This window comes from Uloborus diversus, chromosome 10 (genome assembly GCF_026930045.1).
Source record: "Uloborus diversus isolate 005 chromosome 10, Udiv.v.3.1, whole genome shotgun sequence".
In the NCBI taxonomy this organism is placed as follows: Eukaryota; Metazoa; Arthropoda; class Arachnida; order Araneae; family Uloboridae; genus Uloborus; species Uloborus diversus.
The window spans coordinates 31,791,511-31,918,909 of NC_072740.1; the positions used below are offsets into that span (position 1 = coordinate 31,791,511).

At 34.2% G+C, this 127,399-nt stretch overlaps 1 protein-coding gene across 1 annotated transcript; it reads left to right on the forward strand.

Annotated features, from left to right (window-relative positions):
- The first annotated feature begins 27,352 nt into the window (after positions 1–27,352).
- LOC129231385 (F-actin-capping protein subunit alpha-like) lies at positions 27,353–93,056 on the forward strand. The gene is made up of 9 exons (XM_054865682.1): positions 27,353–27,472; positions 56,362–56,425; positions 60,698–60,749; positions 75,776–75,839; positions 81,545–81,831; positions 81,927–82,011; positions 87,117–87,188; positions 89,167–89,229; positions 92,364–93,056. The coding sequence occupies exons 1-9, from the start codon at positions 27,431–27,433 to the stop codon at positions 92,502–92,504; spliced, it is 870 nt and encodes a 289-aa protein (XP_054721657.1). The 5' UTR covers positions 27,353–27,430; the 3' UTR covers positions 92,505–93,056.
- The last annotated feature ends 34,343 nt before the right edge of the window (positions 93,057–127,399 follow it).

Genomic DNA, 127,399 nt, shown 5'->3' on the forward strand with positions numbered 1-127,399 from the left:
CTTTCCTTTTACATCTAATTCCTAAATCCATATCCCTCACCTAACATCTCTAAAGATAGCCTAAAATTGAATTTTTAAAACTTCACTTTAATAAAATAACCTGGGGAGTTTGTTCAAAAATTTCGGATGGCCCCCTCCCAAAATGATTGGCTAGATCCGCCACTGTACTACAATACACGTTATGTTATTTTAACGTTCGTCAGAACGGCCAAACAGAATAAATGTTCATTCCAATATAACGTCAAAAATTAAGCTTCGACTTTTTTGTAGTTCTCAAGACTAGCTAGGGTAAAAGCCCCAATAGTCGGTCATTTAAGAGATCGATTGTTGTTTTTTGTTAACTTATAAATTTCAGCAATCAATACAACAACAAAAACTGTACAAATTTAGGCTATACTTTTCTGATAATTATTTAATAATTTGTTTTAGAAATAGAAACATTTTTATTTTGAAAACCAAGCTATTTTTAATACGGGAAAATGCTACAGTAGTCGGCCATAGAAATCTAGTGTTCGGTCATGTATGAACCCAGTAGTCGGCCGTTTTATTTTCATTATTTAGATGGGGTTAAGATTGAATAGATTTAAACAAAGTTTAATGAAAACTTACAGCCCAGCACTGTACTTACAAATTGATATGATTGACACGTGACTGGTCCATCTTTATTAGAACGAAATTTCAACATACGGAGCGTAAAATTAAAATTGTAGTTTTGGAAATAATTTCAACTCAGAACAATGCAAGTAAAAATTTGTTAAAAAAGCTCTAAAAACATTCGCAATCAAAGTCACATTTAAAACAGAATTTTTCATGAAAAATGAAGGTACTATGTTGTGAACAAACAGGAATTAGGTGAATTTTGTAGGCAGGTCCGCATTTTTAAAGTGTTTCGTGGGGAGGGGGCAAAGGGTATGAATTCGATTCATTTTACAGGAAAAAAGCACTAAAATACAAGCAATGAAACATGATCATATTAGGTTTTGAAAATCCAGGGGGGGGGGTCAATCGCACCACCCTCCCATGCCCAAATGACGGGTCTTTATGTAGATAAATTGAAATTGATAAATGGGGGATGTCATGAATATAATCTTACAACTTTCAACAAGAACATTAGCAGGGGTGCCCACCGCAGACTGCGCCATTAAAATATTTAGTGCACTGTCAAAAATGAAACGCTCAATTTTGACGATTCGGCAATCCTCGAGCACTATTTCGTTATTTTCGACGATCCTTTCGTCACCGAATCACGTGATATTTGACGAAACCAGAAATCTCAAATTTTTGACGAAATTATTTCGTCCCAATTTCGTCATATTGCAGTGCATTCTGGGAATTTTTGTTTCAGTCTTGTACTTGCTCGTTAAATTATCTTACGGAAATTATCCTACAGGATTCATAAATAAGGTTAGTATTTAATGAAATTTGTATGTGCAATGTGCCTTCTTTTATGTATTGTTACATTTTTGTTTAGTGTTGTGTTTATTGTTGTATTTAAAACACATTAAAATTGAAAACGAACGGTTCGATTAGGTTTAGAATTCTGTGTGTTGTTAACTTTGAGTCACCTCCACGTTAGGCTTAGCTAGCGTTATTTTTTTTTATTTGAAAAAGAGAATATTGGTTTGTTGACATTTATTTCCAAAAACGTACTTCCTTTATTTCGTTAAAAAAATTACAAACATGACTAAAGAATTTGTACGAATTTAAACTTACCAAAAAAAAAAAAAAAAAACACTCCACCGTAGCTTAACTAACACAGATGATATACAGCGCTTTTATAAATGGCATAGAACTTTGAAGCTTTTAATTTCAACGTGGAATATATTACATGGTTATGTGTTTTCATTCTTCTCCATGAATTTTACAAAAATAATTCTGTTAAACGAAGTGTATTTTTTAGTTTAATAGTTCAAATTTGTTTCATTCCGCATTTTTATTTTCTTAAAAAAATACTATGTACCAATCCCCCAGTAAGTATTGATATTTTTTCTTCTTCCACTCTACATTTAATGTTTTTTTTTTTCAATATAATAATTTATACAGTAGTTCCCAAAAGTGTTCGCAAACTTATCATTTTCAATGAAATATTGCTAAACCCATTAGTAAAAATTAATATTTTGGAATGGGTAAACAATATTACAAAACTTCATGAAATATTTAAGTAGCAAAATAAAATTGATTTTGAAGAAATTAATAATCAAAAAGTATCAAGAACTTTATAACACAAAAGTGTTCGTAGAAAATATTTTAAAATAATTGTTTAGCAATCTTTGAATAAAATCGATGAAACTCGAGGAAAAAAAAAGCGCTTGATGCAATAAAAAATAAATGCAAACCGTTTATATCAGCTTTTGGATCCGAAATGATACCGTCTTTTATTTTGTTAAGCTCGTAGACAAGACTTTTAAATGCTTATCCCATGTTGTTTATATAATCTCTTTCCCTGCAGCAGATGTTTCTAGCAATAAGTGCTTATGTTCATTATTTGTGGAGCCTTTCTTTTTTACTTGCATAAAACATGAAGTAAAGTAAATATCAATTTAATACAAATCATTTTAAGATAGAAAAAATATTAATTTCCATAAAGAACTCTATCTTTGTGCTTGATATTTCAGCAGAATATTTTCAATATTTTTTAAAAAATTTCCGCAAATTAAAATAAATTATTGAAAGTAGAGTTTTAATGTTTAACCTCGATTTAAAAGTAAAAGATAGTATAGCAGCATGTTTGAAAATTGTTATAACAATAATAAGCATTTTTTGTTTATTTTCCCACTTCATACACTAAATTTATAGGTTTTTCTATGTCAATTTGTGTTACATGATTTGTCATAATTATGAATTTTTCCATTATACATAGTTTCTACAGCTAAAATAAATGCAGCATTAATTTTATTGCCATATTTGCCGCCTGAAGGTATTGTCAACAAAAAGTGAGAAATCCCGGTCTACATTAAATCAGACTAAGAAGCATTTTATAGATGAACTTAAAATAAATCCAAAATTTTTGTTGGAGCTGTGATTTTGCTGGATACAAAGTAAAATGTCTGAAAATTTAACCGAACTTCAATTGAAAAATTGAAAGGATAATGAAAATAGATGAAAAATTTAAAGGATAATGAAAATATATGAAAAATTAAAAGGATAATGAAAATGTATGATAAGAAGTAACAAGCTTTGCTTGTTTGCACCACACTGGTCCCTATTTTCAATATAAATCTTTGGAAAAAAAATCCATTGATATCAGTCAATTAGTTCTCAAGACACAAACAAACAAGGAAATGCACTTTGTTATTGGGTTTCCCCTATCTTTGGCAGCTCTTCTCCCTTGGCGGTTTTTTTTTTATTTACTGCGTGAAAATTGCATATTTTAAAAATCAAATATGCTTAGTTAAAAGGTGATACTCCCTTCGTCTCCGTCCCAAACTAGTAAGTAGAGCTACGTTTGAATATTTTTGTACTAGTGATTGATTCTGATGAGTTTATGATTTTGTTCGAATATTTTTTAAAGATTTCAAGGTACTATACTATCAATTAAAAACTTTACTTGGCAAGCATTCCCTCTTAAAATCATTACCAGCTGAGTTAAAAAAACCCGAAGTACACACGCCCTTAAGCTACGCCCCATTTTGTAAGTACTCTACCCCCAGTATAGCAGAAAAATCAGTTTTTTTTTCTACTAAATCCCTATCCATCAGCTAGAAGGTAGCTTTATGTAATTATTAGTTAACTTATGAAATGGAGCTTGGCTTCGAGTGTTGGAGCCCTGGGTTTTTGACTCGAATTTGATAATGGTTTAAGGAGGTAAAGCTCGGTAAGTAAATGTTGTTTATTGATAACATAGCACAATAAAATCTCTGAAAAAAGTGCAAATAAAATCATAATCACCAGTTTCAGTACTACTTAATTCATAAGTACTTTATTGGAACTAATTTGAGTAGGGGGAGAGAGCACTTCAGAAAACATTCGTGAAGAAAACGGAACACGAAAATCGAAAACAAAAAAGAAAAACGGTGTATTTTGGCTATCGGTTAAAATAAAAAAAAAATTAAAAAAAAAATTACAGATCAACAATTTTCGCACTTTTGATTTTTTTATAGCTCAAAAAATGAAAATTCACGACTTGATGTGCAAAAGAATTAACTCGTTTAATGGCTAAATAATGCTGATTCTCGATAAATTGAAGAAACTCTAATTCTAGAATATTATTCAGAAATTAATTTCAGAAACTAACTGAGAGTCTATCTGCCTAAATAAAAATTTTGTTCATCCGCTGTAAAAATAACTCATTCTTGCAATCTGCTTGAAAAAAAGCTGTCAGCATTGAAATCATCATATATTTTGAAAAATATGAAAATTAAATCAGATGCTTTTCAAAGTCACAAGCGAATCGTAGCTTTTTAACTTAAGGAAAAAAAAAAACCTCAGATTTTGAAAGATATCGTGAAAACATGTTTTATTTCAGAAATAAACTGATGAATTTAATCGTAAAACTTTCCCCGAAATAGAAAAAAGATCCATGTGCATGAGGGCATACACCCATGGACTTAAACCTTTACTTATTATGTTATATATTCTCTTTTTAAAACTTTTTTTAGGATGGATCCAACATCACGGAGATAATTGGAACAAGGACAGACGAAGACTTTTTCATAATTATAACAATATTCTAAATGTTCGTATATTATACATTGATTTCATGTTACACATGTTTGGAAATAAAAATAAAAACTTAGGGGTGAAAAGCAAAGGTATATTTTTATAATTATTTAACAAACATTACACTAAATTAATTTTACCGAAAGATTTATTTCACATCTGCATTTTTTTAAGATTTATATTTTCAAATACCTTTTGCAATTTTGGCACAGAATTGTTTTCAAAGTATGAAGTATGAAATGCATGCAATAATAAAATTCCTGCATTAAAAAACAGGAATTTTATTATTGCATGCATTTCATGTGGCCAAATAAACATTCTACATACAAGCAAAATTAATAAAACAAATAATTAATTAGAAAAAGAAAAAGTTAAGCTTTTTCTTAAGATTATCTAATTTTATTTTCTGTATCTAATTTTAGAACAAATATGTACTAACTTAAAGTTGTCCAATTTATTGTACTTTTTCTTTGAAATTTGTGGTATAAGTTGGATAAAAATCTCTTTTTTTTTTTTTTTTTTTTTCTGGAATTTTTCATGCGATGCAATGAAGAAACTTCTCAGCAATTTTCTCCCGAGCATATATCGATCTAACTGTGCATAAAGGTGGCACATGATTTATTTTTCCAGAACCCAATGTCTGCTGAGGAAGTAGCACTTTTATATTCCCAGTAGGGGCAGGACGATGTAGGAATTTCAACATCGTGATGCATCGCCGTCCTTACATCGCGATGTAGCGATGTAGTTCAAACAGTTTGAAATATTCTTTCCGCTTTAGGGGCACCCCCCCCCCTCTCCAATTAAGGGAGTTTTCCTTTCAAAAATCCAGGCTTTTGTCAGATCTTTTTCTAATTTGGCACATAGGTTCTTTAATCACATGGGCTAGTACCCCATATGAATACTACCCCATTGGAAACTATCCTATGTGGATTTCCAGCATCAAAGGATATCTGGGCCGAATCTGGAAAAGATCCGACGAAAACTGGATTTTAATAAGGAAAACTCCTATGGGGTTTGCCACACATAGCGGGGCGAAAATTACACTATGAGAATGCCGAAACATCAAAAGACAAATGTACCAAATTTGGAGCAGATCAGACAAAAACTGGGTTCTTTTAAGACCCCCCCCCCCCCACACACACGTGGATTCCCACTCCATAGCGGGACGAAGACGGGAATTTCCGAGCGTCAAAAGATTTCTGTGACAATTTTGGAAAAGGCATGATAAAACTGGTTTTTTGTAAGAAAACCTCTCATTTGGTGGTTGTCCCCCATAGCGGGGCGAAAACCACCCTATGAGAATTCCTGAGCATCAATGAACGAACCTCTATGCCAAATTTTGGAAAGATCCGACAAAAAATAAATTTTTTTCAAGGAAAACCCCATCGGGGTTGCCCCCCCCCCCCTCACCCATACATTGACGAAAGCTAACCTCCGTGAATTCCTGAGCATCAAAGAACCTCTATGGCAAATTTAGAAAAGATCGGAAAAAAACTTTTTTTATATAAGGAGAACCCCCGACGCGGTGTTGCTCCCCCCCCCCCCCATCATGGAGCTTTGAAAACTACCATGTGTGAATTCCCGAGCATCAGAGAACCTCTGTTCCAAATTTGGAAAAGATATGATAAAAACTGTTTTTCTATAAGAACCCCCCCCCCCGTATGGGGGTTGCCCCCCATAGCGGAAAGAAAACCACCCTATCAGAATTCCTGAGCATCAAATAACGAAACTCTGCCAAATTCGGAAAGATCCAACAAAAACTGGATTTTTTGTAGGAAAACTACCATAGGGGTTGCCCTCCCCCCCCCCCCCCATAGAAGACCCAAAACTACCCTGCGTGAATCCCCGTGCATCAAAGAGCCTATGTGTCAAATTTTGGAAAAATCCAACAAAAATTGGATTTTTTCAAAGACCCCCCCCCCCCCCATCGCGCCCCCTCCCCTTATAAAGTGATGAAAACTACCCTGCGTGATTCTTGAGCATCTGAGAACCTCTGTGGCAAATTTAAAAAAGATCGGACAAAAACTTTTTTTTAAATATTGAGAACCCCCAATGTGGGGTTGTCTGTCCCCCCCCCCCCCCCCCACATAGAGGGACATAAACGACCTTGTGTGAATTCCCGAGCCTCCAATAACGAATCTCTGTGCCAAATTTGGAAAATATCCGACAAAAATTAGATTTTTTGAAGGAAAACCCCCATTATAAGGGGGGGGGGGTTGATTAGATATCATGGGAAGTTTAATCTGCAATGATTTGTTTTACCTTTTTTAAGAAGTTGTTTGTTTGCATTTTTACGTAAATAAAAATTCGCTTGACATATTTTATGTGCCTCTTTTTTTTTAACAATTACTTGTCTTTTTTTTTTTTTTTTTTGATGGGGGGGAGGGGGCTGCAGGCCCGTTGTTTCAATTTTTTCCCAAATATGACAAAGAGTCTGTACTCAATAAAAATTTTACAGAAAACGAACTAAAACAACGGCAAGTCATGTATAAAAACATGAATGTTCAAAAATCAAGACGGGAGGGGGGGTCAATTGACCCCCTGACCTCGTAAATGACGGGCCTGTGAAAGTGACTATACGTAATAAAGTGGGAAACTACGGTGGTAAGATTCTGAAGTTAGGATTTGATCACACGCACACGAATCTTATAAAATACAGTCGAACCTCGTTATAACGAACTTAAAGGGACCATTAAAATCGATTATTATAAAAAGTTGGTTCGCTTTATCCAAAAAACAATAAACAATAAGACAAAGATTGCAAAAAAGTTCATTTCAGCAGTTATTTGTTTTAAGCGTGTTCGAATTAACGAGGTTCGACTGTATTCTCAAAAAAAAAAAAAAAAATTAATGTGCTCAAAGAAAAAAAAAAGGAAATAAATTTTCTTAAAAATTTACGAAATTAATGTCCTCATATATGACGAAATTAATTTGACGAAACTAATGCTCTCAAAACTACGAAAATGATTGCTAATTTGACAAAACTAGAATGAAGAAATATTTCGTTAAATTTTCTTAAAAATTTACGAAATTAACGTCCTCATATATGACGAAATTAATTTGACGAAACTAATGCCCTCAAAACTACGAAAATGATTGTTAATTTGACAAAACTAGAATGAAGAAATATTTCGTTACATTTGACGAAATTCGCATCCTTAAACCACTAACAAAAGCAGTTTCTTCAATTTGACGAAATGTTCGCTCGGAGCATATCCCTGGAAGTGGTTTCGTCAAAAACGAAGAAAATTTCGTCAAATTTGAAAGTCCATTTCTGAGAGTGTGGGGGTTGTTTTGAGGGGTATTTTTCTCATTTATGGAGTTTGGCTTCTGCATTTGGGGGGTGTCTCCGAGATATTGAGGGGGTACGCCCTTGCCCTTAGAGGGTGGGCACCCCTGCCGTTAATAAACAATGAATAAAATAAAATTAATTGTAGCCACGTAATGTAACTTTGAAATCATGTAATTTTGAAACAAACTCAGCATAATTTTAAACATGAAATGAATTTCGATTTCTAACTGAAGAAAACCCATTGAACTAAATGTTTGTTTGTAGAAGCAGTAATAAGAAAGTGGTACCAACATTTGAAATAATTTGCCTAAATTAGAATGCAGGCTTTTTGCACCTTTGATGAAGCAAATAGTTTAGCATAAGGAGCAATAGAAAGAATAACTACAGGTTTAAATCTCATTGAAATAATTTGAGTTAACATAACTATTGAAGTATTACATCCCAATCCCTTACAATTGGAAAGTTTATTAATTGCCGAATAAATACCACTAGAAACCAAATCATTTGTTTTATCAATTTCATCAACGTGAGATGATTTCATAAGAAAAACGATGAATTACCATTCGGTAGTGACAAGTTGAATATTAGAGTTATTATTCTAAACGCAAACGACGGACTGAATTCACAAAACCTGTTTTCAGGAATTCTAAATCAAAATCATTATTAGAAGCAAAAAAAAGACGAAATGACTCTTTTAATCAAAAAAAGTTAAGACGCAAAATTTAAACATTTTCTTTAGAAGAAATAATGGTAGAAAGGGAATTTTTACTCAACACAGCTAAATTGTTACTGTATTTCAATACACAATTTTAATTACTATTTGATGAACATTATAAATTCCATATTAAGAACATGGCCGACTCCTGGGTATATCAACCAAACAGCATAGGACCAGTGGCCGAGGCCCGGGCTCGGGCCAACAGGTGGGTTCTTCCCCCACCCCCGTGCACGCCCCTGCTACCATGGCCAACGACTGGAAATGCAAAAAAAAAATCTGAACCCAGTAATCAGCCACCCCTTTAAAACACACTCCATTAAAACAAGAATAAAAACAAATTTACAGTAGAATGAAAAAAATAAGGGTACTTATCATTTAAAGAAGATGTTTCAACTTAACTAAAAAATAAGCAGAATTGCAAACTAGGATGGCGGCAGAGGCATGCACGGGTGGGGGGCACACCTGTTAGCCTGGGCCGAATTTGAAGGGGGCCCAAGATTTTTAAAATGAGGTGTGAAATATGTATAGGGACGTAGGAGTAAACAATATGGAGGGAGGACAAATGTCATTTGTGACGGGCCCTAAAATTTCTGTGCACGTCCCTGGATGACGGGTGCATCATTTAAAATAAAATGACTCATTACTACTTCAGAAAAAGTACCCACAACTTAACTGTTATTGGATGATAGTTGGGAATAGGCGGATAGGTAAATAAATGTGGGAATGTGTCATAACCGATTATGCCGATTTTTAGTTATACATAGGGGAAGCAAGGGAGGTTCGACCCATAGGGAGACTATACTTTTCAAGTAGACTCAAGGACTTATTGAATTGACTTGTTTTCAAGGACACTAGAACAGTTAAACTGATTAAAGACCTTCATTTGCACTTTCCAGTCTCTAACATTTTAATACTAGATTGTATATTTTTATCGAATTGTTCTGAACTTGTAAGAAACTTCTTACTTTTAAGTTAAGAAAAAAAAATGCTTTAGATTACGATAATTTTTTTTTTTTTTTTTTTTCGAATTCAAATATTGTCAAAATTACAAAAGAATAGAGGTAATGCATTTTTTTCTCAGTTAAAAAATACAAAATTTAACTTTTTATACTGAGAGGCTCCACCTCCCCTACCCCCCCCCCCCTAGTATCAGCATATACAGCTTCAAATTTCATTTTAAAAAATTCCACGGGAGAATCCTTGAACCCCTTTCTTCTTCACATACAACCTAAAAATGACTTATTGAAATAGATTTCGTGAGGGAAAGAGGAAAAGATAGAAGCAGAGAGACCTCATTCCTCTATCTTTCCCAAACCTAAACCTAAAGTCACGTCTTTAGGACCTCAATTTTGTGTTCCGGAGAAAAGACTGAAGAAAAGATTTCCGGAGAAAAAATTCCGGAATAAAGACCTGATTTCACTTTTGTGACGTTAGGACATCTCCCTAACGTTGATAAAGAAGGCTTACAGTTGAGTTTTTTTTTTTTTTTTTTTTCGAACTTTTGGATCAGCAGACTTCCAGAGATAGTCCGTAAACTTTTCCCCATTTCCCAAACGAAACGCCATCAAGGACAGCCTTTTGAAGACTTAGTTGTTAAAATGTTTTCATAGAGAGCTTCAAAAACTTCCATTTAATAAACGTAACCAAACATCGACTAAAATTCCGTCTTTCAGACTTCACTTACGAAACCTTTCCAGAGAAGGCCTCCGAAACCTCTTCATTTCCTTAACGTCACCAGTTATAGCATCCGTCACGTCCGATAAATCGGAACGGGCGGACGGATTGGTCGCCATGTGAATCGGCCTTAACGTGATCAGTGTCGGAAAACTTCCGGAGGAGAGCCGTCTAGTAATACAAATTCACCACAAATTACGTAAAATTTCTTCTTAAAAACTCCTCTTTTGACATTTTTTTCAAAGTAAATCACCAAAGAATTCCTCTCCTAACGTCCCCGAAGATAGCCTATAATTGTGTTTTCCCAAGCTCCACAACGAAAAACTTCCAGAGAGAGTCCCTGAACCTTTCCCATCACCTTAACGTTATCGCAGATAGCACAAGGTTGAGATTTTTAAACTTATATTTGTGCACATTTCTGGAAGGAGCAATTGATCAACTAATATCGCAAAAGAAAGCTTGAAATTGACTTTAGTTAGGAAAAATACTCGGGAAGGAATCTCAACCTCATCTCACCCAAACGTTATCACTAAAACGTTCCGAAAATTGAGTTTTTTACATCAATTTTGCAATTTTCTACGAGAAGGTCCTGACCTCCTTCACGCATTCGCTTCTTTTTAACTGTTCTAGCAATAGCTGGGGTATGATGTTTATACCCTAGCTTTTATCTTCAATTTTTCGATAGGGAGCCATACCATGTTTGCACACCTCTTTCTGTTCTCCATGTACCTTGAGCATGGTTTCAGCTACTCCAGACTCATGAGCATAAAGCTAGAGCGCAGCTGCATTCTCTGGATGCTGTAACTGACCTTTTCGGTGTTTGCTTGCACTTCCGCCTTAGCTCTGGCAATGGGGCGGTAATTTGTAGCTTTATATCCAATTAAAGTGCATATAAAATTTTCAGACCTTTAAAATGTTTGCTAAAGTATTTATATTTTTCATTATACTAATAAGTTTATTTCAAGTAAAAAACCGTATTTGAAGTCCTAAGTTTTTCGGGAGAGGGATCCCTTGTAGAAAAAATTTCGTATTGTTTAAACAAGGGTGCCTCCCCCCCCCCCCTCTCCCTCCACGCCCGAGATTATGAGTACCTGCAAAAACGACGAAAAAGATCCTCTAAAAACAGTGACTTTCCACTTGGACCTAGGTTAGCCCCACCCCCCTTTGTTCAAGTTCTAGATCCGGCACTGTATATATATTATTCATAACATCAATTGACTACGGCAGTATAGGTAATCAACTAAATGGATAGATAATTATGAATTCTGGAAAAGCAAAAAAACGAGATGGGGGGTATCCTCTTAAACTTATTTTCCATACTGAAGTGCGAGGCTCCATCGAGAGCATGACCCCAAGGCCGCCGAAAGCCAGGGAGGCCCCCTTGTCAGTTTGATCTCTGCACCCTCCTCACCTGACAAAACTATTAAAATGTATGCTGCTCCTTTTCCGAGACGGGCTATTCCGAATACCGGGCCTTTAGTTTCCTACTAGGATGACATGACCTTTCTTTATCCCTGCATAACCCAAGAAAGTTGTTGCCATGTTGCACAGAGAGGTATTATTATTTTCATAATTTTGAGCTTGTTCGATTATTTTTATGTTCTATGGCTTCAGTCATGTGTACGACTCAAAAGCAACTACAAAATATAATAAAAGACAATACACGAAGGCTGTTTGATGCGAAGTTCAAGCAAATAAATATGAAACTAGCTGAAATTATATATTTCTCTTATAAGAAAATATCGAAATTGAAAAATATCACCCCGTTTTATTTTTGGGTCTGACTTTGAAAGTCCAAGCATCAAATTGTCTTCCTATAGTCTAATTTATAATATCCTGTATAGTTGCTTTCAATTTATGCACCTGACTGAAACTTGTGAACCCAAAAATAACCCAAAAAATGAAAATTTATGAAATTAATAGTCTGCTCTATTTATAGGTTTATTATTTTTCTGTGCAAATTCGCGAAACCTTTTGCTGCGGATTGTCAAAATAGACAGTATTATAGGAAAACTTGGAAGTAGTACGAATGAGAACAGAATATTTAAAAACATTCACTTACAAAACAGAAAAAAGAGGGGGATGTGTCTTTGACGCTTGAAGAAAGGCATTAAAAGAAATAATAAAAATATATGCATATGAATTGATGAATAATGGAGTACAAACCTTGCTCGAGCCCTTCCATAGTAAATGTTTCTTCTAATATCACTTTTAACGCGAAAAATAAGATAATGACGGTTTGCTGAAAAACTTTAATGTCCCAAACAAGGAGAACCGAATCATGAAAGTGTTAAGTTCCGACTGCTGGTAAATTTTTATGGTTAGTTTCAATGAAAAAAAAAAAAACGCTTTAACGTACTGTCGTGTTTATTTACCTGGTTTGATACTTAGGACCGACAATAACCAGTAAAGTTGACAATTTCAAGTTTTGGCCAGCTTTTTATCTCAAACATCCGTTTCTGAGTTGGCCGACAGACTCTTATACTGACCAATAACTTCTCCTAGAAAAGCATACCGGCTTTCCTCAGCCCAATTTTAACAAATGGAATCGTTTAAAGTAAACCTTCGCTCATCGGAAATTCTTTACCAGAGCCAAACTATACTTCTTCCATCAAATTAATCATATTATCACTAACTCAGCAGTTGTTTTTCGACCAAATTCTATGAGTGGAATGTACACTGGTGTGCAAAAATTAAGGGCGAGACGGTTTTTTCAATATAACTTTGTACAAAAGCTTTCCAAATCAACACATTTAATACCGTAAGATCCCCAATACGTAAGGACATGTGTAATGTACGCAACACTTACTAAAAGAGAAATCAGAGGCATAAAAAGAAGCTTTATTGAAAAAGTAGCATGGAGCGCAATGCGACTGAAAGCCGAAACATCCCTGTGATGGGTGTCCAGCAAGAACCATCCGGTATTTAGTAGGGGATATGATCTCCTCCGACTGCTAGGCAGGTTTCACAGCGTCTGCCCATGCTGAGAATGAGAGTGTCAATGAGTTGTTGAGGCATTGCTGCCCATTCGTCTTTCAGCGCCAATCGAAGCTCCCGAATCGTTACTGGTGGTAAGGTACGAGCTGCCAAGCGTCTGCCTAGAAAATCCCATACATGTTCGATGGGATTGAGATCCGGAGATCGTGCCGGCCAATCCATACGTTCAATATCCTCACTCTCTAAGAGCTGTTCGGCAGCTACTGTGCGATGACATGGTGCATTGTCGTCCATGAAAAGGAACTGCGGACCCATAGCGCCTCTAAAAAGACGCACATATGGAAGAAGAATCTCGTTACAATAACGGGTCCCGTTGACTGAACCTGTGTCGAAGATGTGAAGGTCTATACGACTACCAAGCATGATGCCTCCCCAAACGAGAACACCGCGACCTCCATACCTGTCCCTTTCAATGATGTTCGAGGGATGATTGCGGCTTCCCCGCTCTCTCCAGATGAGTATGCGATGAGAATCGCTACTCAGACTGAATCTGCTCTCATCTGTAAAGAGTACTCGTCCCCATTCATTGTCTCTCCAATTCCGGTGTTCCCAGCACCACAGAGAACGCCTTCTCCGATGGGCAAGCGTTAGAGGTACACACCGTATAAAGCGTCGTGCAAACAGACCACCACCGTGCAGTCTTCTGGCCACGGTAAAACGCGATATCGGTCGTCCAGTCACCTGTTTCGTGTGTTTAGCGATTTCTCCCGCTGTCTGCCGCCTGTTTCTTCTGGCCTGTAAGACAATATACCGGTCATCTGCGGGTGTGGTTCCTCGTGGACGACCACTACTGAACCCCCGGATAGCTGTTCCTGTAGTTTGAAATTGTCTCCAAAGTCGTGAAACGATGCTGTGAGCAATTCCGAACTCTGCAGCCACACTTGTCACACTGCGGCCTTCCTCCAACTTCCCAATGATTCGACCTCGGGTAAAAGCATCCAGATGTCGTCTAACAGATTGATTATTCGCCATTTCTCGCTGAGGCAGCAACTCGGTGTGATTTTAACTGCTATACGGCGTGCAATCTCTTTGCCAGAAATACTGATCTTGCACCGACAACATGCCTTATACTACTCAGACACTCCCCCATTACGTCTGCCTGCATATCTGCGCATGTGCTACCGTACATCATCTTACTTAATCTCCTGATTGGTCTTTCTGTCCGCTCTGCCTCTTCGTTCAGCTGATATGCTAATTTTTCGACTTCATCCTTAATTTTTGCACACCAGTGTATATTTGAACGGTTCAGCGGATACGTTATTCATTACAGGATGGTTAATCAACTTCAGTGCTAAAAAGCACTACAGCATCAGTTTTAGTTTCAAACAAGACTTCACAGAAAATCCACAAGAACAAGGCTATTTCAGTGCATCTCAGCCTTAGAAAGAAAATGCAAAGCACGTTTTTAATCAATATAAAAAAAAAGTATTTCACAAAATTAATTAACTAAACATTCAAAGTTTTCGTACATAATTAAATCACGAACAGTAAACTCCCTATTATTAGCAGAATAGTGTGGCAGGGTAACCGCGGATAAGCAAATTCGCTGATAATCCGCAAACTAGGTAAAAAACGATGCTAGTGTATGCAATAGCTTAAAAATATTAACAGCATTCATTAAAACTATATCTATAGCGATAACAGTGAATGTTAAAAGTGCCTGTAAAAGCTAAAAAAATATCGCTCATTATTGTAAACGGATTACACAAATACGCGAGCAAATAGTGCAAAGAGATTACCTGCAACAGATGGAACTAGTTTGCATCAAAAACTACAGGGGAGGGGGTGGAGATTTTTTTCAAGACTGGTCCAGTCATTCGTTTACGCGCGTAAGTAGGGTAAATCTAAAATTCAGCAAGTGGTGGAGATCTAAAACTCAGTATGTAGTGTAGAACAAAAAGTCAGGTTTCAGCTAGTCAGATTTCGGGGATCTTGGAAGGTTCGATATCATTGGAAGGCAGATGAAAGGAAGAAATAAAGGAATGTCTAAAAGTTGATTCTACACTAGTTAAGTCAAAATGTGTGCATTTATCTACATTTAGTTTATCATCGTCCTTTTTTTTTTTTTTTTTGAAAGTGTGAAAGGCCGCGGATAAGGCGGCCGCGGATAGTCGGGAGCTTACTGTATCAGCATTCTATAACAATCTCCTTACGCAATAAGTCCGTTTTCATTTTAAAAAAATTGCAAAAATTTGAAGTAAATTCAAATCACTTCAAGAAACTTTTCTAGGGTTAGGGGGAAAAGCGGATCATAGCAGGAAGAATTTTCCCCTACTCCTAACCAGGAGGAAAGCGGAATTGTTTCAAAATAGTATCACTGAACTTCGAGCTGCTATGTAAACGGATGTTATTGGAAATCCTAACTCCAGAGTTTATGCCGGGTCATTGCATTTTCGTTATGCACGGGCGAAATAATGCCTCTTCTTTCAACACTTTATTTTAAATAACTCTTAGTTTTCCATTAACTTTGATTTTTAGCATTTTTCGTACTCTTGCGGCAATTTGGAATGGACAATTTTCTATTGTTGACTCAGTTTTACATCATTTTAAAGATCAAAAAATCTTTGTAACACGAAATTTGGAAATAAATTCTATGATTTGAGAACAAGAATGAATGTTTAACGGACAGGCGTGGGTACTGGAGTCTGTTTGCCGGAGGCGGACTGGGGGGAAGGGGAGTTAATCTCTTTGCGATTTAATCTGTCTCTTTTTCTAAACGGAAATGAGATTAAACCTCAAATTATTTATTCATATAATCCTTAATCTTAAAACTGCGAGCAAATGCCTAACAGCTCATTATGGAATCCAGAGACTAGTTTTATCCTTATTTTGCGCTCATCAGTCTGATATAGTGTGGCATCTTCAGTCCTGTGCCCTTTTTGATGCCGTGCGTCCATTGTGCGACGGGGATGCCCGACCGTACTCGGTGGAACTGACGGACAGCTATTCTTCTTCTACGCCTTTGTGCCTTTGTTGGAATACCGCTTCTACATAAAGGACTAGACTGTCTGGCACCACTTCGGACAGTTTTAAAACCAGGTGTGACGAGTTTGCCTGACAGCCCTGGACGGTGTCCGACTTTGTCGTTGCCGAAAAACCGCAGACGGGGAGGTGTGCTCCATGTTAATGAGGCGCCGGTCGACCAACGAATCCGGGCCCTGGTTTCTTCTACAAAAACAACGTAGCAGTGTTCGTCACCAAGTTTCCACCAATGGGATATTTTAAGGGGGCTTAGTGGACAAGCCCCGTTTCTTCGGAAAAGACCTCGATCCACACTTTGGAAAAGCAGATTGCTCTAGGACTTGAGAGAAACAGGTGCCCTTAGGCATTTCTCCGGTTTCGTTGGAAACCGTGATTTTTTTTTTGTGACCACCACTGAGGCAACTGTGTTTGCCTGAATTTGTAACCCCATCAATGTAACGATTTTTATTTTTTTTTCTGTAAATAAATTTTTTTTTTCGTTAATTTTAAAAAGGGGTTTAGTCCTTCCTTGTTCGTGGTGTGATTTGATTTAATGAAAAGATTGGAATTGTTAATCTTTACATCTGTGACTCACGACGTCACAATAGGTATAACAGAACTGAAATCAGAAGGAACTTCATAAAGAAACTGATTATATCTTTTGACACTAGTAACTAAAAAGATTTTAGCACACCAGCGAGCGATCCACAAACATGGTATGGTTCCATCTCAAAAATTATTTTTAAATTAAAAAAAAAAAAAACACATAGAAACTAAAAAAACAAAAAATAACTGGTTACACTTACATACTATTTCCTACCCAAACCATAGATGTAATTTATTTTACTACTCCACTAAAAAAAATTAACTAAACACCAAATTATAAAATTAACACTGATTTTAATTATTATACAGTAAAATATTTTAACACCTAACTATATACGATTTCTTAATTTTTATTCTTTTTTTGAATTCGGTGCCTCCTACAAACTACTACCTAACCTAAATGAATACCCATCGAATCCTAAATTAAACACTAATTGAACTAAACACGAAATTAGACCGACTTCAAAAGATGAATAAAAATTAAGAAACTGAGACCTATATATAACTAACTGCTTGGTATTTGCTTGTAACCTTTTTTTTTTTTACTTAACTCTATTTTAAGTAAATATTTTAAGTTTTAATCGATAAAATTCACAACAGACGATGTTATGTAGTGAGTAAGTAGTGCAATTTCTTGCCTTGGAAGGATACAATTAAATGTCTTCTAAATAAACTTCGATCTACTTTACACTAAAAAGGCACGTGTAGCGTTCTCTGTTTCTTCTCCATTTTATATACACTCTCTGCACGTGGGTCATACATTCTTGTATAGGATTGGCAACATAGTTTTGTTTACGTGGCGACTACGGAGAGAATTGTATAATTGATTGAACAGAAGTGTAGTGCTCCTTTTCTTAAGTCGTTGTGTCATATAATATTATACATTTGTAGAGTTAAAAGTATATTTTACGACCAAAGCATAAACGAATATATTTACTTCACGTGGATGATCGGTTTTTACAAAGTAAACTGTGTGCTCGCTGGACGGTGGTTTCTTCAAGATTTTGTGAGTACACTGATACGATTTATTAACTCTTGTTAAAATGTTGTTTTCAAATTCGAATGCGTTAAAATTCATTCCGTATTTATTTTATTTATTTATTTATTTATTTATTTTTTGCTCTTTCTGCTTAACTAGTTATTTGTGAGAAATCAGAAAAACGAAAACGGAGAAATCGAATTGTCATTAGAGTATAAATAAAACCTTTTTTTTTTCTTTCTTTCTTTACGGGCACCTGCAAGCCGAAATAAAAGATGTCTCAGAAGTCAGAAAGTATCCGTAATGTCTGTAATTTCTGACAGCACAAATATAGAATAAAATTCCAATCATAAACATTTGTTTTGTTAATTTTAAATACCCAATCAATATAACTAAACTGATTTGATCAGAGCATAAAGTGAGCAAATACCTGTTGCACCCTTATACACTTTTTATAAATTAAAAATAATCAGGATAAATTTTGTCATTTTGCTTTCATAAAATGGGACCAGCAAAAATAAAATGATTCTGGGGCCCTCACGGGGTTGTCGCCACTGGCTGAGCATATTTGCGGTCTAAGACATTGATGAGCTTAGCTGAATCCAGAGAAATTACTCATGAATATTCAATGCAATATAAATCTCACAATAACATTGCACACACTTCTACGTTTAGCAGCTGTCAGAAAATACAGTTTCAGGACCGTCAAAATGAGCGAAATAAAGTTCAGAAGCTTCTTTTGAGTACAACAAAGAACTAGATTTATTTAATAAAACAAGAATATAATTATAACCATGAATCTTTCCTGGTGTTAAAAGGGCCTAGTCTTCTAAACTGTCCAAGATCAAAATTAGATCTACTATCTACTTCTACATTGGAAAGGTCATCAAAAGGGTTGTCGTAATAATGGCGATGTTTTTTACGCCAAGTGAAACGAAAAACAAAAGAGTATCTTAGTCAAAGAGTATCTGTGGCTTAGTCATTCATTTTCCCGCACATGGCGCTGTTTATATGAAGATAATATAAATTCATTGACTTTACGAAAGCAGTTTTTACAGTGTTTGAAAAATGTCTTACGAAGATTTATTTTTGGTAGGTTTTTAGTCTCTTCATTATTGTTGGAACCATGTGCTATGATTATGTGCTATATTTCATGTGCTATGATGTTTAATAGGGAGTTAATGGAAACATATGAAGAAAACTTTCATCGTGAACGTAACATGCGCGAAAGAAAGCAGCTAAATTTATTTATATACAGTCGACTCCCGCTACAACGCGATTCGACTTACGCGAAACGGCTATAACGCGAATTTTTCACGAGTTACAAATTTTAGAGCTAACGCGAATTTTTTGCCTATAATACGAATTTGTTAGAAGGAAGTATCGGCTTCGTTATTAGCCACTAAGTATTGATTTCGTAAATACAATTACATCCTTTTAGGCATCACTTACAGCGAAAGTTTCCACATCAAACTAGTCTACGCATCGCGTTGTTAGTCACTCAGCCAGCATCATTCATTTATTTAATTTTTTCATTTGAAATATTAAAGTTGATGAAATATAATGGTACCTTAGTGGCACCTTTATCTAATCTTTGTGAAAATGAGAAGAAAAAGAAAGTTTCTGATTAAAAATAAATGGGGGGAGGGGGCTAACATTCTCGAGATGCTTGAACATCTACAAAACATCGACGGTAGCGTGACAATATATATGAGTGAATCTTCCATGCGTACTAATAAATATGTCACTGTATACTATACAGTACCATTATAGTGCAACATTTTAATTGTTGCTACATACTGTCGTGTTGTTTTATTTTATGTCTTTCCCTTCCGTTGAACATTTATTTTGTGCATCTTTGTATTTCATCTTGAAATAAAACATTTTATTTTTTTAAATACAGTAAAAGTTCAGTTTTTTATGTAAGAAACTGTAGTGTATAGTTGAGGACAGCTTTAAAGCAGTTTGAGAACGTTCATAAGTGTCTAAAAGAATTTGGTATGCTTCTAAAAAAATTGTATACACATATTTTTCCACAACGCGAAATTTCGACTTACGCGAGGAGTCTTGGAAAGCATTCCTCGCGCAAGTCGGGACTCGACTGTATGTATATATATATATTTACACACAACTAAATTTATCCATGCATAAATTTTGCAATTTTAAAATGTTTAACAATTTCAAATTTGGATTTATGAGCACACATTGTTTATTTTTACTGCCCATCCCTAATTGAAATCTAAATAAATAAAACAGAGAATATATGTGTATGTGTGTATATATTTACATGTGTATGTTCCCCCCCCCAATCCCCCGCCCCATAAACCGACGTTTTTTTTTCTCCCCCCCCCCCTCTTCTTTTAGCGCTTAGTGGTGGTTTTTGAGATTTTCTAAGCTTAGTTTTTTTTTTTTTTTTTTTAAATGCATAAAAGAATATACATGTCCTGTGAAATACTTTTACAACGAATACCAATGCAACGAAGTATCCGTTTCAACGAAATAAATGTTTAGGTTTAATTTCCTTTACATTACTTGAATTTCAATAAAACGAACAAAATTTGCGGTCCCTTGAAGTTCGTTGTAACGGGATTTCACTGTATTATCAAAAAAATTGTGTATTTGTTTTAATTTTTAAGATTTCTGCTAGCCAGACAAAATCTGTTCTCGGCCAAGATGTGGTCTACGGGCCGTAGGTGGCGTAAAGCATTTTTAACTAGCGGTAAACGACTAGTGGCGTAAAGCATTTTCAAAGAAAAACATTGTAAAAGACTAATGATAAAACGACGGATTAGGTACTTTGACTGACTTTGCATAGTTCACATTAATTTCATCATTCCCTTTACAACGAACTTCAAGAGACTGCAAGTCTGTTCACTGCAACGTTAATTTAATTGTAACATACTTCGAGAAGTGTAATGGAAATTAAATCGAAACTGAAAATTTATTTTGTTTTAACCGATCTTTCGTTGTATTGGTATTCGTTGTAACAGCAGTATACTGTATTTAATGCATTTTCTGAACTCTTTTCTAATCTGACAGTTTTATAAAAAAGAAACATTTGCTGTATTTGCCTTGCGTTTCTATAGCTATCAATTGCTCATATTATCAATAATATTAAATGTAAAGTCCCTGTAATTAACATTGCAGCAATATTCTAGTAATAATAATTAAAACTTATGAATTATTAATACTCATTTAGCAATAAGATACACTTATCTTTTTTTTTAGAACTGTATTTAACAAACCTGACTGAACTTATTTCTCTGAGAAAAATTACTTCATAGTGAATAGATGAGAACTATTAAACAGATTTTTAAGTATTTTCTCAATTATAACTGTTATTGTTATAATTTGATGCTATTTGATAAAACATTTGCATTTACTAAAAATTAATTAGTAATAAAATAATTGATCATTATCTGAAAGCTATTCAATATTGTCCTGCCTTCACAAACCTATAGGCCCATCCCTCCCAAGAGCAATGGCGCACCTCTCAAATATTACAGATTCCCACAAGAACGAGAACGTCTAACAGAACAAAAACTACCCCTAACCCCCTCCCACCTCTAATAATTTCAATGGTGCAGTCTGAATAATAGAATTTAAATAGACGTAGAATATCATAAATTTATTCAGAAGAAAGTTTTCTCTCTTTTCACGATATATGAATCTCTACAAAAAAAAAAAGTTATTTTATAAAATGACCAGAAGTCGCAATTTTGGCAGGGCTGTCCCGCTTTTTGTTTCACATTCCCACTGGCCGAATGTCCTGTTAAAATGTCCTGCTTTTTTCTCTTAAAGTACCCCGCTAAAGTTCCACTTTTCTATTAAAGTTCCACCGAGTTGGGAAGGAGGAGGGGATGTAAATCGATATGATTTTTCAAAATTTTTGTGGGCATTCATTGTTAACAGTAAAATATCTTGTTGTGACCAGTATAAAATTTTTGTATTAATTCAAGTAACTTTTTGGTTTTTGAGAGGCAACGAAAGTTTACTGACACTTTTGTAGTTATTTGCAGTAAGCAGAGGCGTGCGCACTGGGGGTTACCAGGCGTACTGTAGTACCCTTATTAGCTCAAAAAAAAAAAAAAAAAGAAAGAAAGAAAAGAAAAGAGAAGAGAAAAAGAAAGATAGAAACTATGAGATTGAAAGTCTTGAGAAACGCACTATAATATTTTACTGTAATGTGTAGGCTGCTAAAATGAGAATCAGACAGCTGTGTCTCACTGTCAGGGAAGTTTCTTCTGATTATCTACATCACACTCACAGAATTTATCATTTATTTTTCTTTTATACGCATTTCATTTAGCTATGATGTTTAAAGAGTTTATGTTTTCACGAAATAGTGCAATATAGAGAAATAATTTCTGTTTTGCGAAATCAACTGATGTTCTTAACTTGAATGGGAGCACTTTTCGCCTTCCTCCAAATGGATTTTTACCACCTTTTTACACGAATGAACCTTTTAAGACGTATTAAAAATGTCTTTCTCAAGGAACTTCCTGCTTTTCTTAATCATCTTCATAAAAGATCTATTATTATCTTATCATCTTTTTAAACTAATCTTTAAAAATAAAGATGATTCTGTGAAAATTTAAGGTGCTTTATATGATCAATTAATTCAAATATTAAAATTCTAAGAATAACAACTAAAAATTTAACTTACTAACGTCTCAAATCTAAAATGGAAAAGAAAAGAACCGGATAGAGAAACTGAATTCTGTTCAAGAATTATTCAAATGAAATATAAATTTTATTGAAGTCAAAAACGGGATGAGAGCGTGTTTCAACAACATAAAACACAAATCTCAATGAATAATGTATTGAAACTCAAATTTTTATTACGAAAAAAAAAAAAAAAAAACAGCACGAGGGGCAAAAAAAAAAAAAAAAAAGAAAGAAAAAGAATCCTTCCCTTGAGAAAATCCTGCGCCCCTGCGTGCGTCACTGGTCAGACCTGCAGGTCTAAATGTTTGAATATGAGAAACGAAAGTAAACCAAACTTTATCAAGAGAATCGGGAGGCATAGTATTTAAAATAAAATGAAGTGAACAACAAGATTAAGGGTAATATTGAAAAGCACCTCTTCATGCTAAAATAAAAGAGATATTTTTAGTGAGAGCCGAAACGCTTGTATTTCAAACCAATATATCTGCCAGGATATTGAAAATCTCGCTATGAAAAACCAAAACACTCAAATGGGTTAGGAATAGAGAAACTGGGGGGAAGATTCCACACCATTTTTTCCAATAATTAAAGCAGTTATTAAAAAAAGATAGGGACATAGAAAGAGAGAGGGAGGGAAGTCCTCGAACCTCATGTTACTTCACCAAAGATAGCGTAGTAGTGCGTTTTTGAAACGCTAATTTTGAAAGAGATCCGCAGAGGCGTAGCTAGACCCGACTTTCGGGGGGGGGGAGGTTACTTCTTTATATATATATATATATATATATATATATATATATATGTATATATATATATATATATATATATTTAGTATTAAAAAAAATAAGAGGGAGGTGAATCTTACATACTTTGGAATGGGGTGCCCCAATTCCGATACTTGTGTCAAACAAAACAAAAGCAAAGATTTCTTTTTTTCTTTTTTTTTTAATGTTCTGGAAAATTCAACTTTTTTTCTTTTCCCTCCATTTAATTTAAAGTGAAATTTTCTAGCAGCGTCTTGTCAAAACTAGTCTATCCAAATCAAGGTTAAATCACATATCTGATGAGCGTGTGCCGTTCATTTCAGTATGACTGCTTAAGTTAGAGGCTAACACACATCTACAAAAGCTGGCATCCCTGAAAGCTAATAGATACTTTCATTTCCGCCTGTAAACTGGATGTTTGACTTTCAATCTCATTGGTGGTTAGACTATAAAGACTATTTTTACCCAACTTGGATTGCACTAAAAGTATGAAATAAAATAAAAAAAAATAAAAAAAGACTTCTTGAATTATAACCAGCAAAAAATTAAATTGCTTTTCATATCGTTATATTTATATATTGCTTTTTATGTATTTACATTTATGCTAATTCTAAAGCAGTTAATAAAATTTGAATAAAAAAAGTTAGGGAAGAAATATAGGCGGTAGAAAGTTATTCGCTCAAATGCATACAGTCTGTTCTCCATTCAAGTCTTTATTTTTAATTTTATTAGCTGCTTTAGAATTTACATAAATATCTATTTAAGAGAGCAACAGCAATTTTCGAGTATTATAAACAGAAGTCGTTTTTATTTTCTACTTTTTAATGCGAACCAAGCTAACAGAAATAATCTCTGTTACTTATAAATAATCTCTATTATTTCTGTTACTGGGCTTCTTTAGTAGCCTAAGCGGGGATAGTACAATAGACCTGTGGTCTCGGTGCTCGCGCTGGTTTCAAGCGTCCCCCTTTTCACTTCATACTTCATACTTCAACAGAAATAATCTAGATTCATTTCGTTTTTAACCATTTTATTCATGTAATGCTACGCAGTTTTTCTTTTGAATTAAAATAAAATTACCTTCAGAAGGGTCCTATGGGTCTAATGCTGCTTTGCAGACTGTACTTTTCAGACGAACGTTTTCTTCAGACAACGTTAACTTTCTTTTTAGAGTAATCCTTTTCGTCATTTTAATTTTTTTGTTTGGTTTTAAAAAAGCTTGTTATCGGTTTTGCTCGCTTCATTATGCAACAACTTTCACTTAGAATGTACTAATTTAAACAGACTGTACGTTTCCAAAGGAATACGTAGTAAATACTGGCGGAAAAATCAATGTGATTGCAATGGATACTCTGGTTAGCAAAGGTCGTTTTGACTATGATCTATGACACACACGAGACCAGACCAACAAAAACCTCTATCGTCTCGAATTCCGGTTATGCTATCACTTTCGGTTTCGAAGCCCAATGATCTTTAAAGAAGCAAACAAAAACATTTTCTTCAACTCAGAAACAGAGGAATTGTCTTCAAGAGCTGAGGAGGCAGTGGAAAAAAAGGAGAAATGCGTTCCACGAATAAGCTTTCCAGAAAGATTAACCAAAGGACATTCGTTTCGCGCACTTTCTTGGAAGAAGAGTAAATGGGTGATATTCACAGGTTTGACATGTAAGATGAACATTTCAAGTTCATGGTTAAAGGTCATTCAAGTTAAAAATCATTTCGCTCTGTTATCTGGATTAGTACTGTTCTTTGATTGCTCTCTTTCTTAAAATTGTGATTCCTTAGAAAACCGAAACGATAGGAGTGAAAAGATAGTATAAGTTTTTTTCAATTGATGAAAAAAGGAAAACCGTAGAATACTGGCCTAGTTAGATTTGCAACAATTGCTAACCTCAAGAGGATAAATAATGAATCAAAAAAAAAATCAGGGACCAAAAAGCAATAAAAGACTTTCTTGAAAAAGATATGCTTAAAGTTTCTTTTACTGTCAAAATGATTCCTTAAACTCGCAATAAAGCACTTAACAATGTAATAATAGAATAAATACCTAACAAAACTAATAAAGAGGAATTTTAATCAAGAGCCCATATTGTCTTTAGTATCGATTTCAAATTTTCACCATCATATTTAAAACTTCTATAAAAAGTTTCTTAAAGCCCCCGTATCTCAAAATCTTTTTATCTCGATTTTTTTTCTTTAATGTGAAATTCGATATATATAGATTCGACTGTATGCAATATTCCTACTGCGCGGCTCATAAAATTAAACATATTTAACAATTTGCAGAATCTATGAAAAAGAAAGGCTGCATATACGTGGATTTAATAAATCAATCTCATTTCTAAAGCGAAGTGTCAAATTTCACTCAATTATCAAAAAATTGTCGCAGCAGAGGGAGGCGTCTTTATGCTTGAGGGTCACACATGGAGCAGATTTTCAATGGCATTGGGGGGGGGGGGAGCGAAGTGAATTTTTTACCTTTGTTACTCAGAAAAATGTCGTTTTGATTTTTTTTCTTTTTCTTCTTTTTTTTTCTTTCTTTTCTCTCTTCTTTTTCCCTTTTTTTTTGAGACTAACGTTTCGGGGGGGGGGGTGTCCCCAACCCCCCCCCTTAGCTACGCCCCTGGAGATCCGGGTTCCCGAACCGTATGTTTTGCACAATCGTCATCAGAGATTGCCTACAATTACATACCCAGGACGTCAATTTCAAAAAACTTCAATTTAGAGCCCTTTTACCACCCAAATCCCCAAGCGCTCTCTACCCATTACTGGAGATTGTATAAAATTTTGTTTTTAGGACTTCTATTTGAAAAATTTTTGGTAGATCCCTGGGCATCCACTCCCCTTAATGTCATCAAAGTTCATCTAAAATTTCTTTTTTTATGACTTCAATTTCTTTAAAATTCCGGGTGAGAGACGCCCCTGTTAATATCATTGAAGATCATCTACTATTGCGTTTGTGGAACTTAGATTTCGAAAAATTACCGAGGGAGAGCCCCTAAACGTCTCCTGTCCTTAACATTATCAAAGATTATCAAAAAACTGCGTTTTAAAAACTAAATGAAAATTTTCTTGGAGAGCGTAATGGGAGGAAATAGACTTTTCCTCGGGGGGGGGGGGGGGCAGCTAAGGTCTCAGCCAAAAAAAAAAAAAAAATAATGTAGCCACAAAATTTACAGATGAAAAGAATAATATTGTATGCAGTCAAAGAAAGTTCAGACGTTCAGAGTTGCAAATCTCTCGTGGAATGTTTACGAAATTTATCACTTAAAAACAGTTTTAGTCAATTTCTGATGACGTTAAGAGAAGTAAATCAAGAGGGGGTCTGGATATTCTGATTCTAAAGTGTTAATTGCTGAGGTTCTAATAATTAAAAATTAATTGTATTAGTTTTTTTCGCTTAACTAAATTAATTGTTTGCGTCATGTTCCGGTAAAACAATCATTTGAAGTTTAGTTTGATTTTTGCGACACTGAAGAGAATATGAAGCTATATGCTACGGTTTCGCATAATTTTCAACGTTCCCTGAAATTCCTATAACGATATGGTAACCAGTATGGAAGAATGTTAAACAAAAAACTGGGGATGTGTCCCCAAATCCAGGAATGATTTGGGTATTGGAGAGACAGCAAAAGAAAACCCAATAGTAAACCCATAATATTAAAAAATATTTATTACGATTGTAACACCTCAAAACGTAAAAAACCAAATTTTCTCAAAATAAATACATGTTTTCGAAAATAACGTTCAACACTGGACGCTTTTCTTGACATTTATCATCCTAGAGTTGAAACATGATTGGAGGCAGTTATTGTGACAAAAGTAGTAGAAAAAACAAGCATCATGGCCGTTAATGAATTTATGCGTGGAGGAAAACTATCGGTAATCGGAAACAGTGGATTTTTTTTTTTTTAAATAAAAGTAAAAGTTTCAATACATCGTCTAATTAATCTGCGACGTGTAATAAAACAAAATAAATATTATTTGATGTTTTTCATGATTATTTAATAATCAAAAACTTAGCAAAACGGCGAGGAGGAAAAACGCTGTTTGTCCTCTAAACTCTACTCAATTGAGGCGTGAATGTATTTTTCCACACTGACAGAAAGTGTGAGATGGCTTTAGAGTTTGAGGAGCCTATTACGGATCCCGAAAAGGTGAGGTTTTTTTCAAATCTAATAGCAATACCTATCGGTATATGCAATATAACAAATGTCCCTTTAAATTGCTTTACTTTCCATCGATCCATTGTATCAAAATGAATTTGAAACTAACGACGGTTGATGTTTTCGTATGTTGCGCTTTTGAAGTTTCTCCGTGACATTTCCAATTCATTAACAATTGAAGTCCTTATTTCTGTTATATTTGACGAAAAAGAGACCTGCCGGTCTTTAATTAGCTATTCAGAATGTATATCCGATAAACGAACGTAATGTAACTAATTTTAATTGTTCACCAAGAAGGCGATTTCTCGCCAAGTGGGTTACGATGTGTGCATACTTTCAACTCGGCTAGTTTTTCTAGTTTTGAGTGTCCATTTTTTTTTCGACCGCGGAATTTTCGCATAATTTGAGTAGTTAGAGATTCATTATAAGATCAAAATGACATTTTATGCGTGGAAATTCAATTAAAAATCCGCTTTGTTGTCAATAATATACACAACAGATACCTATGGGATTTTGTATTTTGTAGTATCAGAAAAGATAATTACTCGTCAAACGGGTTTCATATCTCTTTGTTTAGTATTAGTAGCAGAGTAAGGTGTGAATCATTTTGCTTTTATATGTACAGTAATTTTAACTGCAATGTAGATAGACCTTTTTCTCCTCATATGCCTGTTATCTACCGCTGTTATGGTTGGTGATCTATTGTTATTCTCTCATCTTTTTTTTATTTTTTTTTTATTTTAAGATTTATGACAAAGGTTCAAATTTTATCACATTAGAAATGATTTATTTCATTATGAAAGTGAAAATGTTATTTGTTGTGTAGACATGATTTACAATAGAGTTTGATTTTTATAAAACTCATTTGTATTGCATTTCTTTGATATAAAAAATGAGTGGGATGGTTAATGTCATTTTATCATTAATATAAATGTGTGGAGTGGTTAGTTTCAATGTGCTAGAGTATGTTTTGGGGGAAAGGAAAATAGATTGTTTATTTGATTTTAAGCAGTGATGTTCATTATATATTTTCTTCAAATGCACGTCTATTTTAAGTTTTAATATAATGATTCACCATAAAATGCTATTATTTCCACCTCTTTCATTATTGTGCTTAAGAAACATTTTCATTTGCAAGCTATCCATTAAAAAGGGAGAATGGGATTTCTTTAAACTTCAGCTGTCACTTTGAGAGTTATAAATCAACCTCATTTTTTGTGTTTAGAATTCTATTCAAACTAACTATCTCATGAGATGCAACAAAAATAATTTGATAGTTAGTAATTAAAATAGTTTGAGAACTCTTACTATATGGTGAATTGATGATGATGAGTATGTAAAAAAGGGCTCTTACAGTTTTGTGCTTTAATAATGTTAAATTTTATTACTTATTTTTTATGAAAGTAAACTATTTGCTACAGTAATATTTTTCTAAATTGTAAGATAAGACATTATTATCAAAACCCAATGATGCAAAAATCATTATTATTGAATCTATTCCTATCAATTCCCCTCAAATTTTTTAAGATCAATGTAAAGTACTTTTGATGTATGTGGCTAATAATTTTCTATAATAAAAAATGATGTAGCCGTAAAAAGAAAGATCTGGAAAAAATTCGACCATTTAAGCAGCAAAACTAAAGAAACATTTTGTTCAGCAGTATACAAATAAATATAATTCTATCAAAATATAGGTTTAAAAAGTAATCTAGGAAAACTGCAAACAGTGTAGAAACAACTTGGCCCTAGTGCTAAAACAAAATTCTATACAATTAGCTGGATATTATGTATGAATATCAAACAAAATGATGAATTAACAAAAAAGTAATTGTGGTACAAAAATTAAAGCAATTGTTTAAATTTCAGTGAAATGCAATGAAATGAAAATTATCAATTGGATGGATAAGACTGAGTTTTATCAACCAATTTTGATAGATTTGGTTACTTGTTAAAATTCTCAATATTGACTGCTGATGTTTATCGATTAATTTGCTCCTTTATTTTTTACTCATGTTTGCAAATAATTGTTACTAAACATTGTAACATTCCTTAATATTTGTATATCAGTAAATCCTGGAAGTAAAGATGTGTAGAACTCTAAAAATGCCGGGGGGCGAGTGGATAAGTTCTGAAAGGTACAGGTTTCAGACTTGGATAAGACGGACAAAAGAAAGGAATTCAAAGCAGGTGGATTGTAATACTGGACAAGGGAAATAGCAAGAGCCATTATAAGCCAAAAAATCGTTGGAATAATCATTATTGCAGAAAGGGCATAAGTCGCTTTTACTTTCAAAATTGAGTTAGCTGTGGTTTTTCCATATTTGTATGTACTGGCATCAACTAGTGTAGCAGGGAAGTCAATCCTTGTACCGTGGAGTCCCTCTATCTGAACACTCTCTAATGTGAACACCCCAATATTCTGAACACATTTTGATGTCCCGGCAAATACATATGCATTTTCCAGTCTCCCTCTATAATAAACACCTCCATAATCTGAACATTTTTGTTCAGTCCCTTGAGTGTTCAGAAGAGAGTCCACTGTACAACAAAGCACTTTATTTAGGGGTCACGATTTTCATTTAGTGCAGAAAGGGCATAAGTCCTGGACTTACGCCCTTTCTGCACTAAACGTGAAGGAAGAAATAGTAAGAGGCAATAGAAGAACTAGATTTTTATGCGTAATGAAGTAAAAACGAATAACTCCTTTGATCTAGATAATTTCGGTAATGGTAGGTTCAGGGGGTTAGGGGGATCAAAATTACGGAATCGGAATGAAATTCGCTAATTTCTCAGGGATTTCATTAAAATCACTCTTGGAACTGTAAAAAAAACTGTATGCTTTCAGGGAGATATGCACAGGTCAAAATAAAAACAATACTGCAGGAGACTTTTCCTGGAAATAACAAAATTTGATAAGATTGCTGATGATTTTCCTATGAAAGAACATTTGTTTGTCCTTTGTGACTGGGATTTTAGGACAGCAAAATGAATGTTAAACAAAAATGACCAATTATTACCATGTGAATTCTTATCTCTTATAAAGTGAAATTCCGAAATAACATCAAGATTCACCGTCACATCTGTTGAAAACAATGAAATCTGTAACTGCTAAAACAGGGCCCTTCGTTTTTTAAGAGGACTTATCCCCCAAATTGAGATTTTGGACAAAGATTCTACTGGGCGATAAATATTTGCAACTATCAAACATTCATGATGGTTAAATATTGGATAGAAAATCAAATGAGAATGGTTTCAGGCTAGCTATTTTATTTACTTTTTTCAAGAGAATATTGCAAAGTAACGCTTGTGTGCTGAACTACCTTTGCCAATATTGAATACAAAGGGGAATTTTCATATTGTTGGAGTCATACTAATACTCGTATGTACACGGAACTTGGTACACAAAACTAGACAAGAGAAGGAAAGAAAAATAGATAAATAGAAATAATTTCCATGGAGGATGTATTTGATGAATATGATTTTACACGCTTGTAAAGCTTTTGCGTTTTATCTTAGTTTGTTAGTTTTTGTATTTGTTTTAATGTTGTTACTCCAGACTTTATTATTTCACTAAAACAAGATGAGAGAAAAAGGAAAATACACGATGTATTTTCTTAAGATAACGAATTTATGAATACGGATTGCACTAATTATTTTTGTTACTTTGTTATATCATTTTTTACTATCATAAGTCAGTTTGAAACAAATCTGTTTCATTTGATTTACATTTTCATCACTCTAAACTAGTCTTTCTGGATATTTATTGCAGAAAGGGCATAAGTCTAAGTTAGAAAAAAAAATTAGTTAATTTCAGTGACGAAATGAACCGTAATTTAAGGTGAGGTAATGATCCTACTTGTGGCTAGATTAGTCAAAAAAAAATTTCATAGAATTCAGTTCATTTCTGAATGAAATAATCACTTTTTATTGATTCCTGGAAAATTGCATTAGTTGGATTTAGCCCTTTCTGAAATAATCAATTCACCTACCTTAAGCTGTAGAGGGTCACTACAAGTTTCTCCCATGTTAAAAAGAGATAAGAGTTCCTCATTAGTACAATATATTTGTAAACATAAGTGTAAATGTAATCGCAGTATTGTAAAAAAAAACTTTGTATCTTTAACTGTAATGTCGAATGAAAATATCCATCCATGTAAAGTATTTCCGAAACGTTCTTTTTACAAATATCTCGTCCTTTCCGTGTAAATAAAGTTATGATTCAAAATTATTCTAAATGAATAGTTACAGTGATACAGACAACACACAGCGACAAGTGATTATTAAAGGCAAAGAACTCACGCTGCCAAAAGCGAACCTATCACTATTGTTCTCTATCGAACGTAACAGATAGGAAGTAATTTTCTTTTTAAGAACTGTTTATATTGCTGAAATTAGTTCTATATTAATCATCAGAAAATGGCAGAAGGAAATAGGGATGAAATTATCCAGAAATTGATCGAACAAAATAATGCCCTGATGGATATGCTGAAAATTCATAGTAAAAACAAAACTGTTCCGAATCCTCAGAACAAAAATGTCAACCTGCAGTTTGAAAAATATGACGAATCTGTTGAGTCATGGGATTCATATATTGACAGATTTATAGCTTTTTTAGATGTTCAGAACATTTCTGATGAAAAGCGAGGGAAGGTATTCCTTTCATGTTTATCGTCGAAATTGTTTACCTTATTGACAAGTCTTATCATTCCAGTCAAGCCTGCCGATAAAAATTTCAATGATTTGTGGACAATTTTAAGTAAACATTGGAATCCAAAGCCATTAATAATCCCTGCACGACACAGTGACGTAGCTAGACCCGACTTTCGGGGGGGGGGGGGTTACTTCTTTTATATATATATATATAATCGTTTGGAATTTTTTCCTTTTCTTCTTTTTTTTTCTTTCTCTTCTCTCTTCTTTTTCTCTTTTTTTTTTGAGACTAACTTTTCGGGGGGGGGGGGGGGGGGGTTTGTCCCCAAACCCCCCCCTTAGCTACGCCCCTGGCACGACATGCATTTCTAAATCGAAAGCAGCAGGAAATTGAATCCATTTCGCGCTATTTGGCAGAATTACGCTCACTTGCCGTTCCTTGTTTGTATCCAGATGATGTGCTGAATATTATGCTACGACGGGATGTGTTCGTAAGTGGATTAAGGAATAGTCGAATACTGAACAGAATTTTCGAGGAGAAAAATGATATTGATTTGGAAACTACTTTGAATATCGCTCTGGCAATGGAGAAAGCATTCAAAGGTGCTAAAGATTTGATTGGAAATGAGAAGTTTATTTCAATTAATGCACTAAAACCCAAATCTAAAGATTGCCAAAAGAAAACAAAAATAGTGAAAACACAAGACTTATCGTTGTGGGAAAAACAACCACAGTAGTGCAAACTGTAGATTTAAGAACAGTACCTGTAATTACTGTACAAAACAGGGACATTTGCAGAAAGTGTTTCAAATCTAAACAGGACATTAAAAAGGGTCCCAAGAAGAATAAATAAATTATTCTCCTGAATGAAGAATCTCAGCCTGAAACAGAACAACTTTCATTCTATGCCCCGCAGCTAAAAGGAAATAGATCTCCAATTCTTTCAGATATCGAAATTGACGGGTATCCCACAAAGATAGAGTTGGATACTGATGCAGCTATCTCCACGATAAGCATGAAAAAATTCTGTAAGATACGAAGAAACCGGTTTTGCCATGCAATGTTATTCGTAAATCCAGAGGCGTGACTTGGCCACGTAAAGTAGGGGGGCAAACTTTTTTTTCAAGGGAAATTTATTCGATTCATGTTTTGCCATCCAACTAAAATTCTAAAAAAAATTTACTTTTTCAAAAACTAAATGAATTTAAGAAATCATAACTTTTAACGCAATGTACATTACTCAGTTTAAACAGAATAGAGCTACAAAGAGTAATGCGCACATACATCCGGAGAAGTATCACTCTTTCCCAAAAAAAAAAAAAAAAATGCTGATACTCCTTTGTTGTTGTATTTATAGTTTGCATGATCACTGGCACCAAACAGTTTTGCTTACATTTTGTAATCCTAAAGTGTGGATACCGTTTTCTAAGTTGCGTTGGTTTTAATTCCCGAATAATTCCATGAACTAGTTAGAAAGTTCAAGGAATTCTGTACTTTGGAAATGATTTTTGTTTTTTTCCGAAGTTGTTTTCCAGGATCCTAGGAATGAAGAATCTGTACACCTTGCTATTAGTGACCTATGCCCTGAACCAAAGTAATATTCTATTTCAGTGACGCAACCAGAAAAAAATAGGAGGGAGGAGGGGGCACATCGAAAAAGATAAGAAAAATGTAAAACTGATAGAAAAGGGGGGTCCGGGGGTTCTCTCCCGGAAAATTGTTGAAACTTTTAGCTTCCAAAACACAATTTTAGACTTTCTTCGTTGATGTTAGGGTGACAAAAGGTACAGGGATCTCAGCGGAATTTCTAGAACTTGAAGCTTTAAAGACGCGATTGTAGGCCAAATTTTATCGACGTTTAGACCTCAAGATTCAGAAAATTTTCAAGTGGCCAATGGCCACTAGACTCAAAAAACTTGGTGGCCACCAGTTTTACCGGGTTTCGAAAACAGCGCTCTAGTACGAGAAGGGGGGGGGGGGGGGATTTCAATTTATTTTTTGAAACAAATATTATGAAAGTGGTGCTAAAAGAATGCAAACAAGAAATATAAATTATATTAATCATGGAAATATAAGAAGCATTGGGTGAAGGTTGGGAGTTCCTGAAGCAAATGGTTCATTCCATCCATTTAAAGTTTCATAAGAAAAAAAAAATATTAAACCAAAAATTAAGTAGTGTACACAGTACCATGGTCCCACAGTGAAAAAAAAAGAATTTCCCATAAAAACAACAACAAATTTCTTTAAAATCTTTTTGTAGGTCATTGCAAATGCCATGGCAGTAAAAATCAACATGCACTTTTCAGGTAACTAGTTTAATGAAAAGAATTAATTGCAAGAAAATTAGGACGAAGGGAATAGAAAAAAAAAATTAGATAAACATGATCAAACATGGCGACCACGTTCCGTACGCAGCGTCTCCATGTTAGGATGACTATGAAAGGAAAACGATGAAAGGACTGGCTATTTGGCTTATATTTTAATCTGATGCGATTGATGATTAAAAAATTACATCTAATAAATAGAATCTAGCCTCCGTTGTTTAAACGAATTTCAATGGAACGTATTCCTAATTGATCACGAGTATTAGCGTCCACATCACAGCAGAAATATGTATAAGATATAGTTTATAGAAATATAGTTTTCTTTCTTTCTATTTTTAATGATGTATAGGATTTCTAATGAAATACAGGATTTATGGGACAACATGGAACATTGATTATGGCAAAGGAATGATAAAACGGGGCGCGGGAGGAGTGGGGGCTTTGTGCGGTCAAAAACAAGTTGCCTTTTCAAGTTTTAAATTAATTAATTTGTCTTCCTATTTTGACGATTTTCAGAATAAAGGCTGTTTGAGTTAGTTGGGAGTCAAATAGGATCAGAATGACCTTCGAGGTTTTATGTAAAAAAACATACAATATGGTGCTTTTTTTGTTTTTCTTTTTTGTTTTTTTTTTTTTTTTAATTTTATTTATTTTTTATTTTAAGCGTCAAAATTTGCATAATATTTTCATGAGTAGATTTTTGAATTTGTAGCATAAAAGTAGTTATAAATAATAATTAATCCTTAAAAAACTACAATTAAGACAAAATAGTCAGTTTTTAGCACATAAGCGTCTAAATCAGTTAGAATTTAAGAAAATGTTCTGGAAATAAAATTTTGCATTTTTCCAGAAAATAATTACGAATTACCCGGAAAAAAGGGCACATTTTGCGTTGTTATCAGTAGTTTGCATTGCAATAAACATCTAATGCCATTTTCGGAAACTTATGCACTTAAAAAGTCTTGTGTACTGCCATCTTGGGAATGACCAAATATGGCGGCTACGACAAAAATTAAGAAATAATTTTTTGGCCTGAAAACAATTTAAAAATAATAAATCTTCGTGAAACTACAATTCAGTTTAAAAGTTTTTAGCACATTTGCGTCCTAAGCAATGAGGATAAGATTAGTTTTAAGAACAAAATTTTTTCATTTCTCAAGGAAATTACGTATTTAAAATAAAACTAAAAAAAAAGTTTTAGCGTGTTTTGCGTTGTTTTCATTAGTTTGCAGTTAAAGAAAACATCCAATTCTGTTTTGCTTCTGGAAACTTAGGCATTTCAGCATCGGCGTCTACTTTCATCTTATGAATGACCAAAAATGGCGACTATGTTTCATTCATAGCTGAAAAGACATTTCGATTAAAAAAACGATTTTTCCAATTGACCCTACCATCCGCAGGCTTGTGCTTTAGATGCAGGAAAATGTTCTTCTCCCGTTAAATTTGTGCATAATTCCTGTTCACCCTAGGAATTTTTTTTTCTTTGGAACTACTGAGGGGCAAAAATGGCGTCCGCGGAAGTTTTTTTTTTTTTTTTTGGTCGCTTTTTTTATTTTATTGCCAGCTTCATTTTGCCTCAAAACGTTTGCTTTTTTTTTTTTTTTTTTCCCGGGAAACATCGATAAAAAGGAAGATTAGAACTCAAGGTACGAAATTCCCTGGGGAAAAATTGGAAAAAAATTTTGGGGGGCAAAATTTGAAATTTCCCTGACACTTTTATTTATGTCATTTTCCCTGACAATTCCAGGTTTTTCTGGTACGAACCCTGTTAATAAACGTATATTCCTGCGGCCTATAATCTGCAAGTTCTAAAATGGGCCTGAAGAAAAAAAAAAGCTTCGTATAACCCGAGGCCGTATATAATACGATGTAAAAAAAAAATAAAGTTTGAATTTAATATACCATTTGAACAACTAAACTAAAAACGTAAAAAGGTAATTACTTTGAAGGCATAATCAAAGTTAATCTGGAATATAATCTAAAATATAATGATTTCTTCTTGTGAATCATGATTATAGTACGCTAATTACTTGAAAAACAAAGAGTCAAGACAAAGGAGCAAACGCTCTAATCTTGTGCAAATGGCTTCCAAATTCACTGTATTCTTGCTTATTTTACATGCCCTGAATCGCGTAAGAGGAACATTCAAGCAACGTAAAATAACCAACATACAGGCAGGCAGTGAGAAAGAACATGGAAGCTTTGTAAAATAAACAACATTCAGTCGGAGTACGGTCTCTATCGGTGAATCCTTATTGTACTGATTCATCTGTGGAGTGGTGTGGAATTCTTTTCTTAGGATCTAAAATAAAAATAACCCCCAAAAAATTTGGCGACTGTAGAAATTTTTTGGGGTCGCCAATTCTGAAAACTAAGTCGCCACGTGGCGAGTGGCGACCGTAAATCTTGACCTTTATCGACGTTAGGGTAACGGATGGAGCTCAACGACTGTCCCCGATCGATTTTTTTTATAGGTTGAAATCAATTCCTCCTCCCCCTGCTTTCAACATTGAAGTTGAAAAACGCAATTTTAGAAAAACGTTGAAGATTTTACGGGAAGGAGGTTCTGAAGCACTTCCCTGGTAAAATTTTCAAAATTATTTTGCTAAAAACTAAAGCAATGTTTTATAATCAGGGGCTATTCCACTTTAAAAAAAAATTAAGTATACTTTAAAAAACCAAACTACTAATGATATTTTGGTATGGTGGCATAGGGACCCTTGCCCGAATATTTTCTGAAATTCAAGTCTTAAAACGTGGTTGTAAGACCATTATTTTGTAATATTAGGGCCAGTAATTTTTTGAAATTAAAACTCCAAAAACGTAATTTTAAGCGATTTTTGATGTTGTTCGGTAATTGGGGGCTTTCCCCTGGAAAATTCGCGAAATTGAAACCTGAAAATGAAATGTCAAATGCTCCATAATGCTTCCAGTGTGTGGGGGGGGGGGGGGGGGGCTCTTCGTAGGAGCAACATTTTGATAACTTTCTTATTTTTAGACAAACTAGGGAAAAAAAGAGAAAAAATAGGACAGAGTAGGGGGGGGGGGGGGGGGCGGGGGCGATTGCTGATCAATAAGCTGTTACTTTTGAATATTTTTTATTCAAAGATTTATTTTTAAAAGAAATTAAGATTTTCCCGTAACATTACTATTAATTTCTAAAAATTACTTTGTTTTCGAAAGACGTCTTCTCATCAATAATCAAGAATAGTTTTAAAAAACATTCAACACAAACATTCTATGGGGCTCGGGCTTTAAACATCCTTTCTGGTTGTACCACTGTTCTATTTTGACCCGTCCATTACATGGTTGGTTGTTCATTCATGTGAGCTCCAATTAAAGGATTAAAAGTAAATTTCGCTTTAAGAAAAACTTTGGAATTTTGCAGCAACATTTCCGCTCTTTCCCGAAGACACTCATTTTTTTGGGCATGTAATCCTAGTTTACTACCTGAATTTAGTGAACTAGGATTACATGCCTATATGTATTGTGAGGGGGGGAGATGTTCATCATCACTTTGGGATTAGGCGATCAGGTACATGGGCCTCTTCTGGGCTTCAGTTGCGCCGCCTTGGTGCAGTTTAAAAGCAGATTAATTATAGGTTGAAATTACTAATTGGTGGTTGAAGACAAGGATACATCTTTTGCATATAATTCATGACAATTGCATTGATAATATGCGAATTACCTTTTATTATCATTTGAAAATAATATATAGATCATTTGACAAACTATTTTAAAAAATCCTTTGCTTAAGAACTAGGGGGGCAAAATAGTACTTTGCTCATAGCTTAAAAAAAGGTGGGGGGGCACTTGTCCCTCTATGCCCCCCTAGTTTATGCCAATGCGTAAATCTTATACTGGAAATGCCATTATTCCTTTAGGACAGGTGGAAGTTGAAGCTAAATATCAAAGCCAAATGAAGAAAGTCAAACTTTTTATACTTAAGGAAAATTTGGACACAATTTTTGGCAGAGAATGGCTATATTCTTTCCAAATTGATTGGAATTTCGTAAAATCAATTAAATCAGAATCCGTGGGTAAAATACACAACAATCCATAGGTTTTGTTGCTGGATAAATACAAGGACATATTTGATGAAGAACTTGGTGCAATAAAAAATTTCAAGGGCAAATTAGAACCCAAACCAGAAGTTCAGCCAGTTTTTATCAATGCCAGAAGTGTTCCTTTTTCTCTGAAAAGTAGGGCTGAAAATGAAATAGATAGATTAGAAAAGCAATGAAATGCTAGGTCCACTTTTGCAAGAATTGAAATTGGGTGCAGATTTGAAGGGGAAGGAGCAACGCTACAGTCTGGAGTCCGGTTGTATTTTCTATGGCCAAAGAGTTTGTATTTCAACCATTTTGCAAAGACAGATCTTGGACCAATTACATGCTGGTCACATTGGCATGGTAAAAATGAAGGCCATAGCTCGCTCATTCGTGTATTGGGAGAACATAGATCAAGATATTGAAAATATGGCCAAGAACTGTAGAGAGTGCAAGGTACCATACAAATCCCAATAAATCCAAAGTTCACTAATCGGGAGTATCCTACAAAGCCCTGGGAACGAATGCAGATTTTGCCGGTCCTTTCATAGATAGTATGTTTTTCGTTATAGTTGATACTCATTCGAAGTGGATGGAGACTTACCCAATGCTTACCTACTACATCTTATAACACGATTAAGTTTTGAGAGACTGTTTTTTACGTTATGAACTACCTATAACATTGGTTAGTGACAATGGCTCACAGTTTACTTCTGATGAATTGCGGAATCTCATGAACAGCTGTGGAATAAAGCACAAAACATGCGCTCCTTTTAAACCATCAAGCAATGAGCAAGCTGATAGGTATGTTTTCCTTGAAACAGTCCTTGTGTGCACTTCAAAATTACTCAGGATCCTTGAAGTAAAAACTAGCATAATTTCTGACATTACAGATTAGCTCCAAGTAGTACAACTGGCCCGAGTCCTTCGATGCTTTTTCTCAAAAGAGAAATACGAACAGAACAAGGATTGATTTTGTTGAGCTGGAACTCAAGAGAGAAATGGAAGAAAAAAACAAAGAAACCACGACATATATTTCAGGGATAGAGTTTTCAAAATTGGAGATGAAGTTGCAATCAGAAATTACAATGCTCCAAATTGTAAATGGGTTTTTGGAAATATAGTATCAAGAGATGGACAACTAAATTATACTATATTGGTTGATAGAGTTTTGATGAGACGCCATATAGATCAAATTCCTTCAGCTGGTAACTTTCTAACAGAGAACCAACATCTTAACCCTAATCAATTTTACCCATCAAGATGTACAAAAAGTTACAAGGACTTATCACCTCCAGCTGAAATCGCAGATCAGTCTTAGAGTGCTCCTACGCAAGATTCACATAGTGAAAATGCATCAGATGGCCCGCCCATCACACCAGCTCCTCAGCCCTCAAGTCAGCTTGAGTCCTCAAATTCTAGTGATGACTTCTTCCTAAAAATAAAAACCTAAATCTACTTTTTATTTTACATTTGAGAAAAAAAAAACTGGAAGGGGGGCGGGGGTGCAGGGCTCGAAAATTATATTGCCCAACATGCCCGGGGCATGTAAAAATTCCGATTGGGCATGAATCTTTTACCCTTACATGCCCAGCTGGGCATGTAATTATTACAATTTTTAAATTAAGTGTTTTTAATTTTAATGACTTATTATGTACTACTTACTTAAACTTTTTTTATGTTGTATATTGAAATAATTCTTGATTCATATATAAAGCTGTGAAATTAATTTTTTATGATTAATGCTAGACAACAAACTCAAATATGGGGTGGGGGGGGGGGAATGTTATCTCTTCAGATAGGGTTACCAACTTCAAACTTATCGCCACTTGGTGTCTGGAGATTCAATGTTAAACTGTTCGCCTCTGGCTATGCGATGTTTAACTGTTACTTAGGGAGAAAGTTATAATTTGTTTGATTTTTCGATGCTAAAAAGGATAATTAACTTTAAATAAACTCGTTTATTTACTGTTTTTTCTTTAAATGCCTATGTTTATGATATGTTTATCATAGGACTCCAAAATGCAATTCTAAAATAATTTTATCAAAAATATTTATTTTACAAGCCTTTTTTATACTTTTGATGCCGTCATTTTAAGGATTGCGATTTCTTTGTATCCGCTCTGGGAATCTGATTTTTCTAATTTTCGATGTTTTGTACCCTTTGTTAAGACGTAAACAAAATTATTTTTTTATTTCGCCCAATCCAAAAAAAAGTGGACATGAGGATCAAAATTCAAATTTCATTCAATATGGTTGAAATTTTGCATACGCACTGTTAAAAGTATACTATTTCATATTTTATTGAAAAAAAATTTCATTTATGTCATTAACATTCTTATTTTAATTACTAAAGTGGAACTATATCAGTACGAACTAGACTGCACCAAAACTGCTTATGTTGCATGGTCTATTACAGCTGAACAAATAATTCTAGAAATCTATAAAGTTTCACACATAATCTGACATTCATTAGCAACAGTTTTTTCCTGAAGAGAAATGTCTACTAATCTTCACTACAAAAGGTAAGCATATTTAATTATTCTTAATTATTGTGTCACACCCGCAACAAAAAAATGCATTTATATTTCCACAGAAAAATTTATTTGCCTATAAGTTTTGAAACTTTGTATTCTAAAATAGTTTACTAAAGTACTTTGAATAACGAACAGAAAAAAAATTAATTAATGTTTTAATTGGAGTTATTAAGCGTTGCGGGTGTGACGTGTTCCTGTTGCGGGTGTGACATTTAGTTAAAGTCACACCCGCAACATCTTTTTAAATTAAACACAAATGTAATTCTGGAATGCATGTAGATGACAGCACTAATGTTTTAACCTTTGGCCTAACCTTTGGCCTTTGACTTATTTGTCTAGACCCCCAGTTAATTCAAAATTAGTATCTTTAGAGCATGTGCAGTTGATTTATTTAGTTTGGTATTCTATATTATTGGTTCTCCTAAGAAACATTTTTGTATTTCTTGATTTATAATTAAGGCAACTATTCAATAAGGTAAGATTTGTTTTTTTTTTTTTAAATAAAACTTTAAAAAACCAAAACAATATTTTATCTTTTTTAATATGTATAAAAATGTATAATTTTGCTTTCAGCATTTGACTTTTCCCCCCTTTACTTTTTAAAACAAATAATGTAATATTAGGGATAGATTATTTTTTACTTCAAATTCAAAATAAATATAAAGAAATAATAAAAATAGTAATGAAACTTTTATTAAAATATTTATTAAAAAAAACTTTGTATGAAATTCTGTCAGTTAAAGTTTTAAATGAATCAAAACTTAATGCTTATAATTTCATTTGGGGTTAAAAAATTCAAAGAACTTCAAAAAAAAAAAAAAAAAAACAACATGTTCAACAATGTATTCTGGGACTTGTAGTGCTATATTATTCACTTTACACTTTTTTTTTGCAGAAGAATGAACAGCACTGAAAGATTCCGAAATCATCGTAAAAAGATGAAAGAAAACTCGGCTAAATACTCGGAATATTTTCTAAAAGAAAGGGAAAGAAACAAAGCAAGAATAGAAATTACGAAGAAACTACTTTAAAAAATTACATCTGTGGCCATGAAAAAAAAGAAAATGTAGAGGCAAAACCAGAATGAGAGGCAGAGAAAGTGTAGAGAGAGAAAGAAATCTTTGACAAAAGGGGCCACACCATCTCCAGCTGTAGAAACGAAGTCGATGGCAATTTTTTGAAGAGCTCAAACCTTTGGTAATGCAATCCATAGACAGGTACAATCTTCTGTTAATGTCATACAACCATAAAGACTACAACATTAAAATTGCATGGTCATACTTTGCAAGGACTCATAGATAAGGAGCTGTGGATGGTGTTGGTGCGGTAACAAAAAAATAAAATAAAAATGGTGTCACTTGCCGTTCTACAGCGTAGAGCAACAGTCAATTCTGCATCGGATTTTGCCATTTGAGCAGAAAAGGCTCAGAAATCAGAGTACTTTATTCTGCGGAGAGCGATATCACAAAAGATGTTGCAAAAATGCTTCACGCACGCTGCTGCCTTGTACAAAGTTATACCAAACTTACAATCGGTACACCATGTTGTACCGATCGATACGGGTACAATTCAAGTGGCAGGCACTAACTGCAGAAAGTGCACTGAAAACAGTTTCATTGCTGCCTCAGTCGGAAACGATCTCCCTTGGTAATATAAATGCTATTGGAGATTTTGTAGAATTAGTTTTGTTTTCTACCTCAAAAAAAAAAAAAAAAAAAAAAAAAAAAAAAAAAAAGGTCAAATCAAGCAAATAGATGGAGAAGACATACAAGTAGAATACTTGGAAAAAAAAACCCTTCAGAACATGTATACATCTGGCCCAATCAGTCCGACATATCATGGGAGAAACAGAACATTATGATAAGAAAACTAACACCCCCTGAAATCATCAATTCTAGATTGGAAATGAGATTTATGTAAAAAAATTTCCTTAGTTATTTGCAATTTCTCTTATTTATTACTGTGCTAATCATAAAATGTCTGATTGATAACTATTTGTGTATGTTGTTATTTTATTGGCCACACAAGTCACACCCGCAACGGGGTGTCACACCCGCAACGGCAACTTTGAATATTTTTTACAGTGAAACTAATTGAGTGAATATCTAAATTTTTGTATAGAATAATTAGTTAAGTATTACTGTCTAACATAAAAAAAAACCAGTTCGATCAGTTGATATAATTCACAGAGTTTTTAATGTTTTGATCGCAAGGTGAAAATGCATGTCCTTTTTATGTCACACCCGCAACGGGTAGAAATTAATTTCTTAAAAAATAAATAAAATATCAATCAACTTGCAAATTGGCATCAATGTACCTGCAAGTAATCTTTATTGAAAAATATAAAAATTGAAACCTATACTCTAAAATATTTTTGCTGATGACTAATTTAGTTAGTGTAAATGTCACACCCGCAACTTTGGATTGGGCGATTTTTGTAAAAATCACGAAGTTTATAACTTTCAAACGAAATTCTTTGCTCTTGAACAGTGTATTGGTTCAAAAAGTAAAATGCTGAACCAATGCCTGAATTTTTTTGTTACAATTATTTTAAATACTATACATAAAACATTTTTAGTACAATTTAAACATAATGTAGAATGGTAAATAAATATTGATACTTGAGGGGTGCCCATCTCCCAGAGAGCGATGCCGCCCCCCTTCCCCGAATACTCGAAAAACACTCAAGAATGATATTCTCAACGGAAAAGAGGGAAAACACTCAACTTTAAGTGTCAATGATGCAGTTTGAGCATGCACAACATTCTAAAATTTCAATTTACAAAAAAAAAAAAACAATTTTCACAAAATTATTTGATTTTTCACAAAAAACGGACCCTGTTAAAAATCCTGGACAGACCCCTGCTCAAGTTTTATGGGAGTTTCAGAGTTGCATAATAGCTCATTTTAAAGCAAACTACATGTGCCTTACTTTGATATGTAACAACATAAATATTTCTGGGGAAAATATTTTTTCACAATTTAAAATTTTGACATTGTCTCTCAAAAATTCAGTTTTTTTTAAAATGTATTTTTATGACTGCATCCCAAATGTTCAGAGTGGTCTCCTAAACGGATCAACTAACAGCAAATATTGTAGGATAATTTTTTCAAAAAACTGGCTTTAAAAATCCTAACTAGTGATGTGCCAAACATCCGAGGGAAAATCAAGATTTGTATCCTTATCTGTTTTTTACAGAGCTTAAACAAATCTTTTATATCCTTAAATTTCAACACATATTTGAATTCTAACTATAGATAGGTATGAAACATTCTTAAATTCTATTTAAATTAGGACTTATGCGAGTGAGCTGAAAATTGCAGGAAATGTAAAATAGGGCATGATATGCAAATGATTAGAATTGCAGACCGGTAGCACATGCGTATGCACCCTCTGATCGGCGGATCGAACCGAATATAAATAGAAGGCTGTAGCGAGACGTGTATGGTTATATGCTAGAATAAATGTCAACTGAATCTTTACTAGGCCTCTTCGACGAAAGAAAGCGAAATTTTTGCAAATTTCGGAGTTTGTACGGGACAGAATCGTTGTCATTCGTGAAGCTGGATTGTTGTATCGTGCAGTAGCCGCTCGTGTGCAGCTGGGAGTGGACCCCGAAATGTGACGTCGGCTCGCGATGACAGACACCTAGTAGTGCGTATGGCGCTGATGGATAGCACAGCTTCTTCTAGACAATTGGCAGCACAGTCGGTCAACAGCTACAGGTGTTTAATTGTGTGCTTCATTAATTCGGAGACGTCTGCTATAGCCTGGGCTGCGTGCAAGGATTCCTTTACACAGGATTCCTCTCATGCAAAACCATCATCGCCTGTGGCTGCAATGGGCCAATGTGCATAGGAGCTGGCATGCTGATTGGCAGCAGGTTGTCTTTTCTGACAAATCCCGTTTCAATTTGTGGCACTACGATGGCCGAATTCGTGTCGGGCGCTATTCTGGTGAACGGCACATTCTGGAGTGCATTATCGAACGCCACAGTAGACGAACACCCGGAGTTGTGGTCTGGGGTGCCATAGCATATCATGGACGATCACAATTGCTACAAATTGTGGACAATTTGAGCAGTACCCGATGCATAAACAAAGTTTTACAGCCCCAAGCTATTCCTGTCCTGCAAGGATTGCCAGGGGCTGTATTCTAGGATAATGCCTGTCCACATGTCGCCAGGACTGTCAAATCCTACCTTGATTCACAGCAGGTACAGCTTCTTCCTCGGCCTGCATATTCCCGGATATGTCACCGATTGAACATGTGTGGGATTTTGTTGGGCAGCGTCTCGCTCGTGATCCTCGTCCTGTTGCTTCGACAGACGAACTTTGGTTGCGCATACAAACAATATGGAATACTCTTCCTCAGGCAGATATTCAGTTTCACTCCATGCCCAGTTGTGTAGCAGCTCTTATTACGGCGCATGGTGGCCACACAAAATACTAATTTCTATCTCTTTTTTATTGTTTGTTTGGTTTGAAAATGTAATCATTTATTTGTACCATTACCATTCAACTGTATTGAATTTCATTCAACTATGATGCTTTCTTCATGGTGTTGTAATTTTCACAAACAGGAGTGCGAGTTTGACTTGTTTTTTTGTGTGTGTATGTGGAATCGTAGCCCCCAAACAGATAATCTGATTTTGTTAGTTCTTTTTTATGCTCAAAAGGTGACTTGTTCGAAAATGTTCTTAGCTTGGTCTAGTCTTTGTAAAACTGTAATGACCTAGGGGTGTCCACCTTTTCCCCTAATACAACAGATAAAAATACCCTTGAAAATAACCCTCCTAAAATTTTCAATGCCGCGGTCTGACCTCCCATAGGTGGACACCTATGAATTAACGAAGATATTAATTAAAAATCAACTTGGCGTTTTTAGCAATTTTAACAGTGAGACCTTACGTGTGCATTTAAATATTGGCAATAGTATAAAGCATGAAATTTTCTGCTTTTAATGTTTGTTTGGAATTTCCAAGGTTTTTTTTTATTTTTATTTCCAATGCAGCAGGCAGTAAAAACATAAATCCTTGCACCATACAGAGACAAAAACAAGGGGAAAAGTTAGGAATTTCCAAGTAGGAGTTATAATCTTGTTTACTTTAAAGTAAATTTTAAGTACAATGTTACACCTTTATACTCCACGTTTTAAAATTTACCTGCTTTCCGTTTCTGGCATGTTGTGACCTACAAGAAGTTCTCACGGATCTAGACACTTAGTAATCCGTATCCACAGACCTAACTTTTAATGATCCGGCACATTGCTAGTTATAACTTAAGTTTTTTGTTAAATTTTTTTTATTCCAATAATTTTTAAATAGTATACTTATAAAATTTTGATGTAGTTACAGAATATCATGTTCGACACATAGCAGTTTTTCTTTAAAAAATTTCCTATCTGTTGATCCCGTCATAGTCCCACTCTGAAAACTCTTGGCCCTATTCACTAAAATACAGTAAAAACCATGCTTTTTTTTTTTTCAAATGTTATTCTCGATTTTTTTTTTAATTTGAAAATTTTGGAATTTTTTTTATATTTTAAGTACTTAAATTACACATTCAACTAAAGTAAGTGCATGTCTTTCTCTTCTAAGTGAGTTATAATACAGCTCAGCAGCTCTCATAAAGCTTGAATTATAAAATTTTAAAGCATTGCCAGCAAGTTAAAAAGAAGTGCTTTTAAACCATTTTCAGCAATTAATTATTAATCAAGTATGAAAGTTTTTTTTAATATTATATACAGTATAACCCCTCTAATAGGGACACTAATTGGACAATTTTTTTGTCCGCAAAAGAGGGGTGTCCATAGGACAGGGGTTTAATAATGTTATTTTCTTTGGAATCAGAGAATAAAAAATTGTCCGTATATGAGGGGTGGCGGTTAGTAGGGGTTTTACTGTATATTTAAGATGTCGGAGAGTAAGGCTTCCGAAAATCGGGGAAAATCTGAGACGGTCAGGTTAAGAATTCTTTTTATTTATAGGTTGATATGATCCATTTACCTGTGGAATAATATTAATTTGTGCAAATAAAATAAACAGCAACTTTTGTAGGGCCAAAAGGTGCAAGACCTTTTACTTCACTCCTATCAATAAATATAAATGAATGCTAAGAATTAAAAATGATGTGTTTGTGGGATGATGAGGTGAATGAGTTGGTAATCCCATAATGATAAAGGAGCAAATGAGCTTGACGGAAAGCAATGTTTCATTGCTGTGAGGTTAATCACTGAACATTTGGTCAAAAAAAAAAAAGTTTGACAAACTTTGCATCTAAAGTATTCAACACATTGTATGAGGATCGTAAAATACTTTTCTTTTGGTGCATTCCAATATTTCTGCTTCTTGTTGAACACTCAATGCAGCAAATTCAGCAGCCACTATAGGCTTTGTAGGCCACTGTAGCATAATAGCTGTAAGCTCATTTGCACTATGTATACTTCCGTGGGACTCGCTCTAGCTACAGTAGAGTCCTGGGCAGTACTGTCATTTCAAAATTTTCTAGGGGAGAGAGGGGAGGGGACTAAAGATTTGTGCTCAATACATTTTATAGGGACAAAACAATAAAATGCGTACACAATGCCACATTTAATTATTTCCAAAATCCAGAGGACCTCCTTACCACCCAATTGATGGGCTTGGAGTTCATGAGGGGTGGAATACATATCATCATTCCCATAATACATCATCGGGTAATTTCACATCAAATCCAACCAATGGCCAAAACCTCATGTCTTCGGATTTTGTTGATTTTTGGCTCAAATGGAGTATTAGCGCAACAGGGAAAATATACCAAGTTTTGGATTTTTTTTAATTATTTGTTGGTGAGTTATAAATTTTTAAAGTTTTGACAAAGTCACAAATTTTGCATTACTGAGTAATCTTTATAAGGCCGTAATTAAAAATCTATTTGACTTAAAGAGCTGAAACTGGTACAGTTTTGTTCAGTATTTTATGAGGTTTTATACAATATGTGATATGACCTAGCTACTCTACCTTTTATTTTTAAATTTTTTTTACAAAAAATTTTAAAACTTCAAAAAATTTTCAAAATTGAAATTTTAAATTTTTTTGAAAATAAATTATTTTATTTTGTCTTATTTTATCAATATATATGCAAAATTTCACGATGGCATTCTTGTGGTATCAAAAGGAAAAAAAATGTATTTCCTCATTTAACCTCTTCATTCACATAAAATTCATACTAGCTTGACCAGATTGATCACCCAAGTGGGAAGGGGGGGGGGGGGGGGTAGCATGGTGAATAATGTGCCATTAAGATATTAAAGGGGATGTTTTTTTAATGGAGTCTTTTGTTTTCTGTGAATGGGGTTTCATTCCATGGGTGGGGGTAATGGGATCGGTATCCCAGAGTTGATAAGTTTATGTATTATTATTATTTTTATAATTTGTAAAGTTTATTCATTTATTTTTTTAAGTAGTTGAGATAGAATTATCAGAATTAAGACATGATTAATTGTAGTTGACCAGGAATAAAAACTCGTGAAATATTTTTTCATCCTTTAGCACAATTTGTGTACATGGAAATGACTTTGCAGTATCTACAAATGAATCACTGATATATATCAAGTACTGTAAAACCAAAAGATGAACAAATATTTTGTTTAAAGCTAAATAAAGTTGTAGATCATGTAATAATTACCTTATGTATCAATGACAACACTCATACTAAGAGGAAGAACAGTTTTTACGAAAATCATTATGTGGTTCATTGCAGACTTTTATTTCTTCTGGTTTCATACATTTTACGAAATAATTTCTTTCTCTAAACTATTTAAAAAATATTTTAATGAAAGCCTCAAATGAAAAGACAAGTTCTGAAGTCTTTTCCAACACTCCAACACTTTTTTTTTTTGACTGTTCAAATCCAAATAATGATCAAAAAAAGTTCTTTGAAAGGTGAAAATTAGGCATTAAATTTTACTTTTAACCGCACAGAGTTTCATGCATATTTTATGTTTCAAAATTTGATGCTTTTTTTTTCTTGTTCTGACTGTATTGTGGATGAAGCGTAGTAATGCCGACAAGTGTGAGGGTGTTAGAGCCATTTATGCCTTCAAAGCACTCTTGGGATTCTTTAGTTATTTTTTTCTCTTATTATTTAAAAATTATTTAGAGTTAAGATTCATAAACACTACCGATCTGTCATACATAATGTATCTCTATAAATTTTAAGTAACCAAGCAAGCAAATTAAGTAGTAGGCTGAAGTTTTGACTGAAATATGCTTTTGGGGATATTTTCAAATGTAAAAGATGGGGGGGGGGAGAGAGAGAGGTTAATGACAGTGATCTAGTTGGGTTTTGCTCCATGTAATTTTTAAAAACTTAGTTTGTCTGTTTTGTGCATTTATGTACCTAAGTTGCATTAATTGGAAACATGGGGCGGGGGGGGGGGATTGGAATACTTCCAGCACGTTTAAAAAATAATAATAGTTTTACAATTTTTGAAATCTGGTCTTAATCTCTAAAGCTTTGCTGGTAACTTTGCATGAATTGAATTTAGCATTTTACAATAAAATGAAAATTCAGGAAAACATTTGGGAGGTGAGGGACTTTTGGTTTAAACCAAAAAGCCCTGTATATGTATAATATATATACTAGATAAAATAATAGTAAATTTGTTACTAAAATAGTGCTTAAAAAAGGTTTATTAAACCAATTTTTTAAATAAAAGATTTCAAATTTAATTATTTTTTCAATTATAAATTTTTTCATTAAAAAAAATTACTTGTACTCGTCGTTGTAAATGCTTGTAATTGCTAAGTACTTATTTTTTCATGCAATAGCTATGGTTTATACTTGAATTACTCTTTAACAGATAAGGTGTTTTTCACAACTAGAATTAAAGCAACTGTTGAAAGAGGAAATATTTTTTTTTCTGCATGATACCAAAAGAATGCCATCTTGAAATTTTGAATAAATGTTACTAACAGAAGGCTAAGTAACATATATTTTTTTCAAGAAAATTAAAAATTTCGATTTTGAATTTTTACAAATTAAAAAAGAACTTCCTTATTAAAAAAATTAAAAAAAATTTTATTTTAGCAACTAGGCTTTGTTATGTATTTTTGAAAACCTCATAAAAGACTGAACAAAACAGCACCTATTGTTGACTTTTAAGTCAAATAGTACTCTAATAACAGCACTCTTAAGATTTTAATCAATGCAAAATTTAGGATTCTTCCGAAATTTAAAAAACGCATAACTTTGCAAAGAATTGTTGAAAAAATTTGAAACTTCAGTTTTTTCATCCTGAAGGTAAGTATAATAAACAGACAAAAAATCATAACAATCCAAAACATTGACCTTCAAAATTTATTTTTATTAGTTGATTTGGTATGGAATGAGCCCATCACAAAATTTTACGCAGTTGCGGAACCAATAAATGCACATTTACATTGATGTACATCTTTGTTTCTTCAATATGCACTTCATTTGTAACCCTTCGGCTGATTTCAAACAATTTTTTCTACTTAAGCAGTCATTTAATTATAAAAAGGAATATTGAAAAATATTCTGTGCAAACTGCAATATAATTTTAATGGAGTTTTAGAGGGCTCTGCCCGCCGCTCGTTGGGCTTGCCAACCCCGGTTTGCCACCTCTGGTAACTCAAAGCAACTTGCAGCAGGTGACTATAAATGATTTTAAGGGGGTTGAGACATCCCTGGATATCCTCCGAACTAAAGACCTTTAAAGGTTTAGAGGGGTTTTAAAAAGCGGAAATGGCTTCCCCTAGTTGCCTTCTATCCAACAGTGCAGGTATTGATCTGGTAGACACGGCCAGTTCGTAGTTGTTCGTAGTTTTCTGTGCGCCTCGTAGTTGATACTTACAGACACAGAGGCGCACAGAAATAAATAGTTTAGACTAGGGCCCCCCCCCCCCCCTGCTCGCTTTGCACGCCAACCCATTTGCCATTCACCTCGAAGATTTTATGCTTTTTAGGGTGTCATTACATTCTTGGATATCTTCAAGTCATAATCAGTACTGGATATCCGACCCCTCAAGGTTTAGAGGGGTAAGACAGGGTGCAATAAATATATTTTATAAGGAGATTAACAACCTATATCCGACGGTGGGCTGTGTTGGACGGACCGGTAAGGTGTTGAACTCTTAACCCAAGGGTGTCCACCTAGAAGGGGTCATGGCACAGACTGCACCAATAAAATTTTTAAGGGGGGATGTTGTTTTGAGAGGTATTTTTTTGGGGGGGGGGCTAGTGTTTTTGCCGATGCCAGCCAGTCAAAAATCATCCTTGTTTGTTAATGGTGAATGGGGCACGTTAAATATGTCACAGTTCAAAGAATCAATACATCTGGGAGTGCTGGACCAGGGATTGCTCATCTTCTGGCCTTGATCAAAAAACAGAGCTGTCTTCAGGCCCCCATCCAACAGTTTAGACCAAAAATGGTAGGTACGGAGAATCCTGGAGTGTGATGTATCCAATGGTACCAGTATAAAATTGGCAAACGTTGTAAGTCTAGCGAAGATGTGGTTGCAGACAGGCAGTCACAGAAATTAATATTATCGTATCAGATAATCTGTTATGCAAATTGTTCTGAATGATGTTTAATTTTCGAACTACAAATAATTAGAAATTCACGAAAAAACATTTCAGCAATTATTTTGCTTTTCGTAATTGCATATGTAAAGCCTAATAAATGCAAATTCCATTCCATTCATTGGATATTCAAGGGGTCACAGTACCTTTCGAACATTTTTTTAAAATTTAAGTAAATTTTATATTTTTTTGAAACCATAACATGCATACTTATTTCGTAATCAATAATTTATTCAAAATTAAAAAATATTGCCTACTTTTATAAAAATCCCTAAGGCTTTTTTTATTTTTGCACTAATTTAAAAAACGTTTTTTGCTAAACGATCACTAAAAATTTGTGCATTCTCTAAACATTTGTGCATTCATTTGCTTGTGAGTTTATTAGAAACTTTTCTGTGATTAATTATGTAAAAAATCAAAGTGTTTTTTTTTTTTTTAAATTTGGTTTTCAAAGGTTTAACAATCTCTAAACATTTGAGTAACTTATAAAATGCTTATACAATGCACAGTTTTGTCAAATATGTTATCCCAATTGCAAAAAGTATTACCTTAAAGCTGTATATTTAATAGAAAAAAATCCTTAGGGATTCTAATGACATGAAAACAGAAAAAAAACCATCATCGAGAAAAAGCAATTTAAAGTTTTTCTTTTGCATAAGAACACATAGTGAGCACGGCCTAAAATCACTCATAACTTTTTAAATATTTGAACTAAAGCAATGAAACTTTTCCCCTGTGTTCAGAATAGTTTTTAGTTTTGAAATAAGCAATAAAATTTTTTTTTTGATGGTTTCATCATTTTTGAGGTACTGTAACCCCTTAAAGAGAGATGGGTTTCTAATCTCCTTGGGCCTGGCTCAATTGGCCCCAGCCCCAGATCGACATACCCGCAGATCGAGCAACGCGGGGCAACTCACTATACTACAGGGGCCCGGGGCCCCTTTAGTATAGTGAGTATAGGTAGCCCCCCTTGTTACTTAATTAGTGATGTGGATCGGGTAAATACCTAGTGGGTAGGTAAATATTTTTTGGGTATTTACCCAAGGCCTGGGTAAATACCCAAAATCTGGGTATTTTACAAAAAAATGCAAAAAGTGAATGGGAAATTTTTTTAAAAATCTTAATATGAAATAATTGGTAAAACTGATGCATACATATGTATTACACATTTCATAATATTTTTTATTGAAAGACTTGATGAAATTATAAAAGAAACATCGTGAACCGAAGAATCTTTCTTTTCAATGTCATAATTGGAAAAGTATAAGCAATTCAATGATGAACTTCAGGATTTCAAAATCACAATCTAGGTTAGTCATATCCAAAATGAAAAAAAAAAAAAAAAAAAAAGAAGCGTGAGGGATGTTTGGAAGAATAAACTGAGAAGTTATTAAGACTATGATGTTATTTATTTATTTTATTACTGTTTAAGTGATAACGTGACAAATATAGAAAGTTTTCACATTAATAAGCAAAAAAATAATTAAATCAAAATATTGTTTTCTGTTGCCTTGCTCATTTGCATTTGCTCCCCAGTACTTCATGATGAAAATTTATTCAAACTATTTTTATTGACATTTCGTTACATTTTGATGTCATGCAGGGACATATTACTAGGTTATAAAAGATTAGGACCTTAAAAAATTGGTGTTTGCTTTTTTTTGTAACCAGTTAAGCTTTACTTTTTATAGAATGGCTTTTTATATCTGAAATTTGGCTATCAACATTGAATGGGCATATCCAACACATTTAATGTGAATATCATATTAGATTGCGAAGTTGTTTCACACAATAATTCTTTAAATATGTGATCAAAATACAATTTTTGAATAAAAATTTATTGTTTTGTATATGGTTGGTTATCCCTTTAAGACCTGAAATATTTTCTTGAGAGCACATGCAAGCAAAGGTTTTCTTGTCTCATAAAGCCTGGAAAGATACTAGTGCCGTCATCTGTCGAGAAAATGGATAATACTAACCAGCACGATCGTCCGATTCCGGCGTTTGTTACATATGGGCAATTCCATGGTGTCGGACGTAAAAAATGAAGAAAAATTTCTCAGTTTTAATTCCATTTATCAAATATAAACAGTTCCAAAATGATAACATTTATTTACAAGATATTTACTACACCCCACTGAATAAAAAATCATGTTAGTTTTTCAAAATAGATCCCTAAAGTATAAATTAAAAAAAATTAAAGAGTTGGTGTCAGACATAAACACACAAATAGTAAAATTGATGGTTCACTTAAAAATTATTAAAAGTCAGTGAATTGGCTTACATTTTAATTTTAAAAACAGCATAATTCTAAAGTTCACTTATGATTGAAGCATATATTACAGTTTTCAAATGATATTATAAGGAATAAAATTATTTAAAAAAATATTTTTTGCTTGGTGTCGGACGTAAATTGTTCATATTGGATGTAAACTATTGCTCTTAAATGTAAATACATAACAATGATTACAGTTATAAATATGTAAATTATAGGTTACATATACTGAAACAAAATTTACCAAATAAATTCAAAAGTAGGGTTGATTGGGGGAAGTGGGACATTGGGGTAAGTGGGTCACCCCCCAAAAACTGAAATATCCATATGGTTTTTATACTTTTTTACATTGATCATGTCATGGTTCATCATAGTGATTATTTTTGCATATATTTGGGTTAAGTGGAATTTTTTTCTAGGTCAGAGAACTTAGTCAAAAAAAAAAAAAAATCTGAACAATATTTTCTGGAGAGTTTAAGCAGCATTTTTCAAAGAAGTGTTTCCCGGTTAGCATTTATTTTTTTATGATCATTAAACATTCATGTACAGTTTAACTTAAAGTGCATACTGCAGTCAGAATTTTTGAGTAAAATATTATTAAAAACTGTTTAAGAGTAGGAGCCCCACTTACCCCGTAAAATTTTGCTGTAAGACGTCCCCACACTATGGGGTAAGTAGTCCCCCCCCCCTCTAACAGAGAGGATTTGAAAATCAAAAGCAACTTTGATGAAATATTTGTATTATTGAAATACAAGACTACTATGATGACTTAGTAGGAATTGATGGTTCAGCTACAAAAGCTGGTGATTAGTTATTTGTGAAACTTACATGAAAGAAAACCATCAAGATTTATATGGGTTGAATGTTGATAATCGTTCTTCCTTAGCCAACTTTACATAGACGCAGTCATTTAGTGTTTCTAATTTCTTTTTACACTTATAGTTTTGGCAAATTTGCCAAAATTGATCTTAATCAACTGTATTACATTCATTCAACACACATTTTCTCAAAAGGGGTCCTACTTACCCCTATCAACCCTAAATGTATATGCAATAAATTCACTAAGTTGTTTTTTATGCATGTTTTACTTTAACTTTGAAATTAAAGGCAAAAAAAGGAGAAACGCACTTGAAAACATATGTTATTTAAAGGAATGTAACAGTGTCAAACGTAAAAAAATTTTTACGTCCGACACCTAGATTTTAGTAAAAAATATTCACTTGTTACAAAATGAAAATAGGTTACATCAAAGAGATTGAAATTCTTACTTTGTACTCAAAAATACATGTATATAGCTTTAAAATTATTGGCTCAGCATAATTAACTGCCCATTTTGGTGTCGGACGTAAAACACTTAATGTACCCCAAGAGGAATTCTTTTACAAATCAAAATGAATTATATATTTTGACGCATTTTTGCAACATCACCAGCAACACTCTGTATCTTTAAATGGTTATTCATCTCAATTCATAATATTAGCATGTATTTTTTTGGAAAAAAACAGAATGTCTTCGAGAGTCTCCAAATATGGTTTGAAAATACTCAAGATGTTGACCTTGGTTTCACCTGCTGTAACTTATTTATAACGGAAGTGATCAAATTTTAGACAGGCATTTCAAAATATACAACTCTTTATCTTTAAAATGACACCTCATTTGTTTACATATTTTAATTTTGAAAATTTGATCATCTGGTTGACCTTATCATGGAATTTCCCATATAATGATCTAGGAAGCTAAAATTTGAATGATGTTCGACCCGCACGATCGTGCAATCTGGGGCTTAAAGGGTTATACATAGTGGAATACATACTGAAAAGTATTTTAGTTGAATATAAATTTCTGAAATAAATACCCGGGTATATACCCATTTTGGGTATTTACCCAGGTATATACCCTGGGTATTTACCCCTAAAAATAAATACCCGGGTATTTTACATCACTATACTTCATACAAAAAAATTACAAAAAAATGGTAAAAACTCCAACAAATATGCTCTTTTTTATTATCAATGTAATTTTTGCCTGATACGAGACTTTTTTTAAATTTTAATTTCAAAATCTGTTTGCTTTAACCTCTGTAAAACTCAATGGTGTAGTTTATCAGCATAGTCCTTTGTGCATTGTTTTACACAGGCAGCAAGCATATTAGTATAATTTGCTTTTTCTTTTTTTTTTTGGGCACCTTGGAGAAAATAGTCGATCTGGTGCTGTATATTTTCATGTTGAATTTGCTTGATACTTTATTCTCTTTTTATTTTTTAAATAACTTTCACTGTCATAGTGTTTGTTCATTTGAAGATTTATACTAGACTTTTAAATTCTTTGTCCCCATCCCCCACCCCCTCCCTCTCAAAAAAAAACTGAAGAAAGGGAACATTGGTATTTTTTGAAGCCTTTGATCTACTGATACTTTTTATTTCAAAAAATTAACATTCAATTTTCCTTCTCATTGTAGATTCGAATTGCCTCAGATTTTATCTTGCACTCACCACCAGGAGAATTCAATGAAGTTTTCAATGGTAATTGAAGTTTTGTATTTATATTTTGTTTTTAACTATTAATATTTTGATAGTCATATTTTATTCATAAATTAGCTGGATACATACTGCTGTAATTTGGATTTTTGTAGTTCAAAATCTGTATTAGGGTATGTTTTTCTTGATGAACTTATTTCTGTCACTAAAACATTTAATACTTATATTATATTGGGAAAAAAAGGCTGCTTACTTAAAAATATGGTAAAGGATATTTGTAGTAACTAATTACAGTAAACTCTTGATTATTCGCAGGCAGATTATCCGCAGCCTTTCCAGGGCCGATTGTAGGGTGTCGGCTGCCCATGTACAAAGACCTAATGTGCCGCCCCTGAATAGCAATTTGCATGTTTTGACTAATACTTAACGCCCATATAAATCTTTCTTCAAATTTCTGTATCAAGTTCTAATTTTAAAAAAAAAACAGAAGGATGAATTTATGTAAAAAGTTAGAAAATGCTCAGGTACAATTTATATCTTTGAAGAAAGAATTAGGTACCGAAATTTACTAGTGGAAAAAACGCATTTTATAGTCTTTCTTTGGTGACATCAGAGGAAGGAGGGGAGAGAAAAAATATATGCCCCCAGAAAATATAAAAAATTGGCGTATGAAAAATAGCTGTAATTAATCTTTGGTTGTGTTTGGTTGCAAGGACAAAAGAGTCGGGTACATTCAATGTCCATGGAGAAATTTTTCAATATTGACGTCAAAAATTACAATTTTAGGAAATTTTTCGAGACTTGAGGGGAAAATAATGTTGGAGTTTTTTCCTGAAATTCTTTCAAAATTGATGTCAAATTGTTGCTATTTTTTGTGACCTTAGTTTAGGAAGGATCGGCGATCTTCCCGAAAATTTTCTGAAACAGTTTTAAACACGTGATTTCGGGTTATCTTTGTTGAAATTGCTGAAGGGAGGAAGGTTCGGTTGTCTCCTATAGAATTTTTTGAAATTGAAGTTCAAAACTCAAATTAAGGCTGTTTTTAGTGACATTAGGGGATCTGGCATCGTTCTCCGGTAATTTATTGGCACTATTGTTTCAATAACACATTTTTGGCTAGATTTGGACACGATAGGGAAAACAGAAAAATATTCCGAACTGAAATATTTTTCGGAATTAAAATCAATTTTAGGTTATTTTTATGAAGGAAAGATTTTGGGGCTCTAAAAATTACAATTTTGTGCTATCTTTAGTGACGTTAAGGAAACCGGGAAGCTTCAGTGGATCTTTCTGAATATTTTTCGACATTAATATCTGAAAAATACAACTTAAAGACTTTTCTCCACCTCACCTCGGTGATTGATGGGGGATGCCGGATGCCCTAGCGCCGTGAAAATTTACATAAGTCATTCGGAATTTTTTAGAAATGGAAGTCTCAAAATCGTATTTTAGGCATTGTTTGATAACGATGGGACAAAGAACGTACGGCGACTCAGTGTGCCCTCAAGAATTATTTTTCGAAACTGATGTCAATTTCAGGCTAGTTTAGGCAGGAAGGGTTTGGTGGTTTCACAGAACCATCTAAAAACGAAATTTTGAGCTATAGTGATTACATTGGAGGAAAGGGGGATCCTGGGTATTTCCCCCAAAGTTCTTCGAAATTGATGATTGAAAAACGCAATTTTAGTTTGTTTTTGAATACGTTAAGTGAGAAGGGGTGGGATTGTTGGCCTCTCTAGAGACACGAATTCAGACTATCTTTGGTAGTAATGTTAGGGAATGGATTTCAGGGCCCTCTACCGCAAACATTTCGAAAAAGAAATTTGAAAAATGCCACTTAGCAATTTTTGATGATGTTAGGGAAGACTGTCTCCAGAAAAAACATTTTGGAGCCATCATTTTTAGGCTATGTTTGATTACATTAAGGAAGAAAGGGTGAATAAGAGACTTAATTGGATTCTTAAAATCGGTGGTTCAACCAGCGAAATTTTCTGAAATTAAAATCCTAAAAACGCAGTTTGAAGCCTTCTTTATTCTTGTCAAGGCATCGTTTTGGAGCCACACTCAAAATTTGTAACTTGGGGCAAAGGCCGTGTCCTCCTACCTGATCTGAAACTGGGCAGTTCATTTGTGATTTTAATTAGAAAAATTGCTGTAAAGGGGGAAAATTAAAAAATTTAGTTCGTTGATTATATATGTTTGACTCTCTGGGGAGTTGTAATTTTCCATTGTCTTTCCTCTCCAGTCTCCACGACTGCTGAACGCAGAATTTGTTGTTTGAAATACTTGTGAGAGTATGCTATCCGCATAGTTTTTTTTACACAAAATATGTCTTCATTGTTTAGGGTCAATACAAACTTGGGAGGCTGGGTGAAGCATTAGTGGCCTTTAGAAGGCACCCTTTCAGGCTTCGGGGGGGGGGGGGTGTCGTCATTGCCCCTCCCCTGTATCCATGCCTGATTACCAGTTCTGTCACAAATTTTGCAACCAAATGAAGCATGTGTGTAAAGAGTTGATATTAATGGATAATGGAGCAACACAATGTGCTCTAAACATTCCATTTTTCTTAATATGCTATGCTTTTGGAAAATTGGCACTTACTTTGATAGTTGAACATTTAAAATTCAGCACATTTATTCGACTTATTATGTTATCTTGTGAGAAATTCTTGAGGAATTTTGCTTGATTAAAAGAACAATATGATGCGGCCTGCGGGCTCCCCTTGCTTTGGCTACCTGTGTGCGGTGCGCATCTGCTAGGATCGGTCCTGGGCCTTTCACATTTTCAAAAAAGTTTTTTTTTCGGCGATAATTAACTGAATATAGATAAATGCACAAATTTTAACTCAACAGGTCCAAATTCTATTTTTGACATCCCTATTTCTTTCTTCCCCTCTCTTCCAATGACATCAATCCTTCTAAGGTCACCAAAATCAGACTAGTTGAAACCTGATGTTTAGATGTATCCCACTTGCTGAGTTTTAAATCTGCACTACTTATGCATGTAAACGAGTGACTGTACTAGTCTTGGAAAAAATTCTCCACCCCCTCCCCTATAAGTTTTTGGCATAACCTAGTTTCATCTGTTGCAGATAATCTATTCGCATTATTGCTTGCGTATACATGTGCAATCCATTTGAAATAATGCGATTTTTTTTAGTTTTTACATATGCTGTTATTTTTAGCTGTAATTTAAATGTATGCTAGTGTGATTGATATTTTTAAGCTATTGCAGTCACTAGCATCATTTTTACCTAGTTTGATTATAATTAATTATGCGGATATCAGCATAATTAATCTGCAGTTATCCGGATTAATTATGCAAATATCTGCATAATTAATCCGTATTATCTGCAGTTAATTGTGCCACCCTATTCCACGGATAATCAGAGTTTACTGTTTAAGGAAAAAACATGTTTTCTCAAAACATAAGCATGCTCAAAAAAGGATATTTCTGTGTGTTTTCATATTTAAGTGGGGTTATTCATAGCATTTCAGTGTTGAAATATGTTGATAGTTTCATTTTAAGAGTAAAATAGAAAATTCAAGTTATGTTGCTAAAAAAAAGGAAAGAATTCACTTTTAGTTTCTCCATTATCTTAACGAAGGCTGATAAAATAAAAGGTTATTAAAACAAAGGAAAGTTTCAAAATCTCAGATGTATCTAGGGAACGTAAGCCTCCTGAACAATTTCGGCAACTTAAAAGAAATTTGTTCAATAAAAGATATATTTTAAAAACAGGAAATAAGGGTAGCACAGAATAAAAAATATTTTTAAAAACTTTAATATTTGTAAAACATTCCTTTCTGTTAGTAGTGGGTTGCATTTAAAAAAAGTCAAAATAGAAACAGTTTTTTTTTTTTTTTTTCAAAGTTTTAGCCATCTAAGTTGAGAATCTGGTTATCAGCTATAAAATATATCTTATGAGCACTTATTTCTTACCCTGAATGGTGATAATAGTTTAAGTTTTGTCTAAGTGTTGTATTGTGAGTTTTACCGCTTCAAATTCAGCTGCTTATTTACGTAAAAATATGTTTTCCGTAAGTCCCAGCGAAGGGGAAAATATACAATTTCATGTTTTCAAAGTCGATAGAATTTTTAACTGTTTGTGACTGAATAACAACATAAAAGTGCTGCCTAAAAATTTAAAATTATTTTATGATAGATGCATTAACATAATTCCCTATCTCTTTGTATGTTTATCACTGATGTTATATGGCTATATCTGTAGAAATGAATTTTTTTCCTTATGCATTTTAATAAATTTTTGTTTGTATTGCAGAGTAATTCTCATATTTAAAAAAAATTATATTTTAGATGTAAGAGTTTTAATCAACAATGATTTTCTTCTCAAAGAAGGTGCTTCAGGGTAAGGAATATCAAGATTTTTCTATTTATCTTATGTTTTTTGCAGCTAAAAAAGTATATATGTTTATAATATTGAGCAAATACTTATTTTTTTAAAACATTATGCTATTCTCCAAAGTTTTGGCCGCTAGAGGGCGCCTGTGATGCAGGGAGTGTTATTGCTGCTGATTTGATAAGTGTTTTCTTACTATAATTTTTCATTATTACTGTCTAGTTTTAGGTTTTTTTACTTCACTTTATCATGTAATTTAGTTTTATTGTGTTTTGGGGGCTCATTTTTGCTGTTATTGTATTCTTGAAGTGTTTTTGCATTTTTTGGAGCTAAGCCTAACATGTGGTGATCTCCTGGTTTTTGATCTTGTGTGCTTTATTGGGTGTAGCAACTCTGTTTATTTACTGCTGTTTTTAGTATTTATTCTGTGTTTTTTTGCATTTTTATCTTTCTGTTTTGCCTTTTGGAACATATTCACTGAGTAGAAATGGGTGTTATATGCATTATGAAAGAGGTAAAGAGTGGGAAGGGGGACAGGTGGATCTCTTGTGATTTATGTCATATGTTCTGCCTGTATAAGGGGGAAAATGAGTCTGTTTTTGAGGAGGATTATATTTGCACTAAATGTGCTGAACTCTCAGACTTAAGACTTAAGATGCTAGTTTTGGAAGCCCAGTTAGCATTAGGGTGTAAGCCAGTTGTAGAGGGTATAAATGTTCCAGAGATTCAGGGGGAAGTTTCAAATGAGGAGTTAGATTGGGAAACTAAGGGTGTAATTTGGGGGGACTCTATGGTAAGGGAGGTGGGTAACACAGTTGGGAGAGTAAAGCGTAAGGTGGCTAGGTGTTGTTTACCAGGGGCTCGGGTAAAAGACATTAATATGGTTGCTGAAAAGAAGGGAGTATTGAATAAGGAGGACATGGTTACTTTGTGGGTGGGAACAAATGATGTAGGCCACAGTAAAAATGAGGAGTTTTCTAGGGAATGGGAATCCCTGTTGGATAAAGCAACCAGCTTTTCGACGAATGTCCAAGTGGTTGGTTTGCTTCCCAGGTATGGAGTGCATAGGAGCTGGCTAAATCAACGTGCGAGGTGTATGAACTTGCTACTGAAGTCAATTTGCGAAAAGCGCAGTATCAGGTTCATTGATGTATGGAGTCATTGTAAACGGGATTGGATTGCTAGGGATGGCCTGCATCTGAGCTCTACAGGGGTCAAAATGGTTAGTGGATTAATTTTAAGGGCTTCGGAGTCAAAAAACTAAGTTGGAATGGGGGGCATGGTTCAAGCATCAGGTATCGAGAGAATGAAATTTTTTTGGGTATTGCTAGAAATGGAAATAAAGTGATGAACAAGAGTAGTAATGTTAACAATTGTAATTTAGGAAATTTCAGGGTGTTAAATAAAAGCAACTTAGGCATGCTTAAAGTTTTCTATACCAATGCTCGCAGTATTAGGAACAAGATGGATGAATTGAAAAGCATAGTTATGGATGAGAAGTTGGATGTTATTGGAATTACAGAGACATGGGCTACCGAATCTGATGCAGAGTTATTACATATTGCTGGGTATAATTTGTTCAGACAGGATAGAGTAGGTAAAAGAGGTGGTGGGGTTTTATTTTATGTTAGAGACAATTTTATTTGCAATGAATTGGTCATAAATGATAAGCCTACTGATATTGATATGGTTTGGCTGGAGTTGATGAGCAGTAAGGGCAAAAAGCTACGGTTTGGAAACATTTATAGGCCACCTAATTCAAACCAGGGACAAGATGAACAGATGTACCGTATTATTAGTGACATGTCCAGTAAGGGATCCATTATCATAATGGGGGATTTCAATTTTCCGGGTATTGATTGGAATAATTTTTATTCTGGTAATGGCAAAGAAGAGGAATTTTTAAAAGTAATTGGTGACTGTTTCTTAGATCAAGTTGTAACTCAGGGAACTCGAGAGGAGGCAATTTTGGATCTAGTTTTTTGTGACATAGGTAGTTTTGTTCAGGGGTTGAGTGTAGGGGAGCATATTGGAGATAGTGATCATAACAGCATTAGGTTCCGGGTTAAATTTGAAGTGTGTAAAGATGATAATTTTAGGTTTGTGCCCAATTTCAGAAACACCGATTTTGTTGCACTTAGGCAGAGCTTGAAAGAGGTTTTTTCGTCAGGGTTGGAAAATAGCGACGTAGATCAGCAATGGACGGAATTTAAGGATAAACTTGCTAAAACCGTTGGGGACTATGTTCCATTTAGGAGAAAAGGTGTTAGTACCAAAATTTGGCCCATGTGGTTCTCCAGGGAGACTAAAGAAGCTCTTAATTATAAGCAAGCCACTTTTCGTAAGTTTAAAGAAACTGGTCAGAGTGCAGAGAGACTCCAGTATAGTAAGGCAAGGCGAAATTTTAAGTATTTGGTACGGATTCAGAAAAGGGAATTGGAGCAAAGGCTGGCAGATGACATTGATGGGAATCCTAAGAGGTTTTTTGCTTACGCTAATTCTGGGAAAGCTCGAAACAGTCAAATTGGGCCTTTGGTTGATGAGTATGGAAATTTAATCCAAAACGATAGGGATATTGCAAATGTTCTAAATAACTTTTTTTCCAGTGTGTTTAACGATAACTGTATCTCAACAGTTGACACTAACAAGACACAAGCTATTATACAGCTTGAGGATTTTGTATTTTCCAGGGAGGAGGTTTTATTTCATTTGAAAAAGATTAAAGCAACTAAAGCTCCGGGACCAGATAATATTTATCCAAAAATTTTAGTAGAATGTGCAGAGGAATTAGTGGATGTTATTTTGATTATTTTCAATGCTTCTTATAACTCGGGGACGGTGCCAGAGGACTGGAAGCTGGCTAACATAACGCCACTCTTCAAGAAGGGGTCTAAAGGTATTGCTGGGAATTATAGACCTGTAAGTTTGACTTCGGTGATTTGTAAGATTTTCGAAACTTTGATCAAAATTAAGATCATGATGTTCTTAGAGACTAATAGTCTGTTGACTAGTTTGCAGTATGGTTTCAGGAAAGGTAAATCCTGTACTACTAATCTATTGCATTTCTACGACAAGGTTACCTCAGCTTTAGATAACAAAAAATGTGTGGATGTTGTTTATATTGATTTTCAAAAAGCTTTTGACAAGGTACCGCATGTTGCTCTTCTCAGCAAGTTAGCTGACATTGGAATAGGAGGAAAAACTTTACTTTGGGTAAGAAATTGGCTTACTGGTAGGAAGCAAAGAGTAGTTGTGAGAGGAAATCACTCTAATTGGAGTGATGTTTTAAGTGGGGTTCCTCAGGGATCAGTTTTAGGGCCTCTTTTGTTTATTATATTTATGAATGACATCAATGAAAATATTTCTGGAAGCATGAATTGTTTTGCTGACGATGTAAAAGTTATGGGGATTGTCGAAAATGAAGAACAAGTAAAACAGCTGCAAGAGGATTTAGATCATATTACCAAGTGGGCAGATAAATGGGGTATGGCAGTTAATGTAGGGAAATGTCAAGTGCTACACTTAGGTCATGGAAATAAGCGTATGAGATATCGTTTACAGGGTTCAGTCATAAATCAGGCAGAAAATGTTATGGATCTGGGTGTCTTTATAAATCAGGACTTCAAGTTTAGTCAACAGTGCAGTATTGCTAGTAACAAAGCCAACAAAATGCTTGGGTTCATCAATAGATCTATTTCAAACAAATCTAAGAAAGTTCTTCTGCCTTTATATAGGAGTTTAGTAAGACCTCATTTGGAGTATGCTGTGCAATTCTGGTCGCCTTATCTGAAGAAAGATATTTTTGTATTGGAAAGGGTTCAAAGAAGGGTAACTAAATTAGTAAGGGGACTCTCAGATTTAGATTATGATACCAGACTTAATAGGCTTAACATGTATAGCCTAGAGCAAAGGAGAGTCAGAGGGGACATGATTCAGTTATTTAAATTTATCAAAATGAAAGATGTAAATGGATTAAATTTTTGCGGGGAAAGCAGGACAAGGGGTCATTGTTTTAAGTTATTTAAATCTCAGGCTAACTTGGAAATCAGGAAAAACTACTACTTTAGCAGGGTCGTGGGCACTTGGAATAGCTTACCGGAAGAGGCGGTAATGAGCAAGGGAGTGGATAGCTTTAAGAGGGCCATTGATCTTCATTGGGGACTAATTAATTGACCAGGACCAGCCTAGCTGGGCCCAGAGCCTGTTGCTGGTCGTCACATTTGTATTTGTATTTGTAAAATACTCAGATATGAAATGGAATTTTGGGAAATAACTCAAAATTACGTAGGAGCACTGCCTCACTAAAAAAGAGTTTCATTGAGCCTCATCAGCTCTACACTCTCAAAAGCAACATTCACAATACCAGAAAATTAATGGTTTAAGAAGAAAATTTGCTAACTGAATTTATCAAGCTAATAGTTAATTTGTTATCTAGAGAAAAAAAAGTCTTTATTAGAGAAGCATTTTTTTTTTTTCAAAATATTTAACTTAAAAAAATTTTTAAAACACTGCATTTTATTTAATATACAGCAGTTTTATTTAACATGCAACAAGTAGGGCAAAGGAAGGAAACCATTGGTAACATAAATCAGGGAAATTTGGTGAACTTAATCAGGGAAAAGTCGGGGAACTTTTTTTAACAGTTCCTGTTGCGACCATGTTGAATAAATTTTCTGCTTGTGCAAGCCAGCATTGATTTTTTGTTCTTTTCCCAGAAATCATCTAGCAATATTAGCACTGAAAAATTCCGAGTTTAATCGTAGCTGCACAAAAATGGCAAGTAAACAAGTACGAGACAACTCGTAGATGGTGTCCTTTAAAAGAACGCAATCAAAGAGTTATCTCGTAGTTGGCAGTCAACAGGAAATATTTAAGAATTTAGAAGTAATATAATTTTAGAAAATTTGCTTGGTAATATACATAAGACAAAAAGCATTTTTGAGCCCCCTCCCCCCCAACCCCAGGATTGATTCCCACTAACATTTCACGGTTATTTTCCGTAGTCTAAATGCGGTATCCCCATGCACCATGGGTTCAAGACCTTCCGTCTCAGGACGGATTTCAGTCTTGGACAAAATTTCCGAGACGGAGGTCGGGACGGAAAAAAATTCGATAACTTTCCTTCAGTTTTTACTAAAAAAAGAAAAATTGAGTGTTTAAAAAATACGCTTTAATTCCTGGACCTTTCCATAACCACGAATTTACATCACTATTCTCTCGATTTTCCGCTGTGGGCTTGTTTTGTTTGCAACATGCTTTTGGAGGAGTGGCTTTTAGACTTACGCCGTTTGTTTTTATGTAGCTCTGTTATTTCCAACACCATTTGTTTTTAGGTAGCTCTGTTATTTCCAACTCACTGCATTGCAGATCGCGGCGTTGCTCACTATTCTCGCTAATTTTTCGAATTGATCGCCTTTTGTCTATACTTTTCACTTGCTATTTTCGATCATCCTTTCTTTTTTTTCTCATTTGCGTTTTTTTTTGCAAACTTTACACGCATAAATGAAAATTATGTTCGCTCTTAAGTTGTCTTTGAGTTGAATCTGAATCATCGGTTGAGTGTGATTGCTGACGGAATGAAATGTTTACTCCACATCAAAGGGCGTCCATTATACCAGGTAAAACGGGAACTATCAGGGATTTTGAAGATTTTAATGAGAATGGGAATTCTGGGAAAAATCGTTGGCAAATTTCAAGCAGGTTTGAAACGCCGATGGGTAACTGTTCCTGCATTTTTAAAATGTTTCTGGTAAAATATTCTAAGACTTGAAGAATCACTAAATTTCAATGACTTTCAATCTAACACTCACTAGAATGGAAATAGGGGGGGGGAGAAAGGAAACGAGAAAAATAACGGCAGCACAAGTTTGCGAAAAAAACTCTGCTCTTGCAAAGAGGGTAAGTCCGCAAATTAACCCACAATACTGAAATCTTAACACATTCATATTTTGGAGAATCTAAGAGGGGAGGGGGGGGGCTACTCAAGGGCTCCAGAATAAAAAATCGAAAATCTTAATTTTAAGCCATTTTTGAAGCTAGAAGTGGTTTGGGATTTCTCTTCTGCAAACTAAAAAACAAAGATCAAAAGTGTTTAGGCTGTCTTTAATGATGATGTAAAAGTGGGGAGGGTGAGATTTAAAAAAAAAAATCGGAAACTGGAGTCTTAAAAACACTAATCTAGGCAATCTTTGAATTTATGAGAGATGGTTTCGCTGTTCTAACCTAAAAATGTTTTGTAACTGATGCATTAATAACTATTTGAGGCTATACTAAAATGACTTAAAAGAAAGGGTATTTGGGACCCTCTCTCGAAAAAAGTTTTTAATTGAAGGCTTAAAACTTTTAGGCTGTCTTTGGCAATGTCAAGAGAGGGGGTTGGGGATCTCTTTAGGCGAAATTCCGAAATTGGAATCTTAAAAGCGCAACTTTAGACCATCTTTAATGAGCATAGATGGTGGGGTTCGAGGTCCCGCTCCTCCTTCAAAACTGAAGTATTCAGAACTCTGCTTTAGGTAATCTTTGAGGGATTTATGAAGAGGGAATTCGAAGGTTCCCTCTCGATAAATTTTAGAAATTAAATTCTAAAAACTTTGGTGATAAAAAAGAGGAACCACAAATTTAAGTCAAATTTAATAAACTTAGGGGAAAGAGTTCGGGGGGGGGGGGGTCCCTCTCCCCCGAAAATTTCTCTATGCTGAAGTATTGAAATGCTATTTTGGCTATTTTTGAGTGAGTAAAGACTTTAAGAATTCGGGGTCTTTCTCGAAACATTTTCGAAATTGAAGTCTTAAAACTTTGGGTTGTCTTTGGCGATGTGGGGAGAGAAGTTGCTCTTTCAATAGAAAAATAAATCTTAAATACAAACTTACACTGTCTTTAGTGGGCCTGCTTCACACAAGGAGAGGGGGGTATTCTGCCACCCAGCCCGAAGAATTTTCGTTTCAGAAGTTTTAAGAACTCTGTTTTGGGCTATCTTTGGATAAATTAAGTGGGAAGGGAGTCGGAAGCTTCTGTCAAAAATTTTCTAAAATTAACTGAAGTCCACAAAACGCAATGATAGGATATTTTGGTAAAGTTCAATGAAAGGAGTTCAGGGACTCTCTTACATCAATGTTTTCAAACTGATAGTCCCAAAATCACAATATTGGGCAATATTAAAAAATATTACAGAAAGAGGGGGGGGGGGGGCACTGGCTCTCCCCGAAAATGAAGCTTTGAAGATTTTGAAATTGAAGCTTTAAAAACGAAATTGTACACCATCTTTCATAATATTTATACGTTTTTTGAATGCATTATCGAAGGGATGGAGTTCAAGAACTCTCCTTCGGCAATATTTCGAAATTGAAGTTCCAAAAACGCAATTTTAGACGATGTTGGATGATGTTAGGGGTAAAAGCGTTCGGGGCTCCAAGCCATTGGTTTTTTAACCGATCATAAACCTTTTTATTGCAGCAATAAAATCACTTAGGACATAAGATTTTCACTTTTACAACATAAATCAGTTCTGATCGGAAAATCTACCCAAGATAGCACGAACAATCCAGAAAAGAAAGAAAGGTGGGGGAAGGGTATGGACGATTAATGAACTGGCACCATCGCCCCATTCCCCAGTCTTCATTTGTAGAAGAATTCTTTTATATGATAGCAGGTGGAAAAGTTATCAATTAAATAAAAAAAAAAAAAGCTTCAGTGAAGTAGATATATTTTTAAAAGAGGAACACCATCCAATATTCATTAATTTAAAAAAGCAATAGTTGAACTGAATCCTCACTCAAGGAAGCGCCCCCGAATCATGTCCCTCAAAAGGCACTCAAATACAGCTTAAAGTAGCGTTTTAAATATTTCAGGATCGAAAATTTTTCAGGAGAAAACTCTCGAATCCCTTCCTCTAAGTTCACCACAAATGTCCTTAATTTGAGTTTTTAATGCTTCAATTTCTAATTTTTTTTCAATTAACCGTACGTACCCCCTTTACCTATATACATGAGTTATGACAGCCTAAAACTTTTAATACTTTAATTTCAGAAAATTCAGAGCTTCCCCCAGGATTAAACGAGCTGATGTGTGCATCACATGACTTCCTTTTACTCCAATTTAATGTCATTTCCCCATTATTCGCTATTTTAATGTGATTCAATATTTATTCTCTAAATATCACCAACAATGGCCAAATTGAAACCAAAAAAAAAACTCCGCCAAATTTGTCGCCAAGTTGGCGACAAAACTTGGCGACCAAAAGACTGGCGATATATCGCCAAGTGTCCGACAAATTATAACGCCACTTGAGTTTACATCGAAATTAACAATGATTTCCCCCCAAAAAGGTGCAAAAGACCCCCTTAGGAACATCCGAAAGCAACCAAAAGGGGAGGTGCACAACTAGACCCCACTACGAGTCTATGTACCAAATTTCAACTTTCTAGGACATACCATTTTTGAGTTATGCGAGATACATACGCACATACGCACATACATACAGACGTCACGAGAAAAGTCGTTGTAATTACCTCGGTGATGGTCAAAATGGATATTTCGCGTGTCTATACATTCTTAGGCACTTTTCCGCATGTGGTCGAATCGAAAAAAAAACTCAACATTCATTTGGGGGTGAGCAAAATGGAAATTAAGGGCGATTTTTGAGTGAAAATTTTTTCGCGAATACAATACTTCCTTTTTTGTAAAAGGAAGTAAAAAGGGCAGGGTGCTGTTTTTCAAAAAAAGGGCACTTTTTCGAAACTAAAAGGCATGTTAATTATAGCTTCAAAGCATCAGTGGATATAGTCATAGGATATTACTGTTATTCCTGAGTTCAAATGTTTTACTGTCACAACAAAAAAAACTTTGAAACATTTATGAATTACTTCGTAGGACATTTGAATAGTTTATAATCATTTTCAAAGGAGGCGATTGGGACTAAAAATTGGGGAAGAGGGGGGGAAGGGGGGTTAAAAAAAGAAAGCAACTAAAAGTCATAGGATTTTTAGCATCTGCAAGAAAAAGGAAAGAAAAAAAGGAGAGAAAACAGTACAAAATTTTGCTAAGGCTGGTTTTGAGAGCATGTGAGTGGTAATTGATGCAAATCTAACAGCTTAACTCACGTTTCTCTTAAGATTTTGATGAATTATGTACATAATAACTTTCCCCAACGACACACTTTAACATGAATTAGACTTACATTAGTTACCACAAAGTACTTTGAGATGTCACAAACATTTGGTAACAATTTCATTAAGCAAGAATGGCTTGTTTATGTAAAACAATTGATTTACTAATATCTAAACAATGAATATATAAAGTAAAAGTTTCTGCTTGTGGCTAAATAATGTTTTGTAAGCAGATATACATAAGTAAAACAAATTATTATGATTTGAAAAGTTGGACATTCTGCTTTTTTTTTTTTCATAATTTCTAGTTTTGATTTCTAAATTGGAAAACAAAGAATGAACTATAAAAGGGGGAGGGGGCGGAAAACTAATTCTTTCAGCTGTTACTAGCTGTAACTTAAGACTTTTAAATCCAAAAGTAATAATTGCTCTTGAAGTAACCACCACCATAAGGAAACAAAAACCAATAAACAGCACCAGTTTCGAAGCACTTAGTATTTATTTTCAATAATTAAAAGTCATTTGTTTTCATTTGAAATGTCAAAAATCATCCACATTTGACTTTTACATGCTGAATTCTTTTTATTTTTATCATATTTTTGTTTCTTTGATGCCACGTGTCACGCGAAATATTAGTGTTTTGCTGTTAATCTGCAGCAATCTTTTAGCATCTGCTTTCAGTTTTCGATATTTCTTATTATTTTTTGAGTAGTACACAATATGAAGAAAACTGAGCAAAAATACAAACGTATTTTTCAGATAAAAAAATTATCAGCGTGCGTATAAAGCATAATAATAAAACAGAGCATATTATCCGCTAAAACAGCTGTTTCAGCAAATAATCGTGATTTTGATTAATTTAAACTGAAATAAAATTTAAGAAAAAAAAAGATTAAATTTGCAGCGCAGAAAAAAAAAAAAAAAAACGGAAAAAAAATAGCGCGAATTTTGGACGTTGGCGGATTTTAGGTCGGTGGATTTGTGGTGCTCCATTGCATCTACTTAATTCTAATTCAAAATGGAAAAGCACTATTAAAAATATGAATTTGATTGAAAGATTATAAAATGCAGGGCTAACTTAACGTTTATCTGGCTGGAAGAGAAGTAGAGTTTTCTTACCATACATGTCAATTGGACAAAGAAACACTTCCGATAAGGAGGAAGGATGACAGCCAGTATTCTTCGCTACAGCCCTCCATTATTAAATAAAGGGCGATGGGAAGCCTGAGGCAAGGAGCAAGGAAGTGATTCTGGGAATTCAGCAGTGGCTTATCAGTAGGGTTCCCAAAAGTGCAAGGTCCTTGGAAGAACATTGTTTAGTCTCTAGAATGCCCAGTAGGCCACTTTTTATCCCTTGTGGTAACTGATAATGGAAGGCATGCTTTTCTAATAGTCAGCTCAATGGCAATCCTAGTTAAGAGGCGAGGGGGAGGGGCGGATGTCCACTGTTTTCACTTAGAAGAAAGTCATTGTCTGAAAACTATGGAAAGGGACACTGGCTCCTTCCTTTTTCTAGTAAAAATCTTAAATCCAAAGGATGCCAGTTCATGAACAAAAAGGCAATTAGGGCGCCGTTTTACCGATAAAACGGCAAGTTGGGCGCGTTCTAAGAATCAAAGGGCAAGTTGGGCGCGGCGCCCTCCCGCCCAATCCTGGGGGAGGGTCTGGAAAATTTTTGACGGAAGCTTCCGACTCCCTTCCCACTTAATTTATCCAACAGGGATGAGAGTTTTCCGGCTTTTTCTGTTAGTTTTTAAGACCTTTCCTCCCTTTCCTCGCCTCTTTTAGTCCTTATTTTCATCAGAAATCGGAAAAAAAATACGATTTTTTGAAATTTTCGGTCCCTGATTTCTTACTTGTTCTATTTTTTCCCCTTGAATCTTAATCCTCCTCGATATCTGCCAAAAACGTACGTTTTGGAATCAAGCCAACGACGTCAAACACGTGCTGCACCGAAAGTTGCATGCCTCGTTTGAGATTTCAATCTTTTTGCATCCTGAAAGTATTTCAATTATTTTTGTTGTTGGGTGGTTTTTTACTATGTACTACCTTATATCTTCTTATTTTATTCATCATTTCAATAATATTTTCATTTCTTTAATTTATTTTAGAAAAAAATGCAAAACTCAATCAAAAAATGTGGCTTAGCACCCACAGTCTCGAATTTTTTTGTAACTTGGCATGGTTTTTTTTTTTTTTTTTTTTTTTTTTTTTTTTTTGTGTATTTAAGAAAGGGTAAAAAATATTTATGGTGAATCTCAAATGGTTTAGCTTTACAACCTGTTAAAAGTTTAGAAACTTCATGATTAAATGAGGCAGTTGCAAGTTGTTCTTTTTATTCCAATATTAGAAAGCTCTCAAAAACAAATTTTGGGTTCCAATGCAAGGAAAAAGATAACCAATCGTTTATATACATATATATTTATTTATTTTCAATTCTTACTATGAAAAGTATGTTCTGTCACAAAGAAATTTTAGATTTGTCTCTGTTGTAAAGTTTTACTTTACAACAGAGTTACTTTTGTTGTAAAGTTTTACTTTACAAACAGATCTAATTTAAAAATTTATGTTCTCACTCGTTTAACACTATAAACTCAAATGTTTTTAATGAAAAAATGTATTTTTCTCTAAAAAATATGATAAGTTGACACTATTGTGTGATGCAGCCAAGATTGACCTCTGTCTTCCCCAACCCTTTGTTCAAGGAATACGTATTACCTTTAAAACTGGTAAATTATACATTTTTTGTTGATTTTTTGAATATCATGGCTTTCAGGTTCTGTTTTGATGTGGTTTTGGATATCATCCATTTCACGAAATTTTTTTTTTTTGGATATCATCTGTTTTAGGATTTTTTTTGGGGGGGGGGGGATTTCCTCCTTTTTGCTCTCTGACCACTCTCATCCCTGATCCAAAGATAGCCCAAAACAGAGTTCTTAAAACTTCTGAAACGAAAATTCTTTGGGCTGGGTGGCGGAATACCCCCCTCTCCTTGTGTGAAGCAGGCACACTAAAGGCAGTGTAAGTTTGTGTTTAAGATTTATTTTTCTATTGAAAAAGCAACTTCCCTCCCCACATCGCCAAAGACAACCCAAAGTTTTAAGACTTCAATTTCGAAAATGTTTCGAGAAAGACCCCGAATGTACCTGCCTATAACAAAATTGTCTTACTTTGAAATCCACATAAACAAAGCCAAATCCGTTGTTCAACCTGATAAAAATTCATTCCAGTTGTCAACGTAACAATAAAATAAAGATAAAAACATATTCAGAAAATCAATCCATAGACATACCGAGTCGCCTGTTTCCCACGTGTAAAAATTCATCCACTGTCCCGTGGATGGCTAAATATCGGAACTTGTTTTCCTAATTAGTCAAGGCGAAACCCCCTGCTTTTAGTTTTAGGTTTGAGCTCTAGTTTATTGTTTTTAGTTTAGCAAGTGGTGCTTTTGCCCATTGTTACTCTATATTGTATGTACTGGAGCTTAAACATTCTCTTTTAGTTCATAGTTAAAATTTTGATCTTTTGACCATAATTAATGAATCCTCCACGGCTGATGAGCTCTGGATTAATACTTTTTCTTTTCCTACTTAATAGCTGTTTGCATTTTTCCTTTTTATCATCATTTTATTTATATTTTGTTTAATATTTGAAATTCTGTTTGCTTAATTTTGTATATATATATTATATATATATATATATATATATATATATATATATACAAACACAGGAAGTTCCGTTTTAACCTGCAAGACCTTTATTTTCGCAACCATTAGTCCTAGATGTATACTTCCAATTGCAAAAATGTTCAAAATCAGATGCAGAGTTAAGACATTGAAAGTTTGAAGCAAAAACAAATGAGTCAAAAAATACAAAATTTAACTTTTTATAGCGGCCCTAGGTCCTCTAACTAATATTTATAGAAAAAATCTCCATTGAAAACTATTACTGACAGAAAAAACTTGACATTTGTGTGACTAAAACTCAAGGAGATATTCCGTTTCAAAATTTTAAGAGACCATACAGAAGATGAGATGGGAACTTATCGCACTTTCAAAAGAGTGATATTGTCAAAGATTTAAAAAAAAAAATTGCTATTCAAAAAGAACTGCAAATATTACGGCATGATACACAAAAACACACTACAAAACCTCGAAGAATTTGAAAAACCTCGCTCTATGCACACACATAATTTTAAACACTTGTTAATTGCTATATTTTTCAACAAAAGATGTTATTGACGGTGAGTGAAAAGAGGTATAAGTCACGAAACGCTGCATTTCATATCTCGGTAAATATTGGTCATACTAATTTCAAACTTTTTGTGCTGGAATTGTTTTTTAATGGAGATTAATTCCCTAAATATAAGTTAGGAGACTTGGGTCCGTATAAAAAGTTAAGTTTTGTGTTTTTGACTTATTTTTATTTTCACTTCAAACTTTCAATGTCCTAACTCTGCATCTGATTTTGAATATTTTTGCAATTCGCAACTCCAACGAACTATAGGGGGCACTGCAGTCACTGTCTAATGGCGGACAAAAAAACTAAAACAAACGCATGTAATAACGAAGAAAATGCTAATAAGTCTAGTAAATTTTGTTCGTATGCATGATTTTTTCGCTTTATTCTTCTTAAATTAATTTTCAAAGTCTTGTTGATATTCTGGCCCACGTAGAAAGAAATGAGAATTCAAGAAGCATTACTAAAGTTAGAAATTAATGCAAAATACGCAGTTCGTAGTTCTAAGCAGCCATTTCCACAATGTTGAATTCAATATTTATCAATTCTTGATAAAACTAAATAATAATTGTGGCCTGACAAGAATAACAATTAATGCTAGAAAATTTAATTATATGACATTACGAATTATTGTCAAAAGAAGATGATACTTCTTTGCCTTGCTTGGCTAGCGCTAATTGTTTTGCATTTGTAGCTGAGTTATTTTTCTCAAATTGCCGAATCGGTTCATTTTAAATTTTTCTGTTTGGTATGTTTCTAATTTCTGAGTTACGATTTAATTATGTCATGCTATACAAATCATCAACAAAATTTTCACGGATATATGGTGGTAGTTTTCTTTTCAATTTGATCTACCATTATTTCTTTTTACTTATCGAATTCTGTAATCTTTCTACCATTTTATTCCACTCATGATAAAAAATAAAAATGGTTTAACTAACATGGGCGGAATCTCGCCAAGGATTCTTAGCTTGCACAATACTAAAACTATAACCCTAAACAAATTTGGCGAAACCTTTCAGCTGAGAATAAAAGCAACAAAATTAATTCTTTCTCGGTTAAACATTTTTCATTTCGTTCTACGATAATATATTCAAGAAAAAAATTTTGCATTCTGTCTATTCCAACTAAATGCTGCTGTAAAATATGGTTTGTTAAATTAATTTAAGATTTAAAAAAAAAACAAATTCTTACAAATTCACACAAAACAATAAATTTTTTTACCTCGTATAACATCCAAGTTTGCTAATCCAGAGTTTTCTGGTGTTAACGCACTTTCACCATTTCTCAATCAAATCACTTTTTAGAGGGAAATAATGAAAACTAACATTATTTTAAGGAGCTCGAACACTTTATGTTGCTGAAAGCAATCCAAGACACATCGAATGCGTTAATAAATACTCAGAACAAACTGCCTATGTTTAAGTCAACAGACATACGTGGAACGCAATGTGGCAATGTTTTAGTTTTTCCGGCAGTTTTGTAAATCGCCGCAAGGTAGCGTATTCGAGCGCTGGAGTTGCGAATTGGAAGTATACATCAAAGATTAACGGTTGCGAAAATAAAGGTTTTTGCAGGTTAAAACGGAACACCCTGTACATGTATGTAAAAATTATTTATTTAATAACAATATTTCATTTTTTTATGTATTTAATCAATAGAATTCTGACTATGAATTGTTTTAATTTTTAGTGCATTTGCTCAGTACAATAAAGATCAATTAACTCCTGTGAAAATAGATGGCTCGAATTTTTTAGTGAGTACTAGAATTTTTAATTATGTTGTTGAAAAACTCCTTGAATAATTGCAATTTATTAATTTTTAATGCTATTTACTTTTTTCCCCATCGTTTGTGGCTGTGTCATTCTGCATTAAATCATGTAACCATGTTGTTTATAGTCTTAGATTTTCATTTTTTTTATTTTATGTATCATAATTCTTCTTACCACTGCTGGAAATGTTCCTAGCTCTAGATGTTATCAGGGGTCTGTCCAGGATTTTTCACAGGGTCCGTTTTTTGTGAAAAAGCAAATAATTTTGTGTAAAATGAATTAATTTTGTGAAAAATCAAAAAATTTCGCAAAAAAAAAAATTTTTTTTTTTGTTTAAACGAAATTTTAGAATTTAGAGATGGCACAAACTGCATCAATTAAACTTAAAGTTGAGTGTTTTCCTCTTCTACATCGAGAAAATCATTCTGGATTTTTTTCTGATATTTGGGGGGGGGGGGCATCGCTCTTTCAAGTATCAATATTTATCTACCATTCTACATTATGTTAAATTATACTAGATATATTTCTGTACAGTACTTAAAATAATTGTAACAAAAATATAAATAAATAAAATAAAATTCAGAATAGGGTTCAGCATTCAACTCTTAAAAAGCACAGAATTTCATTTAAAACTTATAAATTCCGTGATTTTAACAAAGAAAAAGATATTTCAATGTTTACCTCTTAACAAAGCGTAATAGTCATTAAAAATTCGAAAAATCGGATTCCCATAGCGGATGCAAAGAGATCGCAATTCTCAAAGTGAAGGCATCAAAAGTATAAAAACGGCTTGTAAAAGAAATATTTTTGATAAAATTATTTTAAAATTGCATTTTAGAGTCCTATGATAAACATATCATTAATATCTGTGGACACAGTTGACACAAAAAATAAAATAAAATAAACCATCTATTTATATTTTAAATTTTGACTCTCAACAGAAAATGGAATTTTGCTTTAAAAACTTGAAATGAGAGTTCTAACAGAAATAAAGAGACTTTTCATTTATTTGAATCCTAATAAAGTGAAGTTAGCTTGAAAAAAGAACAAAATATGATTCTCATATTGGATGTTAAAAGATTGCATTTTTCAAAATGTAGACATCTAAAGAAAAAAAAAATGGTAATTAAAAGAGTTTATTTAAAGTCATCCTTGTTAGCATCGAAAAATCAAAACCCATATAATTTTCTCCCAAAATAACAATTAAACATCGCACCGTAAAAACGCAAATATTGACAAGCTGGCAAAATGATGAGAATATTTTCTAGTCAAGTCATTATAAAGGGTCAACGCCAGACGCTAAGTGGTGATAATTTTGAAGTTGGTAACACTATCTGAAGGGATCATATTTTTTCCTCACCCTTACTATCCCTTTGCAGTTCTAAGTTCATTTCGCAGATATTATTGTTTATTAAATCATGAGCGGAGAAAAGTGCTTACCAATGACTTTTCAGAAAAGTTTACAAAAACACCGCTGCTAATTAGCTGTGATAAAACAGACAACCATTATATTTATTTGGCAGTAGCAATTATTTATCGCGTGCAGGAGCATTCCAAGAGTGCCTTTTTTTTTTTTTTTTTTCAAAATTAGCCGATTTTGTATAAGCTGATCTCTTTAATTTGACTTAAAAAAAGGTTCCAAAAATTATCGGTTTATACACAGAAATATGCGTTATTTTGCTTTCAGATTTGTTCTTTCAATAAACAATTTGACAGATCCGATCTTGTTTATCAGAATTTTGTGAAGGGTCCGTTTTGTTTGATCGGGATTTTGTGAAAGGTCCGTTTTGGTTGATCGAATTTTTGTGAAGTGTCCGTTAACGGACCCAAATATCCTCTGGCCAGACCCCTGGTTATACAGTTTAATTTTAGAACCTTCACTTTCTGAATGATTAAACTGAAATCTCAGAAGCTTTCAGATGTTCTGTTGAGAAGCAGAAAAAACATTTCAAATGTTCCAAAACATTATAAGATGCTGAAGAAAATTAGAGAATGCATGAAGAGAAGCAAACTGCCCTTGGCAATTTATGTTGAAACATCATTGGTATTAATCTCATTTTCATTTGAAATTTTACAAATTGCTGATAAGATGAAAGATGGTTTCTTATATTCCATTTGCATCCAAGTCAATACCTCTTGTAAAAATTATCATTAAATTTCATCAGTGTTTTTCTTTTATTCATAAATATTTTAGAAAATAAAATTGGTCAAAAAGCTAAGGACATTTAGGATGGTATCAGAAGATCAAAATCAGGGAATTTGATTGCAACACTGCTGTTAGTAATATATCTGAGGTGTTGTATTGCTAGTATTTTGGTGGGGATGACTGAAGAAGGTTTTTTGTGCTTGCACACACATTGGTGATCTGGGCTGGTTCAGTACGCCATAAATGAGCAAAAGGTGCACCGGTCTGTTGCACTATGTGTAATTTTTAAATTTCTTGCAGAAAATGGCGCCAAAACATCTGAAATTTTGAGATAGCTTCACACGCAATTTATGAATAGAACATCGCTCTAGTGTATGAGTACGCTAAAAAAATTGTGGCAAGGAGAAAAGCTGTAGAAAACGAACCTAATGAAGGGAGACTGCGGATAAGCATGTCTGAAGTCAAAATTGTTGCCATTTTGTGACATTATTGCAGAAAGACAACTAATGCAGGCTATTACTGTTGTTTTTTGATTGCCTTTTGGATGAAACACAAGCTGCATATTGCAGCACGTAACGACAGCAAGCCATATGAAATGCCATTCTTCTCCTGCTGCCATAAAGCAGGAAAATTGGAGACATTTCATAAGACACCTCTAAAAACCCCTTTGTACAGTCCAGATTTATCTCCCTGTGACTACCATTTGTTTGGCTCACTTAAAAACAACCTATTAGGACAACAATTTGATGGTAAAAGTGTAGGGAAGTTGGTGTGCAACTGATTCTTCACGTGTCTTTCTTTTTGGCAATCTGGTAGAGAAAATGTATCAAAGGAATGGCATTATGTAGAAAAAGGGTCGTTTATGTATGTATTTTTTGGTTGATGCGAACAATATTTATTTTTAAAATTTCCGTTTATATTTGATCTGTCATGGTATAATATTCTATAAGCTGGGAAACATTTCAAATTACTCAAATTTGATAATTTTTTTCATTATTTGTATGTAATTTTTCTTGAAATTCATTTCCTAACTTTCACAAAACTTGAATTTAGGAAATTCTTGTGAAAAATGTATGCTATTTTCTAAAAAAAAAATGTCATGGATTTGAAAGTTTGAAATGTAGCCAATACCCATTGAATGATAATGAATTGAAAAATTAATCGCTTTTTATGAAATGGTTCCAAAACAGCATCAATGTGATAAAATTCAGAAATATATTACTTTTATTTTTTTCCTGTAAGCTTTAAAGTGCCTTATAAATAAGCTTCTTTAGTTGTACATAATTTATTTCAGTATCTAGTTTTAGCAGTTATGCAAGTGTGGGATTGGCTACTCAAAATAAAACTTTCAAAGTTTATGGTGGCACTCAATTGCTGTTGCAAAAAAAGTAATAAATTCAATCCTGTTTGTTTAAACAAGATTAGAATTAGTAGCTTTAAAGCAGAGTTGGGCAAATTTCAATTGCATGAACAGTTATAGATTAACAATTGATTAATTGATAAACGTTACCACCACAACAACTAACAATTGATCAAGTGTAATTGTGGAAAATTACAGTTAACGACTAATTAATTGTTTATTGTAGTTTACTACAGTTAACTATTAATTGTTAATTGTTTTGTGAATTTTAACTAAAAGTAACTTAAAAAAATTACTGGTTTTATATAATATACTGTCCAGGCGACAGGTCTACCTGGGACATAGACGCTGGAGGGGTACCATATTATTATCTATTTAAATACATATGGTAGCAATTAATAAAAGATCAATGCTCAACAGTAACTTTATTATGAGCAATAAATTATTTACTGCAACATATGACTTTTCCCAAAAAATCTTATGGCTCCAGTGAAATTTCCTCAGAAAAGGTATATTTCAATTAAAAATTCAAAAACATTTTTTTTACTTATAAAAGTCTAAATAACATCTGAGAAAAATTTCAAAAATGTACATTAATTATGTACATAATTTTTAAAAAAATTTAACAGAGTGGTCTCTGAGACCTCACGTCCCCTGTTATCTCCTTCTTTCTCACCTCCCCTGTTATGGGTTAAACTAAAAGTGATTTACACGAATTTAAAACACTTAATTAAAGCATAAACATTTACGTGTGGAAAAAACTTGCCTAGACGAGACTAGTTCACGCAGCGAGCAAGAAATCGGCACTGAACGAAAATACGAAATTGAGTAACACTTTTGACTCTGTACCCTGCGCTGTACCTATTGATACATAAAGTTAATTGTTAGTTTTAATTGTTTCATGAGACAATTAAAAAATTTAATTGCAATTATTTTAATTGTGAGAAACAATTAACATACATTAATCCAATTAAATTAATTGCAAAGTGCAATTAATTGTTTAAATGCAATTATAATTTAATTGCAATTGATTTAATTGCAATTACTTTTTTAATCAATTAACAAAGCAATTGAAAAAATAATTCATTAATGCCCAACACTGCTTAAAAGCAAATGAAGACAGTCCAAGCAGGTTAATTGTAAGTTTACAATCTCAGCAGAATGTTGCATGCATGCATGATTGGGCGATCCACAGGGTTTAATTTGTGTGGGAGCTCAGCTCCTGCAGTTTTCCTGTTTTGTGTGGATTTTCTGATAAGCATCTGAATTCATGCTATTTAAGCATTTAAATTTCTAAAGACTGTAGTGCTCTCGCACTGCTTTTTTTTTTTTTTTGTTTCTTAGAAATTTAGCCGTAGTAGTAAGTGTATGAAAATTCTCATAAGAATGCATTTGTCAACTTATGTTCTTTCATGGTGCTGCATGCTCATTTTATTGGTCAATCATTTTGGATACATATTGAATTCTAGAGAAATATACATTTTTAAGCTTTAAAATTCTCGTGACAATATCATGTGTTACAGAATCTGTGTAAAACGAGATACTGCCATATTTAGTTAAAAGTTGAAGCTAGTTTTCAGTATGTTGCTCACTTCGGAATTTTATTGTACATTTTTATTTTTGACCTTATACCTAACCCAGTATCATGACAGCCCATGGGGGCCAAGGCCTACTGTGCTAGGCAGATGTTCCGGTTAGTTGGTCAACCGAATGGGATTTAGTTCCCAACCACGCTTGGTACTCATTTTATGGGTGGTCAAGTGCTGAGGTAAATTTATCTATATGTGTGCAACAATTTTTCAAAAAGCTGGGCGAATTTAGCAGTTTTATGTTACGTGAAAGAAAGATTAATGTTCTCTCTTTGAAAGACCACATTGATGCATTGATGGGAGCAAATTCTGCAATCTGGCACATATCAAAGTTAAAATAGAACTTCCAAACCAGATTTCATTAGATTTGGGGATGGTCAAGCTTATACTTCTAGTCCTCGATTCCCTTTGAGTTGTTCTACACTACACTGAGATGCATATATATTTCAATGAACAAATGTGTTGTTGCAGTAAGCAATGAAGCAAACAGATTGCTATTTATTTGTGAATCATGCCTTCCAATTGTTTCTTAACTTAAAACATATTTTGGTTATTCTTAACTTGTTTAATTTATATTTTTTCTCCTTTTTTCAGGCTCTTATTACAGATTACAATGATTTAGGTGGGGGACGATTTTATGACCCTCGGAGTCAACAGTCTTTCAAATATGACCATTTGAGAAAGGAAGCAGTTGAATTTAAAACATGGGAATGTGATAAAAGTACAGAAAGTTGGCGAAGGGCACTTGAAGAAGTTTGCACATCGTATGCTCAGAATCATTACAGACACGGGACATGTTCTGTCTTTAGTACCAACCAAGATGGTAATATTACTCTAATAGCTTGCATTGAAGATCATGAATTTCAAGCAAAAAATTTCTGGTTAGTACATTGCTATATAATTTTTGTCCTCTCCAAATTATGAAAATTTGAGCTTGTATATTTTCTGATACATAACAAAATTTGTCTACTGCCAGGAATGGACGTTGGCGTTCAATATGGACTACAACCTTTAGTCCTGATTCTCCTACTGCTGATCTAACAGGAGTAGTGAAAGTACAGGTACTACAATGCCTTATGTAATTTTTAAAAAAATATATCATTCAATGTATAATTAATATGATTTTAAATTTCATATGCTTTATAATTATTTTGGATGGTAGTGCTTTTATTTCATTTTATTGATATTGTCCATTATTTTCAATAGTGCCTATAAAATGAACTAATAATCATTACTTTTTTTTCTTCAAAAAATGAAATTATTTTCACTTGCACTAATAAATATTCCAATAATGCACAAAATATTCTAAAAATCTTTATAACTCAAAATATGTTTTGATATTGAATTTTACCATCTTAATTCTAAATTGTGGTTTTCTTATGCCAGTCACAACTGTTTGTGTTGCTTATTTTTATGCAGTCATTATCTATATAGAGTGATATATTTTTGAGATAGGATCATTGAATATGTACTATTAAATGTATTTTCATTGCACAAAATACGCCAAAAGTTTCATGGCATTAGGAAATCTAAATTAAGAAACTGAAAACATGCTGAATTTACTTTTTACCCTTTAAATGGTTGCAATGTAGATTTCCATCACCCCAGTGATATAAATATCTAAGAGCAAAACTTTATGTTGCTGCCACCTAAAGGGTTAACACTAGAAAGACCGCAATTTCCGTTCACCTAAAAAGACTAGCAGCTGCCATTTTGGCCGCCATACTTAAAAGATAAGAATTAACTTCCTTTCTAGATTTTTAATAGCAGAAAAGATTTGTTTTAATGCTTCATAAATTACTTTAACATTTTAACCATTATATAATCTATAAAATGGTCTCAGGTAGCTTTTTAATTTTTATTTGATGTTTGATGAAGTACACATATGAATTACACAATTGATATTGAAAAAGATTAAATTTGAACAAAATGGGGGAAATTTTCAAAGTATTTAATAACTAACTAGTATTTTCATCCATGCAAGTGATTGTTTTTATAAATACATAAATATTGCACTTTTACATTAATCTCTTATACAATATTTACTAATACTTATCTTTTTCTCTTTGCTGATGACTTGCCACAAACTGTCTTGCAACTTGCAATCAGAACAAATGTTAGTAGTTTTAAATTCTGCATTGTTTCATTCCACACTGTTTTCGTTTTTTTTCCTGAGGTAGAGATTTTATCATCTAGCAAAATTGATTACTGAATGTCACTAGGAGGAAATACATTTTTATGGAGTTTGACCACATTTTTTGTGGAGTTCTGAAAAAGTTCAAAACCCATGTTTTAGACCACGAATTGCTTACTGAAATTTCTTTGAAACATACTCTGTTATTCTGCTGCAGTCTTCCCACAGGAGTTTCTGTGTAACTTTACTACATATCCTATGGAAGACTCTCTCTGTAAGGAGTAGAGTTTCACACAAATTCTACTCCATACTTTTTAATCCTTTGCCATTTTCTCTCTCTAACATCTGGAGGAAGAGTTTTGAATTTTTTTTTCCAGCAATTTTCTTTTATTGGTTTCGATGTCTTTCGCATCAATATTTATTAGCAAAGTTTCTTCTGATTATGACTCTGAAGAAGAATCTTTTTGTGCAAATCTAGATTCCAATTATTATTTGTAATCACCTGAAAAAGGTAAACTATTTTCATTGCTAGGAAAGTTCTCCTCTTCAGATAAGTCAGACTGTTTTTGTGAACAAGAACCTGTTTCAGATAAATCCTGTAAAAGTTGTAGGAAATCATTTTATGATATGTTTTGTTTACTAGCAGTCCTTCGCGATATCTTGAAAATAATTTTGCAATAAACACTTGTGTTTCAAGCAAACCACAAGTTTGGAGCACAAAAGAATTCCAGCACAAGTACTGGTAATGATTTTTCGCAGGTGCTGCACCTGTTTTATATCTTATGTTTCCCATTTGCCTAACTGTTCAAAGCAGGTCTGACGAGAGACCATGTCAACCTATTCAAAAACTAGGAATCAGGACTTTAAGTGGGCCTGACTTTAAGCCCAAGTAGTACAAATGTTATAATTTTTATGGGGGGAGAGGGGCGCGGCAACCATAGTGACAAGGGGCCCACCTTGTCTTTCTGCGCCCCTGGTTTAAAAAATTGCACCCGACCAGCAGGTGCTATGCAAACCCACCAATTACAAAAGAATGTTACTCACCCTTACAACTGACAAAATTCCATAGTGCACATATCTGATCACAAAAAAGCGAACAAAACGGATGCATTATTAAGGATTCATTGAGCAGTCAAAATGATCGCAGTTGGTCTTTCTAGGTATAAACATTTATAGTGACTCTAATAAATAGGCCTAAAGAAATTTACTTTTGTAAGATCTTAATGAATAGTTAGGATGAGTCAATGAAGGGGAAAGACTTGGAAAATAAAACGCTTATGCTTTATCATGACATAAGTCTTTCACCAAAAAAAGAATGTGTAGGGGACATCATTGGGCAACATTTTTTACTTAATGTACTACAATGTCGCTGATGTACGTTTTTGACAAGAAAAGTATCATTGACTTCACTGTTGTGACACTATGATTGCATGGGTGTGCTATAGGGGACAAGTGGGGGCTGAAGTCCCCTCCCCCCCCAGTTTGAAATTAGTTGAACTTTTTTATTTTAGTACTTTTTTCTTTGAAAAAATGTAAAAACATTTCTTCTCCAGCCATTAATGAATAAGGTATTAAAAATGTCAAACTTTAATAGCTCTAATATGTACTGAAATCAGTTTCCATGGGGAATATATCCTGCTAAACCACGCGGAAAATGTATGAGCCCTCCCTTAAAATTTTGCATATGGGCACTTATGTATGATTGTGTTGTTAAATCAACCTCAAAGCCTGACAGGTTAGTCTCATAATCGTTACTTTACATTATAGAGGGAAAACTTTTGACTGATGCATATGAAGGATAGAACTTGTTAGGAAAATGCCTCCATTCTAGTTCTTTGAGAAATTCCTAAAAAAGCTAAGAAGTGTTTTTTGAATGATAGAACTTGTTTTTGTATATAACTTGGTAAATTATTCCACGTACCCGAATGTTGATCCCTTAGTGTCTAAAGAACCAACAGTAGCTCACGAGTTTATTGGCGGAAGAAGCAGTATGACATGACAGCTTAATATGTTGAGTAACAGCTTACTGATTCTGTTGTGAAAAACAGTTTTAAAAGTTTTAACAGTTGAATCTCTGAGAGTTGAGATGTATATTTAAATCCGATCATACAAAATAAGTCGTGTTCTTTCACTCGCTCTCTCTTTTTTTGGTCTTGACCGCAACTGCAGTACTGTCCACCTCTGAGAAGTTGAACTTTTGCCTTGGGCAAGTCCATTTCTTTCAAGGGAGAGCAAACAGTAAGAAGAGGAATTGTTAGTGCAGAGTTGGGCTACCATCAAAATTTATGACCTTCAGCCGTTTTTCCTCACCCCTATTTCAGCAAATGGAATGTTTTAATCCGCCGGTCAACGGAGCTCAACTTGCCAGGGGCAGACAATAATTTCGTGTTTGTTTTGGTGCTGATATTTTGCTCTTGGGAGCCAGCCATGGGCTCTTAATTTATTTTCCCACTAAGAGGAAGTGCATGGAATTTAAAACATAAGTTGACTGTTTCCTTTGCTGTGCTAGAAGAACAGGGATGTTCATAAAAGTTTTCTGCTCTGATTACTGAAGGATTCGAACTACAGTGGAGCACCATTTATACGTTTCACTTTTATAAGTTTTTATCATTTATACGTTTTTTTAAATTGGTCCCTGCAGAGTCCAATACACATTAACGTATACCTATTATACGTTTTTTCCTTTATACGCTTTTTTCATACAGTCCCTACAAAAACGTATAAACGGTGCTTCACTGTATGTGCTTCAGTAAAGCATGATCATCTCGGGTGTGATTTAAGATGGGATTCTGATGTGTCTTCAGTCAGCTTGCTAGGCCTAGTTGTACATGGAACATGTGTTGGAGTTGTTTAAGTTGGGGCTAAGCCGTTTCCTGTGTCTGATTGGTATTTGCCGTGGCTGATGCAAAGCAAGGAGACTTCGTCTAGACCCAACCAAGTCTATTCCTTATGAGCTGGCCTGACTGGATGTCCCTTGGTTCTTCAGCAGATAGAACGGTTCGTAGGATAGCCTGTGAAAGGTGCCTGTTTTTCTTTCGTCTACTAAAAGCGTGGACGATGTTTGGAGTTTTCTTCTGTCTAGTGAATCTTCAATTTGTGTGATCCAGTCTTTTTAAAAATGGATTTACCTTGGTGTGATGAACATTTGTTTCTTTTACCGGGACTTTTTCCACTGTTGTGGCATTTTTCAAGAGGGTGGACTTTTATGGACTGGAACGAACTTTTAATGGAATATGTTTTGGGGATTAACAGTCTAAATTATTTGGGTGTATGAAATTTGTTTTTTACCCATGTTAAAAGTATTTTTCCTGCTCACACATTTTACTCCTTTATTTATGAATTGTTATTTATTTGGAGAAATGAGTACGTAATTCTTTTCCCTTGGACAGATCATTCCACAAAGTTTGGTTGGGCTTGCACCAACCTGTTTTTAGTTCTTTGAACTTCAGATCTTTAAGGTAGTAACCTTATATTATAAATGTTCCCTAATGATGTCCCTACTTATTCTTTTTTTTGGTGAAAGACTTATGTCATGATGAAAGCATAAAATATGTATAGTAGGATTTGCATCAGCCCAGCTTAACAATAGAAAGACGGAAGCAGTCATTTTGACCACAAATTGTTTTCAACTGCTGATATTTGCTATGTTTCATTTTCAAACTCTTTTTCCTTCATTGACTTCCTTCATTCGCCGTAGCAGGTGAGTCTCCAATAAAACTTGAGTGTTTTAACTCTGGTAAATAATTACAAAGGATTTTTTTTTTAGAATTCATATGGCTCGATGTAGAATAGGATTCTACATACAATACACTGATAACATTGAAAAATCACTATTTTTGGATGCTAGTCTGGCTCTGAGGTACAGAAATATGAAATATAAGGGCATAGAATAATTGTACAGTTTTTTGATATAGAGTAATGAAACACTGTAAAATAAAAAAAATTTCATAACTTTCATGTTACCCATTGAGGATTATTTTTATTCAATTGATGTATATATATTATATATATATATATATATTTTTTTTACAGGTCCATTATTATGAAAACGGAAATGTACAGTTAGTAACTTCAAAAGAGTTGAGTGAGAGTTTAACAATCACTGTAAGTACATAAGCTAAACAGTGTACTTTATTCATGTGATCGTGAAGGCAATCCTTAAAAAAAAAAAAAAAAAAAAGAAAGAAATAACAGAGATGCATTATGCTTACTATAAAATTAAGTAAGGTATCAATAAACATTAATTAACAGCTTCTTTAAGATTATTGAAATAAAAATTGGATTAGAATCTAATTGACAATGAATAAAGTTTTAATACAAAACTGAGAGGACTGACTGAAATGGTTTTTCATGTTAAAAGAATTTTGTGTTAAAAGATTTGTATAAAACAGCACAATATACCTTCTGGACTGCTGTATCATCTCATGTAATGAGTTAGCGTGTTAAGTTATTTCACTGTATTGACAATAAAATGAACAGGATTTCAACCACTTAAACATTCTAATTGGAATCATTGTCATGTTTTAACCTTCATTAATGTAGTGTTTGATTTATGAGAGAGCAATTTTTGTGTTAATCAAATTTATCTGGAAAACAATATTATAATGTTTCTAATACAGTCGACTCCCGCTACAACGCGTTCCGACTTACGCGAGAGGGCTATAACGCGAGTTTTTTAGGAGCAACGAATTTTAGAGCTAAAGCGAATTTCTCGCTCTCAACACGAAAATATTTGGAAAGGAATCATGATGCTAAGAACATAATATAGTTTAGTAGTCATTCATGACTTATAACAATGTTATATTTAATGACTACTAAACATTGACTTCGTGAATGTACTCTCATCCTTTCAGCATCACTGACAGCGCAAGTTCCCACGTACCGCACTGTAAACATAACTTTATTAGTGTGTATATATTGCCACTCCTCATTTTGCATTTATTTATTCTAAATATGAGGTGAAAAAAAATTGTGGCAGCTAGACACGATGTTTCGTCTAAAGTTTGAAAATTGATACAAAAAGCGAAAGTTAAGCAACAATTCAAGAAAAGCTATGGATTTTTGGTGCGCTTGGAACTACTAGAAAGTGGGTCGAAGGTAGCACAACAATTAGGTTTGAGTGAATCTTTCATACGTATAATAGAAAGTCAAGAGAAGACAATCCGTGTAAGTCCAGACCTTAATTTTAATATGAAACTCGCAGAGTAGTGTTTAAGCAAAATGCAAACTATTTGAAATTGGAATCTGCTCTTGTATTGTAGATTATAGAGCACCTAAAAGAGGGGTGTTACCATAGATGTAAATGTTATAAAAGTTATGCGAAGCTACTGTGTTTTAAAATATATTAGAATGACGATCAGAATGCGCAGCATAAATCACCGTCTTCAATTTTCAAGTTATAAATGTAAATTATTGTATCTACTGTTTAGTACTCTTACAGTGCAGTGTTTTAGTATTACGATTTACTGTACGTATCGTACTGTTTTATTTTTGTCTTTCTCCCATTGATCACTGAGTTTGTGCATCGTAACATATTTAATGATGCAGCTTTTTAAAAAATACGGTAAAAATTCAGCTGTTCATGTAAGAAACGGTATATAGTTTAAAAATGGTCTAAAACAGTTTGAAAAGTGTTTAAAAATGTCTAAAATGATTGGGTATGTTAATAAAAAGACCATATACACAACACTTTTCCACAACACAAAATTCTGACTTACGCGAGGAGTCTTGGAACGCATCCCTCGCGTAAGTCGGGATCCGACTGTATGATTAATTTTATTTTGATTAAATTCAACAGCATCAGACATTTAGGCTCCTATTTATGTCACAAGTCATTTTTTTTTTTAACTTGGTTTTTTCTTAACTTTAGCCTTTAAAGAAGGTATGAAAATGAAGCATTTTATCCTAAAAATTACTTCAAAAAAACTTTTGAGAAATCATATGCATTACCAATCTTTAACTCTACTTGGAACATTACGAAGAAAAGTAGATTGCTTTTTCACACATGTATATAATGCATCAATATTCTAATTCTTATAATATTATTCAGGCATTTAATACATCTTTTACTTTTTTTTTTAAGACTGAATCACAAACAGCGAATGAGTTTATGCAGATTGTTGAAGAAGCAGAAACTGAATATCAGGTTTGTTATATGTAATATTCTTATTTTAAACTGCATATTTGCCACATGCCGATCCAGGTGGATGGATCATAGGAGTCATAGTAATTGGTCATATTTGGTCCCTTAAAATAACCGAATACAGTAAAATCCTGATTATCTGTGAATTAGAGTACAGTGGACTCGCATTACAACAAAATTTGACTTGCGTGAATAGCTATAATGCAAATTTTTCTCAAGTAAGGAATTATAGAACTAATGTGAATCCCTCACCCACAACATAAAAATTTTTGGTACAGTAGTTTTGACAGAAAGCAGAAGATCAGTTCATCATTCTTTATCTACTCGAGGGTCCTGATACGTGTGCTCTGTCAGGGGAGGATTATAATCTGATTGTGCAGCGTAAATCATTTTACGTTTTTCTGTATTTTCTGTACAGTACTATTATTCCAGCTGCATTTAATTATTGCTACATAACGTATGTACCATGTTTCTCTCTCTCATTGATCACTGATTTTGTGCATCATAACAATATTTTATGCAGAATAATACAGCTTTTTAAAAAATACTTTAGACATTCCCTATTGTACATAATAAATGGTTTAAAGCAGTTTGAAAGGTGTTTACAAATGATAAAATAATTTGGTATGTTCATAAAAAAATTCCACAACGTCCTTTTTCCACAACGAGAACTTTTGACTTATGCAAGTGGTCCTGAAACACATCCCTCGCTTAAGTCAAGACTCGACTGTAGCGCCGTACCCGGGGATAAGCAAATACGCAGATAATCCACAAATTAGGTAAAAAAGATCCTAGTGCAAGTAAATAGTGCTTTATAGATCAATAACTCAAATACATTTAAACTTCAAGGAAACCTTCCAAATGGAAATCCCTCTTAAGGGGACAGTTTTTAATTCCCTGGCAGTAATGCATTGAGCCTAGCATATTAGAAACCTCCCGACTATGGACACCCTCAACTACAGACATGGATACCGTTTTGGAAGTCATTTAGATGGATTTTTCCATTTTTGTGGACAACTGAATTTAGGAATAAAAAAATAGATTTCAAGAATAAATTAAACATTAGAAATTTTGTTACTTTTCAAGTTGATGAAACACTTGTTTTATAGAGTTCGGTAGGATAAAACTTTGAAAAATTTTATAAACACCATAATTGGCATGAAATTGAAACCTTTTGTCATCTCGAAAGCAACTAGACTCCAGTGCTTGAAAGGTCTGGATTTAAAGCATTTGCCATTTCACGAGCATTCAAATTTAAGAACCTGGAGGGATTATGTCGGATCGGCTTTTTATTTTGGATAAAATGTTTGCTGGCGGAAGAGGAGTGTTGTTTTCTTGATTTATCAGTGCAACTCAATTTCAAACGCATTCTTAAACAATGTAGACACCATCTTCTTGTTAGCAAACACAACGCTGAAATGTCGGCTTATAGACCCTAAAATTTAATGCTAGAAAAATGTGCTAGATTTAGCGTATGTGATCAAGACGAAAAACGCTAAAACTAGTAGCGAATCGCTCAAAACTGTTGATGTTTTGGATGCAATCAGTTATGTAAAGTACGGTTGGAGGGGGATTAAAACTGAAACACAAGCAAGTTGCTTTCATTGTGTTGAATTTAAAAAAGTATGTCACAGTGGAAAATTTTGTGGCAATGATGAATCCGAAAGTTTGCATTCGATGGTGCATCTATTAAGATTTAGCAATCTAACCTGATAAAATAGCGTTGATTATTACTATATATGTATATATTTAAAAAACTAGTGAATAAAAAAGTTATAGAGACATTAATGTGCATATAGAGATATTTGAGTTGAGAATAAAAAATTAATATAAAAGTAACAAATAAAATTGTAAAACCCTTCTGCAGACACCCCTCTGTTAGAGACAAAAATGTTTGTCCCATTAGTGTCCACTGAGTTTTACTGTCTAGGGAAAATGATAACCTCTTATGCAAAAGCTAGAAAAAATTACTCAGTATTAAAATAGATTGCACACGTATGTGAGCAAATCATGCAAGCAGGTTAACTGCTATAGATCAAGCTAAAGTTGCACCAAACAAGCAAAGGGGAGGAGAGAGGAAATTTTTTAGATTGGTCCAGTTTCGTTTATGCATTTAAGTAGTGAAGATCTAAAAATCAGTAAGTTCTGTTATAAAAATCAGTAAGGTAGGTCTAAAAATCAGTAAGTAAGGTAGGTCTGAAAACCAGTAAGTAAGGTAGGTCTAAAAATCAGTAAGTTGTGTTGATCTAAAGATCAGGTTTCAACAAGCCAGGTAGGTTTTCGGTAACCTTAAAAAAGAGGTTTAACGCCAATAGAAGGGAGGGGGAAGACGGCAACAGTAATTTCTAAAAATAAGTTTTGCACTTGTTAAGTTAAAATGTGAGCATTTGTCTAAATTCCGTTAATCATCACTGGATTTTTTTTTTTTGAAAGTAAAAGGCTGCCGATAATTCGGGATTTCAAGTTTCAAGAAATTAGACAGATAGCATGGTCGGGAGATCTCTAGACCTTGCATCGTGTCCGAATATCAAGTGTTACCCCCCCCCTTTCTAATTTCTAGACTCATTCTTCCTACCCTTATCCAAAACTAAAGCTGGATCTGCCATGTTTAGTTAACATGTACCTGAAAAATTTTTTAATGTGCTAGTAATTTAAACATTATTATCCATATTAATCAATAAATTTTTTTCACAAAGTCGTTAAATTTGAAAAAAAAAAAAAAAAGAAAAATTTGAAATTTAGAAGTAAATGTCCTTATTTCAATATTTAATTTGATCAAAAGTTAAAGCAGATCACTTTGCTTCTGTTTTTTTGTTTTCTTTGCAACTGTTGATTTTTTTTTGCAACTTTTGGATTCTCCGTAATAAAAGGTACAAAAAATTGATGGCGAGGTTCCTGTATTACAGTAATGTGGATTAATCATGTTAGGCACTTGCACAATGCATTCATTGAACACATTGACTCCTCATAATCATGTTTTATAACTTGTTTTGTTTGTGTACTATATGAAAATCCGAGCAAACTTGCATTACTTTTTTATTAATTCATTTATTTTTATTAATGTTTATTTTTGTATGAAATTTGAAATTCTTAGTTGAATAGTATGTACATTTACTTATTCATGTTTTGTTTTACAGATGGCCATATCTGAAAATTATCAAACAATGAGTGATACCACATTTAAGGCTCTTCGTCGTTTGCTTCCAGTCACAAGAACTAAAATAGATTGGGCAAAGATTCTTAGTTATAAAATTGGAACTGAACTGAAACATCACTGACCATAATGTTTCAGCAGTTCTATGTCCACTGTTGAAAATGTTTCTCGACTAGAAGTTGTACAGTTGGAGGATGTTCCTTTTGAATAGTTTAATCAATTTTAATGATGTTTGTACTTTGTTATAATTAATACTCAAATCATGTTATACTTATTTAATTTTTAAAATGTGCCTAGAATGAATTTGCATTTAATTATGTTATTGAAAAAATCTAAGTTTTTAATAATATTTGGATGGTTTTATTTGTTTAGAATTTAATTTCTATTAATTTTTTCAATAAAAATCAATCTGAGCTTCTTGTTCATTAATTGTGGAAATGAATTGTTATTGCATTCAACAAAAATCAATAAAAGCTTAATACTTTTCCCTAAAATTACTCACCACTCTCTTTATTGAAGCAAATTTGAATTACTTCTTTCTGGCTCTTATGTGATTTAACAAAGTAAGATTTAATGCAACCAAAGGCTTCAGTTGTTGTTTATAAAAATACATTTTATGTTTGTGTACTTCTTTGCAGTTGTAATATAAATATAAAAATTTGTATTTGTTTCTACAGTTGTTTCCTTGCTTAATTAAATTAATGATTCATGCTGTTGCTTTAAATGTAAGTATTAAAAACTAAGGGAAAAACCACAATCCAGAGCAATGAAGTAATGTATACTGCAAATCAAAAACTAAGTTGTGTTGATGTTTGTGTAAAAATTGTAATGATGACAAACCCCTTTCTACCCACTCCTCAACATCAGGATTTTTGTGGTAAAATGGTCAATTAAAAAATCTTACCCTAATAATAATCAGTAGGGACCTACAACTTCATTTACAAAGATTTATGTTCAAATCTTAGCCTAGTACAGGGATGAAATTTTGCCAAAATTCTGGTTTTTCTTCTTTTTTTTTTTTTTTTTTGGAAAAACTTCCTCCTTTTCCTAATTTTTAACTTGTTTCTCTGGCCAAAAGCATTTTCCCTTGTAGCCAATATTTCTCTCGAAGCATTTGCTTTTGCTCCTCCGCATCAGTAAGACGTCACAAATTTCCTTAGCCTATACGCTTGTTTTCATTATTGAAAAGAACCAGATAAGCTGACTTCCTTGAACAAGTGCTTGCTTTTATACACTCCCCCTTTTTTCCTTCCCGAACGAAGCAACAAAAGCTCAGCCCATGGATGACGCTGCTTCTGAAAGGGGTGATTTTTTTTCTATGGACTCTCCCTTAAGATCTATTTTCGGCATTTTCCTCCCCTCTCGCCCCTCCTTTGAAGAAATTCAAACTGACCTGAACCCTTGCTCGTAGAAATCTCATAAGTGACAAAGATCTGCAAAGTTTATTTTATTCCATTCTTTCTGTGTTCTGTTGTGTCCATCGTTCTTCGCAACGTGCAATTTCACTGCACTAATTTGTTACGTTTTCCGATGCTTAGCTGAGTTTGTGTTCGGGGATATAGTAGATTGATCAGTCTCTGTTGATGTGCGAAAAACTGACAGAGGCATTATGAACCCATGGCGGTGGGAGTGGCTAGAAAAGTAGATCAATGATATCCATTTGAATGAGTGCTTCAGAAAATTGAATAAATGTGGTGCATGGTACTGTGTTGCATGTGCAAAAGAAATTAGGTACAGTTCCAAAGGATATCTTGCACTGGTCCGCCATGTCAAATGAAAATCTCATATGTCAGAGTTGCAGACCTGCAAGGAGAACTTTGCTTTACCTGGTAAGTTGTGATTTTAAAATCATATTTTTTCCATATATTTTTTCAGCCAATGGAACTTTTTAAAAAGTTGAATTAAGAGGGAATCTTTACCGAACCTCCATTACTGTAATCAAAAATTGAAGGTTTTTTTTTACATTACTAGTTTACTGCTTTATGTCATCGGCAGAGGAGAAAAGGCTCACTTGAGATCGAGTAACCAGAGTTTAAAGTATCGCATTTGGCGATTAGTTTGCATCGTTGATGGAAACATATTGTATTAATTTTACTTGCTTAAAAGAATCTTCACTCTCTTAACGATATTCTTGAGAGTCAAAATTTTTTTTCTAAATTTAACTTTTGCTTTGCATTGTAGGAAAGTTTCGAAATTTGATAACTTGTTGAGAAAAAATAATGTGGTTGGCTTACATTCAGAAGTATACAGCGTATTCAGTTGCAGCAACTATCAGTAGCTTTTGTTAATACAGACAACAGACATTTTCCGTGTCAAAGAAATTAACATTCCAATGAGTGGTTTCACGGAAGTAAAATTAATCTTATTACACATTGAACATTCTATGTATATTGCATGCATTATTCATTTGATTGCTGAAGAATTTTCTTGTAACTATGCTATAAGTGTGGAGTAAAATGCGTATATTGAAAAATAATAGAAGCGTCTATGTTCAAAATGCGCATTTACTCCCATTTGCACAAAAGGTAATTTTTAACAAAACAAATATTTCGCTCACTTACCACAAAAGACATTTTCTTCACAAATTTCATAAATTCCTTATTTACATAGAGCACAAATTAAGTTGCATGGTTAAATTCTGCTGATTTTTTTTTCCTGCGTAAACTTCGCACTTCAAAACTTTCACCCACGAAAACTTTTTATAGTAATTAGTTTTTGATACTTCCTATGGTATTTTTGGGTTGCTAGCAGTTCTTTCCCTTTTTCAACAATAAAGCTCGAAGTAAATTGTGGAATATGTGGTGTGAAAGTTATAGCAACAAACAACAGCGTGATCTCACTTCTACACATTTTTGACTCAACACAAGAGCAGAGCGATAGCTCTTCCTTGGACTCAAATTAATAGTAAAGAAACTAAACGTCAAAATATTTTATAAGGTCGCATATGCTCTATGTAATGTTTTCATCAAGTTAAATCAATCTTTCCGATCAAAAGCTTCTGAATAAAAAGGAGCAAAATTTGCTTGAAAATGCTTAAACATGAGACTTCATCAGAAACAGACATGTTAAAACTCTGCCATTACAATATTTTTTTTGTGAACCCCCTGAAAACCTCTCGTGAACCCCTGGGGATTCGCAAACCACTGGTTGGGAACCGCTGAACTAAACCATCCAAAATGAATTACTGTTGGGTTGTTGTTCTAAAGTTTAATGATGGTGGCCCTTAAGCAAAAAAGGTTTGAAACCCCTGCTGTATAGGAGACTAGTCGGGGGAGCAGGCTGGCCATGGAAGAGTCTCAAAAGGAGGTAAGAAGTCTTCAGCAACTCCAGCTGTATGCGGGTGAGCATTATCTTGCGGAAAAATTGCCCCTGAGAGACTATTTAGGAACAGTTCTCCCCTGGGAAAGATTTTGTAAAATACATTAAAAGTTTCGGCATTTCGAGACTTTATACAGAGTAATTGGAAATACAAAACATCAAGAAAAAAAACTTTTTTAAGCTTATACTATTTTGCAAATTAAGACAATACACAACAAAAATGTCTCTTGGTTCAAGAAACTGTTGATATTAATCAACACAGAGGAATAGCTAGGGAGGAGAAAAGGATGCATTGCATAACTGCCAACTTATAAGATTTTAGACTTACATTGTAAGATTTTTGGAGGTATTGTAAGTTTGTAAGATCTTACGGCATAATTGTAAGATAATTAGGTTTTAGATCTCTGGTATTGCTTTTTTTTATAAGTTTCCTGAAATGTTGCTTCAAAAGAATAGAGAAACTGCAGATGAAGAGCCTAAGATAAGCTACAAAATGAATTTCGCTCTCTACAAATAGTGCAGAAATGAAGAGGAATGGAGGTAGTTATAAATTTCTGCTTGTGCTAAATATATTGATAGTGTACAATAGACTAATAAAAAAGCAAGCAATAACAAAAGTACTTCCAAAATATGGAATTTGTGTTTCAATAAATAGCAAAATGTGAACATGGGAGTCACAAAAATCAAAAATATATCTCAAGCAAGCAATGGGTTACATGAATGAGATAACCATGCTTTTAACATTTTTCATGCAGAATGTAGCAAGGACAGGGTGGCGACAGATCAAGGAAAAGTCAGGGAACTTTATTAATCAGGGAAATATCAGGGAATTTTGAAAAAATAACAAAAAATCAGGGAAAATTGATTTTATGAAGAAATTTTTTTTTTTTTTTTACTTTACAAAATTAAGTGCTGTAATTCCTTACGCATTTCCCGCCAATTATCTGTTCAAAAAAAAAGTAAAATTAATGAGGTGCGATTATATACTGCCGCATATTTGTGCATCTTTTTTCCTCAATGTCAAAGTATTGAATCTTACTTATTAATCACAGGATGAACTTCCTAAGATTGCTTCTGTGTCCATTAGGTTGTTTATTTTACCTAGCTTGAAATTTCCTTTTACGCTTTCAATGCTACGTAAAATAAACAACTAGACACACAAAGAGGAAGCCTTCATTAATAACTTAGCTCCTGTGCCTTTATTCCATTGTCTCGAAGTAATTAAGTACTGTAATCACGATTTCAAGAAGAAATCTTTGGTTTTGGAATTAATGCTATAAAAGCTTAAAAGTTATTACTTCTTCGGGTTCTTAATTTAATTGCTAAAATTGAACTTTCAATTAAAAAAACTTTGTTTTTTGCCATTATACTATTTGTCACCGCAGATTATAAAGGTTTTCTTTTCTTCAGACTTAAGTACTTCTTTAACTTTATAACCAAGCTGTATTCTTCTTTTATAAATTTTGAAATTAACTAATTGCTTTTTTTTTTCTTTTTTTCCTTGCATTTCAAAGTTGTTTGTTACAAAAGCAATCTAAGATTTTTTTTTTCGTTACGTACTGAAATCGTTTGAAATAGAGTTAACTTGTGTACTTAAATATCTTTTTTTTTTATTGTTAAAATGCTGTATTCATATGTTCTTGATTAGAGAAAAGCTCCCTATGAATGGATATCAAATGGTTTCATCTGTTTTGCATAAATATGTCAATTAGTTATATATGAATAACTGCATTACTTCTATTCTTTCACTATTACTTGTTATTCTTGCAACAATTATTATACTATTTGAAAACTTAGTTCAAAATAATTTCAATTACTTTTTAGTTCTATCATAAATACACATATGTTTTTAAGAGTAATTTTGATAGTTTCCTTAAATTCTTATGCTAAGTGGTTTTTAAAAGTAAAGTTTTTTTTTGTTTTTTTTAAATTTTCTATAATCTTTTCATTGTATGAAAATTTAATATACTGTTTTGTAGGGGGGGGGGGGTTTCCCCTCCAAAAAAAACTTTTTTTAACCATTTTATTAAAAAAGTAGCATTTCTTTAAAAATCCTTAGTTCAACAACTTTACACAACTTAAAATGTTTAAAATACTGCATTTTATACAAACATATAATGGATTTCAAGTAGAGCAAAGAAAGAAAACCATTATCATTGGTAACGTAAATCAGAGAAAAGTCAGGGAACTTTTTTTCACATTTCCTGTCGCCACCCTGAAGGAGCTAAATTTGGCACATTTTGGTATCGCCCCTCCCCCCTTTCTTCTCGCATTTGAAAAGGTTTAAAATTTCCTAAATTTTCAAGGTTTTCAAACACGTGAAAGTAAATCTATTTTTAAAGTATTTTTCCTTTTTTGGGATCAAACCATGCAATTTTTCGAGAATTAGGTGCCCCCAAGAAGCAGGGGACCTAAGCTATAGCTTGTTTAGCTAATGGGTAAATGTAGCGCTGATTCTAATTAATACAGTGACTTAACAGTGCTCCTTTTAGACATGTAAGTATGTTTACACTTTGAAAAGGAATGCTTCTTTCAAAATGTTCCCCATTGGGCGACTGTTTTTACTCTAGAAACAACATTAGAGTTAGTTTCGGTTTGTATCACTGAACTTAAAACTGAAATCAATACATATTTTAAAATCTTTATTTTAGTTTCGAACGCTGAAAATAAAAGCGATTATTCTTGATCTTTTTTGCCCCTTGCCCATTTCACTAAAGTTCTGCTCTGCTTTCAAAAAGCTTTTTTTTTTTTTTTTTTACTTGGAGAATTCATGAAAAAAAATCATTCATTTTTGATTGATGGCATCGATAAGGGGCTATGAATACAAGGACAAATAGAATTTCTCACTTCAAACTTGATCAATTTCACTGAATTCTCTTCTATTGAAAACTTGTAATTTTAACTCTTGGAGAAAGAGTTCGTTCGAACAAAAAAGTTAAAAAAAGGGGGGGGGGGGGCAGAGTTTTCTTAGGCCATCTCGCGGGCCCCTCAATCTCTCACTGGCCCCTATACAATGCACAGACTGGCGGCCCCTTCTGGACGACCCTGTATGTATACATATACACTTATAATTGCAGACAAAAAACTGCATCGCGTCAAAAAGGTTCACATTTTAAAGAATTTCTCGATAAATAATAGGGCAATTGTTCTGTAACTTTTGTCAAATTAAAGATATACTTCAGCTGACATGATTCAATAAAAATTTAATCACCCAACAGTTTAGGGAACCAATAAAGAAACCAATTTGCAACACTTGCCTGCAATCGTTCAGTGTGAACTGTGATAATACTGATTACACAGGCATACAACCAAAAAAAGTGATTACAAACCAATTACTGATTCTGATAGATTTTTGGACGATGATTTCAGAAATAATTGTCAAATTCCATCCCATACCAATTTTTCAGACTATGAAAATTTCGATTTTCATAGTCCTACCATTACATAAAATTAAACTTAAGGAAAGAGATAAATGTTATAAAGTAATAAATTGTCCTAATGGGCAAAAACTGAAAATTTTTCTATCTTTGGGACAATTAAAAAAACAGATGCAGCTTTTATGTTAATCGACCCATTTTATCCCACTGTCCTATTTAAAGGACAGCTGAAAGTTTAATCAATCTTTAAAAATAATTCTTCTCAAATATAAGAAAAATAAATAAATTGGGTTGAAACGGGTTAAGATATCCAATTTTTTTTTTTTTTGTTTCAACTGAGTTATCTTCAATGTTGTAGAATAAGTATTTAAAAATCCTTATAAAATTCAGTTATCATAAGATGATGGCTAACTTATTTTTCTTTACTCCTCCCTCCCCTTATTTTCACTTCTGCTCTCTGCTTAGTTATTCTTTAATCTCCGACTGAAACGATTCCGTGCAGAGCAGTACATTTTTTTTTTATATATAAAGGTGTCATATCTGTGCAGGGTTTCTTTCCCACGGCATATAGTGAACCAAATTTTGTGGTTTTCATATTTTTAAAGTTTTAACCTGTCTATTAAATACAGTAAAATCCCTCCTAACGGACACCCCTCTTATGCGGACAAATTCAACTGTTCCAATGCAAATAACATTAATAAACCCCTGTCCTGCGAACACCTCTCTATTGCGTACAAAAAAAATTGTCCCGTTATTGTCCGCATTAGAGGGATTTTACTGTTATATTTAATAGCTGCAAGAGCTTGTCTGAATTCACCCTATTCCTTTGTTATACAGGGTTTTTCTGAACTCTTGGGCAATACTTTAAGGGGTGATAGTATATATCAGGACAAACAATATAATATCAAAAATAAGGTTCCCAAACGTCTTCCGAAGGGGATGGGCGCCATTAAAGTTTATGGTCCAAAATTTCAAATGATCATAGAAAACGGAAAAATTGGTCGATTCGTTTGCGGTTTTCGCTAAAATTATTCTCTTTATCGGTATTTTCTTGAAAATAAATTTTGAAGATGTAGTTTAAAAAATGCTGATAGAGGGCGCTTTAGACTTTAAAGAGTTGTATTTATTTTTTACCGTTATTTTTGAATCTCATTAGATTTTTTCTGATGCTTGGACTTAAACTTAAAATTTCAGCTCAAAATCAATCATTGGGCGTGACTGAAATGTGTTCAGAAGTTAAAATACACTCTCACAAAAAAACAATACATTAGCCCAGAAGGAAACGAGCAATCTTCACGCAACTTAAAATGGATGTGGCCTATCACAGATAAGAAAATGATCACAAATTCAGAGCAAGGCTGTTTTATTAAGAAGTTATGGTTATAATAAAGATTACGAAACCGTAAGTTGTATAGCCTCCTCTAGCAGCTATACAAGCATAGGCGGATTTAGAACGGAGTTCCTGGGGGGCAGGACTTTTTTAACAACATTTTAAATTGCCTCCCCCCCCCCCATATTTTGGTTTGTTTTCCCGTGATGCATAAGGCCATGCTTTACTTTTCTTCGTGTGTCGTTTTCATTACTGTGTGTTTTCATGCTGTCCTTTTTGAATTGACCTTAGAGAGAGCTGACTAGTATAAAGAGAGTGACGCAAAGCTCCCTTTTAAGTGGGATATAGAATATCTCCAATTTTAGGGGGTCCGGGGGTTTCTCCCCCGAAGGAAATTTTGTAAAATGGATATGAAATTCTGCATTTTGAAGCCTGATAAGGAATAATTGGATAGACAAAAATCTCGGGAAAAAATAGACAAATATTTTAAAAAAAAATAGTTTTATGATTTAAATGTGCTTTGTGATGTAAGTTAATACTTTAAAAGAAATGCTGCACAGATTTACAAAATATGTAACATGAGAGTAACATACTACTTATTAGAACAATTCATAATTTATACACTTGATAAGAAATAAAATTGAAATACACTTTGCTTAGGGGTTTCTAACACTTGTCTAATTATTTTCAAGGTTTGGTTGGTTAGATTAGGTGTTTTGCCATAAGAGCCCTAGTAGGTTATACTGCGCCAATTCTTTTCAAGGATTTTAGAACATTTAATTATTAAAGGCACCTCATTTGCACTTTCCAGTCTCTGAAATTGAGTACTAGATTAAACAGATGTACTGTACAGTATTATTCAAGCTTTGTAAAAAAAAAAAAAAAAAAAAAAAAACAGCTATTTTAAGTTTAAAAGAAAAGATAAACGATAGAATTCTCTCATTACAACAACCTTTTTTTTTAATTATAAGCAGTTCAGAAAACGAAAAGGAATAGTGGTAGTGTACACTGTTAAAACTACAGGTTGCGTTTGGCACCTTTCAGTGGTGAAACGCTTGTTCACCAGCGGCACCCGATCGAGAGCCGAAATTGCACCCTTAGCAAGGGTGAAAAACTGGCTCCCTTCACCCAACGTGAACCGTAGGTGAAAGATGGTACCCTAGGTGAGAAAAATGGCACCTTTATTGCTTCCTAGAGAGATTCCCCCCCCCCCCGTGTTGTGCGTTTTTGAATACAATTGTGTTTTATTTATTTTGATTTATATATACAAAGGCATTTGATCACATTTCAACTTTCGAACATAGTTTAGAAGTGTTCATGACTTTAATTTGTCTGTTCGTGCACTAACTTTCTTATATTCACACTTGGATTGCTCAGTAATGAATATGTTGTTGACAACTTTTACTGCATGATCCGTACTGAAAATGAATAGGGAAGGTAGTTATCAATCATTTGCCGGAACAACCAGAAATATCAGGTAACATTAGATTAGAATCATGGGAAAAAAGCGTTCATAAACGTTTAAAATTTTAATCGAGCGTAACATGAGCGTAACAAGCCCTGAAAAATAAAAACGAGTAGATAACTACATTCGCTTCATGCAATAACGCCTAAGAAAGATACGTTAACCAAAACACGATGTGAAACTCATGAGTCAAACGCTGAGTGAGAAAGATTTTTTTTTCAGGCCGTTTTTTTCCCCCGCCTTTGCTGCTTTATTCGTTTCCACTACGTAGTTATTTCATTTGAGAAGAAATGGATATTGGTATATAGGCTGCTCACGTCGATGCATTCTTATTCCGGAATTAGCAATTCAATTATCAGCTGATTTAAACGTTTTTATTTTTAATGTTGTTGTTGTTCAAGATAGTAATAATAGATAGTTTTAGGTAACAGTTTTGCAGGAAATAAATAGCAAGATATTAAATATTTAATAAGGTAAACGGAACAATAAGCAGTTGTCAACATACTTTAAACACTTTAAATATGTTCGAAAGCTCTAAGTGCTACAATATGGTCAAATGCCTTTACTTACGCGAGATTTCGAAGATTAATCCACGAAATTTTCAGTTTTGTACTTCATTCAATGTGAAAGCAAATTTCGTTGCAACTTCCTTCGTTCGCCATTCAAACTGAAGTTGTTGTTGGACGATAAGTCAGAGCGCATGCGCAATGACTCGCTCTCCTATTGAATCACTTTTGTTAACGTCGTTCACCCACTGATGAACCAAAAGCACCTTGACGACACTTCCTAGCCTCCGTTTCAACCTGCGGCACTGTTTTTTCACCCTAGGGTGAAATTCTTTACCCCTGTGGTACTCCTGGTTTTAACAGTGTATCATTTTTTCCGGGCTAAACTAATTAACAATATGCAGTAGAAGCAAGATAAAAGCAATCAATACAAAAGAATTTCCAAAATACTGCATTCGGGATTAAATAAATAGCAAAATATGAAACATGTGAGTCACAAAAATTTATTTCAAGTAATATGTTACAAACGTAAGAACGATGATTTTTACACTTTTGATGCAGGATGTAGCAAGGAGCTGAATTTGACAGATTTTGGCATCCCCCCCCCCCTACCCTACCATAGTAGGCTATACTGCGTCAATTCTTTTCGGAGAATTTAGAACATTTGATAATTTAAGGCACCTCATTTGCACTTTCCAGTCTCTGAAATTGAGTACTAGATTATACAGTTGCACCATAGTATTATTCAAACTTTGTAAATACATATATATATATACATACACATATTAATTTGAATTTTTAGCATCTTGAATTCAAATTATGTTTTTCGCAATCACGAGCGTGTGTGTGTGTATGAATGCGCGTGTGTGTTTGTGTAGGCGCATGTGTGTGAGTGCGTGTGTGTATGTATGCATGTGTGTGCGTGTTGTGTATTTAGTGCTGTGTGTGTAGGCGTTCGTGTGTGTGTGTATGTAGGCATAAAGTGTTTGTGTCTGTGTGCAGGCATGAGTGTGTGTATGTGTGTGTAGGCGTGTGTGTAGGATATGGATGCAACCTGGAGACGGTTTTCGCAAGAGGAACAGCATCGTGAGGTCGGTCGACGCGGCGGCGGTGGTGCGGGCAGAGGGTGCTGGTGGGAAAATAAAATGATAGGAATTCAAAACCGTCAAGTGAGAACAATAAGCAATCGTGATTGCTCAAAAAAAAAAAAAAGCTATTTTAAGTTTAAAAGAAAAAAATAAACTATAGAATTCTCTCATTACAACAACCCCATTTTTTTTTAATTTTAAGCAGTGCAGAAAACGAAAAGGAATAGAGGTAGTGTAGTACACTTTTGATGCAGGATGTAGCAAGGAGCTGAATTTGACATATTTTGGCATTTCTCCCCCTACCATTTGTTAGAAATTTTAAAATTTAAGGTTTGTTGCCACACGTTTCCACATATTCAAGGTTTTCAAGCACTTGAAAATTAAATTAGTTTTTTCAAGCCCTTTCTATTTTTTAAGGAACAAATCATGCAATTTTTTACGAGTTATGGACCTACAGCTGTGGCCGGAAGCTATAGCTTGTTTATCTTATAGGCAAATCCGGCCCTATATGTAATTCAGTCTTACCTGCAGATTTTTGTAATTTTTACGAAAATTCGTCAGTTTTTACGGTTAAAGGATTTTTACAATTTTACCAATCTGAACGTGTGAATCGAGAAAGCTCTTCAAAATCTTTCATCTGTAACAACACAAAATATCTAGTTTTTGAAATCACGCAAATTGAAAATAAACATTCTGAAAAGAAAGAAAACAAATCATAACAAGTAGATAGTTCTGTTAGCTCAAATGGGGGAGGGGGGGGGGTTCCCTTTTTTTTAGGTTCTAATATAAAAATATTTGTCAATTATTATAAGTGTTGCAGCTGAATGCATAGCTCGTTTAGCCTATATTTTCATTTTTATACTTGCCCAAATGGTTTTCAGTCCAAAATAGTGAATTTAGGCATATTTTCAGCGCCCCAGTGACAGCTGTACTATTTGTATTTAATATTCTTTTTGTTTTCTTTTCTCCCATCAGAGAAGGACCCACATTCGCTATTCTCTTCATTTTCATTGAACTATTCAAAAAAGAAAAAAATAATCATTTTGTTTTAAGATTTTGGAAGATGTATTGTTACTTTTTTAAAGTCCTCCCAAAACTGGGGGGGGGGCATTGCCCCCTCTGCCCCTCCCCCATAAATCCGCCTATGTATACAAGACAAAACACGGCGTGATATAGAGTGATATAGATTACCTATGATCACTAGGACCAAATCGCGATTCATCGTTGAAGGTAATATTCCTCCTGTCTGTCACAACCCAGCTAATCAAGTGCAGCGAAAATCCAATTCATTGCAATGGACGTCGGTTCGAGATACCGACATGTTTCAGTGTACTCACAGGATTGGTTTCCTTGATACCATCAGTTTCTTAAAAGGTGTTTAACGGCATGGAACTAATGTTAGCGACCTTGTTGTGTGATCTTTGCGTTCATTTGTTTCTAGCATGCCCTAACCAAATGGAGTGATTCATTTATTTTTACCTACACTAAACTACTAAAGCTTGACCGCGAAGAGAAGGCGGCTGACCTTGAAGCAAACACATCATTTGTATCGTTTGTAATAGGTTGATTGTAATTATTTTGTGATAGATAGGATCAATGAGAACGACTCTCACTTTTAGGTGCTTTCTGGTTGATTCTACCTATTACAAATGATACAAAATGAGGTTTCGCTTCAAGGTCATCCGCCTTCTCTTCGTGGTCGAGCTATACCAGAGATGGGCAGATTCGTATTCGTAAATCCGAATCCGAATTTGATTCACAGCACCTTAACATGTCAATCCGAATACGAATACATTCGTATTCACAAGTGTGAATTCGAATAGATTCATATTTGCAGGTGTGAATCCGAATACGAAATTCGGATTCATACCTATGAATCCGAATCTGAATCTATTCGGATTCTGACTTATGAATCCAAATCATTTCTGATTCACATCTATGAATACGAATCCATTTGGATTTACACTTGGATTCACTAAAAAATTCAATTTAAAAGGCCAATATAAATAAATAAATGTTTGTTTGTACCTTGCTACAGTTCGAGTTTTGGGTGTTAGCGAGTTTTTGAATGTATATTTATTGGCGTCAAACTAAGTAATTGACCCGAAAATGAGCTTCCTACTATTTGGAGCCCCAAGTCGAATACGACTGGTCCCAGGTTTTAGAAGTCCATAAAAAGTTAAAAATCATGATTTTATGGTCATAAACGCTAAAAATGTTCGTTAATTTTTCGTACAGTCAAGTGCCCATACTTGGGACAATTTTGAACTTTTACCTCTAGTAGCATATTAATCATACGTTTTCCATTCGAACGAAGTATTCTATTTTTCAGGATGTGCCTTGCTACGTCCCTTCAAGACAAGGTATAAATGTAGATTTGTCCCTTTAAAAATAAAACAAAAAATGTTCATTGTCATATTGACCTCCCTCCCTAACTTGGGACACTTTTTATTTTGATCTTTCTTTCATGTATTCAGAAAAAGATAATAGTTTGGTACACCGACTGTCATCAGAAAAAAAAATCATTAGATAGAAATAATATGATCTTGTAAACTTTCAACGATGATCAGAATGTATACTTGCCTTTGAAAACATTGAAGCTCTCCCCTGCCTTCTTAATTCTTTTGAATATAATATTTCTGCTTTCCCCTCTTGGAAACATAAAAGCCATTAATAAACCCAAATAATTATTAGCACAGCTTATTTTTAGCTTTTAATGTTCCTTATTTCACAACATTTCACATTCCTTTTCATTCCTTCATAGTAACGTTAAATTCACTTCAAATGAATTAGCCTGATCTATACTTAGAGACTCATTTCCATTTGTAGCATGGGCGGATTTATGGGGGGGGGGCAGAGGGGGGGGCAATGCCCCCCTAGTTTTGGGAGGACTTTATGTAGTTACAACACCTCTTCCAAAAATTAAAAAAAAAAAACATTATTTTTTTGTTTTTGAGTAGTTTAGAAGAGCATAGGTGGATTTATAAGGGGGAGGCAAAGGGGACAATGCCCTCCAGTTTTGGGAGGAGTTTATGTAGTAATAACTTATCTTCCAAAATCATGATTTTTTCTTTTTTGAATAGTTCAATGAAAATGATGAGAATAGCGAATGTCCTTTTCTGAAGGGAGAAAAGAAAAAGAAAAAAAACGGACATTAAATACAAATAGTACAGCTGTCACTGGGGTACTGAAAATTGGTCTAAATTCACTATTTTGGACTGAAAACCATTTGGGCAAGTATATGAATGAAAATATAGGCTGAACGAGCTATGCATTCAGCTGCAACACTTATAATAATTGAATTTTGAGACCCTCCCCCCTCCACAATTTGCGCTATCAGAACGATCTACTCGTTATGATTTGTTTTCTCTCTTTACAGAATGTTTATTTTCAATTTGCGTGATTTCAAAAACTAGATGTTTTGGGTTGTTACAGACGAAAGATTTTGAAGAACCTTCTGGATTCACACGTTCAAATGAAATTGGCTGATTTGAAATGTATGCTATTGCAAAATAAGTACATAGCTAAAAGGTTTTTGTACAGTAAAATACTGTAACGGATTCGGTGCGACTTCCACTTTCTTGAAATGAAGACACAGTTCTTGATAAAAACACAGGAAATTTATTTACACTATGTACAGGAAAGATCTTCAACAACTGCTAAATTATTCATCAGCAATTAAGCAATTATCACACAACACCGTAAACTCAACGTTTACACACGTATTTACTTCCAAATACGAAAACAACACAGCGAAAATGCCTCGCAATAAACAGAGCAAAAATGCACCCAGTTCGAAATCTCAATCGAAACTAACTGTTTATCCATCGCTAACGGCTTAAATACACCGAAAAGAAATTTCTCAAATATTCCACACGCTTCTGTAAAGTAGTAGACCGTTATCAATGAAAAGAAAGAAAATAGGGGTCGTATACTTTAGCCGAATGAAAAAGGGGTTGTATATTCATTACGGGAAACTATTTACAGGTTACGTTCCTACAATAATTACTATTTACAGAATTTGTAACATTGCCCCCTTCCTAAGGACTGCACGTCCCGGGCAGTACAATCCCCAGAAAGGGTGCCAAACTTCTATCACAAGTTTACAAATATACACATTAATTAATAACTATCAGATACAGAAAACACAATAATAACAAGAAATATTACTAAACATTAAAAGCAAAAATTATCTACAACTTTTATGTTATCAACCATGGTTGTTTACGTAATACTCATGAACTATGGCCATAGTATGGGGCTAACCGATCATAATGTACAACCCTAGGTTTTGCATTAGGTGATTTTTGGATCCTCACTACGACGTCATTCAGTCGGTTAAGGACTTTGTAGGGTCCATCCCAATGCGACTGCAATTTGGGTGAAAGACCTTTCCGTCGGATGGGATTCCATAACCAAACCTTGTCGCCTTCGTTGAATTCATGTCCAGTAGACCTTGTGTCGTATCTGGTCTTCATCTTCTCCGCCGCGATGTTGATTCGCTCTCGTGCGAAGTTATGAACGTCTTCCAACCGGGCCTGGAGATCCTGGATGTACTCCTCAGGCGATGAAGGCGCATCCGGAGGACGACCGAAGACGAGATCACAAGGTAGCCGAAGCTCTCGTCCGAAGAGCATCTGAGATGGGGCAAATCCAGTAGTCTCGTGGACAGCACTGCGGTAGGCCAGCAGGAACAAAGGTAGCTTCTTGTCCCAATCCTGTTGATTTCTGGATACCATAAGCGAGAGATTATTTAGGATTGTGCGGTTAAATCTCTCCACCATGCCGTCCGATTGTGGATGTAGTGGTGTTGTCCTAGTTTTCTCAATTCCGAGAATTTGACATAGGCCCTTAAACACAGCAGAGATGAAATTCCTCCCTTGATCGGAATGAATCTGCAAAGGTGTTCCATATCTCGAGATCCAATGTTGGACTAGAGTCTCTGCTACGGTGGTAGCCTCTTGATCTGGAATGGGATATGCTTCCGGCCATTTGGTGAAGTAGTCGATGGAAACAAGAATGTATTTGTTCCCATCAGCAGTTCTTGGTAGAGGACCCAGGATGTCGATCCCAATTCGTTCGAAAGGAGCTCCAACGTTGTACAGATGTAGCTTCCCTCTGCTTCTCTTCTTCGGTCCTTTACGAGCAGCACAGGCGTCACAAGAATAGCACCACTTCTCCACGTCATCCTTCGCCTTGCTCCAGAAGAAGCGCTCCCGAACTTTATTGAGGGTTTTCAAGACACCAAAATGTCCTCCAGTCGCACTACTATGTATTTCTTTCAAAACATCTGAAATCCTTGATCGGGGAAGTAGTAACTGCCACCTAGATGTTTTACCGTCGTCAGATTCCCATTTCCGGTGTAGCACGCCGTTCCGTAAATGGAGTGAGTTCCATAAAACCCAGTATCTTTTTGTCGCAGGACTGAAGATGGAAACGTCCTGCCAGCTAGGGCGTCGACTGTCACTTTCCATGAACTCTAAAATTGGTTTTATGTCGGGGTCTTCAAGTTGATCTTTTCGAACTTGGTCATCACTCCATGGATCAGGTTCTGATGATGTTGGAGTCACTGTCACCTGATAGGCGGTAGGGCTAGTCGTTCCCTACTGTTTCTCGATTCGGGAACAATAGTGGCAGTTCTCAGGACAGGGTCTCCTTGATAAAGCGTCAGCATTACCGTGAGATAACCCTTTTCGATGCTTGATCTCCATGTCATATTCCTGGAGCCGCTGTATCCATCTGGCTATCTGGCCTTCTGGATTCTTGAAGTTCAAAAGCCAAGTTAACGAGGCATGATCTGTCCGAAGCAGAAATTTTCGGCCGTAGAGGTAATGATGGAAGTGTTCTACAGCTTTCACTATGGCCAGTAACTCCTTTCTGGTGACGCAGTAATTTCGCTCCGACTTTGATAAGCATTTGCTCCAGTAAGCGATGACATGTTCATTTCCGTCAATTTCTTGGGATAAAACAGCTCCAATTCCCTCGTTGCTCGCATCAGTGTCCAGGATGAAGGATTTTTCAGGCTGAGGATAGGCGAGGATAGGCGTTGATGTTAAAGCCTCCTTCAGTCGTAGAAATGCATCTTCGCATTCTTTGGACCATTCAAACTTTTGCTTGCTCTCCGTCAGCTTATGCAAAGGTCGTGCAATGTTGGAAAAACCCTTCACAAACTTCCTGTAGTACGTGCAGAGCCCCAGGAAACTTCGCAACTGATGGATGTTTTCGGGACGACTCCAACTCCTGACCGCAGATACCTTCTCTGGATCGGTTTGTACACCCTCAGAAGAGATGATGTGACCAAGGTAGTTCACTTCCCGGCGGAACAAATTACATTTGGACGGGCTTAACTTCAGATTGGCTTCCTTAAGCTTTTGCAGCACCTTCCTAAGATTTGCCAGATGTTCTTCGAAGCTGCGTCCCACGATGATGATATCGTCTAAGTAGACCAGACAGGATTCGTAAGAGAGTCCTCTTAACACTGTCTCCATAAGACGCTCGAACGTAGCTGGTGCATTGCAGTGGCCGAAGGGCATCACTTTAAACTGCCATAAGCCTTGTCCAGTTGTAAACGCTGTCTTCTCTCGGTCATCAGGGTGTATCTCAACCTGCCAGTAGCCGCTCTTCAAGTCCAGGGTCGAAAACCACTTGTGTCCGGAAAGAGTGTCCAAGGTGTCGTCTATCCGTGGAAGAGGGTAACTGTCTTTCTTGGTGATTTCATTCAGTCGTCGGTAATCGACACAAAATCTGGTGGAGCCATCTTTCTTTCGGACCAAGACGATGGGAGAGGCCCAAGGACTGGATAAAGGTTCGATTACATCATTCTCCTTCATCTCTTTCAGTAGGGTTTCAACCTCTTCCTTCTTAGCGAACGGTAGTCGTCTTGGATGCTGTTTAATAGGGGGGTGTTCTCCAGTGTAAATCCTATGCTGCGTTAAATTCGTACGGCCAACATCCTCCGATGTAGATGAAAACAGATGCTTGAAGTCGTCCACCAATTGTTCCGCAGCAGTTCTTTGATCCTTCGATAAGGGTGCACTCCCAATTAACTTCGATGTCAAGGACTCAGAAGACACAGTCTCGGGGGAATTGATTCTTCTAATGATGCAGTTTACGGGAGTACAAGTTGCTAACACTTCGCCTTTCCGGATATTCCTTGGCCTTTCACTCACGTTGGCGACTCTCACAGGAATTACATCCTTAGAAAGGTCCACAAGCGTAGATGCTACCAGCACTCCTTTTGGGTTATTGCTTAAGTTGGGGTATTCAATGAGTCCAAATCTAAAACTATTGCTTTCTTCAATGGAGCCGGGTATTAATGATTCTGACCTTGAGGGAATCGATATATCTGTTTGGGCTATTATTTGATGAGCGGATTTTACATCACTTTCTGCAGAGAAAACGGCTATGTCTTCTCTCATCGAGTGCAGCTCATTAGTCTTGAAGTCGAGAGTGAAGTCATATTTCTTCAAAAAGTCCAATCCGAGAATGAAGGGGTCCGTGATGTTAGCGACGAATGCCGTATGATGGTAGGTGGCATTCCCAAACACTATTTCCAAGTCCACTTTACCGTCAATCTCGATCTTGTCACCTGTCACAGTCTGGAGACTTACGCGTGGCGATGTCCACAGCAGTTTCAATCCAAATTCACGAGCCACATCTGTCCTAATGATTGTCACATTGGCTCCAGTGTCAACAATCAGTCTGCAGGGGTTCCCATTTACATGTGCGTAAATGAAAAGTCCATCACTGCCACTACTAGAAGAGGAAATCTGCAGAGCTCTAGTGGTGGTGATTTCCTTCCCTCGCGTAGCTTGGCGAGCCGGACAACTCCTTCGCAGGTGTCCTTCACTACCGCATTTTCAGCACTTCTGCTCTTGTTTCTTTTGGGCTGTTATGCTGCTCAGATGTCTTGTCAAGTCACCGAGTTGTCTCTCAAGTTCAGCGAGGTGGGACGACCTGGAATCAGACTCATCAGCTTCCTGAATCCGGATTAGATGGCGATCCACACGGGTTGCTTCTTGGGCGGCCTCGTATCTCATCGCATACACAACGGCAGAATTCAGGTCTTTGACATCCGCCATCCGTAGAGCTTTCTGGATTTCCGGATCTCGAACCCCGTCGATGTAGTAGTTGAGTGCCAGGTTGTCTCGAACATCCGCAGGGCAGTCGTAAAAAGCAAGATGAGACAGTCTCTCGATGTCCGCCGCAAGCTCTTGCAGGGTTTCCTCAGTTTTCTGGAAACGGGACTTCAACTGGAGTCGGCTGAAATCTTTCTGGCACTTCTCACCGAAGCGAAGCTCCAACGCAGATGTGAGGGCGGCGAAATCCAGGCGCTGGCTGTCCGGAAGGGTCTGAAGAATGTCCGCTGCGTCACTTCTCAGGGATGCTGCAAGATGACAGGCCTTGGTAGCAGAGTCCCATCCGTTCGCTTCCGCCACTATCATGAATTGAGTTTTGTAAACCTGCCACGAAGTTTTCCCATCAAATGTGGCAAGTTTAATGGACGGTCGAGCAACCGATGTGGGAGCGCCAAACTGTACAGAGCTGCTTTCCGCGATCGCCAATCTCCTTTCCATGTTTTTAATTTTCTCATCCACATGATTTTCAACTGTTGCGATACGGTTTTCTACTGTTTCAAGTTTTTCATCAAAAGCATCAACTCGATGCTCTATCTCATTAAATTTGTTTTCCATCACAGTCTTTACCGAAGTAAGGTCGTTTTTAATTTCCTCTTGGTTAGAAGCTAAATCATTTTTCAGTACCATTAAATCACTTTTCAATTGTTCTTGATTAGCCGCAATGTCATTTTTTAATTGTTCTTGATTTGCAGTAAAACTTGCAGTCAAATCACTTTTTAATTGTTCTTGATTAGCCGCCATATCATTTTTTAATCGTTCTTGATTAGCCGCCATATCATTTTTTAATTGTTCTTGATTAGCCGCCATATCATTTTTTAATTGTTCTTGATTAGCCGCCATATCATTTTTTAATTGCTCTTGATTAGCCGCCAAACTTTCAGCTAAGTCACTTTTCGCAGCATTAATTGCTTCCAGAAGTTGTTTTAATTGGTCATCCATTGCGCGAGTAATCACCATAAAAACAAAGTCTATAAATTCAAACAGTCTTTATGAAAAAATGTCCAAAGTCACACTTACTCCAAGAAAGTCCAGAAGAAGCCCCACGTTGGGCGCCAATTGTAACGGATTCGGTGCGACTTCCACTTTCTTGAAATGAAGACACAGTTCTTGATAAAAACACAGGAAATTTATTTACACTATGTACAGGAAAGATCTTCAACAACTGCTAAATTATTCATCAGCAATTAAGCAATTATCACACAACACCGTAAACTCAACGTTTACACACGTATTTACTTCCAAATACGAAAACAACACAGCGAAAATGCCTCGCAATAAACAGAGCAAAAATGCACCCAGTTCGAAATCTCAATCGAAACTAACTGTTTATCCATCGCTAACGGCTTAAATACACCGAAAAGAAATTTCTCAAATATTCCACACGCTTCTGTAAAGTAGTAGACCGTTATCAATGAAAAGAAAGAAAATAGGGGTCGTATACTTTAGCCGAATGAAAAAGGGGTTGTATATTCATTACGGGAAACTATTTACAGGTTACGTTCCTACAATAATTACTATTTACAGAATTTGTAACAATACTATCAAATGTAACAGTTAACACCATACTCAACGAATGTATGTAACAATGAAACAAAAAACTGGAAAAATTGTCCAATCATTGAACAAACAGAACATAAAATCACTGTAAACAATGCGTTAGTTTTTTAGGGGAAAAAATAGGAATCTCAATCCCTAGCAATTCAAAACTAAATTTCTGGATTTCCAGAATCATACGTTGTAAGGAAAACGTCTGAATAAAAGAAAAAGTGAGGGAGATATATTTCCGGAAAGAAAGTTTTGCACAATTCTTGTAAGATTGCATTATTACCTGATGAAATGTTTTTATAACTGTGTTTTCTTTATTTTTTTAAAGAAAAAAATTTGTATATATGAAACTAATAGTTAGAACTGTAGTTCAGGCGCTTGGAAAATTTTCGGCTTGTCTTTCTTTCTTTTTTTTTTTTTTTTTTTTTTGAGCTAGAAAAGTAAATACTATCGCAGACTGAATAAATTTCAGTTATCTGAACGTTCTGATTAATTGACTCTTTTTACTTAGAGGGAAAGTACCATTTTCCTTACTTTCTAAAAACTGTTTAAAAATTAAGGTAAGTCATAATCATTTAAGTCTAAATGAGACAGTTATTGTCATTATTGAAATCTGAGTAATTCAGTCACCAAAAGTTTTGGAAAAATTTGCTGAAATTTGATAAAAACCTTACACAGGGTGGCGACAGATCAGGGAAATCAGGGAGATCAGGGAAAAGTCAGGGAACTTTATTAATCAGGGAAAAATCAGGGAAATATCAGGGAATTTTGAAAAAATAACAAAAATTCAGGGAAAACTCATTTTATGAAAAAAAAAAATTTTTTTTTGCTTTACAAAATTAAATACTCTAATTCCCTATGCATTTTCCGCCAATTATCTGTTCAAAAAAGTAAAATTAATGAGGTGCGATTATACACTGCCGCATATTTGTGCATCTTTTTTCTTCAACGTCAAAGTATTGAATGTTACTTATAACCACAGGATGAACTTATTAAGATTGCTTCTGTGTCTGTTAGGTTGTTTATTTTACCTAGCTTGAAATTTCCTTTTACACTTTCAATGCTACGTAAAATAAACAACCATACAGGCAAAGAGGAAGCCTTCATTAATGCCTTAGCTTGTTGCCTTTATTCCATTGTCTCGAAGTAATTAAGTACTGTAATCACGATTTCAAGAAGAAATCTTTGGTGGTTTTTGAATTAATACTATAAAAGCTTAAAAGATATTACTTCTTTGGGTTTTTAATTTAATTGCTAAAATAGAACTTTCAATTAAAAAAACTTTGTTTTTTGCCGTTATACTATTTGTTGTCGCCGCAGATTATAAAGGTTTTCTTTTCTTCAGACTTAAGTAATTTTTTAATTTTATAACCAAGTTGTATTCTTTTATATATTTTGATATTAACTAAATGCTTTTTTTTTCTTTTCTTGCATTCAAAGTTGTTTGTTACAAAAGCAATCTAAGATTTTTTTTGGTTACATACTGAAATCATTTGAAATAGAGTTAACTTGTGAACTTAAGTAAATATTTTTATTTTTTTATTGTTAAAATGCTGTATTCATTCATTATTCTTGATTAGAGAAAAGCTCCCTATGAATGGATGTCAAATGGTTTCATCTATTTTGCATAAATGTGTCAATTAGTTAGATAAGAATAACTACATTACTTCTATTCTTTCACTATTACTTGTTATTCTTGCAACAATTATTATACTGTTTGAAAACTTAGTTCAAAATAATTTCAATTACTTTTAGTTCTATCATAAATACCAGGGGCGTAGCTAAGGGGGGGGGGTTTTGGGGACAAAACCCCCCTGAAATGTTTGTCCCCCAAAAAAAGGAGAGAGAGAGAGAGAGAAAGAAAGAAAAGAGAAGAGAAAAAAAGAGAAGAGAAAAGAAAAAGAAAAGAAAAAAAATCAAAAATCAGTGGTCAAAAATTCACTTCGCCCCCCCCCCCCCCCCCCCAGTGCAATTGAAAATCAGCTCAATGAGTGACCCTCAAGCGTAAAGACGCCTCACTCCTCACTATGCTGCAACATTTTTTTGATAATTGAGTGAAATTTCACACTTCGCTTTAGAAATGAGATTGATTTGTTAAATCTACGTATATGTAACCTTTTTTTTTGTCATAGATTCTGAAAATTGTTAAGTATGTTTAATTTTATGAGCGGCGCAGTGGGAATATTACATAGAGTTGAATCTGTATGTTTCGAATTTCACAGGAAGGAAAACAATCGAGATAAAGAGGTTTTAACACGGGGGCTTTAAGAAACTTTATAGAAATTTGGAATATGATGGTGAAAATTTGAAATCGATACTATAGACAACATGGGCTCTTGATCAAAATTCCTCTGTATTAGTTTTGTTAGGTCTTTATTCTATTATTACATTATTAAGTGCTTTATTGCCAGTTTAAAGAAACATTTTGACAGTAAAAGAAACTTTGAGCATATCTTTTTGAAGAAAACGTCTTTTATTGCTTTTTGGCGCCTGATTTTTTCTTTTTCTTGTTTTTTGATTAATTATTTATCCTCTTGAGGTTAGCAATTGCTGCAAATCTAACCTGGCCAATATTCTAGGATTTTCGTTTTTTCTTTACTTGAAAAAATCTTCAACTTTCTTTTCCCTCCTATCATCTTGGTTTTCTTTAAGGAATCATAATTTTAAGAAAGAGAGCGATCACAGAACAGTACTAAACCAGATAACAGAGCAAAATGGCTTTTAACTTGAATGACCTTTAACCATGAACTTGAAATACACATCCATAATGCAACTAATACTCAATTTGTGAATTTCACCCCTTTACTCTTCTTCCAAGAAAGTGCTCGAAACGACTGTCCTTCGGTTAATCTTCCTAGAAAACCTATTTGTGGAACGCATTTCTCCTTTTTTTGCCCCCTCAGCCCTTTCTGTTTCGAGTTGAAGAAAATGCTTTTGCTTGCTGATTTGAAGATCATTGGGATTCGAATCCAAAAATGATAGCATAGCCGGAATTCGAGACATAAGGTTTTTGTTGGCGTTGTGCTATCATAGTCAAAACGGCCTTTGCTAACCAGAAAATCCACCGCAATCACATCGATTTGTCGAAAATGTCAGCCAGTATTTTCTGCGTATTCTTTTAAAAACGTGCAGTCTGAACTATTTAGAATAGTATATTCTAAGTGAACGTTGTTGTATAATGAAGCGAGCAAAACCGATAACAAGCTTTTTAACCCCCCCCCCCCCCCCAAAAAATGTAAATGACGAATATGGTTGCTCTAAAAAGAGAAAGATAACGTCCTCTGAAGAAAACGAAGTACAGTCTGCTGAAGCAGCATTAATTCCATCGAACCCTTCTGAAGGAAATTTTATTTTAATTAAAAAGAAAAACTGCATAGCATTACATGAATAAAATGTTTAAAAACGAAATGAATCTAGACTGTTCTGTACTATTTCTGTTAGTTTGGTTCGCATTAAAAATTAGAAAATAAACAAGACTTCTGTTTATAACACTCGAAAATTGTTGTTGCTCTCTCAAATAGATATTTATGTAAATTCTAAAGCAGGTAATAAAATTAAAAATAAAAACTTGAAAGGAGAACAGATGGTATGCAGTTTTGTGCAAATAACTTTCTACCGCCTATATTTCTTCCCTCTTTTTTAATTCAAATTTTATTAACTGCTTTAGAACTAGCATAAATGTAAATACATATAAAAAGCAACATATAAATATAACGATATGAAAAGTCATTTCATTTTTTGCAGGTTATAATCAAGAAGTCTTTTTTTATTTTATTTCATGCTTTTAGTGCGAACCAAGTTAGTAAAAATAGTCTGACCACCGATGAGATTGAAAGTCAAGCATCCAGTTCACAGGCGGAAATGGATCCATCTATTAGCTTTCAGGGATGCCAGCTTTTGTAGATGTGTGTTAACCTCTAAATTAAGCAGTCACACTGAAATGAACGGAACACGCTCATCAGATATTTGATTTTCCCCCTGATTTGGATAGACTGGTTTTGACTAGACCTGTTGCTAGAAAGTTTCACTTTAAATTAAATGGAGGAAAAGGAAAAAAAATTAAATTTTCCAAAACATTACAAAAAAAAAATAAAAAAAAAAATTCTTTGATTTTGTTTTGTTTGACACAAGTATCGTACTTGGGGCACCCCATTCCAAAGTATGTAAAAGTTCACACACACACACACACACACACACACACACACATATATATATATATATATATATATATATATATATATATATATATATATATATATATATATATATATATATATATATATAAAATAAAAGAAGTAACCCCCCCCCCCCGAAAGTCGGGTCTAGCTACGCCTCTGATAAATACACATATGTTTTTAAGAGTAATTTTAATAGTTTCTTAAATTTCTTATGCTAAGTGGTTTCTGAAAGTAAAGTATTTTTTATTTTTTATTTTTTTGAATTTTCTCTAATCTTTCCATGTATAAAAATTTAATATACTGTTTTGTTGGTTTTTCTTTCCTTCCAAAAACATTGTCTTTTTTTTATAACCATTTTATTAAAAAAGTAGCATCTTTTTAAAATATATCTTTAGTTCAACAACTTTACACAACTGAAAACGTTTAAAATACTGCATTTAATACAAACATACAATGGATTTCAAGTAGAGCAAAGAAAGAAAACCATTATCATTGGTAACGTAAATCAGGGAAATTTGGTGAACTTAATCAGGGAAATCAGGGAAAAGTCAGGGAACTTTTTTTCACAGTTCCTGTCGCCACCCTGTTACAGATTGGTAAAATCATAAAAATTCTTGAACTATAAAAACAGACAAATCTTCGTTAAAATGACAAAAAAATCAAACAAAAGTCTGCAGTTAAGAGTGAATGACATGCAGGGCCGGATTTGTCTACAAGATAAACAAGCTATAGCTTAGGGCCCCTGCTTTGAAGTGGGCCCCTTACTCCCAAAAAATTGTGATTTGTTTCTTAAAAAATGGAAAGTGCTTGAAAAACTAATTTAATTTTCAAGTACTTGAAAAACTTGAATATTAGGAAACGTGTGGCTACAAACCTTAAATTTTAAAATTTTTAACAAATTGTAGAGGCAGGAATGCTAAAATGTGTCAAATTCAGCTCTTTGCTACATCCTGCATCAAAAATGTAAAAATCATGGTTCTCGCGTTTGTAACATATTACTTAAAATAAATTTTTGTGACTCACATGCTTCATATCTTGCTATTTATTTAATCCCGAATGCAGAATTTTGGAAATTCTTTTGTATTGATTGCTTTTGTCTTACTTTTACTGCATATTGTTAATCTGTTTAGCCCGGGAAAAAAATGATACACTACCCCTATTCCTTTTCATTTTCTGCACTACTTATTATTAAAAAAAGTTGTAATGAGAAATTAAAGTTTATTTTTTCTTTTAAACTTAAAATAGCCGTTTCTTACAAAGCTTGAACAATACTGTACAACTGTATATAATCTACTACTCAATTTCAGAGACTGGAAAGTGCAAATTATTGATAGGTTTTAAAATCCCTGAAAAAGAATTGGCGCAGTATAGCCTACCAGGGCTCTTGAGCCAAAAACCCAATCTAACCAACCAAACCTTGAAAATAATTAGACAAGTCTTTGAAACTCCTTAGCAAAGTGTGCTTCAATTTTATTTCTTATCAAGTGTATAAATTAAGAACTGTTCAAATGGGTACTCGCTTGATACCTATTCTCTAAATCTGTGCACCATTTATTTTAAAGTATTAACATGCATCATAAAGCACTTTTAAAGTTCAAAACTTAAAAAAAAAAATTATTTGCCTATTATTTCCAATTGACCCTTATAAGACTTAAAAATGCAGAATTTTATATCCATTTTATATAATTTCCACCGGGGGAGTAACCCCCGGGCCCCCTATTCTATATCCCATTTAAGCCATTAAAAATGTTGCTCCAAAAAAAATACTGCCCCCCCCCCCCCCCCCAGGAACTCAGTCCTAAATCCGCCTATGATTTGTAGACGTAACAAATGTTTTTTTTTTTTTTTTTTTTTTTGACAAAACGTTTTTTGTTCATGAATAGTTTCAATTTTTTTTCACCAATGACAACTGTTCTGTCCTGTTATGGTATGACATATTTATTGTCATCAAAATATCACTGAATTTATAAAATTTTGTATCCATACGCTTTTATTAATACAATTACGCAGTTTTTTCCTCAATATTCTTTATAGACACTATTTATGGTTTAATGTCCTAACTTGGAACAGTGTCCCAAGTGTGGAACATATTTGCAATTTCTCAAATTAATGAATGAAGAAATTCAACTGAATTAGTTGAGTGCAAATGAGTTTGCCCAAAAGAGACACAGGTACATAGTCGAGATGAATTGTGAAACGAATTCAAACTAATGCTGCTCAGTGAGCGTAGGTAACCAAAGTTATTTCCATACTAAACGAGCTGATGTGTGCATCACATGACTTCCTTTTACTCCAATTTAATGTCATTTTCTCATTATTGGCAGTTTTAATATGACTCTATAGTTTATTCTCTAAATATCACCAACAGTGGCCAAATTGAAACGAAATAAAAAAAATAAAATAAAATCACCAAATTTGTCACCAAGTTGCGAAAAAGGCGACCAAAAGACTGGCGATATATTGTAAAGTGTCCGCCAAACTATAACACCACTTGAGTTTACATCGAAATTAACAATGATTTCCCCTCAAAAAGGGGCAAAATACCCCGTTTGGAGCATCCGAATGCAACCAAAAAAGAAAGTGCACAACTAGACCCCACTTGTAATTAACTCGGGGTTCGTCAAAATGGATATTTAGGGTGTCTGTACGTTCCTAGGCACATATCCACGTGTGGTCGGGTTGAAAAATAAACTCAACATTCATTCGGAGGTGAGCAAAATGGAAATTAAGGCCGATTTTTGGGTGAAAATTTTTTCACGAATACAATGCTTCCTTTTTTGTAAAAGGAAGTAAAAATTGCATATTTTTTCGAAAGTAATTGTGAAACGAATTCAAACTAATGCTGCTCAGTTAGCGTATGTAACCAAAATTATTTCCATACTTAAAAATTGCATATTTTTTTGAAATTTTCAAACTGATAAAAATAACCCATAAAACTGATACATTCAAGTTCAACTCACATAGCCTCATAAGAAAACTATTAATTTATTCTGTAACACCATTTATTCCTTACTAGTGAAGTACCAACAGGTGTACCAGTCCTCAAAACTAAGAGTACTGTCCCAAGTATGGGCACTTGACTAACAAATTTGTATTATGATCAAGTTTATCAGCCTTTCAATCAAGTTAGCGTTTTCATTATTTACTAGTGAGTTTACTAACCAAATGTTTCACGAAAAACAGAAAATGCGGGGAAAAAAAGGTAGATATCACAACATTTTGCGTTGCCAAGGGACGGGAAGATACTGTTATACAGTGCGTGTTCATTCTATCAAGGGTTTGTGTATTCAAAACTGTGGTTTCATAAGATTCTCACATACACAATAGTGTTAACATCACACCGCAACATCAGGTTGAAACATCACATGAATAATCTGTGGTAAAATTATCTGTGGTAAAATTATATAAACAAATCAAAGTTTCAATTTACATTACTTTGGTAGAATTCCACTTTTAAAATTTTTGGACCCATAACAATATCATCATTTTTCTTCAGAAATTCACTAACACCCAAAACTCGAACTGTAGCGAGGTACAGATAGACATTTATTTATTTATATTGAGTTTTTTAATTGAATTTTTCAGTGAATCCAAGTGTGAATCCAAATGGATTCGTATTCACAGATGTAAATCAGAAATGATTTGGATTCATAGATGTGAATCTGAATAGATTCGGATTCATAGGTATGAATCCGAATTTCGTATTCGGATTTACACTTGTGAATACGAATGAATTCGTATTCGGATTGACACATTAAGGTACTGTGAATCAAATTCGGATTCGGATTTACGAATACGAATCTGCCCATCATCTGACTACTACCACATCGCTCCGACCGAGGTGGCGGCAGCTACGCGCGTACAACCAACCTGCTTCTCTGAGATCTACTGTACGCCCCTTTAAAAAAGCCCAACAATTGTTCCTATACCTCTAAAAAGTCGTCCTAGTCAAAATAGCGTCCTTACAACTCGACAGTTTCGTTTGAAGTGCAATTTGACACAAGCTTTCACAGTTTCAATCCTACCTATCTGCGCATCTTATATACGCATAGCGCGTTTACCCTTTCGTCACTGGCTACGAAATTTAAATCATCTCTTGCCAAACGACATTCCTGCCGAGTATGTTGGTTGCAGCTCAATTTATTCTTGATGCATACATTTTTTTGTGACAAAGTGTATTTCAACCTTTGAAGACGATTCAGTTTTTTGCTACTTAATCACGCTCAATGATTCTGGTTTTGAGCTGAAAATTTAATTCCAAGCATTAGAAAAAATCTAATGAGGTTCAAAAATAACGGTAAAAAATAGTTGTTCGGTACTGCATTGAGATTCTAAATACGGAGAGATTGGACACTACTTCACAGCGGCGGACATCTTATGTCCAAAATGCTCAGTCCACCGTAATGCATCTTCTGCTTTCTGCCCCAAATATCACTACATTGTATCGAAAAAATAGAAGCTAGTTATGATATTATGAAATGAAATTGCATATCACAAATAAATGTTTATTTTCTATCTTTATGAACAAACGTTAGAGGAAAAAAAAATTTCTTTGTAAGCGCTATGACGATACGAAACGATTGGCACCGGATTCTTCAAAGATTTCATGTCCTATATTTCGTGGGGAATCTATAAATTCACACAGCGTAGCCTTTCGAGTTAACAACACTTGAATTAAACATGGCGGACAGCGGCGCGCCACGCCGTTGTCCAATCTTTCCGTATATAGGATCTCTAGTACTCCAAAGTCTAAAGCGCCCTCTATCGGCATTTTTTTAAAGTAGATCTTCGAAATTTGTTTTCAAGAAAATACTGTTAAAAAAGAATAATTTTAGCGAAAACTACAAACAAATTGAACAATTTTTTCCGTTTTTTTTATGACCATTTGAAATTTTGCACCCTAAACTTCAATGGCGCCTGTCTCCTTCGAAAAACGTTTGGGGCCCTTATTTTTGCCATTATAATGTTTGTCCTGTGTAACATAACCCCTTAAAGGTTTGCTCAAGAGTTCAGAAACACCCTGTATTCGGTATAACATCCGATATTTTTGAATTTTCGTGGGGTGGCCATGCCCTCCCTCTGACATTGTTTCCATTCTTGTTATAGGGCGAGATCCCACAAGGCTTGACCTAATCTCATCGAGTTTCCTATAATTCTTACCATAGATAAGAGTAAAAGTTGTAAATAAAACGTGAAAGTAAGAATTTCTACCTCTTTCACGAGAACTAATCAGGGTTGCCAGGGGGTTGAAAAGTGCCTAAAAAATGAGCAATTTACCCTCATCGAGTTTCTGAAAATCGTTATCACAAATGAAGAGTAAAAGATGGAAATCAAACGCTAAACTAAGATTGCCTACGGGGCATTCCACGGTATTTTTGACATTTATGTAGAGTCCGTAATGTGACCTTTTTTGCCATAACTTTTTTAATTTACTGTTTGATTAGCATATTATTTTATTTTGATCTTCCCCTACCAACACACCAGCTCAAATTAAAATAATTTGCAAATCAAACGGTAAAGTAAAAAGTTATGGCAAAAAAAGGTCACGTTTACGGACTCTACAAAATGTCAAAAATACCGTGGAATGCCCCCTACCTTTTTTCGGCTCTTTATCAGGGTTGTCAGTATATAAAAGGTTTTCAATGCGGGGAGGTAATTTACCCTTCATCGAGTTTCCGGAAATGTTGTCATAAATGAAGAGTAAAAGCTCTAAATAAAAGGCTAAAGTAGGGTTGCCTACCTTTTTTTCCGGTCTCTAATCAGGGTTATCAGGGGATAAAAGGTTTTCAATGAGGGAGATAATTTACCCCTCGTCGAGTTTCCGGAAATTATTGTCATAAATGAAAAGTAAAAGCTGTAAATAAACGCTAAACGTAAAAAAGGTAGGCAACCTTACCTACCTTTTTTCCGGTCCCTAAGCACGGTTGCCAACGGCTAAAGAGTGTCCAAAAATGAGTAATTTACTCTTATCGAGTTTCCAAAAATTGTTGTCTTAATATGAAGAGTAAAAGCTGTAAAGAAAACGTTAAAGTAAGGTTGCTTACCTTTTTCCGGTCCTTAACAAGGCCGAAGACAGCTGGGGGGGGGGGGGGGGGGAGCGAATTTTTCAAAGTTTCACATGCTATAAAAAAAATTGCAAAAATGTCGTTTTTTCAGACTTCAACTCTGAAAAATTCAAATTGTCCCCGAACCCTCCCCCAATATCACCAAAGATCGTCTTCTAGACTTTCGTTTTCAGAGCTTCAATTCCGAAAAAATTTCCGGGGGAGCACCCCTGAAAAAATTACCGAAGAGTGGCCCCCAAACCCCTCTTCCCACTAAACAAAAGATCTTCTAAAACTTGTGCTAACTGCAAGAATTTTTTAGGGGGTGTTCTCTCCGCCCCCCTTCTTGCCAACATCATTAAAGATTAATGGGGGATTAGCCCCGAACCTCTTTTTTTCCCTAACATTTCTAAAGACCGTCTAAAACTGCATTTTTGCAACTATAATTTCAGGAAATTTCGAGGGAGTGCTCCCTAACCCCCCTCTTCATAGCATAACAGGTGATAATCAACAATTGTATTTTGAAAGACTCAATTTCCTAAAAGGACCAGGGGAACGCCCCTTCCCCCCTTGCATTACCAAATTTTGTCTAAACTGCATTTTTAAAACTACAATTTAAGAACATTCCTGGGGTTGGGTCTTTTAATCTCTCCTTCCCATCAACAAAAATGTTCTAAAACTGCGTTACAAGTTAAAAAAAAAAAATCATATGTGGAGCTCCCGAACCGTCCTTCTATTCACATAATTAGAGGATATAACAATTTGCAATTTCGAAAAATAGGGCGGGGGAGCACCCTCAAACCTCTTTTTCCCCAACATTACCAAATATCGTCAAAAATGCATTTTTAAAACCCCAAATCCTTAAACTTTTTTTGGGGAGAAGCGTATTTAAGACACATGTGATGAGATAAAAAAACGAAGCCTTTAATCTCATACACTTCCTTACTTTTTTGACCTCGGAATGGCCCTATGCGATAAAAACACCGCTGATCCAAAATAATATTTTAACTCCTTTAACAAGACCAAAGATAGTCCGAAATTACGTTTTTGGGCCCTTAATTTTGGAAAACTTTCGATTCAGAGTCCCCGATCCCTTATCATTAAAGGTAACTTAAAATTCCATTTTCAGAACTCTGATTTCGAAAATTTACGGGAGGACAGCTACCGATTACCCGCCTCTCATGCCGTCGTACCAAACAAAAGCGAAAATCATATTTCTTGGACTTCGATTGCAAACAAGTTTCCCTAGGGTACATCTTTCCCTTGTACAACGCTGCCGACGAGAACTTTAGAATATGTTTTACGACGCTTTTAAATTTCCATCTCCGTCCTGTAAACTCGCCCAAAGAAAAGCTGTAATGGCGTTTTTAAAGTCTTATTGTTAAAAATTTGAGAATGTCCGAACCTTCTCTTCACCGCCAGCGTCTTCAAGCATAGGCCTAATAACTTCAAAAAATTTCCGAGTTAGAGCTACCTACCTCCTCCCCTAACAAGTAAACATATAACCCAAAATTGCGTTTTTAAAACTTCAATAACAAAATTTTCCGAGGACAGTCCCAAATGTGTTTTTAAGGCTTCAAAATTTTCCAGGGGAGTGTGCGCTAAACTAAACCTTTCCCAGACCCCGAAGTGGTTTTTTTTTGGGGGGGGGAGTAGGAAATAAGGAATCAAAAATTTAAAAAGTAGGAAAAAAAGGAAAAAAATCACTTAAAAAAGTAGGAAAAAATAGGAAGAGATAGGACTACACACACGTCAAGAGGAAACAAATTTAGCATTAATTTTATTTCTAATGTAAAATAAACGAACAGTATTTTTGATTTGAAACTGTCCCAAAAATAAACTAACAGTACTTTTGAAGTATTAAAGGGATTCAACGAAAGACTGAGTCACAAAAACAAAACGAAAGAAACAAGCTGAAAATTATCAGTATGAAAAATAAACTGTTGGAAACAAAGGTCTTAATTACAAAAATATGAAAAAAATATCCAAACAAAGAAACACCTATCAACAATACAGTATTAAAATTTTTAAGTGTGAAAGAATAAAATGCAATATAGCAATCGCAAAAAAAAAAAAAATAATAATAAAACTCATATTTTGGCGCAATAAAACCATTTTTATTTCAGATTTGTTCTGTCAAAAACGAAAACATTAATTCGAGAGCATCCATTTATCATTTGAAAATACTAACCTTTTCAACTCCTGTTGTCATAAACTATGATACAAAAAGCAAAGCAAATATTAAATTAGTTTTAGTTTAAAAAAAATCAGCAGCTGACATGTATTCTTGCATAAACAGGGGGAGATGTTTGAATTTGAAAAAAAAAGGGGGGGGGGGGGAACTGAAATTGCAGAACTAAAATGAATTTGTTCTTAAACATGGGACATAAAATTTATAATAAAATAATTAAACTAAATAAATAGCGAAATAAGTAAACTAAAGGGTTTGTATTATGTTACATATGGGGGGGGGGGGTCAGGCACGTCATTTACGGGGGTCAGTGGGGTCAATATCTCCCCTCCCTGGCTTTGGAAAATTAATGCTTAACTATACAAGTTCGTGCATTTTTTGTTGTTTTCAGATAAAATTTGCATTCAGTATACATCCTTCGCTAGCCACTCCCGGGGAAAAAATCAAAATGACGGGCCAATTTTAATCAAGCAATAAAAACGAATATTGTTTTATTTATTATTATTATTATTATTATTATTATTATTATTTTGATGATTTTGTACTTCCTTCTTGTTCCAAAATTTTTGTCACGGGGGGGGGGGAGTAAAAATCGATGCATGATAAACATAACATTTTTATCAAAGACAAAGATCAGTTACTAATGTTTCTCTGTGCATAAAAGGGAAGGCATATACAGTGGCTCCCAAAAGTGCTCGTACACCTACGACTTTCAATGAAATAGGATCCTATCCATTGGTTAGAATTAATATTTCGGAATAGATATTTGATTATAAGATCTATGATCCGTTTTCAACAAAACTACATGATTTTTTTTTAATATTAAAACTTAATTTTAATTTTTAATTAACTTTTAATTAAAATTAAAAATCAAAAAGTACCGGAAACTTTATCTCACAAAAGTCTTCGTACACTTTTAAAAAAGTCTATATATTATTATATGATCTAACTTGTTATAAAGTTATCATTTAGTAGAGTATCATGCAGTATCAAAAACACCTTTTAAACGTCTGGGAATAGATTTCATTCTTTTTTCTTTCCTTTTTTGTGCAATTTCCGAGTAAGTGTTCAACCACACTTCGAGTCTTCCTGTTTCTAGTTCGCTTTTCATTCCAATGCTGTATTTTCGTTATCTAGCCTCCAGATATCTTTAAATACGTTACATTAAGTTCAATTCTGGAGATTGAAGAAGTATTTTCTAAACTTTAGGACAATTTTTGAGGCACTAGACGCAAACGTTGAAAACCGTGTGCTTCTTATCGTTATCTTGACAAAAAACAAAGTTGTTTCCGATAACCAAATTTTTGGCTAAGAGTAAAAAATTGGTTTTTAAAATATTTAAATTAACAGCATGATTCATTATTTCATCAAAAAAATTCCAAACTACCAAGTCCTGATGCTGATATGCACCCTCACACAAGAACACCTTCACCATCCTGATTAACTGGTCCAATTAAGTTCTTAAAATTAAGTTCCTAATTTTTTTCTTCTATTTACAATTATACAACAATTTAACCAAAAATGTTGAATTCATTTTTATCTGTAAGTAAGACGTAATTTCAAAACGTTTCGAGCTTATTTATCATTGATTTTGCGACGAAAAGCACAAGTTTTGTTTTTCGCACGGCTAAGAAAATTTCTGCGAGAAGAGGTCCCATTTAATCCAGCTAATCAGAGAACTTCGCAAGTAATTTTAGGTGAAAATTAAATGTGAAAGTTTTCATTTAACTCTGCCGAAACTTTTACAGCACTCAAATGTGTATTTTTCATATTTTTTTAAACTGTAAATCATGTTAACTGTAAATCTGTTAAAGCATTGTATCAAGCACTTTTTTATGG

Bases quoted from the DNA above. Each gene is read 5' to 3' on its own strand.
- LOC129231385 (XM_054865682.1), top strand. From the start codon at position 27,431: ATGGCTTTAGAGTTTGAGGAGCCTATTACGGATCCCGAAAAG. The intron at 27,473-56,361 runs GTGAGGTTTTTT...TTCTCATTGTAG, and splicing joins CTATTACGGATCCCGAAAAG to ATTCGAATTGCCTCAGATTT. The intron at 60,750-75,775 runs GTAAGGAATATC...TTTAATTTTTAG, and splicing joins CTCAAAGAAGGTGCTTCAGG to TGCATTTGCTCAGTACAATA.